The 138,109-nt window shown below is 35.6% G+C and overlaps 1 long non-coding RNA gene across 1 annotated transcript; it reads right to left on the bottom strand.

Annotated features, from left to right (window-relative positions):
* Positions 1–16,911: 16,911 nt before the first annotated feature.
* LOC127553138 (uncharacterized) lies at positions 16,912–77,410 on the bottom strand. The gene is made up of 3 exons (XR_007951683.1): positions 77,256–77,410; positions 58,460–58,548; positions 16,912–17,059 (listed from the first exon to the last, which is right to left on the bottom strand). It is a non-coding gene; the product is annotated as an uncharacterized LOC127553138 (long non-coding RNA).
* Between the last annotated feature and the right edge of the window lie 60,699 nt (positions 77,411–138,109).

Here is a 138,109-nt window from a genome sequence, read left to right as displayed (position 1 = left end):
AATTCAAAGTAATCTATTTGTTAACAACAATCAAAACCATAGATTCTGATTCATTACCACTGTGGTTAACTAAATTATTAAATGACCCAATTAGTATGAAACAAGATATAGTAAGAAAAGCAGCAATAAAATATTTCCTTACTCCTACAAATTCACACAATATCAGTGAGAAAAGGGGGGATTGTGGTGAACACAGATAGATGGGAGCATACATAGGAAATATGTGACCGTGCAGGATACAAGTAAGAACATACACTTAGAGAACACATGTGACAAAAATATATGCATGAAGGACGCATTATCTTGATCACAGAACATACTTGTGGAAAAGTCACATCTCTAAAACTTCTTGCCATCCCACTCAACATGCAATCTCTAATGGATATTGTACCATTGGAGTTAGTCTCTAATGGGTACTGACCAGCATTGTCCTACTGGTCATGTAGCATGTGGAATGTAGTTTCTAGATTTTGACTTTAATGGCTTTGACATGCTCTTTTAGTTCAAAGCCATGAAATCTTTTAGAAGAATAGTCACTCATTCATGGATCTGCAAAAAATCATAAAGAAAAACCTTCTTAGAATCTTGACTATAAAATTTTCTTTAGCCCAGGTGCTAACCTCTATGAAATAAAGAGAAGACTCTTTAAATGACTACTGCCCTCAAGTTCAAATCTGCCTTTTTGAGCTAAATTCTTTATTGTTGTACTTAGTTTTATTATTAGTGACAGCATCCTGGCTTATGGTGAGTATTTTATATAGTTCCCAATTTTAATCTCAAGCATCGCATCAACCATATAGGGACTATTTGTCCAATAACTATTAGAACTTTGGAATTTCAGAATCAACAGTTTGTTAACCTCAAACCTTTTCTGCTTTCCCTTGTAGGTGAATTGGAAAGGGAAAAGCATAGAGACAAAGGTATTTCCCCTAGTTCATGGGGAAAAGCAGAAAGAAAACTAGAAATACGCAGCTTTTCATTCTTTTTATGGTAATTACTCTCAGTGTTGAAACATAGCCAGTTCTGTTTCTAGACATGCCCTCATTTATTATTCCTTTACATTCATTCTCCCCCACCCCCTTTACTTGTTTAACTGCAGGCAAACAGACTTATAAACTAGCTGTGGATATACTTATTTGCATTTGATAAGGGTCATTTACATGGGTTAACCATTGGCTACAAAGACATACAAAGATTAAAAAAAAAAAAAAGCTCAGCTTGAGTCAGGCCTCCTAACTTATCAGTCAAATCTTTGCAGCAAATGCCAATGATGGCCTGGCAATTTTGATTCTGGAGTCTTATGACTTGAACTATGAATTATGAAATGATCATTGTGTTAAAGAGTTTTAAATTGTATTCAAGAGTTTAAATGTTATTGACATAAAAGATAAACACAATTTTCTTTTTCACTATAATGAATTGGTGGTTCAAAAAATACATGTCTCAGTATAATTTTGCTACTCTAGTGAACATGTAGGATGAGAGAGATCAATGTTTCTGATTTTTCAGGTTAATGATTTATGTTTAGGATATTAATCTTCTTCTCCTTCTTCTTCTCCTCCTCCTTCTCCTTCTCTTCTTTCTTCCTCCTCCTTCTCCTCCTCTTCTTTCTTCCTCCTCCTCCTCCTCCTCTTTCTTCTTCTTCTTCTCTTCCTCTTTCTTCCTTCTCCTCCTCCTCTTTCTTCCTTCTCCTCCTCTTTCTCCTCCTCCTTCTCCTTCTTCTTTTTCTACTTCTACTACTACTGATGATGGTGATGATGCTACTACTGCTACTATCAACACTGTTACTCTAAGGGGGAAGGGAATAAGTATTTATATAAAGTCTACTATGTGCCATGCATAGTGCTAAGGGCTTTACAAATATTAGATCATTTCAACAACTTTGTAAGGTAGATATTATTATAATCCCCATTCCATAAATGGAGGCAAATATAGGTTAAGTCCTAGGGTCTCTCAGCTAATAAGTGTTTGAAGTTAGATTGAACTCAGGTCTTCTTCCTGATTCCAGGTCCAATGCTCTCTCCACTGTGCCACCAACCACTTCAGCAACAGGAATAAGAATTTTGACTTCCCAGTTCAGTTGAAAAGTATTCAGGTTTCATGTCCCCTTACACATCATGGTAAGCAATGCTAATATTTGATAGGAAAAGTTTAAAACTAATCATTAGACATAAGAGCCAATCCATGAATTTATGAAGCTAAAAACACAAAATATACATGGTCAACTGGCTAAGAGAGAATACTCTATCTAATACCAAGAAGCAAAGTGGTCCTATTTTACTAGTAAGAAGCAAAGAGACCTTACTTATTAGTGTTCCATTTCCATGACCCTTGCCTTATAGAGAAAAGACTGATAAATACTCTAGGTATTATCCAAGAAGTACAATGATGGTACTTGGTGATCTGCACAGTAGGCACTACATAAATGTTTTTTCCCAACCTTGCCCCCTGTCTTTCCCCATCAAACCTAATCTGAAAAATCCAAAGATTCCTTGGATGAAAATGGTTATTTCCAATGTTTTATCTGACAACTCTCCAACTCAGCTGCTGCATTCAAACTCTGCCATATTCCCTTTACAAGTTTCATCCTTCAATTCATTTCAATGTACAAGAGATATATGGATACACAACTACATGATCTCTTAGGTCTACTCTAAGACAGTTAGATGGTACAGTGTTAGGTTTAGTGGCAGAAAGACCAGGGTTCAAATCTAGCTTCAGATATTTTGCTAGTTGTGCATCCTGGGAAAATCACTTAATCTCAATTTCCTCAACAGCAAAATGGAAACAATAATTACATCTACCTCTTATAGTTATTGAGAGGATAAAAGAGATATCTGTAAAATCCTTAGCACAGTATCTGACCTTAATTAATATTTGTTCCCTCTCCTTTTCTCTATTATCTTTTAGAAAGAGCAGTCCTTTAATTTTTTTTCTAAGGCAATTGGGGGTAAGTGCCTTGCCCAGGGTCACACAGCTAGGAATTGTTAAGTACCTATGGTCAGATTTGAATTCAGGTCCTCCTCCTTTAAGGCTGGTGCTCTATTCACCACACCACCTAGCTGTCCTGAAAAAGCAGTCCTTTAATAGCCCAATGGGTCAATAGATACCAACATACTCAATGTAACAGAGTTTAGATGCTGAGACAATATATGACTGGAAAAGTCTAAATGAAGAATAGAAATATCAAGGCTTTCCAAATCTGGGGTGCATTGGCAAGAGCAATTTATTTGGATTCAGAAAATAGCAATTCTGTTCAACCTTGGACAAATCATTAACTCTTCTATACCTCGGTTTCTCCATCTATAGAATTGAAATAAGAATACTTCCATCACAGAGCTGTTATGAGGATCAAGTATGTAGTAGACCTTGCCATCTAGGCAATGTTTATGTAGGACATAAATGCTGGCCATGATCATGATGATATTTGAACTCCTTTAGGACATCTAAATTTCATAGCCCTCGTCTGGCACACACACAACTGACACAACATTCTGTGCATAGGTATTCACTTGAATGTGCTTAATTAAATAAAAAGCATTTTGTATTGTGACTTTACTAAGAGAAATGGGATGAAGTGGAGCAAACAAAAAAATTAGTTTAAATATCAGACAACATTGCCTAAATGGCAAGGTCTACTACACACTAAAATGGGCAGGCAAGGGAAGTTGTGGAAACCCCATTATTTGGGTCATTTAAAATGGATATGGACCAAGCACTGGAAAATAGATGGTAAACAATTGGCAAAGAGTACGACAAGATGACATAATAGGTGTTTTCATATCTTGTTCCAATTTTAAATGGCTCTGACTCTCTTAGTATACACATGAAAGCCCAGTTTTCATATTTTCCATCCTACTCAAGAATATAATCAGAACAGGAGTCTCACTATGGAAAATGAAAGCCATGTAAGAAAAAATTGTATATTAAAGTTGAATTTCCAGAACTGTTCTAACTACTCTAAATCCTCTAAATTGTAGATATTGCAAAGGATTATGGGGGTTCAACAAGTATCTATTTAATTTGTCTTGTTCTTAAGATTTTTTAAATGTTCAATAATAAATGTTCAATAAATTACTATATAAATTCATTGACATTTCAGGTAATTTCTTCACACCAAGTTATATTCTCTCCTCATTATAAATTGGGGTTAATAATAACAGAAATAAGTTCAAGAATATGATTTTTATAATTCTATGAATATGTATTATATATTGGATTTAACATCTATTTCTACCATGTTTGGCATATATTGCACTACTTGCCATTTGGGGGAGGGGGTGAGGGAAGGGAGGGAAATGGGAGCACAGAGTTTTGCAAGGGATGTTGAAGAATTGTCTGCACATGTTTTGAAAAATAAAAAGCTTTAATGAAGAAAAAAATCCCTAAAAATAAAAAAGAATATGCTCTTTACAGCTCTGAGATACTATTTCACACCTCTCAGACTAGCTAAGATGACAGGAGAAGATGATAAATGTTGGAGGGGATGTTGGAAAATTGGGATACTAATACATTGTTGGTGGTGTTATAAAATGGTCCAACCATTCTGGAGAGCAATTTAGGAACTATGGCCAAAAGTCTATTAAACTGTACATATTCTTTGATGTAGTAGTGTCTCTTTTGGGTCTGTATCCCAGAAATATCATAAAAAGGGGAAAGGACCCACATGTGCAAAAATGTTTGTAACAGAGATAAGTTCAAGAATATGATTTTTATAATTCTATGAATATGTATTATATATTGGATTTAACATATTTCTACCATGTTTGGCATATACTTGCCATTTGGGGCAGGGGGTGAGGGAAGGGAGGGAAATGGGAGCACAGAGTTTTGCAAGGGCTGATGTTGAAGAATTGTCTGCGCATGTTTTGAAAAATAAAAAGCTTTAATGAAGAAAAAAATTGCATCCAGATAGAGGACTACTGGGACCAAATGTGATTACAACATAGTATTTTCATCTTTTTTGTTATTCTTGTTTTTTGCTTGCTTGTTTTTTCTCTCTCTCTTTTTTCCATTTTTGATTTTGTGTAGAATGATAAATGTGGAAGAATTGTTTAAAGAATTGCATGCATTGTTTAATCTATATTGGTTTGCTTGCTGTCTAAGGGAGGGGGGAGTTGGGGAAGGAGGGAGAAAAATTTGAATACAAGGTTTTGCAAGAGTGAATGTTGAAAACTATCTTTGATGTATTTTGAAAAATAAAAAGCTACTGTAAAAAAGAATATGATCTTTATAAGTGCATTAAATGGTCAATATAAAAAGTGCAAATAGGGAAAAAATTCGTTACTCCATTTGTTTAGGTGGAAGTTCAGGTAATGGAAGGAAGTCAGTAGTAATAGAGAAGAGGTTCATTCTCTTCTCTGCCTGAAAAATCTATATATAAAGTGAAGAAGGGAGAATGGCATGTTCTATTGCATTTTAATTTGGTGACTCATTTTAATGGTAGCCTAGTTTCTTGTACATAGTAGGCATTTAATAAATGATAGAATGTAAACTCCTTCAGAACAAGAATTGTTTCATTCTTTCTACTTGCATCCTCAGTGTTCAGCATATTGCATGGCATTCAGTATTTGCTTAATTAGCGATAGAATGTCTTACGAGTAAGATATTTTTCATGCTTTATATTTGAAACTCTATAGCCTAATGTCTGGTACAAATTATAATGTCTGATACAAAGTTGGAACCTAACTAATGCTTGTTGATTGAATGGTATTCTCAGATGAATTCTTCCTTTTGTACCCAAAAAGACATTAATAATTCCAGGGAACCCAGGACTACATATAGGTGGAATGTTCTCTTGCTTTCCCCTGGCCCTTTGTTCTTCTCCAGATTGTTATCATCATATCTCTAAAAATGCTACCATCTCTTGAAGTATTTTTATATTTCTATATAGTTGTGAAGTGAAACACCATCCAGTCATGATTGCAGTGCCAGTTGGGGTGGGTGGGCACTGGAAGATAGGGACCTACTATCTTGGAACCTACTAAAATTCCTACAATTCCTACTCTTCAGCATTGAAAGCTTTTGCTGAAATGCCAAAAGTAGCCAGTTACAGTAACACAAATCAATGGTAAGCCATTAAGAACTTAGCTTGTGAGTTTATCAAACCAGGCATTTAGCACAATCTTGGGGAAATGGACAAAATTAGGAAAGGTCTGGAGCAGGAGATTTTGCCAAGTCCCAGAGCAGCATCCTAGCAGCTAAGGAAATCTTAAGTTCATGAGAATGGGAAGAGGACCTTCTGAAAGAGAAGGAAAATAACCAAATCAGGAAGTTTGAGGGACCATAAGGGCACCCCTTGCTTTCTCCCATAAGATGGGACTTACATGCCACTGAAATTACACACTAGTTTGTTCCCTCACACGAGTGGATAAGACTCAAAATTTCATAAATTCATAAGATTTAGAGTTATTTGAAACCTCTCATTTCACAGATGTGGAAACTGACACCTTTGAGAAGTAAATGGACTTGAACAAGGTCACACAGATTAGTAGCTCCTGTATTGTAGGTTAAACTGAAACAGAGATGTAAGTAGGAATTTTCTATTACCTAGGGCAAAATCATTTGAGGGGAAGGAAAGGAAATGAGGATGGGGAAATGCAGAAGACCAAATATCCCTATGTAGATACATTAGACCACACAGGAAGAGACAAAGGCTGAGGAAATGGCAGGCAGTGGGGTAAGACAGAAATATGGTAGTGGAGTAGCACTCTGTGACTAAAAGGAAGACCCAGGAAAAGGGCAGGATCTTTGTGATGTCAGGACAATGGGCCAAAGAATTATGTCTCTAAATGTTAGCACCATGAACAAAGTCTCAGAAGCCCCACCCTAGTTATAATTCTGAATCTAAGTATTCTGTCTCCAAATTCAGTACTGTACTATAGGTCCAGTACTACCCTCTATGGGCAACAGTTGCGATATTATACAAGGTCACAGTGGAGTGCCCTGGGAGCTGAAGGCACTAGTTCAATAAAAATTTGTCAAAGGACCCAAAATAAGGAAGTGTGGGGCTTTGTGAGGATCATTTATTATAACTAAGTAACCACAAGCAAAAATGAATGGTGAACTGCAGTGTCAGATTGAGGAAGATGTGGGATGGCTGAGCATAGCAGCTGGCATTTGGAATGGTTTGATGACGTAGCCTTAGGAAAGATCTGAAAGGAACACAAACCATAGATTCATCAAATTTACAAATGGAAATTTTCAAATTGAAACTTGCTACAAATATGCCATATCGACAGAGAAAAAAATACAAGTCAGGTGGCAAAGCACAAAAGTTCGCAATCCATATGTGAGATTCAATCAGGAAATAATAGTCTCCTGTCCTGCTTCAATCATCTCAATGAGGGGCATTTTATTTGGGCAAGAATCGGTATTTGGAAAGTATTTATGCTTAAAAGATTAGAAATTTATATATACTATTTGTCCAATCCTACGATAATCAGCGAATGGAACTTAGTAAAAAAAAAAAAAATCCTTTTATTGTAGATGAGGTACTGATTCTGCAACTTATGGACTTTGTTGCCTGGGACACACAGAGTTGAAGTAGTAATTGATTCAGGATCACATAGTCAATCTGTGTCAAAGACAGGACTCAACCCCACATTGCCCTGACCCTGAAGCCAACATTATATCCACTATGTGAAGCTGCCTCTCATAATCACTGAACCACAAATGGCAATGGAACTTTTAAAAATAATTCACAACAATAATTTACAAAAGCAAGAGGCAATATAATTTGGGGGAGAGAGTTCTGAACTTGAATTCAAATTTATGAGATTTGGGTTTAAAACCCAATTCTGACAGTTTTTGAGATAGCTTGAAGTTATTAGGTCCACAAAGAATAGTATGATGTAGAAGAAAGAACTCTGAATTTAGAGGCAGAAGACTGTGATTTTTTGAATCCCAATACTCCTTTTTTTAAATGGGCAAATTTCTATTCCTCCTTGATCCACAATCTCCCACCTTGGAAGATTTGGACAAGATGATCCCTTGGGTCCTTTTCAGCCTTAAGTTCCATTATCTGATGAAGATGGACAGCACGCTTTAGTCTAAAAAGCAACTTCCTAGATTCTGGTTCTGAAGCTGACAAGAATTAGCTGTGTAGCTTTAAGCTAGACATTTCACTTCTCTGCATCTCAATTTCCCCATCTGTAAAATGATGGCATTGGACCAGATATGGTTTGTATGATCCATTTTAGCTCCAATGTTGTTTAACTATGTAATATTTGGTCCAATAATAGTGGGATTGGAATAAGCAATGTTCTTCTAGCCCAATTTCTTGACAATGTGCTAGAAAGAAGGAAAGGAAGCTTTTCTAGCCACTTTCCTGGACAGAGTTATCAGTTCTGCCTATATCTCTTCAAAACAAAATAGCAAATTCAATGAAGGCTAGCAATCGTGATAGATGAATTCAAAGAAAATAAACCAATGGCCAAGTTGATCAAACATTGACTCTGTGAAACATGATGGATGTTAAAATGAGTAAAGAATGAAAATGTTGAAGAATCATCAGGAGGAAACATGGAGAAGGTTGGTCTGATGTCTATGAAAAGTGTCTCAATTATTTTAGCCTGAATCTTTCATAGTATGTAAAAACTGTTGAGTATTAGCAGAATATAGGCCATGTGATCTTTTATTCCTCTGGTTTGAGGATTCAGTCTAGTTTACTTATTTTACTAATGTAGTTAATAATAATTATTAAAATAATAAATGTAAGTGATACAGAGAAATTTTTAAAAATGCATTTTCCAAACTTCAGACATAGGCCTTCAACAAGCTAACTATTGTGACATGTCTCAAAGCATTTCTCATTGCTATTATCGATCTTGTTATAAAGCCAATTTGTTTGATGGAGCTAATATCCTTTCTAATTATTACTTCATTTAAAGACAAGGCTGTAGTGGTAAACATCTAATAACAAGCACTCTGGGGAAAAATGCATTCATGACACTCCTTTAAGTTTAATTTGCATTGTTAACATTTTCTCCATCACTTTCCACAAATCAGCATAGATTTCTGAAGTATAAATGCTCTCACTGAAAATAGACTCACACAAGCAAGTTCAAGCATATCCCTGAATGTAAGCCACAGAGGCAGACTTTTTGGTTTCTAAAGACCCAGTATAACCACTGATTCATTCATGCTGGCTGTATCATCTACAGGCATATTGTCCAATGTAGCACCACTACCACCTTCATTCTCTTTCTCTGTACCAGCTTATTCATTGAAATAAAGATCCATGGTAGCAAGTAGATTTAGGTTGTTATGGAGAGAAAGTGGCCACCCTACTATAACCTACTATAACCATCTCACAGAGCTGGCATAATATGACCTTAAACTATTAGTCCTTCAGAAAACATGCAACTCATTAGGATCTAAGTTTTCTCCAAAGACTCTACAGCCTCAATTTCATGCAAGTAAATCTAAGAAATACATCCTGTTGTAGTGGAAAGGATATTGGATTTGAACTCAGTAGAACTGTGTTTTTGTTCCAGTTCAGCTTATCACCTTTGTGATTTGGTCTAAATTATTTAACCTGTCTGGGTTTCTTCTTCTATCTGAGTTGGAAACCTTTGGTCTAGTCATAGATCTTATCATGAGAGAGAATGATCACTCTGGGAAGTTTACCTTCAGCTAGCAGTCTCTGGTATTATAAGGATTTAAAATCAAGCAACGTTTGGAGAGCCAGCTTCCCACATTCCTTCAACTCTGAAGTCTCCCAGTAGTCATAGACAGAAGGTCCTTACTATTTATCTCTCTGTGTGCTCAAATTCCTTCAACCATCTTCAAATCTCCAAAGTAGTCTCCTTACCTTCACTCAGGGAGCATGCTGACTCAGTATTCTCTCAGATAATCAAAGGTCATATTCTCTTATACATATGCAATACAGCATAGAATCATAGATCCCTTAGGATACTGCCAATGAATGGGCAGTGATGTCACACTAAGAACTGACCTTACTAAGCCAAAAGTTTTCATTGACCTCTGATTCTTATTGCAAAATTCTGTCCAGCAATAGGATAAAATCAGCATGAAATCTTTTTCAAAAACGGGCCATATTATATACCAGAAAGACAATTTTTTCTCACAATATATTGCACTTTAAAATGAATCTTCATTTATCTGATTTTTGTGTTCTTGAAATAAAAATAAAAAATATTGCATTCTATTTCAGAGTTATTCCATTCAGTGATATTTTCATAAACAAATATAAATTAGTATAGTAGAGTTTTGGTTTTACCTTTCTTGCCCAAATATGAATTCACATTGCTGGAAAGTCCCAGGAAGCTATGAAAACAATTTTCTTTCTAGTACTTGGCATATAATTACAATATTCAGAATTAAAATTGCAATAGATTTCCAGTTTAGTTGCAATTGATTTTGAAAGTAATTTTCATAAATTTTCTTTCTCTCAAGTCATTTAAGATATTAGCTATCTATAACAATGTACAAGATCTATCTGTCATTCATAATGGAGGAAATTTTTTTTTCTTTTGAAAAGAGTGAATTTTACTGGCAGCTAGGTGGTGCAGTGGATAGAGTACCAGCCCTGAAGTCAGGATGACTTGAGTTCAAATCTGGTTAACCACTTAACACTTCTTAACTATGTGACCCTAGGCAAGTCACTTAACCCCAATTGCCTCAGTAAAAAAAATAAAAGAGTGAATTTTACAATAAAGATCTATTTGGGTGCCTTACTATGGGATAGACATTGACCTGGATTCTTGAAGAATATGCTCCAAGAGCATGAACTTTGATAGATCCCACTAAAGTAGAAAGGTATTTTATATATAGACCAGCAATGTACAAATTCATGTCAGAGGACATGGTTTGGAGGGAATAAACTTGGAAGTTTAGTGAGGCCTCAAAGTGAGGATGATTTCCCCCCTAGAGAAAATCATGAAGACAACAAAAGTGTGGATTTGCCACAGCTCATACTGATAAAATCATAAATGTTCGCAAGTATTCAAAAAAACAAGCAGAGGAGTTGTTTTTATTGGATATGACCTTATTTGAATATTGTTTTGAAGAGCAGGAAGCTAGGATGATTCATATATTTTCAAATTTCTTTCCCACGTATTCTTTGGGGAATGTTATACTCTCTCTTGAAAGAAGACACTAGCAAAGATTAGAGTTAGTCATTAGCAAAAGAAATGAGAATTTCCTAATTTGTTAAAAATGTCCAATTTTCTGATAAATAATTCCTATACTTGGAGTTGAAATTTAAAGTTGGGTCTAAATGTAACACAACAAAATTGGTGCCCTTCTAGATAATTTGGGGTCTCTAATTTGCAGTGGCAAATGAGAAGTCACACAAATTAATAAAATCAAAGAATAGTTCTCTGTTTCCCATGAAGCCTATAGCCTTCCCAAATTGGAAGTGCCAGATCATTCAGTCTGTCAATAAATACCAATTTTACCACACTGTTTATAAGGTGCTAAGGAGGGCAATATCTCACTCCTGTAATCATAGGAAAGGGCACAGTACCTGACATATAGTAAGCATTTAATAAATGCTTGTTGACTGACTCAATTCAGTAAAGTATGTTATTATTTAATGATTTATCTTTTCCTCTTCATCACTTAAATTCCTATCTACAGTTTAAAACTGAACTCAAAGGAAACTGTATAGTAGAGTAGAAAGAATGCTGAAGTCCTGAGTTCAAATTCCACCTCTGATGCTTACTACCTATGTGACACTGGGTACATTTCTTTATGTTTCTATGCTTTAATTGTAAAATGAGGGAATTGGATTCAATGATTTTTGAGGTTCCTTCTCAATCCATGATCCTACAAAATGCCACTTCTTCCCAGATGATTTCTAAAATCAAGCCCCATCCTATGCCATCCTCACTTCAAATAACAGTTCACTCCATGAAATTATCAGGCAATGTTACATATTGATATTTGTGTCTAATCTGCACTCTTCCAGAATGCAACAAATATATCATATTTCTACTTTGTATCTCTATCATCACCTAGCCCCACATTCTGAACATAGTAGGTGCTTGATAAATATTTGTTACTGTGGATACAGTGTTTCACCTGGAGTCATGAAGAGCTGAGTTTGAATTCAGCCTCAGACACTCACTTCCTGGGCAAATCACGTGATTTCTGTTTACTTCAGTTTTCTTATCTTTAAAATGGGAATAATGACACCTGCCTCTCAGGGTTGTTGTGAGGATAAAATAAGAGAATATTTGTAAAGGACTTTGTAAACTTTCAAAGCAAAATATAAATCGTAGCTATTATTATTTTTCTAACTATTATTCTTATTGATAAATAGATGAACATGACTAGATCTCTGTCTTCGAGAGATATAAGACATGCATATATGAAAAGTTGAAAAATAAAAAAAATACAACCATATCAAAGATGTCCCAAAATAAGAATATGATGCCTGGTATAGAGAAGAAAGGCTAAATGAATTTAGAGGAAAGAAACGAATATGGACTGGCAATTCTAGCAAGGACACAGTACTGACTGGGTCTTGAAGAATAGGTAAATCTTATATAAACACAAAAAGTAGTAGATTACAGGAGACAGAAATAGGAGAGAAAAGCTTAAGGTGGTAAAATATGGAGTATTTTAAGTATCTGACTAGAGAAAATTAGATGAGTTTTGCTGGCACTACTCTATGAAGGAAGCAGTAGAAGAGAAAAAGCAGAAAAGGTAGAATCCTCAAACTGTGGAAGGACTTGAGTGCTAGAATAAGGAGTAAGTAACAACTGAAGACATCTTAAACAGTAGGGAGACATGGTAAAAACAGAGGTTTAGAAAATTACTTGGAAGCTAGTAATGTCTGGTAGAAAAAGAGAGAAAAAGGTAGTAGATGGGAAAAGGTGTGGTAGACATTCTGAAGAGATTTGTCCTTGGAACCGATTCTTCTGTAAGCTCTTCAAATAGAGGAATTTTGCAATGTGCTCAAATTAGAAAAGATTCTTCTCAGATTCAGTTTTGATCCTTGTTCTGCAGGGATTTCAGTTTTTCTCTTCTTACATGTGAAAGCTAGAAGAAAAATGAACTGATTACATCTGTTTCCTGTTTGATATTTTACTATTAACACCTTTTAAAACATGTCTAATTTTCATGACTTATGAGTGATATGGTGACTAGAGAGCCAGACTTGATATGAGAAAGACTTGGATTTAAATTCTACTGTTGGCACATACTGGCTGAATGTCTCTGAAAAAGTCAGCTAACTTTTTAATTTGCCTCAGGGAACTCTCTAAGACTAAATTCAGAGGAGGTGCCAATATGCATTATTAAAAGAATTTTCCTCACTATAAGTTTCCTATACCAGTGGAATCACAGATCCAGGCTCTTTCCTTCATTCCTTTATTACTTTATTCCTTCCTTCCTTCCTTCCCAGATTTTGATGGTTTTGATGATTTTATTAAGAAATTTGTGAGAATTAAAGATTTCTTGAAAGATACAGCAACTGAGATTAACAGTTTGATTGACCTTTGATCACTAATCTCAAGCTTGGCATAAAACAAAAACGTGTTCTTACCAAATATTTTTGCCCACCACCATGGATTGTGCCCAAGACAGGATCAAAATTAAAGAGATTTTCTTACATATGGTGAAGGCTTCCAGATATTCCTATTTTCAGATAACTATATAACTTGTTGCATTAAGTCTCAGAACATAGCAAAGCATTCAAATGGCATCTGTAATCAATCACATAAATTCACTCTAACTATCCACATTAGAATAATCACGTGAATGATGACAAACTCTGAAATAAAGTTGAATGGACAGCTCATAGAGCTGGTCTGTCTATCTATCTGTCTATCTATCTTTCTATCTTTCTATCTATCTATCATTTATCTATATCTCAGACAAAATCTTTAAATAGATAATGAAATGCATCCATAACTAAATAGGAAGGAGAAAGTAAAATGGAGAATATTTAGGAAATTGTGCAGTTTTCTCTCTGAAACAAAACCTTATCTATTTTGATTTATTTATTTAAACTTAAATTCAGGGGGAAATTCAGACAGCACACCAGATAGAGCACTGGCTCTAAAGTCAGCACGACCTGATTTCAAATCTGGCTTCAGACCCTAAATGCTTACTAGCTGTGAGATTCTGGAAAAGTCACTTAATCCCAATTGCCTTGCCAAAACAAAACAAACAAACCTTAAATGGAAAAAAAAAAATAGAAAACGAAAGAAAAAAATTATCATGTCTAAAACCAATTTTTTTTAAACATGTAAATCCTTCTAATGATTTTATGCAACTAGAAATTAAAGAATATCAGATTATCTGAAGAATTAATATTGCAGGTCACCCAAAGAGCAATTCAGAAGCACATGATAGGTATGTATGAACTGCAACATTTTACTAATAGAGAATTTCACAGAAGCAAAATGAAGGACCACATCAGAGAGATGTGTAAAGAAAAAATGAGGTGAGTTGGTCTATATATCAAGAGTGAGAAATAAATAATGGAACACAAACAGGCTCCAGTGGGATCTACTAGATATCAAGAGAATAGAGGAAGGACCAACAGCACTGAATGAATCTAAATGGAAGATTTATCAGAGCCAAATAAAAAAGTAACCAAGAATAAGAAAGTGTGGGTAGCTGCAATCTGAATCATTTAAAAGTGTATCCACATTGATGAAATAATAATCTATATGAATATTGAAGTTTGTGCCAAATAGGATCAATATTGGGGTAGGCAGTTGAGTACTTAGGAGGTATTCAAAGACAATTTGTTGATTGATTAATTGATCTGTCTGAAAAAAATCTTTCCATTGGCCTTGTAATGCTGCCAAAAAATACCAGGTCACTTACTTCTTCAAACTAAGATAATATTTGTGAAATGCAATTATTACCTGGCTCATACATATATGGGATTCAAACACTTGAAGATCACCTGAGCCAATGATCTTTTTTCTAGATGAGGAAATAGATATAGTTGTGAAATCATTTATTAGAAATCAGTTGTTGATTTATAATTGGATTATTATCAGCTATGAGCACTATCTAGGATTGGGATTTTTCTAAGAATAGTTCTCTAGTTTCCTATTCAAAACTATTTCCAATTATCTGGTAGTCTTTCCCAAGAGAAAAGATCACATCTTGAAAGACAGGGGCCATTTGTAGATCAGCCAGGATTAAAGGTACACAGAATATTTTAGAAACTTTTTACCTTGACAGGACTAGGCAAATTGTGTTTCCTAAACCTCTCTAAATGGAAAATCTGGTTTTTCACACAAATGCTAAAGATTCATCAACACAGAGATTCCTGGAAGAAAACTAGAGCTTGATGATAAAGAGAAGCCTTTCTTAAACTGGGTGTGGTTGACATGAAGGCAGGCAGCCTGGAAACTCTGAAATCCCTAGACAGAGTGAAAAAATGAAAGGGAAAAAGAAAAAGAGTAACAGAATAATAAAATCATGAATTTAGAACTAGAAACAACCTTCTACTATCAAGTCCAATCCTCTAATTACTTGCCCGCAATCACATAAGAACTTAGTGGCAAATTTTGAACTTGTGCCTTCACTTTGAATTTAGTGAGAAGCTGATGTGAGAGATACCACATACAAGATGAGAAATAAAGAAGACAAGAAAAAAAAAAAAGAGGAAATCACAAGGTTAGACACAATTCCAGCTCCTTAAGAGGCAACTACATACCACACACATTGCTTCTGCAAATTCTGCAAAAAGGGATTTAGTGGGGAGGGGGAGAGAGAGAGAGAGAGAGAGAGAGAGAGAGAGAGAGAAAGAGAGAGAGAGAGAGAGAGAGAGAGGCAGGCAGAGAAAAACAGAGATAGAGAGACAAAGAGAGAGACACACACACATAGAGAGAAGGGAAAGAGAGAGAGAATTATGGAAGTGCTAAGGCTACAGATTATCTATCTATCTATTTGCCTATCTATCTATTAAAGATAATCTATTAAAGATAATTCCTGCTTCAAGGAACTAAAATATTAGAAGACAAAACATGAAAATATCTGAAATATAAAGATACAGACTGAAATGGAGAAATGCAGAGATGAAGAGAGATCTAGAGATCCAGAGATAAGAGAGAGAAAGACAGAAAGAGACAGAAACAGAGAAAGAAAGAGACAGAAACAGAGAGAGAGAGAGAGAGAGAGAGAAAGAGAGAGAGAGAGAGAGAGAGAGAAGAAAGAGAAGGAGGAAAAGGGAGAGAGAGAAAAAGGAAGAACAAGAGAAAGGAAGGGAGTAAAAGGGAACAAAGGAAGGTGGGGGGAAGGAGGGAGATAGAAAGGGAGGGAGGGAAGGAGAGAAGAAGGGAGAAAGAAACTCAAAAACAGAGTGGAATTCTTGCTTAGGCTATGAGGCCTCTAGTTCACTGTCTTCCCAAGAGCTAGCAACAGAAGCAGCAACAGAAAGACTGCAAATTACCCTGGACGTAGAATGCTCCCTACAGTTAAGACCAGAAGGCTTTTGCTTTCTGCTTCCTCGCCCTGATCGAGAAAAAAAGGAAAGAAAGAGGGAGGAAAATTAGGACATCATTGTGCTTTAGTCACACACACACAGGAGGAAATAGAAAATATTTCCATGCTTTCAGGTTTGTTTTAGTTTGTTTAGAGTAGCTTTAGTCTTTCTATCCCACCAGTCTGGGAAGAGTCAAGTGACTATGTGACCTTAAACAAATCTCTTAATAGCTGTGTGACTTTTGACAAGTCACTTGACCTGCTCTTAGCTTCAATTTCCTTATCTGTAAAATAGGAACAATAGTAGCATCTATTTCACAGACCTTGATTCACAGAATCAAGTGAGATTATATATGCAAACTTTAATGTCCTATATAAATGCAATTATAATTAATGACACTGGGCAATGAGAAATTGTCAAAAATTAGGGTGCTGCAAGGGATGTGAGTCAAAGGCCCGGTTCATTTGTTTACCCATTTTACTTACTCCAGACTTTGTGGTTGATTAGGAATGAGAGTGTGGGTGATTACTGTTATCCATGAGCAGGTAAATTGATCTCATCATCTTCCAGAGTTATCAGGAAGGAGAACCTTCAAGCCTTGAGCTGTTTCTCCATTCCTCTTCTTACCTTTAATATTCTCTGCAGGAGAGAGAGTGAAGCCATATAAGCCCAAGGAGTTAAGACAGTCCTTTTCATCACAGAGCTGAGCAAATATTAACTCATTCATCATCCCCCTGCCCTGGAGAGCTAAGGAAGCAGAGCCCAAATGGAGATAGGAATGTTTTAATCCCTTTTATAAATTCCAGTTCCAGTAATATGTAGTAACCCGAAGTTGTTTTTAAAAATACTTAAAATGCTATAGGACCTTTCAAACTTCCACTCTAAAGTCATTAGATAATTTCCCTTTTGTGGGTTTGGAAATGAAAAATGAGACAAAAAGGAATGCCACTGTACCCCAAGGAGCCACTTCACAGACTCTGGGGCACCAAGAATCAGAAAATTATAGTGTCAGTGCTTGCTGGTATCTTTAGAAATCACGTAGCCAACATCCTCTTTTTACAGAGAGGGAAACTAAGGGCCAAGGCAATAAAATGATTTGTTCTAAGTCATCTAACTAGTTAATAGTAATGGTATTATAAAAACTGAAAATCTATGTATATAGATCTAAAGAGAAAATTGATAGAGCAAAGCATGACTCTATTGAGCTGATGCATACATACATACACATGTCTGTATACATACATACACATACATACACATATATTTAAAATATTGGGGTCAATGTAATTTGCATAATAAATATTAAAGAAGAATGTTTTAATTTTAGCAGGGCAGAAAATAAATATTTTATGGAAATGCTTATTTTATTCTATAAATTAAAAATAAAAGAATAGTGATTACAATTTTTTACAGGCAGAAAAAGCCTAGTCTTTTGACTACTACTCTAGAGTTATTCAATGCTGGCTGATCAGGGGTAGAGAGTAAGGGAAAGGAGATGAAAAGGAAGTTGATAATTTTTTTTCTTTGAATCTATGCCAGAGATCAATTTTCTTTATCTAGCTAACTAAATCTTAATTGAAGAAGCATTCAACCTCAACCAGAAATACTTGAAAGAAAAACATCCAAATAGTTTTCAGTGGTCATGTTTAAAATTCCATGTGACAGAAAATTGTCGAATTTGAAGTCCTTTTGAGTAAAATATGAAGTCCTAGGGAAGAAACCACAGGTGAATAATTCCACGTTATCTCTGTAGCGTAGCTGCATCTGGTGATTTCTGCAGAGCATGAAATCAATAAATCCAGTGACCAAATAAACCACTCCAGCAGAAACGATTGTACTGTTCTTCCTCCTTTCCCCAAAAGATTCTCATCTGCTTTCTCCAGGGCACTTTATTTAAACTGGGTAATAATGGTGATTCATTATCACAAGGTAAGTTAAGTATCCAGTCTACCTGGAGACTGCCCAGGAATCAAGGATGTTTACTGAAGTGTGTTTGTCTATCTCCTCTGGAATCCATTTACCATCCTAATCTTGGTTCTGGTCAAAGTAAATGAGTAAAGAGAGGAGAGAAGTCAAATTTACTGCAGATCAATTTCATCCTTGACCACCCTAACATTCCCCCCATCTCGTTGCCTCTCCCTCTCTAGTGAAGGGAGTTTCATACCAGTTTCCTATATCAATAAAACAAGAAGCCCTAGTCTCCTCCACTCCATTATGTCAAGCACAACAGTAGATATTGAGGATAGATACAAAAACAAAATTGAAACAGTTGCTGTCTTCAATGGACTTACATTTTGCCAGGAGGTGGGGGGGAGGGGATATGTATACTAACTCATTCTTTTAATTCTCGAGCATTTATTAGAATCTACCATGTTTCAGGAGTTGTCCTAAGTTCTGGAGATAAAAATGAAACAGTCCCTGCCTTCAAGGAGCTTACATTCTAAAGTGGAAGACAGCCCATCTATTTGAAGGGCTAAGAAGATAACTGCCTTCATATTAACACTCACTAGCTCCCTCTCCATTATTCCACCAGTATTTTTCCTTCATATAACACTTTTGTGAAAGACCTAAGTGTTAATTCCTATTTATCTCCATGCCTCTAGCTTCTTCTTTAATATATCTTCCAGAGAGCTGCCAAGGTGCATATGCTAAAACAGGAATCTGACCATGTCACTCTCCTTCTCAAGAAGCTTTATGGGCTCCCAATTGTCTCTAGAATAAATTACAACCACCCTTTGTTTGTGGTTTAAAGCTAATGAAAATACACTCTAGATAGTCCTATGTTCTTTGCAGGACACCACTTTACACATACTGTCCTTCATCTTTGGAATAAACCTTGAAAAGGTTCTTCCTTAAAAGGTAAGAACCCTGGGGCAGCTAGGTGGTGCAGTGGATAGAGCACCAGCCCTAAAGTCAGGAGAACCTGAGTACAAATCTGGCCTCAGACACTTAATACTGCCTAACTGTGTGATCCTGGGCAAGTTACTTAACCTCAATTGCCTCAGGGAAAAAAATCAGAAGCCTTAGTTTTCTTCCAACCTCAGCCCCAGGGGCCTTTCTTGTAAACCCTCTTCCCCAATCCCAACAATTTCTTTGTTATTTTGTCTACATTTTGAATTTACTTAACTGTACACATATTGCCCCCCACCTCTGGGTAAAATATAAACCCTTTGAGGAGAGCGACTATTTCATTTTTGTCTTTATATTTATCCCCCAAATCTACTAGTGCTTAACATATTGGGGGAGTGGAAGGACACTATAGCCTCTGATTTTATTATTTTTTTAATAGAAAATGGTATGGAACTTCCTTTATCAGAGTAGATCAGAAACTGTTCTGTGAAGTTATGGTCTTAGTGACCTGAGTCAGTTAATAATAGTTAAGTACATTTGCTCAAGGGTATAGACTAAGATGTCACAGGCAGCACTTAAACCTAGGTCTTCTTGACACCGAGGCTGATTAGTGATCTGTATTTTTCTTGCCTGGAAACTTAATACATGTCTGTTGAATTCAATCAAACTGATTACTGTTCAATGAGGCATCAGGTTATCATCCCTTCATAGAAAAGATAAAAATCACAGAATGCCTTCTCACCAATCCACATGAGGTAAATATGACCCTTCTAATCTGGAGAATTTATTAGCAAAGGCATACAATAGTGACTACAAAAAAAAAGGGGGGGCAGACTTTTTGCTGTAATAGCTAAAGTTTGTTTGGGTGTTTAGGTGGTACAGTGGATAGAGCATTCGCCCTAGAGGACCTGAGTTCAAATTCAGGCTCAAACATTTAATACTAGGTTAGCTGTGTGACCCTGGGCAAATCACTTAATGCTGATTACCAAGCCCTCTTTCTCCCCTCTCTCTCCCCAAGAGCTAAAGTCTGTTCACAAACTTTGTGAACAGTCCTAGGTAAAATGAATCCATGTGCTTTTAATTCACATATATTTAAAAATCCATTAAAATGTTGTTTGGTTAACATTTATTTGATAACCAAAGAAACTTCTGAGCCTTTCTAAAATAAGTCTTTGAAGCTTTCCCCCCTAAAAACAAGAACAGAGTTTTGGCCCAGAAGCCACTCACTAGAACACCAAGTGAGCCCTCAGATTTAGAGAAGCCTCCCTCAGAGATGTTGGACAGATTCTAATTTTGGCCCAGTGAGCTTTCTTCTCTTGTGTATTCCAATAGTCATACTGCCTCCCTGTCCATCCACCCACACCTCGCCTCTGGTGGCAAAGATTTGGAATTTAAAGCTGACCTCATGTGTCTACCAGGGGGATGTTACTCACTCAACTCTCAGAATTCCCAGACACTCTCACCATCTCAGGGGAAAAGTCACCGAGTAGGCCTCTTGTGAGCCAACACCCTAATACTGTAAATGATCTCCATTGTTGATTTGAGAGAGGAGGAATTTGGGATGAGGAAGGAGAACCCCAAACATGCAAAATCAATTTCCAAAGTTTAATAACCTATGCTTCAGGATCAAGAAGAGACAGGTCAAAAGGACTTCCTGAGTTAAATAAAATAGTTTATGTTACTGACATTCAGGTTTTACGCCATGCAGAATCACCAGTCACCTCCTATCTCACATCCTTTTTCTCATTGGGCACCAGATGCCAGCCCTTTGGCTTATAGGAATGGAAGAATCAGGTTTTCCTTTACTGAAGCCCTCGTTGGAATTTGTTCATTAAAATATCCAAATAGAAATCAATATTTAGAATCAAATTCTATCTAGGAAGGGGAGTTGTTCCTGGGGAGGGTAGTCATCCTCAATTTAAATTGTTTTTAACTTTATAATTTGGGGAATATAGAGTTGCATGGGAAGAGAATCTATCTCATTAAAAAGAAGTTTTATGAAGCCTTCTTCTAAGTCTAGACTAACAGATGAACAATTTCCAAAAAAACTTTTGTAGTTCTTCAAGAAAGACTTGACTGTATTTGATAGGTTTCTAGAACAAAATGTTTACTCTTTCTACTTAAATTCGACACTGTTGTTATTTTGAAAGATGATAATCTTCCTCTCCTTGACAGCTAATGGCTGAATGATGATTTCTTCAGATTTTAAAAGGAAATTTACTTTAAAAAAGGTGGGAATGGGATAAGGAAAGATTTCCCTCCCCCTATCTTCTTACCCTACCCCCATTCCCTTCTTGGCTTATGAGAAAACTGTGGGCTTGGGAACTTCAAGAGTTTGTTTTCTATAATTCACTCTGGTTTGAAATCCCCTCAGAATGTTACTTCAGGACAGCAGACCACAACTAGAAAGAAAGAATGAAGAGGAGAAGGAAAAAAAAAACCCCTCCTTTATTTTAAAAAGAAAAGATCTAAAAGGATAGCAATCATTTCCATTAATGGAAAGAAAAGAATTCTTGTTCAATGGGCCTCATATTTCTCTCAAATCTTCTTTTTGTTCTCTAATATCAGGAAATGCAGTAGACATTTGTCATTAACAGCTCTTTGGGCTCTTCAATGCTCCTTCCACTCAGTACATAGTCACCCAAGACTAAGATTTTGCAAGCAAGCAGTATTTGTGTGCAGTGTTTATCTGATAGGCTAGAATTTGGGAAGGCAGGCTTTGGGAAAGAGTTTAAACAGTTCATAAATCATATGTAATTGAAAAGGATGGGGTCTCCTTTCTCAAAGCCATCCATTTTGTAAAAAACAAAACAAAACAATAACACAAAACTCTCTATTGGGGCAAAATTATAATGTACACTGAAGCTAAGAGTCTAATAAAGTCAGGTTGCCTCAGATCACTTGATGTAATTTATTTTTTTCTGGACAAATCATGAAATGCTTTCTATCATTTGTTACTTTTATATGATACTATCTCATTTGATATTGTCGAGTATACTATGCCAGACTGCATAACATTAGTGATAACAAAGACCATTGGGAGAAAAAAAAAACCTCTGTGTGTGTGTGTGTGTGTGTGTGTGTGTGTGTGTGTGTGTGTATTTGTCCATCTATCTATCTATATTTCTCACTGCTGTATCTCGGTTTCTATGTCTCTGTTTTCCTGTGTTTGTCTCATACTGTGGCTTTGTCTCTATCTCCCTGTCTCTATATATCTCTCTCTTCTATTTCTCTGGCTCTCTTTCTGGCTTTCTCTATTTCTGTCACTGTCTCTGTTTCTGTTTCCCTGTCTCTGTCTCTATGTCTGTCTATCTGTCTCTCTCTCTCTCTCTCTCTCTCCCCTTACCTCTCCCTCTCTCCCTACCTTTCTCTCTACTTTCTTTTTCTTTCTCCCTTTCCCTCTCTTTCTCTTTCTCCCTCTCTCCCTCCCTCTCCCTCTTTCTGTCTCTGTCTCTGTCTGTCTGTCTCTGTCTTTCTCCCTCTATCCTTTCCTCCCTCCTTCCTTCTCCCTTTCTCAGTCTCTGTCTCCCTCTGCTCTCTGTCCCTCTGTCTCTGTCTCTCTGTCTCTCTGTCTCTCTCTCTCTCTCTCTCTCTCTCTCTCTCTCTCTCTCTCTCTCTCTCTCTCTCTCTCTCTTTCCCTCTTTGCATAATAATGGTCACTGAAATCAGTGGGGGACTTTGCTGACTGCGTCATTTTTCATGATGAACAGCAGGTTAAAATAGTTCTCCAAATACCTAGACTTGCCAGTTTCCTAAATCCCAAATACAAATATTTTTGCTTTTTTGATCATTGATGGGACTTCACCTATTCATTTTATATCATCCTATCTGTATGTGATTTCATAAAAATCTTGGAGTACTCAGGAACTTTAAAGAGTTGTTTTATTTTCTTTCTTTTTGCTAAGGACCCTCTCTCTCCCTCGGTCCCTTCTCCTGCCCCATGAATGGTAACTCAAAGAAACCAATGTCCAGTTCTAAATAGCTGTATCATATATAGCCATTGCTCAGAGTGGAACACATTATCATGTTTGACTATAAGTTATATAATGAGAACTAGTGGGCTGTAGCAATATCATACTCTTCACTGTACCTGCCAATATGGCATATATGCTGATAATTGACATACTTCTGTTTGGTTAGTTCTAAGTCCATCTAGGAATAGAAATAAGAGTAGGAATTTAGAGTAGAACAAGAGTAGAGTAGAGCAAGGAGACAAGGAAAGCTAGTTCTACCTAGTAGTAATCCTCCGGATGACATTCCCCACCAAAGTAGCCTTCAAGGGTATCTTCTGAAATGAGACAAGTTGGAGGATGGGCTGGATCTTGCTGTTATGACCATATTGTATCAGCCTCTTGGTTCAGAAGAGTACTTCTTCTGCTTCAGAATAAACCCAGCACCTCAGATAGCAGAGCAAGATAACCAAAACACAAGATGTCTCCCAGACAGTGTGTACCTTGAACAACTTTGTTATCTTCTAGCATGAAGTGAGTTTAGTAAGTTCTCATGTTTATTGATTGCAACTAAAAATACTGAAATGTCACAATGACATTTCAAGGATATAACTGCCTGAATTCGAAGTGGGATTTATCTTTCACAAGGGGATTCTTCCTTTTGAAATTCATATTGTAATAGGTAGGGAGAAGTGAGCAGAAGAGTAGAAGAGGAAGAACAAAACTTTAGTGCTTTAGTTGACTGGGAGAACCATTATAGAATTTGAGATACCATTCAGCCATAATTGGCTTACTCAGTCCAGTAGAATCATGGTCATCTGAGACATAGAATTTTGAGCATCACTGAAAATGCCTCACTTTACATAGATAACTAATGAAAAGTAGATTACTATTTCAATTCAATCCAACCTTTATCACATACCCATTATGTTAAAAAAAAAAAAAAAAAGCACTATTCTATGTAGGCACTTAAAATATAAACACTCAAAAAGAAATAGCCCTAGATTTCAAAGAAATTAAATTTCTTATGAGTGTATAAAACATATAGACAAATAATATTGTTAATCAGACCCATGATTTCATTGGTAAAGGGAACTCATAAAGAAATTCCTTCCACTAACAAAGGTTGCCACCCATTCTACAACTTCAAGTCTTAGAGAATTGCCTTAGGCACTGGGAGATTGAATGATTTTTTCCAGGGTCATATAACCAGTGTGATTGAGTTAGGACTTGAATTTGGATATTCCCAAATCTGAAATGAGCACTCTATCGACTTTCTCTCATTGCCTTCCCAACTATGACAGAGATCAGTACAGCACAGATAAGATAGGATGAGGAAAACTGAGGAGGAACATAGGGAAGGTGATTCTGAAGGGTGGAGATGAGAAAAGAGTGCATTCATTTTGGGGTGTATATCTTCTATCATCCTTTCCAACAATGAGGTTTTTATTCTGTGATGGTCAGAACTCTTCTGAAATGCTTTTGAAAGTCACATGTATAGGCAAAGCAATAATTAGAATTTTCCATTTATTCTATTAATATTATCTATTATTGTTATTAATGTTATCTTCTGGCTACAGAGTTTTTTTCCCCCTCTCTGGATTCCCACTTCCTTTGAGTTTTCAAATCAAACTGGATGCAACAGAGGTCAACAGAGCAAAATGTCACCTTTTTTTTTTCCATTAATAATTGAGATTAAAAGTAAAATGCTTACATTTTTAGTACCTTCTGTGTTGTGTTTATATGAATATTTTAACAACATTTATGCACAGGTGTGAATACAGCTTATTTTTACATGCTATTCCACAATGGCAAAGCAAAAATATAGACTTGTCCTCTAAGAATATATTTTGGTCCAGCCCCAAAAACACAATGGGCAGAATGTAAAATCCAATTAAAATTATTTTACTATTAAAGAATGAAAGTAAATTAATTTAAAAGATATAGTTAAAATAAAATGCTAGTGATATCCTCCGGAAAAGGCTCAGGATTATAGATTTACTATGGATAGTATCTTTGAGGTCATTTTTCAGACTCCCTCCCCCTTTGTTAACAAATCAAAAAACAGGCAGAGAGAGACTAACTGGCTTGCTTAGGCTTATACAACAACAATTATCTGAAGTAAGATTTGAAGCTGTGTTTTCTCAACTTCAAGAGCAGTGTCCTATCCATTTTCAATATGGCACCTAGGCTACAAATGCTTATACGAAGTTTTTGAGACATTTTAGGGCACATATTTGTGTGTGTGTGTGTGTGTGTGTGTGTGTGACAGACTTTTATCAGTCTGTCACAGCCTATGGATCTTAGAACAATGTTTTATTAATGCATAAAATATATAGAATTACAAGGGAAATTAAGTCTATTTAAATGACTACAAAATATTAAAAACACACAAATTCACAGAGGCCAGTTTAAAAACATTTGTTGTAATTTATTCCAAAGAAATCAAAGGAAAGGGAAAAGGACTCATTTGTACAAAAAAATATCTATAGCAGCTCTTTTTGGTGGTAAAGAATTGGAAATTGAGATGTCCATCGATTAGAGAATGGCTGAACAAGTTGTGGCATATGATTGTGATGGAATTGGACTATAACAAATGATGAGCAGGATGATTTGAGAAAAGCCTGGGAAGACATGCATAAACTGACACGAAGCAAAGAGAATAGAACCAAGAGAATATTGAACATAGTAAGAGCAATATTATAAGGATGACCAATCATGGGAGACTTGGCTACTTGTTTCAAGATAATGATCAAAGGCAATTTCAAAGGACCCATGATGAAAAATTCTATCCATCTCCAAATAGAGAACTGATGAACTTTTAGTGAAGATGGAAACATACTTTATTTTTAACTTTATTTTCTTTATTTGGGTGTATGTTTTCCTTTGCAATATGGTTAATATAGAAATTCATGCTTTCACATGTATAATTAATATCATATAGCTTCTCAAGGGGTAGAAGAGGGGAGAGAGTAAGAGAATTTGAAAATCAAAAATTTTAAAAATAAATGTTGAAATATTGCATTGTGATTGGGAATTTTTTAATAAAATAAATAAAATATTTGAAAAGCAAGAAAAAAATCATCTACTATAGACTAAGCCTCTTTATACTTCAAGCAACAACAACAGAACCAAAACAAGTCCTTTCTTAAAAGACCAATCTAGCTCACCTGCTTCTAGATCAACCCCATGTTGTATGAAACTTTAGATGAAATTACCAAAGAGAAAGAAAGGAAGGGAAAATGGTCCTGGCTACAACCTGGCAACACTATCAGGTCTAAGGACCTAGGCAAGCAAATTACAGCCCCATAATTCTTCATTTATCACAATCCTTTTTTTCAGTATCCCACTCAATGTCCACATTAAATCAACTTCTATCTTACAAAAGCTAGTCCTTTTGTCTATCCTCATTTAAAAATATTCCTTCTTCTCTTGAAACCAAAATATTCATGTTCTTTATGTAAAATGCATTCCAAGACCATTGCATTCCAGAAGAAAGGCATTTGCTAAATTTCTTTGATGGTGACAACACTCAAGCTAGTACAATGTTAAATATTAAATTAAATATTAAAATTACACTTACAAACAATTATACATTATAATTTTTGTGCCCTATTCTTTCTTGGTTAGTATCATAGGAAGAAAGTATCACAAATCTGTAAGGGACATCAAAGACTATTCAATCCAGTCCTCTCATTTTACTAATGATATATATATATATATATATATATATATATATATAGTAACCTCCATTAATTTTCCTCTACTCTCAAATCAGAACCTCTGTGGTATTGTACTCCTTAGGCAAAGCCTCACCCAGATAGACTAAATTCAGAAGATAAATCTGGAAGCAATTCCAATAGTCCTGATAGTAGCTGCTCTCTACTTGGTGACTTTAGAAGAAAAGTTATCAATCATTCAAAGTGTTAAGACATTTAACACTTCCTAGCTGTGTGACCCTGGGCAAGTCACTTAACCCTAAGTGCCTCAACAACAAATAAATAAATAAATACATTTCTATATCATTAAAAAAAAAAGCAGCTTGAATACTTGGATATGTGAGGAAAGGCCTTCTGTTGCAACTAGAGATAAGCCCAGCATAGATCAAAATATAGAAGACAGTTTATTCTTTCATGCTCAGAAAGACACTTCAACTCTCAATAAATTTGTTTATTATTATTTGTTTTTCCTAAAAATTGATGCAAACATGAGATCTCAAAATATTTCTAGGGTTTCAGGGCAGAAATTAGCCCATTGAGAGTGTGAATCTATAATTCTAATAATGACTCCTTAACAATCTTCACCAAGGCTGACACCACCAAGAATCAGTTCTTCCATCATACCATATCTCTGAGCCTCTTTTTATGGTAAAATGAAGTTGGACTGGATGGGCTGTAGAATTTTTTCTACCTCCAATTCTTTGAGCCCTAATAGTCTTATGACATTTTTTAAAAAGTGAGGTCTAGCCAATCAATCAGATAATGGAGAAAGCCACAGTGAGTGAGTTAAATTATTACTGTGTAAAGAAAACTGCTGGCATTGTAAATTACATTTCATGTAGGGATACCAAGCACAAACGGAGAAAGCCCTGTGGTAGATGGATTATCATTAGCTTGTTCAAATCTATATCTGGAGCTGTTTAGTCACCCCCACCCCCAACCTTTCACATTCAACAAGAATCTAATTTTTATTATACTTTAAAAGAGAATCAATTTCAGAACTTTGGTATTTATTGTTATTTTTCACATAGGTTATGAGGGATGCCTGGATTTCTCCCATGTTTTTGAAAAAAATATTTCCAGAAATAAACTAAGCAAATGCATTTGTTACCTCTCAGTGCAAGAGGTAACACTTTCCCCACCTCCCCTCTGTGTTTTGCCAACTGCTTGTCCCTAATTTCCCTGATCATCAGAACAGATAGAGAACTTCTAACAGCTGGTTAGAATGTTTCCTCTTTAAACAATCTGTAGGAATAAGCAATAGTGGGGGCCTTCTTCTGGGTTCAGCGATCTAACACCATCCAGTCTTAGACAAAAATGTAATGGGGGACAAAGTTTTGGACCTTCCTAGTCTTCTATCCCTATGGCATCACCTCTTCCAGGCTCACAGTGCTTAATTCTTCCTCTTGAGTGCCCAAAGTCCTCTTTATACCTCTACCCTCCAGTTTGGTATCTCTATAGAAATGAGAGCTTCACATTTTTGCCTTCATCTCCAGTCCCCACCCCCAAGCCATTACAAATACTATACATCAAAAGTTTTGTGCCCTATTCTTTCTCACTTAATATCATAGATTGAAAGAGTCACAAATCTAGAGTTATAAGAGGCATCAGAGACCATCCAATCTAGTCCTCTAATTATACTGATGAGGAAACTGAGGCTCAGGAGTTACTTGAATGTCAATGTCCTAAATTAATACCTACTAAGATATTAAGGTTGAGTAAAGCTTAATGGTTTACCTTCCTGAGGATATTTGAATTTACCAAGGGACAACCAGGAAATATGAAATCTTAAGACATATATGTATATGATTATATGGTTATATAAATATATACATATGGTTACATAAAATATAACCTTAACTATGAAATTTCAAATGACTTATAAACCAATATTTATTGCAGAAATATTTTGCACAAAGTTGGATTTCCTGGTTCTTCTCAAGTCATGTCATGTAGGTAACCATTTACTTTGCCCGTGATATCTTCTAATTTGCTTGAAGTTAAGGGCTGTATTTACCTCAACTCTCTGTCTCTGCACTATGTAATACCATATCATGCATACAGTATATAATCAGTAAATGCTTACAGCATGAAAGATGTAATCACTTACCTGATAGAATCAATGAATAAAATCAGGAAAAAAGTTTATAGAATAGTGATTCAGAGTTGGAAAGGATCTTGGGGGCTACTGAGTTTAATGTCTTCATTTTATAGTTAAGAAAATAGACTTGGAGATGTTAATTGATTTGAGTACCATAACCAAGCTAATAAATGTCTGAGGTTTATGAAGCAGCTCTTTTTCAATGCAATTCCTCTCTATTCACTACATCATGCTTCCTTTTAGATTTTCATTATTAATTTCAGATTATGAAATTATTGGGATAACTCTCAAATAAAGAAGAAATAATCACAGAATTTCAGAGTTAGAACAGACCTCAATGGTCATGGAGTTAGATCTCTTCTATAATAAAGATGAAAATTGTCATCCAAGCTTTGCATAGAGACTTCCATTGATGGAGACCCTACAACCTTCCAATCAATCAATTTCATATTCAGACAACAAATTATTACCTAGGTTTTGTTTGTTTGTCATACCAGTATTTGAATTTAAATTTATCTAATTCTAACTTCTATCCATTGCTTTTTGGTCTGCCCTTTGTAACAAAATAATGTATATCTAACCCTTAAAAATATCTCTCTTAATGATTAGGATTCTTATGTTTTCATTATAAACTTCCCTATATCAGTGGTAGGATCTATTGAAACACTAAATAACATCATCAAATCACCTTCATACAAATGGCCTGATTTGGTGATTATCAATTTAGACCAATTTAGTGGCCATCTAGTCCAACTAACTCATTTTACAGAGGAGGAAACTGAGGCTCACAAAAGTTTGACTAAGTTCATACAGGTAGTAAAGAATGAAGTAAGGGTTAGAATCTAGTCTTTCCAACTTCAAGTCCATCTCTCTTTCCATTGTCCTATACTGTCCTAAACCTTTTGCCATGTTTTAGAAAGAGCAAATTAACAGGTTCATATGGAATAACAAAAAAAAGGTCTTAAATTGTAACTTCAGAATCTATGTTGTTAATATCAAAGTTTGTTTTATTACACATAAAATAAAGGTTCCATTTTCTTTTTTGATGAAACCTATAGCCTATTTCTGCTTACTACTATATGGCATATAGTCAGGCTTCTTAAACTTTTTCTATTCAGGGTCCCTTTTTTGCCGAAGAAAATTTTACACAATCCTAGGTATAAAGGTATGTAAAATAGGTATACAAATCAAATATTTCCTGATAATAAACCATAATTTCATAACTGCTACATTCAGTTATGAGACCCCATATGAGGTCAGAACCTATAGTTTAAGAAGTTGGGATATATAAGAGCAGCTAGTACATAGCGCAGTACATAGAGCATCAACTCTGAAGTCAGGAAGACCTAAGTTCAAATCGAATCTCAGACATTTAATACTTCCTAGCTATGTGATCCTGGGCAAGTCACTTAAGCCTAATTGCCTCAGCCAAAAAAAGAAAAAGAAAAAGATGGGGTATATAGGTCATGCCTTAGCAATGATGTGAGGTTTATTCATAAGTTTGGATATATATCTTTCTCTTCTCTCAGATCACCCAAACTCTTTGATTTATGGAAGGAATTAAGGCTGAACTGAGTAATGTTTCTGGTACCTTGATGGATATTTAATCATTTTGCTCCAAAAAGCAAACATACCTCTACATATAGAGCAGCAATTATTCCCTAAAGCTTTTTACAACATTTACTAATAGAAGACTCTTTCCAGGCACCTATGGGGTTTGCTATTGCAGGAAAATATCAAAGATGATTTAATAGTTTAAATCATATGGGCTCTACAGGTAGAGAAATGGATAAAGGAGGGAAAAATTCAAATTTCATAACTATAAATTTTACTGGTATCTACTCTATAGATAGCCACTCAATGTCAATGGAGCTAATGAAAGGACCACTATCTATTTCCCCTCCCCTGTACTTGGATCCTCCAATAGAGGATTAATGGAAGAATATGAACCAAGTTGCACAGCATAAGAAAGCATGAATGGCTTAGAGAAAGCATTCACAAAAATGATGTCATAGGACCAAAGAAACATGGAAGTCAGATTTTACTATTTCTTGAGGAAATTATGGATTCAAAGAAACATAAACACAATTTAACCATGCATATTGAAATCTAGTCAAGATCAATCCTTCTCTAATGAACAATGTTGTGCCATCTTTAATAACTTTCATTACTACTGTTGAGTAGCTATAAGTAAGTAATTTTCTCCTCTGAGTCTCAGTTTCCTCATTTGTAAATGAAGAGATCAGACTAAATGATCTCTGAGATCTCTTCCAACTCTACATCCTGTAATGAAAACTTTCCAATCATTCTTAAATTTATTTTTAAGCGTTACTAAAATATTTCTAATGTTTTATTTTAAATTCAGGTACACCTGACATCACAATGTAGAGACATATGAAAGAGAATGAGTTGTCAAAATACCACAATAAAAGCTCTTTCTGTAGCAGTTTTACAACAGGCTGGAAAAATACTGAATGATTGGAGAAGCACTGATTCTAAAAATTCTGTAGACTCAAGAGTTTTATTTACAAAAATGGCTTGAATCTTTGGTTCTGAGCCATATGTTAAATATAATACTTTGGAGTTCTACCCAGCCCTACTCAAGCTATGGTTCATTGAAAATGGATGTTCCAACATTCATTCAGCATTCAATAAGCATTGAATCATTTCCTACTATATGCCAGGCATGGGGGTGCAAAGACAAAACAGGACAGACTGCCATCAAGCTTACATTCTACTGGGGAAAAAAACCACATGTACCCAGAAAAACAACAATTACAAAACAGATGAGAAATTATTTCCATTAGTGAGGGTGCTTTCTCCTGGGGGGCTCAAGAAGTGGCATTTCAGCAGAGCTTTGAAGGAAGCTCTATATAATAGAGGGGAGAAGTGTGTACATTTTAAGTATTTCATTGTTGTTGTTTCATTTCAATTATATTTGATTCTTCATGACCCCATTTGGAGTCCTCTTGGCAAGGTACTGGAATGGTTTGCCATTTCCTTCTTCAGTTCATTTTACAGAAGGACTAAGGCAAAGAGGGTTGGGTGACTAGATCAGGGTCATGTTGCTATTAACTGATTATTTCATCTGAAAACTGTTTACAACATTTGATCATTTGTCAATTAGGGATTGTTCTCTTTTTATAAGTCTGATTCACTTTTCTATATGTTAAAGAAATAAGGCCTTCCTCAGAAAAAAAGTGTTTCAATTTTTTTTTTACAATTACTATTGGTAACTGTATTTTCCTCCATTCTATTTCCCCTCCCCATTTATTCTATCCTCTCTCTTCTTTCATCTTGTCCCACCTTAAATGCATTTTTTCTGACTACCTCTTTCCCCAGTCTGCCCTTTCTTCTATCATTGCTTCCCTTTCTTTTGTTCTCTTCCCCTTCTAGTTTCCTGTAGGGTAAGATAGATTTCTATACCCAATTAAGTATGTTCTTCTCTCTTTGAGCCAATTCTGATTAGAATAAGACTCACTCATTCGCCTTCGCCTACTGATTTACCCCCTCTACTGTAGAAGCTTTTTCTTGCCTCTTTTATGTGAGATAATTTATTCCACTCTGTCTCTCCTTTTCTCTTTCTCCTAATACATTCCTCTCTCACCCTTAATTTTACTTTTTTAGATATGATCCTTCATATTTAACTCACACCTATGCCTTCTGTCTATATATACTTCTAACTGCTCTAATTATGAGAAAGTTCTTAGAAGTTAGGGGATACTTCTTAGGAAATATCATCTTCGCATGTAGGAATGTCAACAGTTTAACATTATTAAGTCTCTTATGATTTCCCTTTCCTGTTTACCTTTTTATGCTGCTCTTGAGGCTTGTATTTGAAAGTCAAATGTTCTATTCAACTCTGATCTTTTCATAAAGCATGCTTAAAGTCTTCTCTTTCATTAAATATCCATTTCTTCTCACCCACCCCCCAAAGATTATACTCAGTTTTGCTGGGTAAGTGTTTCTTGGTTGTACTTCTAGCTCCTTTGCTGCCTGAATATCATATTCCAAGCCCTCTAATTCTTTGATGTAGAAGCTGCTAAATCTCGTATTATCCCAACTCTGGCTCCATAATATTTGAATTTTCTTTCTGGGTGCATGCAATATTTTCTCTTTGATCTCAGAGCTCTGGAGTTTGGCTATAATATTTCTGGAATTTTTTAATTGGGGATCTCTTTTAGGAGGTTGCCTGTGGATTCTTTTAATTTTCATTTTACCCTATGGTTCTAGAATATCAGGGCAGTTTTCCTTGATAGTTTCTTGAGAGATGATGTCTAGGCTCTTTTTTCTGATCATGGTTTTCAAATAGGCCAATAAATTTTAGGTTATCTCTCTTTCTATTTTCCAGGTCAGTTGTTTTACCAATGAGATATTTCACATTGTATCCAATTTCCCCTCTCATTTTGGAGGGTTTTGTTTTATTATTTCTTGATTTTTTATAGTCATTAGTTTGCATATATTCAATTCTAACTTTTAAGGAATGTTTTTTTCTTCAGAGAATTTTTATGCCTGTTTTTTTTTTTCCCATTGGCCAATTCTCCTTTTTAGGGTATTCTTCTCTTCCTTGGCTTTTTGTAATTCTTTTACCATTTGACCTTCTCTGCTTTAAAAGTGTTATTTTCTTCCTTTACCAAGCTATTGACTCTTCCTTTCATGATTTTTTTTGCATCCCTTTCATTTCTTTTCCTAATTTTTCCTTTTTGAGCTCTTCCATGTCCTAAGAACAATACACATTTTTTTCTTGGAGACTTTGGACATAGGAGTTTTGTGTTTCTTATCCTTTTCAGAGTGTATATTTTAATTTTCCTTGTCACCATAGTAAATTTCTAGGGTCAGAATTTTTTTTCTATTCTCTGTGCATTTTCCTAGTCCATTTCTTGAATTTTAATCTTGGTTATAAAGTAAGGGTCTACTTCCCCAAGCTTCAGAGATTTTGTAGTTGTTTTCAGACATACTTTTAGAGACCTATAAGTTTTCAGTTCTTCCAAGGTGATATGATCTAGGGAGATGTGTGATTTCTACTCTCCTAGTCTGTGCTTTTGTCTGTGAGCAATCACAAGCACTCTTTTGTGCCTTGGAACTCTGAGAAAGGTCCCTGATCTACTATGGCTTCAAACTCTGGTGTACTAGAGCTCCTCCTTGCCCTAGCACTGCCACAGCACTTTGATCCAGATCTGAATGTGGGGAAAACAACAGAGTTCTGCCTCAGTAAAGAATACTAATAAAGAGATCCCTGTAATGTCCTTCCCGTCAGTTGGTTACTCCTCCCACGCCATCTGTAGGCTGAGAGCTCCAGAAGCAGCTGCTTTCACTGCTGATTCAATGGCTCCCAATGTCTACTCCTAGTTTGCTGGGGCAGCCTGCATTGGATTGTGGTCACCCAGGTGCAACAGACCTTTCCTATCACTCTTCTATATTCTCTTTAGCTGGGAAATTATTCCACTCCATTTTTTTTATAGATTCTGTTTCTTCAGAAATTATTTTATGACATCCCTTAAACATGTTTGGAGGATTTGGGAAAAGAATTCGATGGAGTCTTTTATTAATCCTACCATATTTTTTTTTCAGATTTACATTCTGTTGAGATATTGTCCTGGGTCCTGTTGGCTCCTGGCTTTCTAATTATCTCCCTAGAAAAGATGTAAAAGTACTCCCTTCAACCCTTTGTGGTTATGGGTTTTTACATTAATATATTTTTTAAAATATGCAAAATTCTCTTGGCAAAGTGATCTCTGTGATTTAGTATGAATAATCTGCTCCTTACTCTGCCTTGGGTTTTTGTTGTTTAGTTGATAGTATGATGACATTTATTGGTTAATTTACCAGAGCTATCTTCTTCTTTCAAAGAAGCCTAGAGAATTAGAACTGGATAGCCAGATGAAGAAAAAGTAATTTGGGTCCATGAAGACCCTATTCCCTGAAGGGGAATGAATCTCTATGATTGATTCAGGGAGCCATTTTTTCCAAGAAATAACATGGCAATGGCCAACATACAAATAATTCCTGACCCAAGATAGCTGTGATGTTTAAAAAGGTTTAAGAGACATAGTTTCTGAATAATTTAATCATTTAATTAATAAGGCCAGAACATTATTAATAAAAGAATGGACATTTAGTTATCTCTCTTAGACAAAAGATAATCATGGTAGTAGTGCTTATAGTTTTATATATCGATTAAAACAATGGGTGGTCAGTGGCACTGAATGACCCTAACACAGTTAAATTATTTCTACTCAGATCACCCATAGCTGTACGAGACTCCCAACTTTGGGTTATCTAAACAAAAGTTTCTGGCTCCATCCAAACTTTAGAAGAACATAATATACTTCTCCATCCTAGACTAAAATCTTGCAAGATTGATTAGGGTCTGACCCAAATCAAGGAAAGGCAAAGCAACTTCATCAGTAATGTACATTAAAAAAAAGAAACTTTTTAAAATAAGAACTTTTGAAAAAGCGAAGAGCCTCTGAATCTCTTCAAGATAATCTCTCACATGGCAGCAGAGTGGGTAGAGTGGGACAACAGCAGAGTTTCTGGCTCCCTTGGAGAAATTCCTGAACTAAATGGAGGAGGTGAACTGCAATATGTACAAGAGTCAGAATGAAGAGCAGCAGGTTCTCAGACTAATTGTTCTCAGGATAATTTATACTTTTAAAATTATTAAGGACTCTCCCCCAAAGAGCTTTTATGTGAATTCTATCTATATTTACCATACTAGAAATTAAAATGAAATTAGAAATTAGAATTAAAGTTTAAAATGAAAATAGTTTAACTTCACAGACCCTTTGAAAGGATCTCAGGAACCCCTATATGTCCCTTTGTAATACTCTGAGTACCACTGGTTGAGCAGAACAAACCCAGACCATGTTGTTTTTTATCAGTGATACAAATTGTATTAATGTTTCAGCTCCCTGACAAAGACTTTCAATTTCTTATTGATTGAAATTACTTTCCCCTTTTGAGAAAAAAGAGTTTTATAATAGGATAACAGTATAAGTCTAGACAGCACTTGAAGAAATGCCAGTTTGAACCCCTGGAGAAAGGAGAATGGACTTAACTGTTTTGGAATTTGGGTATGAACGTTTTTAATGTTTTGGATGGAAAGGTTTTTCTGACATATTTAATATTATGCTATCCTGAGTACTTGCACAGGAACCAAAGGCCGTTTTCCTTTTGTTGTTAGAAATCTAGAAGTTTTGTGTAAAATGTTTACATCATCTAGTTAGCTAACTAACTCTCTACCTGTCTCCATCCATCTTTATCCATCTCTCTCTCTCTCTTTCTCTCTCTCTCTCTCTCTCTCTCTCTCTCTCTCTCTCTCTTTACCTATCTATCCATCTATCTCTCTATCTTCTGCTTATCATCATCTGGCTATTTATTTCTCTCTAGCAACTATATCTGTAGCTTCTCTCTCTATGTGCACATTTACATCTAGGATCCACATAAATACATTAGCTATACATCTACATAAATACATATTATATATAATATATGTATACCCAGATATACATATACATGCACAAATATGTCTGTATAGTCCCAAAAATCTTGGTGTAGTTTAAGCTTTAATAGATTGAAATTGTATTAAGACCTTTGGAATAGCCACTATTCGTTATTTGACCTTTCTTTTAGATTTTTCTGGCTTTGGCACGAGCTCTTTAGCTAATATATTAAGTTACTTCATCTCACTCTCTCTCTTTTTCTCTATATCTTTTTCTCTCCCTATAACTCATTCTCCTCCCTTGTCACTCTTTCCCTTCTTTTTCTGCTTCTCTCCATTCTCTTCACCTTTTCTCTTCATCTCCTTCTCCTTTTCTTTCCCACTTTCTCTCTCTTCCAGCTCAGTCCCTCCACACCACCACACATACTTTTTAAAAGGCAGAGAAACAGAATTTTTTTTTAAAGGCAGGACACATAGAACTTACACAATTCTACAAACATAGTTGTCAATATGATTTTTTAAAACTGTGACAATTTTAGTTGGATTTTCATAATGGCAAAATGATTCATTGGTTCCTATTAGGTACAGTAGTTACAACATATTTTTTTAAAAAGACATCTCAATTGCGCAAATTCAAGAAAAGAGAACTTGCAAGAAATTCACCCTTTCTCCTCAGCTGCTCTATCCCTTCAGCAATGTTTGCCTCTCTATACACACAGCAGCCACTCAAGAGCAACTTTGGCTAACTAAGCCCAATGGTTTGGCACAGTTAATAATTGATTCTTCCAGATAAGAAATTGACATTCCTCAATTTTCAAATAAAAAATACAAAATATAATATTTTATATATAATGTTTTATAATTATATATAATGTTTTACATTATATATACCAAAACTCATAAATAGGACAGATTCAGATAAAACACAGATCAATTCATGTTTGCCTAGATTTAACAACATTTGGGGAAAAGTTTAAGACAGCTATATTTCCACTTTATAAGCAGAGATAAAATATTTGATATATTGAACATGTTGTGATCCAATGCCTATGTTTTTCAAGATTTATAAAACATATAAAGTAAGGTTGGCCCTTTGGTTCTAAACATCCTCAAAGGAAAAAGACAAGTGGAAAAATATGTCTATTATTAGAGCTATGATATATGATTGGATGGACAACCCATAGAGCCCATCCATCAGTACATATATCTTGGACAAATACAGCAAATAGATTAGAATTAGGAACAGAATTAAAGTTAGGTTAATAAATGCTTGTTGATTGATTGCCTTGCCTTTGGGGAATTGCACAGGTCATTTAATGACCTCAAATATCTCCCTGAAACAAAGGCACATTTTTTTTAACACCAGTGATCTTTGAGAAGATATTGAGTGTGTGTCATGAAATACCAGTCTCTGAAAAATCAAAGTTGAGGGATCACCCAAAGGACAATTGAGACACATAGTGAGTGTGTGAACAGACTTCAACATATTAGAAATGAGGAATTAATTATGTAGGAGAAGGATGGTATCAGAAATGTTTCAGCTTGAAAAAGGTCAGTGGATCACTTAGCAAGAGCTAGGAATAATCACTGGAGTTCATATGTTTCATTGGTATCCACATAATAATGCCAAGATAACTAGTCAAAGACACCTGGTTCATGAAATGGCCCCTTGTGGAAAATTTACAGGAGAGATGAAATGAACAAGATAGGAAAAGCAAGATAGGAATAGCAAACACAAATGAGTTCCCAGCTCCATTACTGGAGAACATAATTACATTCATAAAATCATAGATCAATTGAAATAGCAAAGACTCAAAATATAAACTAAAGGATGGTAATATGTTTTGTATTTATTTTCCATTGGATTCCTTTTAAATCCTGGGGTCCTTGAACCCCAAGGGACGGTGGCTAGATTTCAGATGACTTGTGAACCTGAATAGGAAAAAAAAATGGCATCTTTGTTTTTACTATCTTCTAACAAAAATTTAGCATTTCCTTCAATTATTCAAAAACATTCTTAAAAAGGATGCCAGGGTTTTTGCCTGATTGCCAAAGGGGTCCATAATACAAGAATGATTAAGAACCCTTGCTAAACAGTGCACTTCCCAAGCAAATTGGCAGTATAATTAAATTTACCCCTAAATCTATGTGTTTGCATCTGTTTAGGAACCTTTCTATTGCATAAAACAAGATCTGTTGTAGGAAAGAGATCTTAAAACAATAAAGTCTAATTCAACCTGCCTCCAAATATTAATATGACTAAGGAATCCCCCTATATAAGGATACTGCAAAATAGATTTTTGTCTTTCTCATCCATTTTGGTCCTAAGGGTTCAATGCTTACCTTCAGTGTCTGCTTTATTGTTCTAGTATCTTTTAATATATCTTTTAGAAGATTTAACGTTTTCTTCGAATGCTTTTTTTGGTACAACTCAAATTCTGTTCACATTATCCTATTGTCCATTTACCCATGAAAACACAAGAAGTCTGACCACAGAATGAATAAAACAGAGATCCTAGAAAACAAAACAATAAAAATAAAAATACAAAGTCCCTATGTCTATAGGGAGAGAGGAGGAATAGGAAGCAAAAAAGTAAAATATTCATTCCAGCAGGTTCACAGTTCTACAGAATGCCAAAGAACGAGTTTGTCTTTTTATTCTTCACTGAAACAACAAAAGCTTTTGGCATCCTGTTAATCTAGCCCCATCTTCTCCTAATTGACCCTATATTACTCTCCATTTGGGAGAAAAAGAACCATGAAGTGAATTGCATTTTCCTACAGAGAAGAGAGAGCTACGTAATTTTCCAAAAATGTTATTTCAACAATGAGATACTTCTTCAGAATTTTTTATTGATGGGACAAGGACGATGCTAGGGAAAACTCAGCTGTAGATAGTCCCACAATCCACCCTGAGATGTCTCAATAGTCTGAGCCCTCAACATTGTATTTGTATTTAACTTATTTATTTATATATTAAACAATATTGTATTTAACTTATACTTTAACATATTTAACATGTATTGGTCAACATGCCATTTGGGGGAGTTGGGAGGGGGAAGGAGGGGAAAAATTGGAACAAAAGGTTTTGCAATTGTCAATGCTGAAAAATTACCCATGCATATATCTGGTAATGAAAAAGCTATAAAATAAAACAAAATAGTCCGAACCTCAGTCAGTAACTGTTTTTGATTTTGAGCCATTTGGTGGAATGCTATTCCAAAATCTCTTCTATTCTGGGTCCTATCTGCCTCCAGTCCAAGGGGAGATGGTGGCTAAGACAATAGTAGTGATTGGCCTGTATAACACATAATACCTCCTTTCTCTTTCTCAAGATACCTTACCTTGTTGCTTTAGCTAGGCTGACTGGCCTAGTAGCAATTGGAGGGTTATACAACATATGCCTAAATATTAGTAATTTTCCTAACTAGGGTCAATAATTGTGATTGAACTCATAACTTTTTCTTTAAAATGATCTCCCTAAAGCCAAAGAAGAGAGAATCATTTGAATCTTAGAAGTCCTTGTATTTTCCTGAGGCTTAAAATGATTCAGTTATTGAAAAAATGTTGTAATTATATTGTGCCCAAATCTGCCATGTAGTTCTGTCCTTTGGGAACAAACAGAATATGTATACTTTATCTTTAAAGACAATGGTCACATATATTTCTGGCCTGTACCTGATGGGGGGAGGGGGGACACTATTTTTTTATGACTTAAGAGAATTTTTCAGGATTAAAACAAGGACAAGAAAGACCCCAGATTGTACCTGCTGCTATGTGATGATCCAACTGATGTATATGTGTATGATTTTCCCCAAATTGCCAGCGGTCCTTTAAGCTGCCAAGGCAACGTAGGGGTCAGTACAAATAGAGATTCGACAAAGATGTTTGCGCTATAAAGAAACAGTATAAAAATGATGGATGAGGTCCTCACTTATGGGGAATCAGTCTAGCCTCTTCAGACATGTCATTCTTGCCATTCCCAAAGTACCTAGCGATTTAAAAGAGAAGTTCAGACATTCGCTCCTTTTGCAAAGTGACAGATGAAGTGAGGCAACCCGTTTTTCCCCTTCTTAGAATTCCCTTGACATCACAATGATTCATCACATAAGGACAGATCTCCAATTTTCCATCACTAAGTTTCATCAACTAACAGCCAAGGAAGTAGTTAATGTCCACACTAAAATATGAGATAATTGTTCCCTCTTCAAAAAAAAAAAAAAAGAGTATGTTAAGTTAGAAAGGACAAATCCCTTCTTTCTCCCTCCAAAGGATCTTAAAGACAAATGATGTTTAATAGTTAAATGAAAAAACCTATGTGGCCTTTTTTTTTTTTTTTTTTTTTTTTTTTGGCAAATGCCAGAGTTTCTTGCTTTCTCCAATGTGGTTTCCAAATGGCATAAACCACCAATAGACATTCTCAAGGATATAGGACATGCAGCTGTTTAAGGGGAAAAATAGCAACTCATGGGAGTCAGGGAGCATTAGGTCTGGAATATTTAACAATCACCAGAACATCCACAAGCTTCCCCAAAGTGTCTTTGCTGCTAACCATCAGATGTCCATGACAAAAGGGTTAGGAGGAAAGGAGGGAGTTGGGCTATTTGAGGCAAAGCTTGGGTCCTATGAGACATGGTGGGAGGTAAGGCAGCATGGTTTATAGGTTAGAGGGTTGTACTTGAAGGCAAGAGGACCTGGGTTTGAATCCAATCATAGACATTTATTACTTACATGACCCTCAGGTAATAACTTAACCTGGCTTGGCTTCTTCTTCTGTATGTGTAAAATGAAGAGCTTAGACTCAAGGACTTATTTGTTCTTTTCCTATTCCAAATCTAGAATCCTTTATTTCTGAGTAATGCCTTTATTTGTAGATATTTTCCCCATTAGTGTTTATCTACTTTCTTTCTCAACTTCTTATTTTTGGGGGGGAGAGGAGGCAATTGGGGTTGTGACTTGCCTAAGGTCACACAGCTAGTTGTGTGTGAAACTAGATGAATCCATATCCTCCTGACTCCAAGTCTAGAGCTCCATTCACTGCCCCACCTAACTTCTCTTTCAACTTCTTCTTTTTAAAAATCACATTCAAATTGTCTACTTATCACTTTTAGCAGCTAATACTGAACTGGAGATGGTTCATATGACAAGGATAAAGAGATATCTTATTTTAATTTTAAATCTCCTCCACATTCAGCACAGTATCCTCTGCCCCTATAGGCATATGCTTAACAAATATTGCTGAAGTAAAGGATGAAGGGCAATAACTGGGCTATAGGTCTTAAAGACTGGATTGCATTAGACTACCAATGGTCAGTCGGGAGCCTGACAAGTTATTGGGAAGAACCATTTCGAGTAATCACAGATATGAATGTGAATAAATAAAAAAGGGATAATAAAGCACTACTGCTATATAACAGATTTTCATTTTCTCTTTCTTTTTATTTCTTCCTTCCTCTTTCCCTTCCTCCCTCCTTCTTTGTTTCTTTTTCTTTCCTCCCTTCTCTGCCATCCTTTACTTCCTTCTTTTTTCTTTCTTCCTTCTTTCCTCCCTTCTTTTAGTCCATTCTTCCTTTCTATTTTCTTCCTCCCTCTCTGCTTCCTTCCTTCTTTCCTTCCTTCCTTTCTTTCTTTTTCTTACTTTCTTTTTTTCTTCCTTCCTTCCTTCCTTTCTTCCTTCCTTCCTTGCTTCCTTCCTTCCTTCCTTCCTTTCTTTCTTTCCCCCTTCCTTCTTCCCTATCACTTCTCCTCCCTCTCTTTCTCTCTATTTTTTTTTTCTTTCTCCTTCATCACCCAGAACAAAGCAAGTAGAATTCCTGCCTGGGATAGAATTCCAGGATGAAATCTCTGGAATCATCTCTATAGTTTTACCAATGGCACAATCTTCATAATAGCTAAATCATCTGCAAGATCAGCCAATGAATCCAATGGGTTCATTCATTCATTTATCACAACTTTTTTTGTTTGGTAATCATCTGCCTTTTTTCTTAGGCTATGATTATTTAAGAATGCTGCTACTCCTTTCCATGTAGAGAAAGACCCTGTTGAATTTCCACCTTAATTTAAGTTCATTTTGCTAAAGAAATCCGGCTACTCACAAAGGCATAGGGCACTATCTATGTCTCCTTAGAATATCCTCTTTCATAGCATCCTAAGGAATAGGACCAAATGATTCAATTATCTAGCCTGCCTTGAGATGCTGCCTGATAAACAAGTATAGCTTATGTGTGGATTGAACTCTCCCAGAATAGAAATTTTTCATCCTAAATTTCATATTGTATTTGCTATGGAGACATATATTTGGAGCCAAAATACAGTACAGGTCATTCACTCCAATCTCCTCATTTTACACATAAGGAAACTGAGACCAAGGGAGATTAAGGTGCTAGCCCAGGATCACATTTAACTAGTAACTATATGAGGCAGGATTTAAACTCAGGTCTTCCTGACAAACATTGAGAGCTGAATAAATAACGCTTATTGTCATTGCTATTTCAGAATCCAAGATATGAACTCTCCAGACTATACCATCTAGTTTCCTCTAATCTTGTAATCGCTTATATTTTATTTCATGAAAGAGCCACCTGAAACACATTCACAGCAATTCCTGTTGTTACTTAATTCCTGTTATTGAAATCCAGGAATGAACATCCTGGATTTCAATAGGCTTATATCCGATTACCTAAAGCCATTCTGAAGGTATAATCATTGCTTAATATTAATTTATCTTCATTAATTGGCTACAGTTGTTGTTTATCCTTCATTCTCCAAGAGGAGTATAACATCAGGGAAGTGATGCCATGACATTCAAGTGAATTGGATTGAAGTGAGGGACAATCATGTAAAGTCTCCAGCCTTACTTCCTCACTTTCTCCTTGAGAGTCATCTGGATCCAGTAACAAGATATAGATCAGGACTACTGGATTTGCTTCTGGATGCACTGGAAGACTGGCACATTTAAGCTTTAGTGGATCTCAGTTTGACTGAGGTAGTACCCATTCAGTGATTAAGGCTAAAATGACCTCTTTTACCTCATTAAAAACCAAAACCAATCTGGAAGGGATCCTCATACAGTAACAATTACTATTTACATTCAGTCTGAACCAATCAAGAGTCAAACAATTGACTATAGCACTTCAAGAGGCAAACCACAGTGGTCTTGGAAACTATCAGAGATGGAAGTGGGCTCAGAGTTCACAGAGTCCTGCTCCCTCTATAAGATTTGAGCAAAAATCCCATCTACAACTTTCTGGATGAGAACATCCCCCGCCTTTGCTTGAAAACATTCAGAGCAGTGCTTTCCAAGGAAGCTCATTCAACTTAGGATAGATCTAAATGCTATAAGTAAGGATAATAAAAAACTAGAACTTATATAGTGCTTTACAAATATTACTTCAAATATTTTATCATCTCAACAACTTTGCTAGTTAGGTGTTATTATTAGTTCCATTTTTAAGATGAAGAAACTCTGGCTTAGAGAGATTAAATGACTATTCCAGTGTTACAATAACTAGTGTCTGAGACCAGATTTGAATCCAGTCTTCCTGGCTCCAGGTCCAGCACTCTACCCATTATAGTACTCATATGATTCTATCCTGTCCAAAAATCTGCCTCTCCACAGATTTCTCCTCTACTGATTCTAGTTCTATCTTCTGGAGGCTGTGAGGAGCGGAAGGAACTACCAAAACTGGATGCCTGTTTTACAAATCAAACAGCCCTTCAGATCTTTGAAAACAGCTATACTGTATTTTCTTCCCACACAAAGCTTTCTTTTCTCTAGGGTAAACATCTCTGGTTCTTTCAACCACTACAAAGGGTTTCTTACTACCCTAATCACCCTCCTCAGGACAATCTCCTTCAAAAAATGTAGCACCCCAAAAGAAGATGCAACACTCTAAATATGGTCTGACCAGAAAGGACTTCCCTTGTTTCAGAATTAGCTTTCCAAATCAGAAATGTTATGGGGTTTTTTCCCCTTTTATTTTCTTCAAGTGATACATTCGCTAAATGAAACTATAGGGAAATTCTATCTCTAATTTCAAAATGATGATGATTTTCCTTATGATGAGACATTAATCAGATTTCTTTAACCTCAAATGATCTCAATAAGTTAGAGTTTATTAGAAAATATATTGCTGCAGGCCCTTTGTCAAAAGCAATAAATCTCAGAGCACACATGAAAATTTGCTGTCACAGCTATTGCAAAAGAATAGGAATGGTACCAGGCCATCATAGACCTTCCAACCAAAAAATACATAAAGAGAGAAGGTCAAATCATTCCATCTTCCTGGGCCTCAATTTCTTTACCTGGGTTTGGACTAGGTCATTTCAAAAGTCCATTCCACTTTAAATTCTATGATCCTTCTATCATTGGAGTCAATTTATTGTCTTTAGGCAGGTCATGTGTTAGTTCTACTCTACAAGGGAGGCTACTGAAAAACAGAGTGGTAAAACTTAAGATCGCACTACTGCCCAGTGATAGAACTTAAATCAGATTTCACTTCTTTCCCCATGGCTCTGCTAAAGGACTGAGTAATTTCAGTGAATAAACTTACATGAAGATGTAAGGTTGGCTCAATGGTTAGTAATCTGGCCTCAAAGTCAAGAAGAGAAGGGATATGTTTGGCTAGCAGCCTGATGTTTGTGAGTCTGAGTAAATCACTTAACTCTTCAAGACTCCCTGTATTAATGAAGGGAGTACCTCAACAGGAGCATCCTACAATGATAAAATCACACATTTAGTCAAATGTGACACCTGGAAGGGACCTCAAATGTCCAAATCCCTCATTATACACATGGCCAACTGAGGCTAAGAAAACAAAACTGTGTCCAAATTAATCTGGCACAAAACTAGAACTCAGATCTTTGGATTCCCAGAGACTAAGCCTCTCCTGTTATAAACTAGGTGATGCGTTTGATAGAATGATGAGCTAAGAATAAGAAAATCCAGCCTCAGATACTTGCTATTTGTGGTCTCAGCAAGTCACTTAAACTCTAGTTTTCTCAACTGTAAAACATGAATAATAAATAGTACATACCTTCTAGGGTCATCAAAAGAACCAACGAAACAATATTGGTCACTATTAGCATAGTGCCTGACACATATTAAATGCTACATAAATGTTAGTTATTATTATTAATAATAAAACCTATTTCTCAGGGTGAATATCAAAAGAGATAATATTTGTAAGTGATGAACATAATGTTAGGGACATGATTGGTGTTTAATAAATACTTATTGCTTTCCCTTATCCCATGATTAATTACTTATTAATTTATTTTAAAACCTTTTTTGCCCTATATACTTCATGGGTGAGAAGGCTTTGTTGCCATGGAAATCATATTTAAATCTTGTTTTAAAAAATCTTTCAGCTATATTTGGGCTTATCTATCATATAAAATGAACACAAGCAATACTTCAAAGTTTGCAAAGCATTCTACATGCATTGTTTCATTGGAGTCTTATCACAATCCTATGAGATAGGAATCCTAGGTCATAGGAATCATAGGTCATACAATCTGTGAGTATCTGAAGCCAAGTTTTCTTGAATCAATGTTTAACATTTTTTCCATTGTCCTATGTTATTTCTATCCCATCTCATTCTCCAAAGGAGAAGAAACTTCTTTTTCCTAATGACAATGTTGGCGTATGTATATTCATTATTGCCATGTGTGGGTTGTACTTGCTCCTGAAAATAGGATTTCATTTATTTGTATGGTTCAAAGCAAAAATCACAACTGGGGCAGCCTTTAGACAATATTTTAATTGTTTCTATATTTAGTTTTAAGACACACACACACACACACACACACACACACACACTCAACCACAGATGAATAGAATATTAGAATGAGACCTTAAAGACCATTGAGTCCAACTGTTTGATTTTATAGAGAAATTTAAGGTCATACAATTTAATTAAATACAAAACTAAAGGGACTAAAATTTATTCTGACTTCCAGTTCAGTGGACTTGGAGAGCTTATGCAACTTCTGAGTCTTTATATCCTCCTTTATAAAATTAGGCTAACTAATATTTCCAATAGTTGCATTACTGGGTCAGTACAAAGATCATACTATAAGATGATGCTAAACACTTGAGTAAATTAACATATGTGTACTAGGAGACTGGTCAATGAGAACCCAGTCCTTCCTGGTGAATTTTATAAATCTTGCTCATATATTTCCCACCTGGTTCCAATCAAATATGTGGAATTTTAAAAGCCTGTCTCGGGCATGTTTGACAGGGATTGGTACTGTGTGTGATGAAAAGTCTAATAGCCTGAAAAACCCATGACTGATTCTGTCAATCATGTAGGTAGGAATTGAGTTTACATACAAAATAGACTTCTAAGAATCTTCTCAGTTTTTTCCTACCCTAGCTCTCACATCAACACCATGTGTCCATGAGCAACATGGCAAAATAACCAACTGGTTATTTTGTGTTTATTCTATCTTACCTTAAACAAATCCCACTCTGGGATGAGAGTGGTCAGGTATCTTGTGATCTTGGGGAGTTCCATCAGAGGCTTCATTTTAGTGACCAGGGTCAGTAGTAGAATTCAATGAAGGGGAAAGCAATGTGTATTTCACTACTAATGGTTGAGAAAAGAGGGGACACTTGCAGATTGATATGAAAAGATAGTCCCCCCCCCCAAATGGTGGCAGTTATAGAGAGTATGACTCCTCATGTCATAGAAAAGTGTCAAATAAAAACTCTAGAAAGAGTCCACCAGAGAGCAACCCCTCTAGTGGAAACCTCATCAGGACTGCAAAAAGGAAGAAAAGACTCTCTGGGGGCAAGAATTGGAAGATACCGTTTTGCCATTTGTTTTCTTTGCACCTGTCCCATTATCTTTTTGTTTAAAATTTGAACCTACTCTCCTCACTGTGTATTTGTTATAAGGAGACTTCAGCCTCTCATTAGTTAGTTACCCAATAAATATATAACCTTAAAGCTCTATATTAATGAAAATTATTTTTACTGATACCAACATTGCTACTTATTACTAAAACCACAAACACTATTAGACACCATGCCCAAATCATAAATCATGCTGTCTCAACCTGATAATATTTTAGATAGGGTGCTACAAATTCCCAAAAATTCACAAAATATATTGCCCATTTATAGTCTTTGAATACTTGAGTTGCTACATTTGTGCATCAATTTGGGGAGAGTTGAGGAAAAGGGAGAATAATACCCCACCCTTGAGTCCATAGCAACTGGTTCTAATCTTGGGACAGCCCAAAGAAATTCAGCTTAGCTTATTATGTCTCAACATAGGGTTTATTCTGGGAAATCTTAAAATATAATAAATATGCACTAGATATTAGTATAAGGGTCTTCTTCCCCCACCCCTTCCCCTCCAGGTCTCATACAAGAACTTAAGGTAAGAATACAAATATATCAAGTATAGAGCAGCCTTTATTTCTTCCCACAGAAAATTCAGATAGCACACAAACTTCATCACATATAGGACATTGCCTGTAAATAAATACAAATACATATACCCACTCTTTCCACTCCAGGTCCCATACAAGTGCTTAAGGTACATACATATATCAAACATAGAGCAGCCTTTATTTCTTCCCACTGAAAATTCAGAAAGCTCACAAAATTCATCACAGATAGTATACTGTCCATAAATAAATGCAAATACATATAGATATATAAATGTCTATATAGTTATCTATCTATTTATCTATGTGTGCATATGACTCAAAGTAATTCCTAGAGACAGGTCATAATTTTCTATGTTTATTTCCACATTCTACCAGATTCCTGAAGTCCTTAAGATTCAGTGTTACTATGTGATTTGGACCACCCTAAATTCTTCCCTAAGAAGGGAAATGAACTTGAGGTTGTCAGTAGAGTAATCCTTCAACATTCTAGTACAGCTAATTTTCCATAGCAATGCATGCAGTAACCCCCAGACTCATTGCACTAGCTCATGGTTTAGATACTTTCCTAGAGTGAAAATACACATGGGGTTAAGAGAGAGGTAACACTCCACATTCTGTGTAAGTTTTTCACAAACACAGCCACACACACACACACACACACACACACACACAGTCAAAATACAATCTCTCTCCCTCTCTCTTCCTCCCTCTTTTCCCCTCCTCCTCCCCCACCTCTGCCTCTCTCTGTTTCTCTGTCTCCGTCTCTCTGTCTCTCTGTCTGTCTCTGTCTCTGTTTCTCTGCTTCCCCTCTCTCTTCCCCCTTCCCGTCTCTCTTGTCTCTTTGTCTGTCTGTCTGTCTTTCTGTCTGTCTCGCTCTGTTTCTTTGTTTCTTTGTTTCTTTGTCTGTCTGTCTTTCTCTGTCTCTGTCTTTCTGAATCTTTCTATCTCTCTTGTCTATTTCTGTCTCTCTGTTTCTCTCTGTCTCTCTCTATCTGTCTGTCTCTGTCTGTCTCTCTGTCTCTCTCTCTCTCACACACACACACACACACAGACACACAGACACACACAGAGACACACAGACACACAGACACACAGACATACACACACACACATTCTCTCTCTCTCTCTCTCTCTCTCTCTCTCTCTCTCTCTCTCTCTCTCTCTCTCTCTCTCTGTCTCTCTCTCTCTCCTCTACGGACATTTAGGTCTCTAGCACTACTTTGTTAGCTTGGTCTCTCACAGAAAAGAAATATACTTAGGGCTCCATGGCAGGAAAGTATCAACCACCAAAAACCACTCCTTCTAAATAACTCACTAGAAGAACAGAATAAAAAGTTCAGATCTCAGTTTTTATACATTCCTCTTCTGTTGCCGGGTAGCATGGGCTTAGGAAGTTTCTTGTCTCTTAAGACAAGCCTAGGTTTCTGAATGCTAGGATCTGGGATGACTTTAAAGGCAGCCTCGCAGAAGCTTTGAAGGACCATCATTTTTCTTTATCAAGCCAGCTGCATAGCAGGAAACTTCAAAGCTCTTGGCTGATTTTTCCTATTCCAGCTATCCACTACAAATTTGGAAATTTCAGTCTGACTACACAGAAAATTTGGAGCACTGTTTCATAGCAAAGAACCCTCCTCAATGAATAATTCATGTTACCATTTCAGCCTACAGACATTCGATCAAGCAGGAGTCATAGTCCAGAAGTTTTTAATAAGCTTCACACATTGCCACTTGTCAAACAAAAGCTGTAGATTCTCCCTTTACCCATTCACTGGCATTTCTTCTAAAGGACAAAAGTCCCCAAGTCTCTGCTTTCCTTTGTTCTTTGGCTCATAATACGAAGATTTCAAATGCCTCATAATGTAACGAAACTTTTTTTTGTGATTTGCTACTGAACTATATATAACTTCTAGTCCTTTTTCCTCCCACCCAAGTTTTCTCTGATTATCTATCTTCCTCCCAAACCTACTCTACTTTGGGGACTTGGAAATAAACAAAGGGGGGGAATGAATGGGAACCATGCAATGTTACTTCAGAGGAAGTTCAAAGGAGTTATGTGTATGTGTACACACATACAGCACAATACATATACATACACACGTAGGTACATATGCAACACACACAATTCAACTACTCATACCTGTGTGCATCATACAAAACATATGTACATGTGTGTGCCATCCATGTACATGAAACGCACATGTGCACCACAGTATATGTACATACAATAAATATTCCTACATACACATATATAGACATATACATATACCCACATGTGTGCATACATGTGCTTATACACAAATACAATGCATATATGCATGATATACATATCACGATATTCACATATGCATATACAGTGAACATGCATGCTGTCTGAAATGTATATTTGCATGCATATATGTGCTTGTGTGAACACAAATGTGCCCGTGTGTGTGGTATGTTGATATGCACGTGTACGTATGTACATATGTGCATATGCATTGCATACCAAATACAATACATACAACTGTGTATGCATGATATGCAGATATACACATATGTGTATACATATACACATGCACATTCATCTATATATAGATGTATATGTATACATGTACATAAACACATATATACACACATATGCATATATGCACACAGAGAGATGTACTATTTTATCTTATGGTATAATGGAAGGAACACTTACTAGAATTTGAAAGGTCTAGGTTCAATTTCTAGAGTTGCACTTAGTAGTACTAAAAGGCATCTAAATGGTTCAAGGGATAGAGTCTAACAGACTCTACTATATAATATATGTATATATAATATAAATATCTATAAATTCTTATTTCCTTCATCATTGTGTAACATTGGATAAGTAGTTTCCTTTCTCTGGGTCTTAGTTTCTTCCTTTGTAAAATGAAAGGAAAGGTTGCGCTAGATGGACTTAAAAGTCCCTTCTATTTCTAATTTAAGTCCAAAGCCAGAGTTCTATGTTAAAGACAGTCTCCATGGTAATGACAACTGGGCCTTTATTCAGGTAATATATACCTCTGGCTCGTGGTCAATCTGATATTGAACTACAGGCAAATACCCTGCATACTTACAACAAAAACAAATGGGATTGCTATAACCCCATCTCAGTCACCTTAGGAGCCGATCTTCATTGGTAGGTAGTTATAGTTATAACTTATAGTTAGGACTCTATCATTATAGAATGAACTTATAAATGACTAGATAGATTGCTACTTACATTAAAATGTGGAGAGATACCATGTAAACAGCGAGCTGAAAATCTGGGCTGTTACGCAAAATGGAGGTTCTCAGAAACATATTGTTAAAAGTATAAAATAAAATGCCTATGATTACAAAGAAAATCAATTGTTTGAAAATGCTGCTATCAAAAATATTTTTAAAACATGTTCATGATCCCCCAAATTAAGAATCTCTGTGTTAAAGAATATGGATCTCTTTAAGATCTGATGTTCTGTGGTTCTGTGTTCCTTGTTTCCAATGTACACATTTTGTCAACAAAAGAGAAGATAGATGGGACAAGGAACAGAAACTCCAATCTAACTGATACAGGGAAAGATAGCAATGATTTAGGAACACTGATATAGATGAGGAAGACAATGATTTTATGAAAATGGCATATTTAAATTTCGATCCTTTAAGGATCTATTATTTCATAATGCTCACTTTATCAAAGCAGGCTAGTGCTTCTCCATATTTGCAAAAAGTGTGCCATACATTAGTAAATGATATGCATGAATTACCATAACCCCATCCATCTAATCATCTAATAATATTTCTCTGCCCCAAGCATATGTACAGCATGTCAAGCCCTGCATCCAGAAAACTCTCTTGTTCAATAAGCCCTATTATTTGCCGGATATTTGCCTTGAAGAAATGAAAGTCAGCTTCATGCCATGAGAAAGAGTTAGAAGATTTTAATGGAGGAAAAAATTCATAGAGAGGGGGAAAAGGCTTTCCTTTTTGAACTTAAATTCTATCCCCCTCACTTTATCCTTCCTAAAAGATGCTGTGTTTTGAATATATAACTTCTTCAATTAAATATTATTCTTGCTGTTAAAACAAACAAAAAAAAAAACCCAAAACTGCTGGAGACTAGCCATGTGGAGCATGGATCTGTAAGCCCATTCTTGAATAGGAAAAAGGTCCAAAAAGATCCTAATCTTGGGAGCACGTGCTAGACCCTTTAAATGGGATATTTGAGTTAGTCAACAAGCATTTTTTAAGCACTTGCTATGTTCCAAGCACCATGTTAAGCATTGGAGATACAAAGAAAAGCAAAACTTATTTCCAGCATCCAAATATCATGCATTTGAATTGGGGGAGACAACATGTAAATAACTAGATCATGAGATTATGTAGCAGTGAAAGGTAATCTGAAAGGGGAAGACAAATACCAGCTAAGGAACTGAGAAAGTGTCATGAAGAATGTGGATTTTGAGCAGATTTGGAGGAACTCTGGGAAGCTAAGACAGAGGGATAAGAGTGCAGAGGATACATAGAGGGGCAATCAATGCAAAGAAAGGAGGTGGGAGTTAAGATTGATTCCTACTAAAGACCACTAAAACTGTAAATGTACTTTGTTCTTTGAGGGAAGATGTAAGCGCACTGGAAAAGTGGAAAGGGAGTAGGTTATAAAGAACTTTATATTTCAAATTTATATGTCAAAAGTAGATTATTTTTCATTTTGAAGGTATTGGAGAGGTACTGGAGCTCATTAATCAGGGGCAAACTTATGTTTTAGAAAAATCACTTTGGCAACTGAGTGGATAATGATTTGGAGTAGGGAGAAAGGGCCTTTGCAACTAGTTCAGAGAGAAATGAGGAAGACCCAAACTAAGATTTTGACTATTTAAGTGATAAAAAGATATAAGAGAAGTCACAAAAGTAGAAGCAATATTTTAAATAGAATATATATGTATACATGGGGGGATGGGAGAATTAAGAGCTAAGGAAAACATTGAAGTCATAAATCTGATTGCCTGGGGATGATGGTGCTTTTGACAGTAATAATAATAGATAGAGAAGTTGAGGGGGGGAAGCAAAAAGGGGGAGATAAAAAATTCCATTTTAAATCTATTGAGTTTGAGATTCCCATACTAATTGCACATCCAACTTGAAATATCCAAGAGACAACTGAGTTGTGCAATTATAGTTTAATAGATAAAGGCTGGATTTATAGACCTAAACATCAGAACTAGACCCATAGAAAATGATGAGATCATGAACAGAGAATGTAGAGTGAAAAAAGAATAGCAACCAGAATTGAATCTTGGAATATACCTATGGTTAAGGACATTACATGGATCTCAAACATCCAGTTTGAGAATAAGCAATCAGTGGCTAAGATGACAGGAAAAAATAATGAATGTTGGAGGGGATGCGGGAAAACAGGGACACTGATGCATTGTTGGTGGAGTTGTGAACGAATCCAACCATTCTGGAGAGCAATATGGAATTATGCCCAAAAAGTTATCAAACTGTGCATACCCTTTGATCCAGCAGTGTTTCTATTGGGCTTATACCCCAAAGAGATACTAAAAAAGGGAAAGGGACCGGTATGTGCCAAAATGTTTGTAGCAGCCCTGTTTGTAGTGGCTAGAAACTGGAAAATGAATGGATGCCCATCAATTGGAGAATGGCTGGGTAAATTGTGGTATATGAATGTTATGGAATATTATTGCTCTGTAAGGAATGACCAGCAGGATGAATACAGAGAGGCTTGGAGAGACCTACATGGACTGATGCTAAGTGAGATGAGCAGAACCAGGAGATCATTATACACTTCGACAACGATATTGTATGAGGATGTATTCTGATGGAAATGGATTTCTATGACAAAGAGACCTAACTGAGTTTCAATGGATAAATGATGGACAGAAACAGCTACACCCAAAGAAGGAACACTGGGAAACGAATGTGAACTATTTGCATTTTTGATTTTCTTCCCGAGTTATTTTTACCTTCTGAATCCAATTCTCCCTGTGCAACAAGAGAACTGTTCGGTTCTGCAAACATATATTGTATTTAGGATATACTGCAACATATTTAACATATATAGGACTGCTTGCCATCTTGGGGGAGGGGGGTGGTGGAGGGAGGGAGGGGAAAAAACGAAACATAAGCGAGTTCAAGGGATAATGTTGTAAAAAATTACCCTGGCATGGATCTGTCAATACAAAGTTATTATTAAATAAAATTAAATTAAAATTTAAAAAAAGAGAATAAGCAATCAGACAGAAAAAGAGAGAACAAGGATAAAGCAATGTCCTAAAACTTTGGGAGAAGAGAGAGAATGGTCAAAAATTTCAAGTGTTGCAGAAATGGAATGCTGTGACTGTGAGCTAGTCATTTCTCTCTTGGACTTCAATTTCATCATATTCCTAAATGAGATTTGTACTAATGAGCTCTAAGACCATTCTGGATCATAGGTTGACCTAGGAGCCAGAACTTTAGAATCAAAGGAAGGAGAGTAGGCAATGACCTAGGAAAAATTAAATGGTCCGTTAGGAAGCTGTGGGTAAGGAATTCAAAGAATGCTAAGGGAAATAGAGTGGTCCACTAGCCTAGAGCTCTGCATCATACTGGTGATCTAGGAAGCCTGGCATTGTTGACAGAGGATCATTTTCCTAAACTCCAAAGAGATGATCTCAGCTTCTTACAATTCACTTGCAAGTCAAGGCATCACCTCCCCATGTCATGGTCCTTTTGGAGAACAAAGGACAAACAATAATATTTTACCATACTCCACAATATCAATTCCTCTCTACTCGATCAGGTATTGGGACTTTTTGTCTATGTCTCCATTTCTGAAGATGGGAGAAAGAAAAAGAAAGAAGAGAAGTGCACTAACAGGTGAGTAACACAATCAAAGACAAAGACAAGCAAAGAAGAAGGACTCAAAAAAATCTATCAGGGCAAGGATATAGCCCCAGGAATGGAGAATGGTAGGAAAAAGAAGTATATCCAAATTTCCTGGGAGTTACTGTGCTGACTGGCTGAAGACTCCATGATTGTTTCCCTTTCTTCTTATGAATCTCCACAATTGCTAGGACACATCACTGTTCATTAAGAAACCAAAATTCACCCAGTTCCAGGATTTTCCTACTCTCATACCCTGCTCATCCTGATCATTCCTAAAGCCTTACTATTTGTTAATAATAGCTTGGAACTTCACTAAGACTTTGGAGATACACTGTATAAAATGGGAAAATATTAATGTAATATATCCCTGTGTATGTAGTTTAGCTCTAATATTTCTTGTTACTTTTTTCAGATTCAGTGTACAGCAATAACTTATGTGACATTCTTATCCAGCATGTTCTTTATCATCAAGCCATACTTGAAACAAGTAAACTCAGTGGCAAAGGGATTTAATTATGAAACATAAACAACATAAAAAAGATAATATAGAAGGAATATAAAATAACAAAAGCGTTCTCTACATCCATTCGCAAATAGGATGCTAATCCCATACATTTCCCAAAAAGAGAAATGGGATAGAACCATCCTGAGGAAAACATATTAGAGAGTAAGGATGCTATTCCTGGGTTCAGAGCAGTTAGGCTGAGAAAACTGTTAATAGAGTTCTTTCTGATATCAGCATTCTCTCATGTCTCTGGTAAATATGAGTCTTTTGGAAGGGCACACTGAAATATATTGAAGACTCAACTTAACTACAAGGTAATCAGGACTCTTTCCAAATTCCTGTTTAGCATCCCTTTCTTACTGGCATCTCCAAATTCAGTTCTCTTCTATTTGGGGGCTTCCCAGGACTCTCAGAACACCAAGACCTTTTCTTCCATACTTTTCTCTCTACAAGTTTTGTTTCTCTTTCTTTCTCCCATTCACACCATCTCCTGTCTGTTCTGAATTTTAAGCCTTTTTCCAGGTAAAGTATATCCCACCAGCTTCTACCCTATCAAACTCATCAAAATCCTTATCTGGTGATATCACTATCCTTCAACTAGATATACAGCCTTCTCATAAACATAGTTTAGAGAATCTCTCCCAATGAATGTTGGCTTCTCAGATCTGAACATTGAGAGAAAGAAAGTTATCCTCCAGATTTTTTAACCTTGATCACACTTTTCAACTTGAGTTGAAAGGAAGCTTATATCAAATGATATGGGACCAAGTAGAAATGGGACATTAAAAGTTAGCTTTGGGTCTCAGATGGGATGGAAGAAACATATGCTCTTCATTAGAGGGCATCATGAAACCGTTGCTATTGCAAATACATGAGAGGATGAGATGAAGAGTAGAATCTAGGGAATAGCTAGCAGTGTAGTCTGTCTAAAACTCACTCAGAGAACATGGAAGGGTGTGATATAAACTTAGTGTGGAGAACTTGACCAAAGCCAGATTGTGAGGAATTCTGTTTTAGCTTCATAGTTACAAAAAGCCACTGAAAAATTCTTGAGTGGAGGGGTGAAGGGTAACATGGTCAGACTAATGCCCTGGGAAGGTAAGTTTGGAGACTACAAAGGATGTTTTGAAAGAGAGAGATCCTGGAATTGGGGAGAATAATTAAGAATTCAGGACAATACTCCATTAGTCTAAGGTTTTAGGAAGACCTGAATAAAGGTAAGAGTGATTAGGAAAAAAGAAATGAAGCTAAGAGATATAAAGGGAGGTCTTTCACCTCTATTCTTTTCCTCTCTCTAGTCTGTCCTTCATATTACTTTTCTTTTACAGTGGTATATACAGTTCTTCTGCTCAAAAACTTTCACCTCCTCAGTAAAGTTTAAATTCCTTTGCCTGGCATTCAATATACAATCTTTACAACCCGGTGCCTCCTTTTCTTTTTGAATCTATATCTCTTCTAACACTTGGTAGATGAAAAGAATGAGTGATTTATAAATATCTGTTAAATGATTGGTAAGGCTATTCTGTAACAGACTTCAAGGATAAAGACAAGCATTTTATGTGCTCCTTGGTGAACATAGTTTTAACTTTTTCTAGTATAAGACTTCCAATTCAGTTTTACAATTTAAGAAATTGTTTGGCCCAATTATCAGGTTCTATTTGTTATTCAGGGCATCTGCTAAAGGGTGAAAGATCTCCAAAGAGTTGTTAAAATGGCTTTGAAACTATTTTTATTGGTAAATCAGAGCTGATGGAGTAAAAGCTATAATTTCTCAGCTATCATCTATACCTCTTAGAAAACTAGATAGAAGCGAATAGTGATTCATATAAAACAGACATAAGGCTTTCTCACCAACATATCTGTAAAGTAGGTAGCCATTGGTATAAGATGAAATACTGACTGTCTCTCCTATGTCACTAGCTCATATAGCTACCACTGTTAGAACCTTTGTAGAAAAAGAGAAGGGCCCTTAAGTGCTCTTTGGATAGGAATGCCTAAAACATGATGCCAACTCTGCCCAGCTGTCAGCTTTCTTCTTTCTCTCTCTTTTAATCATTCTTTTTTTTCCTTTTCCAATTCTTATTCTCAGTTTTCTTCTTTATCTCTCCTCTTTTTGGAGAAGGGAAGGAAGCAGTATGGTATTGTAGCTAAAAATCTAGACTTGAAATCAAGAAAGCTTTGGATTCAAATTCTTCCTTTGACAGTTCTTAGCCAGATCACCCTGGGAATTGACTTAATCTCACCAATATTAACTTTTCTCACCTGTAAATTGGAGATAACAATATCAGTACTTATCGTAGGAGTGACAAGATTATAGAATAATACAGACAGATACAGTGTCAGGGAGATCTCTGGTCAAATCCTGCTTCTCATACAAATTGTCCATATGACTCTAAGCAATCCATTGAAATTTCTGTGTTCAGGCAAATGTCTCAGACTATAAATTCTAGATAGAACAAGTACCAATCTGCATTAATAGGAATTTTCTTATTGGGATTTCACAATAAAATAATTAATTTATATAGATATAGTTCCCCCAAACAAAAACTTAACTCCAAAGGCTATTGTGAAATTCAAATAAGGGAACGTAGGTAAAATATTTGACAAGCTTTAAAGCAACATATTAACTTCCATTATTATAATCTTTCTCCCTCTTGTCCATTCCTGAGTCATGCTTAGTTCACTTTTGGCTTACTGAAATTTTTTTTTCAATGCCTTCTATAACTAACGTGCTCTAATCAAAATCTTCATTAAACAAATAGAAAATCCTTCTTTCTGCTTCCAAACCTAAAATTCTTTATTTCAAACAATTTTGTTTTTAAAAAAATCAGGGGAAGCTTATTAGATTGTTTTCAATGTTCCCTCAATGGGGATAGGGAACAGAGCAGTCCCTTTATTGATATATGATAGATGTACAAAAGTAATTGAGTTTTCCCCCTAGTGTTCCTCATTTAAAGCTTAGGGCTCATTTTAAAATTAGGACTTAAAAATATATGATTTCATATATAAAATGCCAGGGTCTGATCTTTTCCCAGTGAGCAAAGCTACCCTTCACTAAATCACTGGGCCCATATATATTGTATATGTCATAAAAATATAAATTGCATAAAAATTGTGTAAAAAATGGTGTCCACGGATAGTTTTCTTTTTTGGAGATTTATTGATCAGGAATATTGAGTAGAGAGGCTGATACTTACCATTTTGACCTGGATTGCTTTCAAAATGATCTTGGTGCTGCTTAAGACCCACATAAAAATAAATCCCTTCCATATGGGCAGAGCTGATCCTAGAGATAAACAAGATAGATAGACAGCTAAGGTGTAATACAAAGCAGAGCCAAGGAAATCTTTCTAATACAACTTCTTATAAATGTACATTTTTGAGACCAAAAAAGTCAACTGTGGTTTCTTGGCATTTGTTTTGCAATTGAGTCTATAAGCAGTAAATTAACAAGTATTTATTATCACTGTGATAAGCACTAGATATATTAAGGGGAAAAAAAGCCACAAATATGGTTCTTACCCTCAAGGATCTCACATTATAGTGGAGGAGATTATTCATACAAAATACATAAAGTGTAGATAAAAGGTATCTTAGAAGAGATACTCTGGGGAAGGTACAGGTAGGAGATTCTCTGTAGAAAATGGGACTTAAATTGTGTTTTGGAGGAAGCCAGGGAAGCTAGAAAGCAGAATTAGGGAGAAAAACATTCTGGGTATGGAATGCAAAAGCACAGAAATGGGAACTGTTGGAGTACTGGGGAGGCAGAAGAGCAAATAAATCCAGTAGAGCTAAACTATAGACAATATGGAAGGAAGTAAAAAGTATAAGACTGGAAAGGTAGTATGGGGATTGGTTCTAAAGGAGTTAAATGGAAAATTATAAGTCAGCAAACATGTAGTAAATGCTTATCATTTTAAATTAATAGTGACCAAATGCCAGGCATTCTAAATAAGTACTGATAATACAAAGAGATGAACAAAAAAAAAGCGTTTGCTAAGTGCCTGTTAGATATTAGGTACAATGTTAAATGCTTTACAAATATCATTTCATAACAACCCTGAATACCTATATGAGAGGTAGATACTATTATAATGATCCCCATTTTAGAGAGGAGGAAATAAAGACAAACCAAAATTAAGTGACTTGCACAAGATCACAAAACTAGTGAAAGTGTAAGATCAAATTTGAACCAAATCTTCCTTGTTTCCAGGTTCAGGGTTTTATTGGAAAAAAAATTAATGTTCATTTTAAAAATTTAAATTTTTTCCCTAATTTTATCTTTCTGTCTCTCCCTCCAGTCCTTTCCCCTTCCCCCCATGAGAGCTAATTAATCTGATATAAGTTATGCATGTTAAATCATGTAAAACACTTCCATATTAGTCATTTTATGGAAGGAAATTTGAGTGGAAGGAAGAAAGGAAGGAAAAAAAGGAGGAAGGGATGGAGGGAGGGAGAAAAGGAGAGAAGAAGGGAGGGACAGAGAAAGAAAGAAAGAAAGAAAGAAAGAAAGAAAGAAAGAAAGAAAGAAAGAAAGAAAGAAAGAAAGAAAGAAAGAAAGAAAGAAAGAAAGAAGGGAGAAAAAGAAAGACAAAAAGGAAGAAAGGAAAGGAGGAGGAGAGGAAAGGAAAAGAGGAAGAGAGGAAAGGAAAGGAGGAGGAGAGGAGGAGAGGAAAGGAAAGGAAAGGAGGGAAGGAAGAAAGGAGGAGGAAAGAAAAGGGAAGGGAAGGGAAGGGGAGGGAAGGGAAGAGGAGGGAAAGGAAGGGAAGGGAAGGGGAGAGGAGAAGAAAGGAAGGGAAAGGGAGAGGAGGAGAGGAAGGAAGAGGAGGGGAGAGGAAGGGAGGGGAGGGGAGGGGAAGGAAGGGAACAGGAGGGAAGGGAAGGATGCTTCAGTTTGTATTCAGACTCCATCCATTATTTATTTGGAAATGGATAGCATTTTTCATCATGAGTCCTTTGGAATTGTCTTAGATCACTATATTGTAGAGAGTAGACAAATTATTTACAATTGATCACCATACAATAATGTTGTTACTGTATATAATGGTCTCTTGATTTTGTTAACTTTACTTATAAGTTCATGTGAATCCAGGTTTTTCTAAAATCATCTTGCTAGTCTTTTCTTATAGTATAATAATATTCCGTTATAATCATATATCATATTTTGGGTGGAGCCAAGATGGCAGAGAAGGCACAGGTGACTTTCTAAGCTCCTCTCATCCCCTCAACCAACTATTAAATTCAGCCTCAAAAATAGCTCTTCACTGCTAAAATTCATGAAGATTAGCACTACAATTTACCAGCCAAAAATAATCAGGAAGATGGCCAGGAAAGGTTTGTCCTGAGGGGCCAGGAACAGACTAACACAGGCAGCAATTGTCCTGAGCAGACTAGGGGCAGGGGTGATCTCTGTGGCTAGAGACGACTCTGCTATAGGCTAACTGCTCTGCCTTGATTACAAAGCAATAAACTGGCAGAGAAATTAAAGCCTAAAACAGAGCGTACTCTAAAAATGCTAGAACCTAATAAGATCTGGCTTTAATCACCCAAACTCAGAAGGGACTCAGGCAGACCCATAACACAGCCCTGCAGCCACATCCTGCAGTTTGGGGCTTTTGTGAGGGTAGTTACAAATCTGCCTAACAGGGGTGGGTACAGCCCGGGGCAGCCTCTTATCTGTACAGTGGGGGGCAATAGAACTTCCCCAACAGAACTGTGCTTCCCAGGGCAGAGACACTTCCGGTCCCTGCAGGGCTCTTCACTGATCAGCCGCTAATACCCACAGCCCCAAGGTGGGCTTTGGCTTGGTGTAGTGAAACTTTCACTGCTCAGTGTCTAGCCCCAAGGGCAGTCATTAGATCACATAGCAGGGCACTTTTCCAGCTCGGCCCTGCAGGCCTGAGTTACTTCCTAGTGGGAACTCTTTCCCAGAGCACTCCCGTGCCCCTTGCTGCTCTTTATAGCCAGCTGGCTACCCATCCATACACCTATCACTGCTCTGAGGAAGCTGGTAACCTCCTGGCCCTGAAGGCAGACCCTACAGGTTTTAACAAAAGGGGTAAAAAAACCAAAAGGACAATTGATAGCTTCTGTACAGAAAGAGAGCAGCATTTCAACTCTGAAGAGACTAATAGCAGACAGCCTCCAGACAATTGTTGGTCCCCAATACAAAAGGCAATCCTAGAAGAGACTATTAAAAACCTTAAAAGAGAACTAGAAGAAAAATGGGGAAAGGAAAGAAAAGCTATGAAAGAGAGCAACAACTTCCTGAAATGTGAATTGGAAAACATAAAAAAAAAACTCCCAAGAAGTTCAGGGAAACAGAATTTGTGAATTGAAAAAAGAAAATAACTCACTTAAAAAAAAAAAAAAATTAGTGAAATGGAAAAAAAATCCCATAGAGCAAAACAACTCATTTAAAAATTCAATTGGACATATACAAAAAGAAGTAAAAAAAGCTAATGAAGAAAATAACTCACTAAAAATCAGAACTGAACAAATAGAAATGACTGATTCATTGAGACATCAAGAATCAGTCAAGCAAAACCAAAAAGATGAAAGATTGGAAAAAACTGTCAAATATTTATTTGGGAAAACAACAGACCTGGAAAATGCATCTAGGAGAGATAAGCTGAGGATCATTGGACTACCTGAAAATTTTGATGAAAAAAAGAGCCTATATACTATTTTACAGGAAATCATCAGAGAATTGCCCAGAAGTAATAGAATCATAAGGTAAAATAGGTGTTGAAAGAATTCATCGAACACCTTCTGAAAAGGACCCTAAAATAAAGACTCCAAGAATATTGTGGCCAAATTTCAGAATTTTCAGACCAAAGAAAATTTTCAGACCAAGAAGCCAGGAAAAAACAATTCAAATACCGAGGTGCCACAATAATGATCACTCAAGATCTGGCTGCCTCAACATTAACGGATCGAAGGGCTTGGAATCTGATATTCCAAAAGGCAAAAGAACTTGGAATGCAGCCAAGTATAAACTACCCAGCTAAGCTGAGCATTTTCTCCCATGGAATAAGATGGACATTTATTGAAACAGAAGAATTCCATTTGTTTCTAAGGAAAAAACCAGACTTAAACAAAAAATTTGATCTCCAACAACAGGACTCAAGAGAAGTAGAAAAAGGTAAAATGAACTCTTGAGAACTGTATTTCTGTTGTGAACATACATAAAAACCACATATATAATTTGATTTTACTGATATAACATAAAAAAGGGAAGTAGAAATGGAAGGGGGATAGTGTCAGAAAAAGGGAAAAGGGGGGAAAAAAGAGGGAAACTACATGTGACGATGAGGCAAAGGAAACCTATCATATCTGAGGGAACTTAGAGAGGGGGAGGAACATTGTGTGAATCCTATTCTCATCAGAGTTGGCTCAAAGAGGGAATATTGACATTTGTTTTACAGAGAATCTTCTCTCACTTCACTAAAAAGTGGGAGAGGAAAAGGGAAAAGGAAAAAAAGTAATAAGGGAAGGGTACAAGAAAGGGGAAGGGATTCAAAAGGAAAAGGGAGGGATCTTAAAGAGGAAGAGCTGCGTGACCCAAGTGGGACTAAAAAGTTTAATACTTTAATAGGGAAGGGGAGAAGGGGGACAAGAAAAAGAAAAGCATAATCTGGGGATATTAGGATGGCAGGAAATACAGAATTAGTAACTTTAACCATAAATGTGAATGGGATGAACTCTCCAATAAAGCGGAGGCAGATAGCAGACTGGATCAAAAGTCAGAACCCTACAATATGTTGTTTATAGGAAACACATTTAAAACAGAGAGATACATACAGAGTAAAGGTAAAAGGCTGGATTAGAATCTATTATGCTTCAGATGAAGTCAAAAAAGTAGGGATAGCCATTCTTATCTCAGATCAAGCAAAAGCAAAAATTGATCTAATTAAAAGAGATAAGGAAGGAAACTATATCTTGCTAAAGGGCACTATAAACAATGAAGCAATATCAATATTAAACATACATGCACCAAGTGGTATAGCATCTAACTTCCTAAAGGAGAAGTTAAGAGAGTTGCGAGAAGAAATAGACAGCAAAACTATAATAGTGGGAGATCTCAATCTTGCACTTTCAGAATTAGATAAATCAAATCACAATACAATCATATACCATAATTTATTCAGCCATTCCCCAGTTGATGGGCATCCTCTTGATTTCCTATTCTTAATTGCTACAAAAAAGAAGTGCTACAAATGTTTTAATACAAATAAGTCCTTTTTTCCTTTCCTTTGATCTTTCTGGGATACTGACCTAGTAGGGATATTTTTGGGTTAAAAGTTATTTGTAGTTGATCATCATATAATAATGCTGTTACTATATATAATGGTCTCTTGATTCTGTTAACTTTAGTTATAAGTTTATGTGGGTCCAGGTTTTTCTAAAATTATCTTGCTGTTCATTTCTTATAGTATGATAATATTTCATTACAATCATATACCATAACTCACCCAGTCATTCCTCAGTTGATGGGCATCCCCTTGATTCCCTATTCTTAATTGCTACAAAAAAGTAGTGCTATAAATATTTTAATACAAATAAGTCCTTTTTCCTTTCCTTTGATCTTTTTGGGATACTGACCTAGTAGTGATATTTTGGGGTCAAAAGTTAAATTCAGCTTTTAAAATTTTTTCCTTCTTTATTTTAAACTTAAATAGAAAAAGAAAAAATTGTCCTGTGCACAGCAGAACATAAGAAAGGATTCAAAATATGAAGCAACAAATTTTCTTTTGAAGAAAACTATATAATAATATTGTACATTGTATTCAGAGTTATCCATTTTTTCTTTGCTTCCTTGTAGGTTTTCTTTTGTTTTCTGCTGTGCACTTTTTACCTTTTTATTTTATTCTTTTTCCCCTTCCTCTCTCCCTCCCTCAAGAAGGCTACAAGTAAGCTCATATACACATATGGACATATACACAGACAAATATTCAAACATACATATATACATAAGAATATATACAAAACAAATGCATATATACACACATACATATACATGGGTATTTATAATCATACACAAACATACATATATATACACATACATATATACTATATTATAATTGTTTGTTCTCTGTTTCTCTGAAGTTTCTCCATCATAAGTCCAAATCTTTCCATATTTTCTTAACTTCACCAACTCATTATTTCCCACACCACAACAATATTCCAATTTTATACAGTTTAGTTATTTTAATCTAAAACAATATTGATTAATATGACTGGCATATAATGTAGTTTTCCTAGTTTAATCCTTTGATTAAATCTACTTTAATTTTAACTTTGTCTGAGACCATGATGACTCCTCCTGCTTTTTTTCAATCTAATAAATTCTACTCTTGACCTTTATTTTATGTTTGTGTGTATCTCTTATTTCCTATCATTCCTGATTCTTCTACACTACTTCTACATGCTTGATTTCCTATTACTTACATCTATCCCTCTCCAAGGATCCCTCCCTTATCTCCTCCATCCTATCCCTCTTTATTCATTACCATTAACCTATACACCTTATCCCCTTCCTATTATCTATACATCCTTCTATATCCTTCCATTTATTCTATTCCCTCACCCTTTTATTTCTTTATAAATTTAAAAGACATATTTTCTTCTAAATATATATGTTGTTCTCTTTTCAATTCTGATCTAATGTAAATAGGGTTCCTTCTAAAATCCTTTCCCTTATCCTCTCCCTCCCTCCCCATTCCCTTACCCTCTTATTTTTTCTGAATTGAGAAGGCTTTTATGCCTTTCTAGGCATTTTTCCCTATTTAACCCATTCCTGATGAGAATTGGGTTCCAGAACTACCAGCTCTTACCCCACATCTAATTCCTCCGTGTCAGTTCTTCCTTCTTTCCTCATTTGTATAAAACTATTCTGATTGTTGCTTTCCCATATTTGAATATTTTTTCCCTTTTTGTTCATAATATTTTCTTTTTAACTTAGGGGTTTCAGAATTTGGCTATGATAATTCTGTAGTTTTTTTTTTTTTTTTCCCTAGGAGCTCTTTCAGGTTGTGATTATTATTGAGGGTTTTTTTTTTTTCTATTTCCACCTTCTTCTCTTGTTTTAACACTTTAGGACACTTTTTTTTAAATTATCTCTTGTATTGTAATAAAATTCATTTTTTGATTTCTTGTATTTATTGTAAAAAGATTCCACTTTGATCATAGCTTTCAGGTATTTTTGTTATTTCTTTGTTTTTTCTTCTTGATCTCCAAATCAGTTGTTGTACCTGATTCTGTGATTCTGCCCTGAAAGGACAAGTGGACCACAAATACTCCTTCTTCCACATGACAGTTCTTGAAGACAGCTGTTATACATTTCTGATTCTTTCTTTTTCAAGGCTAACTAACCCTTGTTCCTTAACTGATCCATGCTTGGCTTTATTTCCATCCTTCATATTATCCTGACCCAAACTGACATAAATTCATTTCAGAATAAGGTACTCACCCCATATGGCATTTATCATGCCATATTTATCTAGTAGTTGGTTCCTATTGAAATCCTTAAAACATCCTGCATGGTCATGATACTACCTTTGACATCTGAGATGTTTCCATGTTTTCTTGCCAATGTTAAGAAAATGTGTTATAGAAAATAGGAAAAAAAAAAAAGGAAAGGAAAAGAAAGTGAAGGGAAGGAAGAAATGGAATATAACTCATTGTAGAAAATAGAAAAGTAAGAAATGGGGTATAACCTATGCTTCCCTAATGAAAAAGTTAAAATAGCAAAAAATCTATAAACATAATGCCATGAAAATTAAATTTTTAGTGTTCCCTCTTTGTGTTACATAGAGTTTGTTAGTATTAATATGCTGGCCTACAGATAGCACTGGAAGATAGAGGAAAAGAAAATTACTTATCCACCATGTTGAAGTATGTTGAAGCCAATGTTTTGCCAACCATACTGGAGAATTGCTTCATCAGCTTTGTGTAAATCCTTTAATGTTCTTTCATTTGTTCAAATTGGAAAGAAAAGTTATTCTTGCTTTCTGCAATGGATGGTCATTTGATTTGAACTAACCTGAATTGAATTGAGTAGAATCAAATTATGGAAATATGACAATTCACTTTACTAGCTAAAATAATCTCTGGCAAGTTGGATAGTAAAGCTTTTATAGAAAAAAGATTAAATCTCTCTTGACCATTTAGCATTTCTTCTTTCATGTCCTATAGAAAGATGCATCCTTTTTCGTCACATAATCATGAGATATTACAAGATTGCAATTCCATGAAGACCCAAGAGTAAATCTCTCTTGGCCATCTTATTCTGGCATATAGTTCCGTTGTTACTGTTTGTTTTATATCCCATAAAAAGATGCACCCTTATGAAAAAAGGACCCTTAGCCTAAGATATTATGAGATCACAATTTCTGGAAGACCCAAATTTTAACAAAAAGTCTTAAAATAATGTCCTATTAATTTTATTAATGCATGATGGGAAAATCATAACTAAGTAGCAATGCTTTTGAAAAAGACCTGAGGATTTTGGTGGACTGAAAGTTGTGAGTTAATAGTGTCACATAGAAGTTATATATATATAGAAACACAAAATATGTATATGTATATATATACACATATATATACACACACATTATATGTATATACACATATGTGCGTGCGCAAACATGTACATTTATGTATGTGTGCATGTGTGTTTACATTGTGTATATGTGGGTGTTTGTATATATGTATGATTATATAAATGTATGCACGCATGTATGTTGTATGTATGTATACATATATACAGACACCTACACATACAAAGACTGAGACAGAGCTAGAATGCCATTTTAGACTACAGTGAGAGGCAAAATGTCTAAGAAGAAAGAGGGAGGTTATAGTCTCCACCACACAGATCACACTGGTGTTACTGTTTTCAAGTCTGGATATTGAATTTTAGAGAGGACACTGATAATTCAGAATGTCCAGATGAGAGCAATCATAGTAATGAGAAAACTGGAGATTAAGTCATGTAAGGATTATTTGAACAAACTATGAATGTTGAGCTTAAGGAAGAGAAGACTTAGAGGAGATAGAATAACCTTCTGCTTCATCCCAGAAGACAAAATTTGATCCAAAGCATAGAAATGGCAAAGATGCAGAATTTTGCTCAATAGAAACAAAAACTCCAAATAGCTTGAATGGTCCCATAGTGAATGGATTGCCTTAGAAAGTACTGGATTCTCCTCACTTTGCTTTTAAACAAAGACTGGATAACCTCCTGCTGAGATTATTACAGCAATAATCATCTGTCACATATAGCTTGAAAATGAGGGACCTGGGGCAGGTAGGTGGTACAGGGGCTAGAGCACCAGCCCTGAAGTCAGGAACACCCAAGTTCAAATCGGACCTCAGATACTTAATACTTCCTGGCTGTGTGACCCTGAGCAAGTCACTTAACCCCAATTGCCTCAGGAAAAAGAAAGAAAGAAAGAAAGAAAGAAAGAAAGAAAGAAAGAAAGAAAGAAAGAAAGAAAGAAAGAAAGAAAGAAAGAAAGAAAGAAAGAAAGAAAGAAAGAAAGAAAGGAAGGAAGGAAGGAAGGAAGGAAGGAGGAAGGAAGGAAGGAAGGAAGGAAGGAAGGAAGGAAGGAAGGAAGGAAGGAAGGAAGGAAGGAAGAAATGAAGGACCTGTCCAACTCTATGATTCTGTGATCTGTCATCCTAAATGATAAATTTCTGTAGAGCTTAGGAAGAATAAAGTACAGCATATGATTATATGTGTATGTATCTATAATTTAAAGGAAATCTAGATAGATAGATAGAGATATACATATCTATGTATATAGAAAGACTGATGGATGGAGAGATGAATGAAGAGACTGATATAGAGAGATATACACATAAATCTCTGTAGACATTGATTATATATATATACATATATAAAGACAAATAGATAGATAGATGATAGATAGAAAGAAAGAACTGCAAAAGAACTTAAGGAGTAATTATTTTCTTAATTAAAGGAAAGTAGAAATCACTAGAGAAATAAAAATATAGAGACAACTTCTATATTTCAGCAGGCAGGCTTTTTAAAAGAAATATACATCCATGTTACTCCTTCAAAGTTCCATATTAAGCTCTGAAACCATTTACATATGTCATAATATGTCTTGTTTTTAAGTCCTCTTTTCTCATTGTATTATTTGAATGTCAGGGAAAAAAAACTGGCTTTGATTAGCTGAGTTCCATATTGTATGAATTTGCTTGGCCTGAGCCTCAGAGGCATAGAGTTAACTTATTCCAGTTCCATAGCAGAAGTCTGTAGCTCATTATCACAAATACTTCAGCACTCAGAAGCAATAGCCAGTTCTTTTCAAAGATCCCAGCTAGTGACACTGTATTCTATTTGTCCCCATGCAAGGTCACACAATGAGTCAGTGACAGGAGAAATAAGGGAATCCAGTACTTGGGACTTCATCCCAAGGTCAATCTAGTTCCTTGTTGGAGAAAGAGGGGAGGAAAGATTTGTCATCTTATGGAGCATGTCCAGGAAAGAACCATCCAGTGAGGGAATTGTGGGGATGGCTTAAGTGGATGGATGCCTGCTAGAAGTGTGATACTAGGGCTTGGCTGGTAGGGGAACACATATGAAGCTTTCGGACCTGTAGAATAAGTAAAACCACAAATTCAGTCCATGAAAGTGTCCAAGCTATAACATCTTGCTTCCATTTCCATGTGTTTTCAAGCAGACACTGAGTCCAGATTGCTGAAGAAAGGTTTTTCAGAAAGAGCTGTACAGATCTGGATCTCATTTATTTAAGTAGGAAAACAAGTTATAATGAAGAATGAAGGGACTGTGGGTTCAGAAAGAGGCTCTGTGTTTAACTTAGGCACTTCTTAAGAAAGTCATTGATGTGGGCACTCTCTCAAAAGATAATCTGCTGGAGAGACAATGGGATGTTGCTGATACTGGAATCAGGAAGATATGAGTTCAAATTCTCTTCTTAGACACTCTCTAGCTGTGTGACCTTGGGCCAGTCATTTAAACAGGCAGTGTCTCAGTTTTTTTATCTGTGAAATCAAAGGGTTGGATTTGATGGTTCCTAAGATTCTATTGCTCTAGGTCTATGAACCTTTACAACTTCATAAATGTTTTCATAACTGTCTCATCTATGTCTAAAAAAATTATTACAATTGGCCAAACCCTTTAATGATCAGCTCCTCCCCCATAAAATCTTGTCCATCAGCAAACACGTGCTTGTTTGAAAGAAGCTGTCCAAAAGTATGATCTGTTGGCATATGCTTATGGAATCCAGGATTACCTCTATGCCACAGTGAGGCACTGAAATGGAATTTTAGAAGTAAAGGCTCATTTATGAAAAGAATCAAACTAAATTACACGTGTGAGGGGGAAAAACCAACATTCTGAAAAGATAAAAGGTATTCTTCAAGTGAGGCTGATGCAAAGAATCAAATTCATCCTATGCTTCCCATAAAAGACAAAATTTCAAGAAAAATTAAAAGAAAATGATGCACTATGATTATGGCCTGGAATAATTTATGAAACAGTAGAATTCAACTGGGCAGTTAGTGCCTAGTGTGCCAGGTCTGGAGTCAGAAAGACTCATCTTCCTAAGTGCAAATACAACCTCAGACACTTAATAGCTATGTGATCCTGGGCTAGTTATTTAACCCTTTCAATTATTAAGCTCTTCATTTGTAAAATGAGCTAGAGAAGGAAATGGCCAACCGCTCCAGTATCTTGCCAAAAAAAAAAAATCCAAATGAGATCACACTGTATTAAGACAACAACAGGAACTCTAATGCATATTCCCAAATGGTGATGAAATTGTTGCTACTGACAAATAACAATTCATGCACTTTGCATTAATTGATGCAACTGTCTCTTCTTTTTTGACCATCAATCCTATCACAGAATCTCAAAGTAAGACCCACACATACACTATAATATGCTTAACAAATGGTCATCGAGTCCTGCAAAGGCAGGAAGTCTTCAAGTGAAAGAAAACCCATTACCTATAGCCCCATAGAATTGAGACTCAAAGGACCAGGAAGCTACCGGAGCAATTTATCATTGTTCAGTCATGTCTGACTCTTCATAACCCCATTTGGGCTTTTACTGGCAAGTTACTAGAATGGTTAGCTATTTCCTTCTCCCAGTTCATTTTACAAATTAGGAAAATGAGGAAAACAGTGTTAAGTGACTTGCCAAGGGTGCTTGTAAATGTCTGAGGCCAAATTTGAACTTAAGATCCTGACATTCCATCTATTGCATCATCTAGTTGCCCCTGAACAATGGGCAGAAGTTCACCCCAAAAGGCTGCTGCCTCAGGAAACAGTGAGCTTCCCTTCATCAAAGGTCTTCTGATATTAGCTGCATATTCCAAATGTTCTCCAGAAAATTGGTGTTCAGGTGTATCAGATGTTTTTTCATCTTCTCTAACACACTGCTCTCATGTCCCCAACATGTGGGACTCTGATTCCAAATAGATGATTTCTGAGGTCACTTTCATATCTAAATCTGTACTATAATAGTGCCCATTTTCTTAGCAATTAACCCCAAGATGACTTCTTCCAATAAAACTGGAAACTGGACCTACTCTAGTTAAATATTGGTTCTCATTAGTTTCCTGACTATTTGATACTTAATCAAACAACATCGGTGAATGCCCTGAGGTTGGGGCAAGAGGGCTGTAAGAGCTAATGAGCAATTGGGACTATTTGTGAGAAAATTAGGAACAGAGTATTGAAAACTAAAAGGAATCCAATCCAACCTGAGCTCATTTTGTAGATGAGGACACTTTGCAACAACCCTCCTATTATAATTCTCATTCAGTTTCAAGAGCTCCGGGAAAGGTTTCCTATTAATGGCAGGTAATTTAATCACTAGGTTAGACTGGAAAAGAAAATCTTTATCATTTTTCATGATATGAACTCTCATAATAACTGAGATCTTTGAAGAATGTGAGGCAGATAATTTTAATTTCTAGGCTGCTCTGGAAAGTCTGCTTGTTTTTAACAGAAGCATTCACTATTCCTGGGTTTTACTAGATTTCACAAAGTACGCAATAAAATGACAGAACTTTCATATTTAGCAGCCAGGTTGCACAATAATTAGAACATTTGGCCTAAAATCAGGAAGAACTGCATTCAGCTATAACCTCAGACACTTTCTAGCTATGGGCAAACCATTTAGTTTCTTTTTTGCCTCAGTTTCCTCATCTATGTTATGAGGGTGATTATAATACCTTTCTCCCAGGGTTGTTGTGAGGATCATATGAAATAATTCTTGTAAAGTGCTTATCAGAGAATCTGGCACATAGTATACACTCTATAAATGTTAGGTATGATGATGATGAATATGGTTATGATAATGAAGAAGAAGAACAGGAACAAGAATAATTAAGAACAATAAGAAGAAGAACAAAAACAAGAAGTTCAAAATATTCCAATGGAAATTATAGAAAAAACAAATGGAATGATTTGATACTAATTGATGCAATGCCATTTATCCTACACACATATGTTGAAAGTTAATTAAATCATCCCTTTATTAACAAGTAGAGATACTCATGCAAAAGAAGACAAAAGCCAGAAAATTCCATGCATACTCTTTCAACACCCTATTAAGTAAGTATTCTAGGTATTCTAGAAAAAAATTTTAATTAAGGCCTTCCCTCTTTCTTACTTAAATCCCCATAACCTTCTCTGGCTCCCCACTTCATGCAATGACTAGACTTGAATTTGCTTTCATAGCTTTTATGTTTCTTTTGCTATGTTGCAAAACACATTCCACAATCTTAAAGGGTCAGATGTGGCTGACCTTAATAATGAACCTCCTGAGAAAAGGGACATAAAAACCAGTTGGGCACAGCATGAAGGTTTGACCTGAATTCAGTCCTGACTCAGTAATCTTATCATGGCTGCCAGTTTCTGGAAGAGTAAGTTTCTTGGTTGTTTATATGTTCCCAAGTTAAACATCTCCTCTGTTAATTCATCGCTTTACTCAAATATTTTGCCGGATGAGTTCTTCCTTCTCTGCCTAAGTTGTATTTAATATAGACCTACCCCACCCTGATGCCCAGGCCAAATGTGATCTGATCAACAGCTCTGAGGCTAAGCAACCCTCTCACTAGATTTATAGTTGTAGGCCAAGGTAATCTGCATCCGAGGATGAAAGAATAGGAAAAAATGAAGAGTGATGACAAGAAAACAGCCAGAGACAGAGAGTTTTAACCAGTTATTTGTATATGAAATGATGTCTACTGCTGAACTAACCATGACTTAAACCCCACCACGTTCACAGCTTATGATATAAAATGTATCTCAGAAAAGTCAAGACCCAGCCAATTATCCACTCAACAGTAAAGGTATAGAAATCTCTTTGCTGATTTCTAATTTGAGTCCCCAAGTAGCAGGATGTTCCATTTTGCAATCTTGAAGAAGTGACCCATAGAGTGCATTGAGTTCCTGTTTGAGGAACTAAATGTACCACACCCAGACTAATAGTCTAATGAGGAAATTTATGAGTAAAGGGCTCCTTTCTGATTTTGCCCCCATGCTCCTGGGGATTGATTCAAGAATGGTGCCTCCCTGTGGTCAGTATCTGATCCAAATAGTAGACCCAGTGGGAGTACCACCCTCTGATTAGGTCTATGAAACATGGCTCAGGGAGCCATGACTAATACAAGGTCACTAAGGGGACCAGAAGTATTAAACCCTCCACTCCCAATGCTAGTTTCTGTGCTCTCTTTGAGATGATGAAGCAACCTAAAGAATAATCCAATCCCCCAACCCCCTTTTCTCTTCATCCAGCCAACCTATTAGAAAGCATCCAGAAGACCCACTCCTATTTACCTAACTCTTGATTTACCAGCTACTGGGAATTTGGTAGGATGGTGTTTTATCTTCATTGGTTTCTTTCAACAATACTTTTTCCTCTTACTCTTTTAACATTTCAAATAAAATACTTCAGAATATTTGAGTATATGTTTTTACTTGAAAGCGATTCTAATTCTCCCTTCCCTCCCCCCAGTTCTGGATTCATAGGTTGCTATGGCAAAACAAACAAAACCAGCTCATGGTAGCTACCCTCTGCCCCCATCAAATTTCTGGATTTAGTCCAGGTTTTTCCAGTTTTGTTAAATATTTTTTAACTTGTGATTGAAAACCTCTGAGAAACCAAGGTATCTCCATACCACAGCAGGCTTTTGAGTAGGTCTTTAATAAAAGTTCAAAAAAAAAATAGTATCTCTTCAAAAATAGTCATAATTACAGACAAAACTTTGGCTTGATTTAAGCAGTATCAGAAGAGTTAAGCAAAACCCAAGACCACAAGTCTATGGTGCCCTAAGATTATGGTTACGAAGTCATATCAATAAATCAAACTCCATTAAGCTTCTTCTGGAAAAATATTATTTGTACTGAAGTGACTTTGTAGCCTGTCATTTCAGGTTTCATTATTCCTAGACTTTTGCCCATCAATATATTTTTAAACCAAAATATTATTTGAAGGGATCTAATTGCTTACTGTCTGGGGGAGGAGGCCAGGGGAAGAAGGGAGAAAAAAATTTTGGAACACAAGATTTTGCAAGGGTGAATGTTGAAATTATCTGTATGTGTTTTGAAAATAAAGCTTTATTTTAAAAAAAAGAAGAAAATAGGAAGCATTTTCCTTTTAAGAGAACCTTTCCTTTTTTGCAAAGAAATAAAACTTGCAAAGAAATGTTGTAAAAGAAAAGAGATCCAACATCAAATTTGTGTTTGCCCAGTGTATGAAAACAAAAAATAGAAGCTGTGTATATTCTTTTTGTGTCCCAAGTTTTGTATCTTGTGCATTTTTGAAATTGTCAGAAAAAATTTATTTCCTGTACATTCATTTCCTGCTACAATTCAGAAAAATATAAGTTTTTTGAAGGCAGTGAAAGTTTGTTTTTGTCTTTTATTCTCTGTGCCTTGTAAAAAGGATCATAGATTCAGAACTTACAGGGACCTTAGAAGCCTTCCACTCCAACCTTCTCCCTTTTCAGAATAAGAAACTGATCCTCAAAAAGCTCTACCTAAACTGGCATAGATCACAAGTAATAAGATAAAATTTGAATTAAAATACAGGTTCTTTGACTCCAAATCTAGTGTATTCTTTTCAACATTATGCTGTTTTTACATTTTAATAAATGTTCATTCAGTTAAAATGAATTCCCAAATAAAATTATTTTAATTTTCATTTTGTTTTTTCTCAATTACATGTTAACTCAAATTTTTAACATTCATTTTTTTTAAATTAAGTTCCAAATTTTCTCCCTCCCTCCCTTTCTACCTTGAGAAAGCAAGCAATTGATATAGATTATACACGTGCAATCATACAAAAAATTTCTATATTAGCCATGTTGCAAAAGAAAATGCAAACAAAAAAATCCACCAACAATAATAAAGTAAAACAGTGTGCTTCAATATGCATTTAGATTCTATTAGTTATTTCTCTGGAGATGCATAGCATTTTTTATTATAAATCCTTTAGAATTGTTTTGTATCATTGTATTCCTGAGAATAGTTAAATCATTCACAGTCAATCATTTTAATATTAACATTAAGTGTTTTCTTGATTCTGTTCATTTCATTTTTCATCAGTTCGTGTAAGCCTTGCCAGGTTCTTCTGAAAGTATCTTACTTAGATGAAATTTCTTTTTTTTTCTTCTTTTTTAAAAAAAAATATTTTTTTCTTATTATACCTGTATATTAGCTTCTTTTTTTTAAGTACACATTTCTTGAGAGCTCATGTTGTAAGAGAAAGATCAGAACAAAAGGGAAAAACCAAAAGAGAGGAAAAAATAGAAAAAAAGAAGTAAACATAGCATGTATTGATTTACATTCAATCTCCATAGTTCTTTTTCTGAAGACAGAGAATGTTTTCTTTCCTAAGATTATTAGGATCACCTTGGATCACTGAAGCACTGAAAAGAACCAAGTTTGTCACAGCTGATCATCATACAATCTTGCTGATACTGTGTACAATGTTTTCCTGGTTCTGCTTGTTTCACTCAGCATCGGTTCATGTAAATCTTTCCAATCCTTTCAAAAATCAGCTTGTTCATCATTTTTGTAGAATAATAATATTCCATTACCTTCATATACCATAACTTATTTAGCCATCTGATGAAATTTCTTAAACAAGCTAATACAACCAATTCTCAGTTATCTGTACCAATGAAGAAAAGGATAGCAAAAGTATGTGAAACTCATAAATGCCTTCATCTTATTTTGTATAATTTAAACATTCTTCTATACCCCACTTTAACTTGAGCTGTTAACAAATAGTAACATGTGATATGACATTCAATGACTTATCATATCTTCCCTCCCCCTTACTTTACCTGTGGAATATTTTATTGTCTAACTGGAGTTAGCAATTCCTTAAAGTCATAAGATCTGGGTTCAAATCTTGCCTTTGATACTTACTCATGTAATCCTGGTCAAGTTAAATAGTCTTTAAATGGTCAAGACATATACTTATTATACTCTAAGATTCTAAGTTTCAGAAAAAATGTCCTTTTGCATTGATAGAAGGAGGTTTCTCAATTAGATGTGTCCTATATCAATGGGAGTTCCCATTCCTATGTGTAATGATCTGTATACACAGTCCTATGATGGAAGTTAAGATTGTCACAGAAGAAGCATATAGTAATTCTTGTCCTGGGGGAGGGGATGGGGGTGGTGTCCTACAATCTACTTTGATAGCCATAATGTATGAAACCACCAAATAGCAATGCTAGCCAGTATCAGCTTGGAATCAGGAAGATTGAGTTTAAATCCAGCCCCAGGCTCTTATTGTCTATGCTGTCCTGGGTGGGTCACTCAATCTTTGTCTGTCTCAGTATCTTCACCTGCAAAATGAGGATAATAATTGTACCTAGTTCATGGAGTCATTGTGAGGACCAAATGAAATTATAAAATATTTAGTGTCACATTAAAAAGCCTGGCACATAGTAGGCACTTAATAAATGCTTATTTCCCCCATCCCTCTCCATGGGATTGTTAATATAATCAAATAAGACAGTTTGAAAATGTTTTACAGCCATAGAACACCACAAAATTCAAGCTGCTATTATAGAAATACCAAAATATATGAAGTGCTGACAGTATTTACAAGTCCTTAAGCAGTTTATGAAGAATAATTTTTAAAAATGTTTACAGAACAATTTTGAGGGAATAAGTTATTTTGACTATTATAAATGCCCAAATTAACTTTGAAAGACATATAAAGAAAGATGCTATCTACATCCAGTGAAAGAACTGATAAGTAGAAGTATGTCTAGAATAACTTTTCTTATACACACATACATATACTTATTTATGTTTAATGGTAGCCATCTCTAGAGCAGGATGGTATGGGGGTAGGAAAAGAAAAAAAAAGAAATTTACTCGATAGTTTTGTTATATATTTGAAAGAAACAGCAAGTTGTACTTAGTAGATTTATAGTTTCATGTGCAATCATCTTTTTATTGTACTTTTTATTGTATTGTATGGAAATGCTTGTTTTATTCCATAAATTAAAAAAATAAGTAGTAAATTACCGGATTATACTTTTTTCCCTCTCTCTTTCCCCCAGTGGCTATACTTCACATGAACTCTTCCCCAGATTCCCCTGTCTTGGTTCTTTCATCCTCCTTCACCTGAGGCAGCCTCCCCAATCTTTGAGGGATACTGGTGCCTCCTCCTACCATGAGTTTGGGGAAGGGGGTCTATTTCAGAATTTACAAGTAAATGTGTCTTCAACAGTAAGTTTGCCACTTTCCCCAGGTTTGAAAATTACTAGTATTAGTTCTGCTCACAGGTTGCAAATACGCAGTCACTCAAAGTCGCTTAGCCATTCTAACAAATGCTAAAGTTCTCTAGGTTAGTCATTGGAAATCCATTATATTGGGGCCCCACAAGTCACTTTCCTAACATAACAAAATGGCATTCACAATGCCATACCTTTGTAGGGATTAAAATAAGAAGCAGTTACAGACCTGATTCCATGCCTTTTTCAAGGGCTAAAGCAAGAGGCAGTTACACACCTAAGGTGGAGTTGTCCAAACTTCTTCAAAGGCATCCCTGTACTTCTGACAGACTTTCCCAAACTGAGCTTTCAAAGAACCCGGATGTAAAGAATAACTAAGGCCAGCTAAGAAATAAGATAACCACAAAAGGACAAAGACTTTGGCTGTCAGCTGCGGAGTTAGCATGGCCAAAATTATGAGCTTGGACAGCTCTCTCAGGCCGTTTCCTCGCCTGAGCCTGCTAAGGTGCTGCTTTATGTCAGACAGGATGAGTCAACTCTCACAGGAGTCTGCCCTAATGGAAAACAGAGAGTACTCTGGCCATCAGTCCACAGTGCCTCAGGTTCAGACTGGGACCCTGGCCAGGCTTGGGGGAGGGATGAGAAGGACAATGGGCTCCTGCAAAAGGGATGATTGGGGACTGTCAACCACAGAAGAAGCTTATATCCAAAATGTAAAAGGATGCATGTGGTTTTTGTCTTAAGACTGGAGCATAACAAAGAACCAGTAACAGTGAATTAAAAAGAGAACAATGGCTTTTGTATTCTTCCAAATGCCATCTTTCTCAAGTTAAGTTTCTTGCAAACTTAGATGAGGAGGGCTGGAAAGGGAAGGACTCAACTCCTATCTTACCAACTAACAATATTATATTAGAATTTTTTTTACCAGATATAGTTTATTTGATCTAGTTTCTATATCATCACACTAGTCCAGGATTTCATCATCGAATGCCTGGATTGATGGTGACTTTCTAACTGGGCTATGTCTTTTCTTTCTCCATTCTCTTCTAGACTCTGCTGCTGCCAGTTTAAACTTCCTAAAAACAAAGCTCATCACGTTACAACTTTGCACAAAACATTCAGAACATCTCACTGAAGGTAAAATCCTGAGTTTGGAGATAGATAGGTAGGTAGATAGATAAATAGATAGATAGATAGATAGATAGATAGATAGATAGATAGATAGATAGATAGAATAGCTAAGGTGGATAGCATAGAGTATTTTTATGTCTGTGCTTGTGCAAGAAACTGCAACTTGGAAATTAAAGCCACAAAGAGTCAGTTCATGAATATTTTAATGCACCTACTATGTGTCTGGCTGTGCTTACTGATCTCAGAAAGAAAGGGGGTGGAGGGTATGTTCCTGACTTTTAAAATGTTTTCCAAACAAACAAGATGTGTAAAAGTATTTGTTGGCAATAATCAACAGAGGGAAGACATTAGCAGTAAGGAGATAAAGCAGGACTTGTAGAAGGTGAGTGTGCAGAGATGAAGCAATCTGGAGAAGCCAGGAAATAGAGATGAAGAAGGGAAAGAATTTCAGGCATAGTGGACTACACAGAGTCAGAAGAGTGAATGTCTTTTCTGAGGAATAGAGAGGAGACTACAGTTGTGGGATCACCTAGGACATAATGGGGTAGAGGGAAGGAGTAGGTCTAAGAAAACTGAAATGGTAAGAATGGGGATAGGTTATGAATGGTTTTGCCAAATAGAAAATTTGTATTTGATCCTGCATGTGATAGAGATTCTCTAGAGTTTATGGACTATGTATGGGAGAGAAGAGCAGGTGACATGGTCAGTCTTACTTTAGGAAAATCAATTTGACAGATGTATTAGAATGGGAACCTTGAGGCAGAGTGCCCAACCAGACAAGAATTGCAATGGTCTAAATGGAAGGTGATAGGGAACTTTAATAGGATGGTGTCAGTGTCAGAAGAAAGAACAATGAGAATAATAATGAGAGCTCTAATTCAGGTAGAATCAGAAGAATTTGGCACGGATTGGAAAGGAGGAGGAGTGGTGACCTAGAATGAGGAGCTGAGGATGACACCTCACTTGTGAGTCAGGGTGACTGGGAAGATGGTGGTATTCTCAATAGTAAAAAGAAGAATTAGGAAAAGGAGAAGGTTTAGAAAGAAAAGATAATGAGCTCAGCTTTGAACTTGTTGAATTTAAAGTGCCCATGGGACATCTGCTTCAAAATATCAGTTAGGCAATTGGAGATGTGAAAATGAAAATTAAGTGAGAGATTATGGGTGAAAAAGTAGATTGAGGAATTATTAGAACAGAGATTATTGGATCTATGGAAGCTGAAATCGCCAAGCAAAATGGTATAAAGTGAAAAGAAAAGAGAGGTCAGAACAGAGCCCTTGCAGAGCACTCATGGTTAGTGGGTAAGACCTGAATGAAGATCCAATCTGGCCTTCACTTTGCTCCTCAGCTTCAACACCCCACTTCCCATCCTTTGTACTGACTGTCACTCATATCTAGAATTCCCTTCCTTCTCATTTCTACCTGGTAGAATCTCTCATTTCCAGAGATGGTTAAGTACTTTTTTTACATAAAACCTCCTTTGAATATTTGGTTATTCATTATGTTAATTAGTTATTAAATCTTTCTAAGTTGTTAATTTTTACAATGTTGTCATATACATTGATATTTCATTATGGTGTATATGTATAAATTGAGTGTTTAATGTAGCCAATTTTTTTTAAAGCCCATATTAGTGATGGCTTATGAGTTAGAATCCAGAGAAGACTCTGAGCTTCAAAGAAACACAAAACCTACATAGTTAATAGGGTAGGATGAGTGCACGTTTGCATAGAATTAAAAGTGGTGAATTTTTTTAAACCTAGTCAAATGTCATATGTTAGAGTATCTTTTAAACCATGACTGCTAAAGTACTTGTTTATAGTTTATACTTTCCTAATGTTCTATTTTGGCTGGGTCTCACAATTACATGAGTTCATCTCATAATTATCAACCACTCTGTTTCTCTATACAGAATAACCACTTCCCATCTTCAAGATTTTGTACTGACTGCTTCTCACATCTAGAATTCCCTTCCTTCTCCCTTATTCTGCTTTGGAAAACCTTAAATGATTTCCATGGCATAGCATTGTTGTATTCTAAATAGAAGATCAGAGTCTCACTTCTACCCAAAGAATACAAAAACCAGGCTAGTTGGAATAGTTCTGCCTTTCAAACTTAATTAGGTCCCCAAATGGAAATGACAATTCCAAAAAATTTAGATCTCATCAGTTTTTTATATGATTACTTTTCCCTCCCCTTTGCCTTTATCCTAGTATAAAGCACTTCTTAATTTGTTGCTAATATAGCCAGCTAATTATTAAGAGAGCAAAGGACAGTGAAACAATGTGGGATGTCAATGAGAGAGTGAGAAAGTAAATGACAAAGATGTGATTTTTTTTTTACATTATCTATTGCTATTTTGCCCTAGGAAACATTCTTATCCAGATTTTTAAAAGCTATTTATTCTGTTAACCCAATATGCCTCAAGCCACCATATCTAAAAATAATAGTTATTATTTTGATGTTTTAACCATGTCAGAAGGAAGCGATGTTTTCAGTTCTAGCAAGTGAGCTGATGGGATTTGTTTAATTGGGAAAGGAGTGACACCTTAGGGTTCCACAAGAATAGTTCTAATCAATTCTGTGCCTTGATTTATCTGACACAAGCCCCTTATATCTGGGGAACTGCCATAACTTTGACATGGAATCATCTTGGTCGATGACCAAATTGCATTGTTCTTCCAAAAATAGTTGGAGAACTTTCTTTTTAAGAGAAGTGTTTATCTCCTCAGTACTGAAGCCAAAAACAAAGATTTGGATGGAAATAAATCCTGTTATAAGCACAGAAAAGCCTCAGAGCTATTAACGACTTCATTTGGGTAAAATGAAAAATTGAAAAAAAACTGAAGAATAAAAGAAGTAAGACATTTGCACAACACTAAGCTTGAGGGAAATGCTTTTTGATTTGTGATATTGTAATTCCCCAAGAGTATTGCAACTTTAATTTTAAAAACTTGGAAAGAACAACCAAGGACATAATTGGGAATTTTTTAGTACCCCGGGGCAAACGGCACAATATGAAGCATGTCCTCAGCTTGGAGGAAACTGCATAGTCACAGGGGACCTAAAGATCCTGGGATGTACTAGGTGGTGTGGAAGCAAAAGTGGAAGAGCTGAGCAGAAGCAGAGCTGAGTGGGGAAGGAGGTCATTGTAACTTGTTACTGTTTAGCCTCTCATTTTCATGCGTTCTTCTTATACCAAGAGGTTCAGTTCTTCAGGTTCTGTCAGAAACCTCTATTTTTCACACCTTGGGCAAACTCCTAATTGCCTCCATTAAAGTTGGGCTCAATAACAGGATCTCCTCTTATTGTCCTAACTAAAAAGGGAAACTAGAAAATGTCGACAAATAATCTGCTCAGGAGAGTGTTAGGACCATGGATATTTAGGTACAGTGGGAACAGAAATTTCATGACACTGAGTCAAGAGGCAAGCCAAAAATTGGCTTCTGCCAAATCCTATTTTGATATATTACTGGTTGTATGACTATGGGCATCTCTTTTAAATGTTTAATGTCCCAAGGCAGCTTTCTAAGACTACAAACAAGGGTGCTGAGGAAAGTTCCTCACCAGAAACTAAAATATAGTAGTAGGCTATTAGTTGTATTTGAGTAGTAACAACAATTTAAAGGATATAGTTGTACTAGAGTAATAGGTCTAGAGGAGAAGGGGCAGTAGATGATTCAATGGATAGAGCACTGGGTCTGATGTCAGGAAGAGCTAAATTCAAGTTGGACCTAGATACTCATTAACTGTGTGAACCTGGACAAGTCCCTTAATCTCTACTCGCCATAATGGCAAACTGCTCAAGTTTCTTTGCCAAGAAAACCCAATAAACAATATGGACCATAAAGTCATAAAGTGTCAGACATGACTAAAAAAAGAAAGAAAAAATGATTACAAATGCTTTGGAATGAATCCCAATATTTGAGGTCCAATGAAGCCAGATCTTCAGATACTGGAGAAACGGCCTTTCATCACAGGGAGGAATTTTGGAAATAAATTCTCACCTGGCTTTGGGGTCATCTGGGAACAGATGTATCTGTGTAAAAGTAAGAGATGGCTAGGTCCTTATAGAAGACTCATCAGCCCTTAAGTGGTATGGGCTGGATAAAAAATAAAAAATAAAAGATGTTGTCTTGAAGATATTGGGAAGAAGAGAAATCTTGGGCTCTGAGGAAGTGAAGAAAGGAATCTACAACTCTGCAGGGACAGCATGGATGGTCAGAGGTAGAATGAGGAAGTCTTGGCCACTAGTGGCTATAGTGGAATAAGGGCAGTAACCACAGAATATGCTAAGGAAGGTCAGTCAGTCAACAAGCATTTCTTTAAGGCTTATTATGTACTCATAAATGTGCTATGCTCTGGAGGCACAAAAAAAGATAAAAAATTATTGTGTACTGCCAAATTAACTACTAAAAATAAATGGTATATGCATTTTGTGAGAGTCAAGGTGGGGGCTAAGTTTTTGTGTATCATAGATTCCTTCTGGCTGTGGAAGTCTATGAACCTCTTGACAGAATAATGTTTTTAAATGTATAAAGTAGAATACATAGGATTGCAAAGAAATTCAATTATATGGAAATATGGTTATTTATATATGTGTGTACACACACACACACACACACACACACACATATGAATCCTTACTACTTTCAAGTCTAAATCTTGTCATCTTCAATATGAGGAAAGCCACACATATCTGAGATCAGTGCAGCTGAATCTTCCAGTGTACTAACTCCCTAGGCCCCAGAACCAAAGGATCTAGGAGATTTCTTTCCAATATATTTTACTGATTTGGTAGAGGTAAATACTCTAAGCTAAATAATGTCTAATAACTACCAAAAAGATAAAGCCAAAATTTTGTTGAAGAGAGGAAGAATTGTCATTCACATGGGGAAAAAAATATCATTCGTGAGACAAAAAGTTCTAGATCAAAAGATTCTAGATCAAAGACACTTAATCTGGGGTTTGTGAATGACAGAGAATAGATAGATAGATAGATGATAGATAGATGGAAGGTACATAGAGAGATTGAAGATACTTAAGTGGATAGATGATGGATTGTTACTTGTCCATTGTTCTTGAAAAGGACTGTGACATTAGGAAGGTGATGCCATGACATGTATGCAAGGTGAGGGAGGACTGTACAAAGTCATCTGCCTCACTTTCCCTTCCTGAGCCATCAGGTTCAGTGGCCAAATATAGATTAGGATGACTGGAGATGGCCCTGGATGCGATGGGAGATCTTGGCTTTTAAAAATTAAAGTCTTCAACAAGTCTCAGTTTGACTGAGACTGAACCCATTCAGTGAGATAGGCAAGTAGATAGATAGATAGATAGATAGATAGATAGATAGATAGATAAATAGATGAGTAGGTAGATAGATAGACTATTTCAAAGTGGTTGGTTTTCTTTGTAATCTTAAGGATTTTGTTTTCTTCATTTAAAAACATTATTCAGAGAAAGTGCTTCATGAGATTGCCAAAGGTATCTACAGAAGAAGAAAGGTTAAGAGCTCAGCTCCTATTAAGGCCCTGGGAATCACAAAAAGCCCGAAAGCCAAGTCTGCTAGCTTTCAAGGCATCAATTTATCCTTATAATGATCCTGAGGACTAGGGTGTCTGCCTTATTTGCACAGTCTCTGAGAGACTACAGATGTTTAGTGAGAATTCCAAAGGCCTTCCTCCTCCCCAAGAGGAGTAAAGTTTTGGAGGCTGATTAATAAAACATGTGCAGTAGAGTAAACACTGAAACTCAAAAATTCTTTGCAGTATACATTGTGGTTGGCAGGACTATCCAAGATAAAAGGGCTCGCCTTAGTTGCTGACTCATACTGTAGACTCCATAGTCTGCACCCATCTTGTATGATCTGCTCATCCCAGAGCTCTGCTCTGTATTTGCTTATAGAGTACCTTGCCCCATTTCACCAAATCCTCAACATTAAGATGAAAAGGTCCAAGGAAACAAATGATGCTGTCTTGTTCTGTTCTCCCTGCCCCTTTCCACCTCCAAGCCATTCCTGTGGATATGTCTAACTCCACAGACAGACTTTAGTCTGAGGCTTGTCCTCTTACATTTTTAGCTTTGTACCTAATTTCAGGAGAATTATTGTCATTTTTTTTCTTCAGAGAAACACTGATTGCTCTTCTTTATGAGAACTAAAAATCTTCTGGCAGGACACTGGGCTGATATTAATACAGACTGTCCTGGACTGCATTCCATTTTGTGTACTGGAGGCTTCTCAAGGTATTCTTTAATGAAGAATTCTGGGAGTTCACTAAGGGTGTGCTATTCCTTGTAGCCTTCATGAAGCTTTCTGTTCATTCCATTCATTAGTGTTTTCTTCCCATTCCCAGCCCCAAATGACTTGTATGGTCTTTACCAGGCTTCCATATCCACAACTTACTACATCAGGCCTCAACCATCCCATTGTCTTATGCCACTGATCTTAACTTGGATCTCTGGGTCTAATGAACAGGTGTTTTACCCTATCTTGCCAGGAAGAAGGCCTCTTATTCACTTCCTAAATTCTTCTCTCCATGCCTCTGAACAAGTGTTACCTTTTTTCATTTAAAAATTTTATTTATTAGTTTTTGACATTTACTTTAATAAGATTTTTATTTCCTTTTTTCCCCTCTCCCTCCTCATCCCTCCCCAAGATAGTAATCAATATGATATAGGTAGTACATATACATTTATATCAAACATATTTCCACATTAGTCATGTTCTTTTTCCTTTTTTAATCTCTTTCTTCCTCTTCCCAGAACCCCTTTATAAGTTTTCTTAGCTGAATAGAATGTAAATTTGCATAGAGCTAAAACTGCCCTATTTGTGTGTGTATGTGTGTGTGTGTGTGTGTGTGTGTGTGTGTGTGTGTGTGTATATATATATATATGAAATCCCAGAATTTAGGACATTGTTTGTCACAGAGTAAGCAATTAATAAATGTTCTAAATCAGTCTCACCCCGCCGCCTTGTTAGAATCCTATATTTCCTTTAAAGTTCAGTTCAAGCCCCTTTCATTTCCATGAGGTCTTTCCTGATCCCCTCCTTCCTTATACAAATGTTTCACTCTCCCCCAAATGACCATGGATGCATGCTGTATGGACTTACGTAACCCAAGTTTGTCTGAGAATGTTTGCCTAACATGGTAGTGCCCTCAGGAGCCTTTAAAATAGCCCCTACTACATGGGAGGTGGATTTAGGAGGGAGGACAGTAAGAAGGGTGAGTAACCTCTTTTGATTGCCTGCATCTTTTAAAATGGACAATATGAGTTAATCACTTTTAATTTTTTTATAATATTTTATTTTCCCAAATACATGGAAAGATAGTTTTTCAACATTCATTTTTGTAAGACTTTGTGTTCCATTTTATCCTCCCCTTCCTTCCCTCTCCTCTCCCCAAGCATTCTGATATAGGTTAAATATGGGTCACCCAGTTTTACATCACTTTTTAAAAATCCCATTTCTCTTTTAGCCACAATTCTGTGCTGCCTTGAGACAATGGAGCCATAGAACGAGAGTTATGGACTGATCCAATGAGAGGGGATAGATTTTTTTCCCCCTCTACTCTTCTTTTAATCCAGCTGTGAAAAATGGGTTGGGAAGGGTGATGATAGCACCTGTTTCTGTTCTGTTCTGCTTGTCCTCCTCAGTTTAAGGTACAGGAGGGAATTTTCATAGGACATGGGAGTTTGAGTCATGATAACAGTGGAACCAGATTAACAGGTGGGAGATTGCAACCAGGCAGTGTATCAGGAGAACTTCCTAAAAAAATCCAGGATGTCTGGGCTTCAGGCCCATAGTAGATTTTGGCCTTGGAACTGAGAATGGGCTATGTAGGAATTGAGCTAAATTATATATCTAATCCCTTTCCCTTCTCTAGGGACTGAGGTGGTCCAAAGAAAAAAGGTGATTATATCTCCCAGTGTTAGGCAAGTTTGTTTATTTATGATTGTACCTTCTGAAGTGAGTATTTCTATGTAAAAATTAATCTAACTGTTAGCATCAATACTCTGAGGAGCTAGAATATAGGGTGTGACCTTCCATCCCTCAGCCCAGAGGAAATATTCACTGCACAGTCATTTTCTAGATGTAAATTTGATGGAATCAGTTCTGTGTTGGAACTAAGTTAATTTATGAATCTACTCCTCCAGAGACTGGGATGGTGAGAAGGAAAGTATGCCCCAGAGGTACTAAGAGAAACTCCCATACTTTTGTTCTTGCAATATCTTTGAAGTAATCATCCCTTTTAAAAAGCTATGCAATGATAAGTAGTTAAATGGAACTGGGTTGCTAGTCTTAGGCCCCTAACAATAAGAGAATACTGCCAGAAAAGTCAGTGCCATCAGAGAAAAGACTTTTCAAACCTCAGGAAACTTAGAGCAAGATGATACATTGAGGGAGACAAAGACTGAGACAGATACAGAGACAGAGAATGATAGACAAAGAGACAGAGAGAGTCCTAGAACATTCATATTACATATGTATTTCCCCAAAAAGATTATAAACTTCTTGAGGAAAGGAACTCTTTCTTTCTTTCTTTTAATTGCAAAAATATTTCTTGGGATAATAAATATTCTTCCTTTTTATTATTATTATTTTTCATGTTCTGACTGTAGAACTAAGGTTATAATTTAAGAGGTATTTTGTGCATTTCAAGGGCTATATTGCAGAAAATTCAGAGGGATATAAATATTCATTCTACATAAAGGGTTATTAACCTGGGGTCCATGAAATTTTTTTTTATTTTAATAATTACATGTCCTATGTAATCCAGTGGTTACATATAGTCTAGGATATGGTCTTTATTTATTTTATTTTATCCATTATTTATAATATGTTTATTTTAACATTGTTCTGAAAAGGACTCCATAGGCTTCAACAGATTGCTAGAGGGATCCATGACACAAAATTAAGAACCTCTATTTGTTATTCAAAGCTCTCCATAATCTTGCCTCCTCCAATCGGTTTAGTCTTCTTCCATTCCAACAAGTACTCATCAATCCAGGAACACTAGTCTCCTGGCTATTCCATGAATAAGACACTGCATCTCTCAGCTCCAAGCATTTTCTCTAGCTGTCTGTCATGCCTAGAATGCTCTCCTTTCTGTTCTCTACTTACTGGTTTTCCTGGGTTCTTTTTAACTTCTAACTAAAATCTCCTTTTTGGGGAAGCCTTTCCCAACCCCTCTCACTTCGAGTGCCTTTTGTCTCTTACTTATTTCGTTTTTATTTTGTACATAGCTTGTCTGTACATGTTTATTTCCTTGTTGTTTTTCATTAGATTGTAAGCTCCTTGAGGACAGAGACTATCATATCTTTTTGTATTAGCACAGTGAAGCACATAGTATGGCTTCATATCTATGTATGGATTCACTGACTCACCTACCCTACATTCTCCCAACAATAAGGAACATGCTGTTTACTCTGATAGAATGTGAGCCGTTTTTAAAGACATAGAACTTTTCATTTTTCTCTTTGTATCTACAGTGTATCACATAATACCTGGTACACAACAGATATTTAATAAATGGTTTTTTGAACTGAACTGAATTGAACCATCTTTGAAGGATGCTCAGAAAATGTTTCACACTAAAAAAAAAAAAAAAAAAATGAGAGGGGGTTTAGGAATCACTGTAATCCATAATCAAATTCTAGGTAAAAATGCCCTACAGGGATAAGATATATGAATCTGCAGTATAGAGAGAATCTAACTTGCAGGAATGCTTACCCACAACCCAGATACTGAGTGCAGATAGATTCAGACCTTAGAGAATCATGAATGAAGATATCTCTGATAGGCTTGGAGTTCAGCCTACAGCTTCAGGGTCATTGTGTCCAAGTAGACTGCACTACTTGTCCCCAAGATGTCCTTTCCTCCCAGCCCTCACTCATTTCTGATTGCCTAACTGTCTGTAATGAAGCCAAGCGTGTAAGAGAGGAAATCTAATGACTTAGACTAGAGCCCACCATAGGTATACCCTGTAAGCAGCTGGCTTTAGATCAGTAGCTTTAAAATCAGACAAAAACATGAGGATTTTCTGGAGGGAGAGGGAGAATTACAGTGAGTGAGAGAGGAAACAGGAGAGAGATGCATATGGGCAAAGCCATCTGGTGTGCTGCAGAGAAGTAACTGATACTGGCTGGGAACACCAAGACATGTCTAATTCATGTGGATGCTCCTTAATGTCTCCCTTTGACCCTCTCGGGCTTGGTATTTTTCCAAATATTAAGTTTTTACTTCTCTGAACCTCTTGCTATTCTCTTCTTATCCAGTGAGACACAAACTCTACACAATCTTTCAATCATATTTATATATGCCCAGCGCTATGGGAAAGATTTGGGGAGAGAAGGAGGAACAAGGAAAGAACAGAGCCATCAAAAATGAGACAAGGAAGAAGTTCAAGGCAGTTAAGAACATCATAATATGAACTTCATCCACCTTGATATTTTGCCAATGGAATGACTTAGCTGTGTGTCAGTGTGGGACAGAAAGGCAATAATTCAGTCTGGGGACAAGGAAGGGAAAGGAAAAGACCAATAGTCAGGTAGAGTTGAGAGAATATGAGAAATCCAAAATAATTTTATTATTGTACATTCTACTTCATGAAGTCTAATTCTGATGTCTTATAGGAGAATAGAGATAGCTTCTCAAAGACTATATTATTGAAGAGTAATTGCTGTCAAGTTCTACAAAGTTGAAAATTCTTTTCTCCATCATTCAACTGAAAATTACTTATTAAGCATTTGTTAATATATTACTATGTGTTAGGCACTGGGCTAAGTACTGGACATGGGGAAAAAAAAGATCAAAGATGGTCCCTGTCCTCAAGGAGCTCCCATTCTAAAGGGGGAGACCAAATACATTTTGACAATATAATTAGTCCAGTGATTAATATATATTTGATACCTGAGGACCAGTCTATCATTAGTTCATCACCAAATTGGTAACTATCATCATAATTAAGGATAACATTTAGACAGCACTTAAGATTGGCAAAGGATTCTACAAAAACTTCATGTCGCCCATAATATGTGCTATTATCTCCATTTACAGAGAAGAAAACTGAGGCAGACAGAAGTTATGTGGCTTACACAAAGTCACATAACTAGCAAGTTTTGATTCTGAATTAGAAATCAGGTCTTCCTGATTCTGGGTCTAGTGCATTACCTAGATACTTCTAAATTTGCTTTAAGAGCTCTTTGAGATAAGTGCTATTATTATTATCTCCATTTTACAAACCAGGAAACAGTCTGAGAGGCAAAAGGTGATTAGCTCAAAGTCACTTAGTAACTGTTTCAGGCAGGCTTTTAGATCAGTACTTCCTAACTCCACATCTACTTAACTATTCTACCCAACTGAGACCTGTTGAAGATCTTAGCTTAAAAAATCCAAGATCTCCCACTGCATTCAGAGCCATTTTCAGTCATCCTGATCTATATCTGGCCATTGGACCCAGATGGCTCTGGAGAGGAAAGTCAGAGCTGATCTTACACAGCCCTCCCCCACTTCAATCCAATTCACCTCTCTGATGTCATGATCCTCTTTGATAATGAAGCACAAACAACAACCAAACTGCCTAAATTAGTCACAGCATGGGGTTTTATTTTTTCCCATTATAATATTTCTTGAAAATGTTCTATTATAGGGCTTCTTAAATTTTTCCCACTCGTGATCCCTTTTTTCCCCTGAAAAATTTTTACATAATTCTGAGTATATAGATGCATAAAATAGAACATGAATCAAATATTTACTGTCAATAAATCATAATTTTATGACCCCTCACATTCAGTCATGAGATTCCCATATGGGGTCATGAACCACAGGTGAGAAAACTGGGGAGTTATTAAGTCATAGAAGAATGTCAATCTGTTTCAGGGGAGAGAGTACCCTAACCAGAATAGTTCCATCCATTACACATTTATCAAGTGCCTACCATAAGTGAGAAACAGGTCAAAAAATGAAAAAAAAAATTTTCAGTCAAGTATCTGGAATTTACTAACTTGTTTCCTTGCTTCCAGATTTTCTCTTTCTAAACTATCCTCCACATCAATGCCAAAATTATCTTGATCTGACCGTGTTACTCTCTCACCCAAAACTCTTCAATGACTCCCTCTTACTTTTAGAGTGCCAAACTCTTCAGCTTGGCTCTTAAAGTCTACCAGAATCTGTCTCCAGCTTATCTTTCTAGCCAGTTTGTTCACATCCCTCCCCTTTAGCTGTTCTATATCCTAGCTAAATTGATCTACTTGCTATTCCCTGAATGTACAGATTGCCCTATGAACCTAGAATGTATTTCTTATTTGCCTCTGCCTCTTAAATTTCTAACTTCCTTCAAACCTCAAGCAGGAAACCCTTCTTGGTTTTTCTACCTCTCAGTGTTTTCTCTCTCTTCCAGATGTTATACTGATTTATTGTTTAAGTGTAGTATTCCCCAGGAAACCCCTTGAGATCAAGGATTTATTTTTTTCTCTGTGTCTTCATAACTTCAGTGTAAAATATGGTGCCTTATACTTAGTATGTACTTAATATTTTTTGAATTAAAGAACTGAAGTAAATAATTTTTTTAAATGTTGTTCAGTCATTTTCAGTCATGTCCAACTCTCTGTGACTCCCTGTAGAGTTTTCTTGATAAAGATACTAAAATGTTTTGTCATTTCCTTCTCCAGCTCATTTTACAGATGAGAAAACTGAGACAAAGTTAAATGACTTGGCCAGGATCACATAACCAGTAAGAGACTGGCTTTGAATTCAGAAAGATGAATTTTCCAACTCTGGGTCTGGTGCTCTATTTACTATATTTCCTACCTGCCCAAATAATAATAATAATAATGACACATTTATGTAAGCACTTTAGGGCTTATATACTTTTCCATTCCCTCCCACGTTTTGGGCTAAGTCAGGTTATTCAACATGCCATGGAGAGAGCTACACAGTAACAAAGATAAACCTCTGCTACCTCTACTACAACTTCCAGAATGGATTTGACTGAAGTAGTAGGAGAGAGACACAAATCCATTGAAGTATTTATATTCTCATATAAATTAAAAGTGGCTTAAAATTTAGAGCTAGGGAAATATCTTTTTCTTGGACCAATTCAATATTACAAAGGCATATTGGATCCAATTGAGAAACTAATATAATATAAATAACACCACCACCATTAACAACTAGTACTTAAACAACACATTAAGATTTACAAAGCACTTTATAAATATGGTCTCATTTGATCTTATGAAAAATAAGTGCTTTTATGATTTCTATTTAACAAGTGAGGGAACTGAGGCTGAGACATATTAAGACATGACTGGCTCAAGGTCATCCAGTCACTAAGGCAGGATTTGAACTCTATCCACTGAGCCACCAAGCTGCTACTAAATCCCTATGGGAAGCAGCATATTACTAGTTTAGCTTTAACTTGACATGAGATGGAAATAGTGCTCATTTGAAAGTTTGTTCCTGGCTCTTCACCAGTGGCCTTTGTAGAGTTGTCTTGAGACATTTAATAAAGCATTCATGCATTTTGATCCCCAAAAGCTAAGATGGAGGGAGAAAGATTTGGAACTCAAAATCTTGTAATAATAATGAATGTTAAAATTTTTTCTTGACATGTAACTGAGGGGGAAATTACATTATTAATAAGATTTTTAAAAGCTAAGATGGTCTCAGCCAAGCCAGAGTGTCTGGTTCTCCCACAAAAAGGTAATTTCTTCCCAGAAGCAGATTACTCTGCCTAGAGATAATCAGGGAATACTTATGGCAGAACTATACCAGTGGGGAGAATGAAAACATTGGATTGGCATATTTAATGGTTCTCTCCTTTTTTCAACATTTTCCTCCAGTTTTTATCAGAGAGACAAAATCTTGGTAGCAATAATTAGTTTCAGAATAAAGTGTTTCAGATGTCTATTTGTATGAATGGCACAAATTGACCTGAACATAATTAATATAAAACACCATTAGAAGCTGGAATGAAAAGGCAATTTGTAGAGTACTTCATGGTTGCTAACAGCTGCCCTCTTCATTCAGTCACTTCATTTGTTTAGACTGATTTGTATTACTATCCCTCTTTAGGGTCGAGTATGCATCTAGGGAGTGAAAGCATTCATCCAAATTCAAGAGCTCTGCCTCTTGGGGTTGTCAGAGCTAATAGGAGACAAGAATTGAGTGAGAAGGTAGAAAGGGAACATCACCGAGGTCTTGGGCGATGGTACACCTGGGGTCCAGGAGGGATCAAGGGATCAAACCTGACTTTGCATGGAACCATCAGGAAAGACACCAAAGGTGGGGTGGACATCCTTGCTCTAGGGCTTATACCTAATGAGAATAATAAAATACTAAGTCTGAGTTTGAAAGGGGCATTAGCGTTCCAATTCTCTGTTAAAATGTTAGTCGATAAGCTTTCATTAAGCACTTACTGTGTGCCAAGCACTGTGCTAAGCACCATAGGTTATTTTTTTTTTAAATCACAAGGCAAGGCAATTGAGGTGAAGGATCACATGACTAGGAAGTGTTATATATCTGAGATTGGATTTGAACTCAGGTCTTCTCTGGTGTTTCATCCACTATGCCATCTAGCTGCTCCAAGACCACAGGTATTAAGAAAAGTAGAGTAGACATTCTTTGTTTAGAGCTATCCCTGATGAAGATGATAGAATCCTGTCTAAATATGGAAGATTTTAGTACATCATCTATTTCAACTTACTCATTAAACTGTCATTTAATAATCTTTTATTAAGCACCTGCTACGAGTTAGACAGGTGCTGAGGGCTGAGAATACAGAGAAAGGCAAAAAAGAAAAAGAAAAAAAAAAAAAACAGTTACAGCCATCAAGAAGCTCATAAATTAATGGAAAAAGATTCTCACTCAATATAGAATTAGTTTCAAAAGAGAAATAGATCTCTGTCCCCTGAGTTTTCTGTGACTACTTATCTCAATACAGGTTACATATGGTTAAGAGGCTATAGTTTTGCTTAGCAAAAGATTGTGCTGCATTTCTGGAGGGGGGCAATGTAAATCAGGGCTGAGTGATTTGCCCAGGGTCACACAGTGTCAAATCTCTGAGTCAGAATTTGAACTCAGATCCTCCTGATTCCAGGGCTCTGAGAAATGTGTTGTGTTGTGTTGAATGTACCAGTTGAATGAGAATCCATCTGAAAACTGAATTGAAAATGAATAAAGGCCCAATAGTTTGTATCAGACAGAAATATTTTCTAGGATTCCTCGCATGTTTGATCTCTGTTGTCATTCAATAGAGAATGACAGGAATCATTCTTCTGAGAAGCTTCTGTTTCCCATCAGATAACATTATTTATCATCACTATGGACATTCCAGCGTGTATTCAGACTTCAAACTCTACAAGATATTTTGTTCTGATGAGTTTCCCAACATGCTATGAATTTCAGGGCCAGCTTTTAGACTGTGCCAAATACACTGTCACACATTGCCCCAAGCATCTGGGCTCTGTTCTGTCAGTCCTCCCTTCCAGCATGTCACAAGACATCCTGCACCTGGGCTCGGGCAGAGAGCCACTTGGTATAAGCTCCTATCATAGACCTCTGGTAGGAAGTACTTGGGGCCAGCTTTCATTATCAGCAGTAAATGCCTCTCCCCACTCCTTCCCATTTGCTGTAGGTCTTGAAAGAAGTCAGAAACCTCTGCCCTTGCTTCCTGAAGCCCCCTGTCTCCTCCAAGTTCTGATATTACACAGATCTCCCTGAAATCCAGGGACGGCTCACAGCATGCTGTAACCTACCAAAGTCACTGGGTAGGCAGTGGGAGGGGAAACATTCTTCTGGGAAGAAAGTGATTGCAACTTTTAAGAGTTTCAGATGTTTTCAAAATTTCCATATAGATGGCATATTTTTGAAGCCATCCAGAGTGACCCGAGCTAGTGATTATCCTTACTAGCTACAAACCATAACAGATGTTTACTCGGATAATGACTGTGACTCAACAGTCCAAAGGGATTCTCTTAAAAGGAAGGATAAGGCAGCTTGCACAACATTATCAGTATAATCAGAAGCTAATTGCCCTGTCTGTGTGGTGCATACTAGGGGAAAAAAAGGTGAAATTCTCTAAGGAAAGCTTTCATGTGTTCTATCTTATACAGAGAGAGAGACAGAGAGAGAGACAGAGAGACAGAGAGAGACAGAGACACAGAGACAGAGACAGAGACAGGAGAGACAGACAGGCAGAGAGGAGAGACAGACACAGAGACAGACAGAGAGAGACATAAAAACACAGAGACACAGACACAGATGCAGACACAGAGACAGAGACAATGTGACAGAGAGAGACAGAGACAGAGAGAAAGATCAGAGACAAAGACAGACAGAGACAGAGAGACAGACATATAGAAGAAAGAAAAAGCTTTTCTCTGCAAAGTCTCCTCCTTTTCCTCTATTCTTGAAATAATAACATTTTACTCTAAGAAGGTCAAAGCATCCTATAGATATTACCTCAGCAGCAAGCTCTGTAAGGTATGGACAATCAGGTATTAACATTTCTAGGGCTGTTGTGATGTTGTAATCCTTAAAAAGAACTCTGGAAAGCTCACTAACAAAAACTTACTTTAAAGCTTACGTTTGGTCCAGTTAGGCTGGAATTCAAAGAAAAGAATTCCTTTGTTTCTGTTCTCTGGCTGTTGGCTTGAGCTTTATACTAGGGAAGGAGTGAAAATCTAGCAGGTACAACCAGTAGGAAGATGTGCTCCTCTCCATGGAGGTCGTTCGATCTATTTCCACTTAATTCATGCCACATTTCACAGGGATCTCCATGAGTCAGTATTTCCCTGATTTTGTCCTAAGATAATCCTGTGTGAGTCTGGACAGGTCCTTTAAATCTCCCAGGGCTTCACCTCCCTCATTTTATGAAGGTATTGGAGCTGATGGCCTCTAAAGTCCTTTGAATGATTGGATCTCTGATCACATGAGTGTATTGTGAAGTTCAAGGCTGGTGTTTTGGCTAATGTGAGAAAATGCCACTAAAAAAATTATTCCCTCTTAGAATAATTTGTGCATCAAAAATACTTTGATTGGGGAAGCTAGGTGGTGAGTGGATTGAGCGGAGTCAGGAGGACTTGAGTTCAAATCTGCCCTCAGATACTTAACATTTCATAACTGTGTGATCCTAAGCATGTTACTTTATCCCTATTGCCTCACAATAAAAACCCCCAAAACTATGATCTTTAAATTATTCAATATGGAGTAGGGCTTCATTCCTTCTCTTTTACTCCAAAATATTCTTGTTTTCTCTTTAATTTGAGGGTATTCAATGTCCCTGGAACCTCTGAACAATATCAGTGATTTATGAAATATAATAAAGACCATAAGGGTTCCCCCTGGAAGGTTATGCAACTATCACTGCATTTTTTGGTTTTTAGATAGTTTTGGTTTTAAATGGGTCATTTCTTTGGAAATTTTTCCTCTCTACACGGTTTCTTTGAACCTAAGACTCTTCTATCTCTCAGGCTCCTTAGAGATCCTTTAATTATTGTTGTTATTCAGTCATGTCTGACTCTTTGAGACTTCATGGTCAATAAGGTTTTCTTGTCAAAGATATTGGAGTGGTTTGCCATTTCTTTCTCCAGTGGATGAAAGTTAACAAAAGTTAAGTGACTTGTCCAAGATCACACAGCTAGTAAGTATTTCAGGCTAGATTTGAACTCAGATTTCCCTGACTCAAGGCCAGCACTCTGGGCACTGTGCCAACCAGTTACTTCCTAGGCTAATAAGAAATAAGTGACTTGCTCAGAGTCACACAGAAACTCTATCCACTGGCCTAGCACTTTACCCACTGAGCCACTTGGCTGGCAGATCTCTATACTAAGATTTTTATAATCTGTGGCCTGTATCATCATTTTTAGAATGTTGACTGTAATCATCTTGTAGAAGCACCATGGGACAGAGAAAAATATGCTGGTTTTGGAGCACTTGGAGAACTTGGAGACAGAAGGCTTGGGATCCAGATCTGTCACTCATTAGCTGTGTGACTGTGTAAATTACTTAATCTCTCATCTGTAACAGTATGGGCTTGGATAACATGGCCTTCAAAGCTTCCTCCAGCTCTAAATCTTATGAACTTTGTCATAATGAATGGAGGACAACACCTTCTACCTATCATTTGAAATATTTCCAGGGAAGATGGTATGGAATAGAGCAAGTCAAGTGTAAGGAATATGGTATGGAAAGTGTAGCGATTGCATTCAGCATTGTAAATATAATCAAGTAATCACAAAATATTTACTAAGAGCCCATAATGCACCAGAAACATTAAGTACTGGGGATGAAAAGACAAAAAGTGTGTATATGTATATAAAATCCCTGACCTCAAAAAAGTTTCCATTGCACTTAGTAAGCTGGAAACTGTAGCAACTGCATTCAGCATTGTAAACATAATCAAGTAATCACCAAATATTTACTAAGAGCCTATAATGCACTAGAAACATTAAGTACTAGGATGAAAAGACAAAATGTATGTGTATGTATATAATATCCATTGACCTAAAAAAGTTTCTATTGCACTTAAGTCTATCATATGCTAGGCACTGAGCTAAGTGGAGGGAATACAAAGAAAAGCAAAAGACAGTCCCTATTCTTAAGGAGCTCACAACATAATATGTTTATGGATACCTGCAGATACAATGTAATTTCAAGAGGAGAAACAACTAAGAGGTTGGAGGGGAGTGCAAATAGGGAAGAACTAAAGTAGAAGGCGGTATTAATAACAGTTACATTTTACCCCTCCTGCTTTCTGCACTTTGATGAGATTTCCAAATCACAGCCACTAATTCCCATCCTTCATCCTTTCAAAATGCACATACTCTGCCTCAGAGAACAAAAATCTTCAAAGGAAGATCAGAGCAACACCTTGGGAAAACAAAACAAAACAAATGAGAAACCCAGGACCCTTACTATATCACATATAAAATAAGGACCTCTACTATATCATAAATCAAATGAATATCCTACTATATTACATGTCAAATAAAGATTCCTATGTTATATATCAAATAGGACTATTTTCTCCTAATTAGTCTCCTAAATCTCCCCTATATACATTCCTACTATGTGTATCCTGAGGAAAAGGGAGAAATCAATGGAAAGAGATGAATCACTGAAGCCTATATAGAATCAACATGCGATGGAAGAGGAGGAGGCAATAAAAAAAAGTCAGTATTTATATTTTTTATTTGTTAAAAATGCATGGAATATAATGCACTTCTATCCTAATATCTAGGAATACAAATAAAAGTCCCTGCTCTCAAGAAGCTAATATACTAATGATTTAGTCAAAGAAAGAAGCACAGAGAACCTGGACTAGGCTATAAAGGAAATATGTTATACCAGGCTATTCTTTTCATCCTCCAGAAATATCCTCCTATGAGATGTTCCTAACTCAGGGAATTGACAAGTGGAATGGGGAAAAAAATCCTATTATCTATAAGTCTCCTACCATGCCTTCTGGGATAACTTTCACTAAGTCTCTACACCATATAGGTTAGACTAGTTTATCCTTTAAAAATATAGAAATCGTCCTTGAGGCCTGATTGCCCCAGAAGACTAAAATTTTGACCAGTTTTCTTGTCCTGTACATTGTCTGTGCATGCAGAGCTTGATATACCGGGTACTCTTGCTTGAGGCTTCAGACCAGTATTGAGATCAACACTGGGAGTCTGTGCTCTACTGAATCAATTCTTTGTCTTTATTGAATATTATTTTCTTGCTCTTGCTGTCCTCTGCTATTCCCAAGTAAACTCTTTTAGCTAATTTCTAGATTGACTAGGAGGATTTCATTTCATTTCATCTTGAGCCTGAGTGACATGTCAGCCCTGGTCAGCCCTGGTATACCCTTGAGGTCAATATCTATGATCAAAAATTATAGATATTGTCCATGTTATGATCCTCATAATAATCCTAAAAAGTAGTATTTATTATTATCCCCATTTTACAGATGAGGGAAGAAGTAAACAGGATTAAGTGAGTTGCCTAGGGTCACACACGTGTCTGAGTTTGGTCAAGTCTACCATTCTTGCAGTGTGTTCACTATGCCACCTAACTTCCATTTACTCCTGCTGAGGTAGGAATAGGGAAGTACTAATCTCTTTACTCTTCAGACCTCATCTGGAGTATGGTATTCAGTTTTAGGGTACATGGTTTAAAGGCACTAATAATCTGGCATTTAGATGAACGTTCAGTGGATAAGGCACCAGGCTTGGAATCAGGAGTTCAAATCCAATCTCAGACACTTACTAACTATGTGACACTAGACAAATCATTTAATTTTGCTTGCCTCGGTTTCTTCATCTGTAAAAATGAGCTAGAGAAGGAAATGGCAAACCATTCCAGTATCTTTGCTATGAAAACCCCAAATGGGACCACACAAGTTACAACTGTGTACCAACAAAGTAGAAAGTGGCCAGAGGAAAACAACCATTATAGTGAAAGGCCTAGAGTCAATGTTGGTTAAGGAAGGAACTGGTTATGTTCATGGTGGAGAAGAAAAGCCCAAGGGTAGGGGATTAAATGGCAATTATTTTCAAATATTTGAAAGGCTTTTGCTTATTCTTTTGTTTAACAGTATTTTGTTTCCAAATACATGCAAAAACAGTTTTCAACACTCACCTTTATAAAACCTTGTGTTTTATTTTATTTTCCCTTTTCTCCCTTTTCCTCCTCCTCAAGACAGGAAAGAATCTGATACAGGTTGAACATGTACAATTCTTCTAACCATATTTCCATATTTGTCATGCTGTGCAAAAAAAAAAAAAAATCAGATCTAAAGAGGAAAAAAATACAAGAAGGAGAAAAACAAGCAAACAACAACAAAAGTGAAAATGCTATGCTTTCATGCATGTTCAATCTACATAGTTCTCTCTCTGGGTGCAGAAGGCTCTTTCCATTACAAATCTATTGAAATTGCCTTGAATCATCTCATTTTTGAAAAGAGCCAAGTCCAACACAGTTAATTATCACAGCTGATCATTATATAATCTTGTTGTTGCTGTGTACAGTGTTCTCTTGATTCTGCTCACTTCACCCAGCATTTATTCATGTAAGTCTTTCTAGGTGAAAAGCTGTTGTTTGGAAGGAAAGTTTAGACTTTTTCTGTTTAGTCCCATAGGAGAGAACCAGTGGTGGAAACTAGAAAGAAACCAATTCATAAAGAGGCTTGAAATCAGGAAAACCTTCCTAATAATTAGAGCTATTCCAGACTGGAACAAACTGCCTCAAGAAGTGGTTGGTTTCCTCTCCTTAGAATTCTTTAAGCATGGATGAAATGATTAACATTTGTCAAGAATGGTACAATGGGACTTCTTTTGCACATAGGCTAGATTGGATTAGATCCCAAGACTCAAATGCTGTAATTCCATTCTCATTTGTTGGGGGGGGGAGGGGAGGGAGAGGAGGGTGGAGGGGATAGTCTCTGGAATGCATCCTCAAGAAAGAAGAAGCTGTCCTATAGATAGATAGATAGATAGATAGATAGATAGATAGATAGATAGATAGATAGATATATCTGATATCAGAGAATTTTATTGACATAAATCTTTCCTGTACTCCCTTAGAATGTGCTGTAGTCTGAAGACATTGGCAATGTATACATTTCCAGGAAGTATATTCTTTAACCAATATTGCTTTTTTTTTTTGAGTAAATGGTTTTTCCTAACCTTATCCAGAATCTTCATCTCAAAGAATTAATTTGGCAAAATATATATGCTAGGTACAGCATGACCACCACAAAATTATTATGACTTATTTTCTGGTAGTAAAAGAAAATTCACAGTGAAGCACATAAATTGTCTTCCAAATCATATTCTTGCAGTATTTTTTAAAAATTGATATTTTAATTAATTTTTGATTAGTTTATCTGACTCTGTGACCCCATTTGGAGTTTTCTTGGCAAAGACAATGGTATGGTTTGCCATTTCCTTCTCCAGTTCATTTCATGGATGAAAAATTTAGATAAATAAGTTTAAGTTATTTGGTCAAGGTCACATAGTAAGTGTCTGAGGGTGGATTTGAGCTCAGGTCCTTTTGACTAGAGGGCTGGCACTCTATCCACTAACACTAGATGGTTCAGTGGATAGAGTACTACCCTGGACTCAGAAAGACTTATTTTCATGAATTTAATTCTGGTCTCAGATACTTCATAGCTATATGACCCTGGGCAACTCACTTAATGTTGTTTGGCTCAGTTTCCTCATCTGTAAAATGAACTGAAGAGAGAAATGGTAAATCAGTCCAATGTCTTTGCCAAAAAAATTTCAAAATGAGATTATGAAAAGTTAGATATATCTGAAAAACAACATGACACCTTAATAAAATAACATAAGCTTAAAGTAGACTTCTCATTTGTATTTATATCCTCAGGGATTAGCATAGTGACTGCCTGTACTGTGCACTTGATACTTATTGACTCCTGTAAGAAATTCAAAGTACTTTTTAGAGTGGAGCCATGATGAGAGAGAGAATCCAGGAAGTTGCATGAGCACCCCAGTTTCCCTCAGAAACAACATTAAATCAAGCCTTTAAACAGATTCAGGAGCAATAGAATCCACAAAAAGACTGAGTGAAATTTAACTTTTAACTTAACTTAACTCAGCTTAAGATAACTTAGGAGGACTTCAGGAAAGGTCTGTCCCACTTGGGAAAAGGGTAACAGAACACAGGTCAACACATCTGGGCAAGAAAGTGGGAGACTCTTAGCCATAACAAGATTGACAACATAGGCTCCTTGGTCTTGGCTCACCAGGCCAGCTGGGAGGATTTTAGCCCCAGTGGAGAAAACAAATTGCCAACCTTAGAATCCAGTACAATAGGTGTGATTAGGCCAAGCCACCCCAGAGCAGTGGACAATATCTGAAGCTCCTGTACATAAAGCCAGTGACCAGATGCTTGGCCCCAAGCAAAAGAAGCTCCAGAAACAGCATTCAACTTCAAAAGCCACAAAATAAGATAAAAAATGAGGAAAAACAGAAAAGAGCTCTAACCAGAGAAAGCCACTACAGCAACAGAGAAGATAAAACCGGAAACTCAGAAGAGGTCAACAATGTAAATTGTTGAGGCTACATGTAAAGCCTCAAAGGGAAACATAGTTCAGTCTCAAGCCCCAAAATCTTTTTGAAAGAGCTCAAAAATTTTTTTTTAATCAAATAAGAAAGGGAGAAGAAAAATTAGGAAAAGAAATGAGAGCTCTGAAAGAGAGAGTCAACACTTTGGAAAAGGAAGGACAAAAATTGACTAAAGAAAACAATTTCTATTTTTTTGGGGGGGAGGCTAGACAATTGGGGGTAAGTGACTTGACCAAAGTCACATAACTAGTGAGTGTTAAATGTCTGAGACAGGATTTGAGCTCAGGTCCTCCTAACTTCAGGGCTGGGGTTCTATTCACTACAATTTCTTAAAAAATATAATTGATCAACTGAAAAAAAATCCACTGAAGAATGCAACTACTTTAAAACTAGACTTGCTAAATAGAGAAGGAGGTACAAAAAAATTGAAGAAAATAATTAAAAATTAGAATTGGGGAAATGGAAGACAATGACTCTATGAGACATCAGGAATCAGTCAAACAAAATCAAAAGAATGAAAAAATAGAAGAAAATGTGAAATAACTCATTTTAAAAATAGAGACAGGAGAGATAATCTAAGTCATGATCTAAAAAAAGGACCTGGTCAGGATCTTAAAAAAATCTACCAAGGTAAACTGCTCTGATATCCGAGAACCAAATAGTAAAACAGTAAAAAAAAAAAAAAAAAAAAAAAAAAAGTAAAACTAAAAATTCCAAAGAATATTGCAGCCAAATTCCAAAATTATTAGGTCAAATGGAAAATACTGGAAGCAGTCAGAAAGCAATAATTCAAATACTAAGGAACCATAGTCAGGATTACATAGAACTTGGTAGCTTCCATGTTAAAGTACCGCAAAGCTTGGAATATATTATTCTGGGAGGCAAAGAAGCTAAGATTATAACTAAGAATAAACAACCAAGATAAATTTAGCATAATCTTTTAGGAGGAAAGATGGATATTCAATGAAATAGGAGTCTTACAAATTTTCCTGATAAAAAAATCAGAGCTGAACAGTCACCTCTAACTTCATATACAAAACTCAAGAGAAGAATAAAAAGATAAATAGGAAAGAGAAAAAAAAATCATGTTATTCATAAATTTAAACTGTTTATATCTCTACATGTAAAGATGATACTTGTAACTCTCATGAACTATGTCTTATTAGGGCAATTTAAAGTAGTATACATAGACAGAGGGTGTCAGTATAAGTTGACTTGATGTGATGATATAAAAAAGAGAGTGAGGTGAAAGGGTTTTACTGGAAGAAGAGGAAAGAGGAGGCAGAGTAGTATAAATTACGTCACATGAAGAGGCACAAAAATCCTACTACAGTAGAAAAGAAAGGAGGGGGTGGTGGTGAGCATTATTTGAACCTTATTGTCATCAGGTTTGGCTCAAAAAGGGCATAATACACAGACTCAGTTGAGAATAGAAATTTATATAATCTTAAAGGAAAGTAGGAGGGGAAAGGAAAAAGAAAAGAGAAGATAGGGGCTGGTAAAAGGAAGAACAGAAGGGAGAGCAGAAGTAGGAGAGGAATGAGGAAAGAAAAAGGGAGGGCATGTAGCAGGGAGGACAAATTAGGGGAGGCAGTGGTCAGAATTCTCCCATAAAACAAAAGTGAATAACAGAGTGGATTAAAAAAACAGAATTCCATAATATTTGGAGCAGAGAGTAATTCAGAAAATAAAGGTAAAGTTTGGAGAAGAATATGTTATGCGTCAGATGTAAAAAGCAGAGATAGTGATCCTGTTCTCAGACAAAGCAAAAGCAAAAATAGATCTAATTAAGAGAGATAATGAAGGAAACTATGACCTGCCAAAAAGTATTATAGAAAATGAAGTAATGTCAATACTAAATATATATGCACCAAGTTGATACCATCCAAATTCTTAGAGAAGTTAAGTGAATTACAAAAAGAAATAGTTAAATTATACTATACAAGAAATTGAAGAAATTAGAATAGGCAATGAGGAAACAAAATTATCATTCATTGCAGATGACATGATAATATACTTAGAGAATCAACTAAAAATCTACTTGAAATACTTTACTTTATTAAAGTTGAAAAAATATTAAATAAGCCCACATAAATAATAAGCATTTCTATATATTACCAACAAGCCTGACAGCAGAGGTTATAATGAGAAATTCCATTAAAAATAACTGTAGATAATATAAAATATTGTCCAAAACTAATCCAAAAACTATATGAACACAATTACAAAACACTTTTCATAGAAGACTTAAATAATTGGAAAAATATCAAATGTTCATCAGTAGTACAAGCTAATATAATAAAAAATGACAATTCTCCCTAAATCAAGTAACTTAAGTGCCACACTAATCAAAATACCAAAAACTCTTTTTTAGAGCTAGAAAAAATAATAAAATTCATTTGGAAGAACAGAATGTCAAGAATATCAAGGAAATTAATGAAAAAAGTGGGAAGGGTGGTTTCTAGTTATATAAGATCTAACAGTATATTATAAAGCAACAATTATCAAAACTATTTGTTACTAAGAAAAGGAGTCAAATAGATTTATTTCTTAAGGACCATGTCTTAAATCCAAATCATTCTGTATTTCATTGATTAGTCAACAAGAGGTCCCAACTGAAGCTTCAATTGATCACTGTTTCCTCCATCATCATCACTACCACCATTTACTCAGTAAAGGCAAATAGCCATTATTCCTTTTTGGGCCCAAAACTCTGAGGATCTTCCCCTCTTGGATTAAATTTTTTTAACTAGCTAAAAGAGACCATTTTTTGCCTCATTTCTTTACTTATCCTTAATTACTGATAGGCTTCTGCCTCAGTCAAACTGAGATGTTAAGACTTTAGCTTAAAAAGGTCAAGGTATCCTGCTGTACTTAAGGTTGTCTCCAGTTGTCCTGATCTGCATCTTGCCACTGGACCCAGATGGTTCCTGAGAAGAAAGTTTGTGCAGCCCTTTCTCACTTAAATCCAATTTATTTGCATGTCATGACATCATCTCCCTGGCCATGGTCCATTTCAAGAAAAAAAAAGAAAAAACAACAAAGAGAGTGAGAAATAATTTACCTGTGAGATCTTTTGGGAAGGCAAGGATTTATGAATAAGAGATGGAAAACATTATGAAATGAAAAAAAGGATCATTTTGATTACATTAGATTTAAAAAGTTTTACACAAACAAAACTAATACAACCAAAATTAGAAGAAGAGCAGAAAAATGAGAAACAATTTTTACAGTCAAGATTTCTGATAAAGGTCTCATTTCTCAAAAAGTTAGAAAACTAAGCCCAATGTATAGACATATAAATCATTCCCCAATTGATAAATGACCAAAGAATATGAAGAGGCAGTTTTCACGTGAAGAAATCAAAGTTCTTTATAGTAGTGGAGTAGTGGAGTTGTGAACTGATTCAACTATTCTGGAGAGCAATTTGAAACTATGCCCAAAGAGCTATAAAATTGTACATGCCCTTTGATCCAATTATATCATTATTAGATCTGTATACCAAAGAGATCATGAAAAATGAAAAAGGCACCACATTTACAAAAATATTTATAACAATTCTTTTAGTGGTTCTAAGAAATTGGAAATTGAGGGGATGCCTATCAATTAGGGAATAGCTGAACAAATTGCAGAACAGGAATGTAATGAAATACTATTGGGCTATAAGAAAAAATAAGCAGGTATATTTAAGAAAAGACTTACATGAATTAATTCTGAGTGAAGTATGCAGAACGAGGAGAAGACTGTACACAATGTACACATTGTACACACATTGTGCAATGTTAGATTTAACTCTTTTAAGCAACAAAATGATGTAAGACTATTCCAAAAAAATTCATGATAGCAAATGCTATCCATATCTAGAGAAAGAACTGTAGGATCTGAATGCAGATTGAAGCATACTATTTTCACTTATTGATTTGTTTTTTCTTTCTTCTGATTTTTCCCTTTTGTTCTGATTCTTTTTTCACAACATGACTAATGTGGAAATATGTTTAACATAGTTGTACACTTATAACTTAGATTCCTTGCTGTCTTGGGGAAGAATCAGGGAATAGAGGAAAGAAGAAACATTTCAAACATTTAAACTTTTTATATGCTTTTGTTTTGTCCTGCATACCCTAAATAGACAATAAACCAGTTACTAAATGGATGAATATGTTTTTCATATATCAATTAGAAACTATTGGAGTTAATTTGATGGCAGAGTTGGTCATATTCTAGGCAGTGAGTTGGCAAAGTGAATAGAAAATTCAACTTAGAAGTAGGAAGGCCTGAGTTGAAATTCTGCCTCAGACACTTACTAGCCATATGACCCTACAAAAATCATTAACTCTGACTTAACCTCTGATTTGTCATCTGTAAAGTGAGGATAATAATAGCACTTACCTCATAAAATTATTGTGAAGATCAAATTAGATAATATATGGAAAGCATTTTACAAATGTTAAAGAGACATATAAGTGCTAGCTAATTAATCTAGTTATCTGCATATTTATGAATATATGTGTGGACACCATATATCCCAGATCATACTATAAAAGAAGAATTATGAACCAGGAACTAACAATGAAAGCAGGGGCTTTTAACCAGGGATCTATGATTTCATTTTTTAAAAACTGATAATTTTATATCAATATATTTGGTTTTCTTTGTAATGCCATATATGAATTTTAAAATGACAACATGATTATGAGAAAGGTTCCACTGATTTTACCAGTCTGTCAAAATGAGTTATCCAAAGAAGAATTATCCAAAAATGGGACAGGCTGGTTCCACTAGTCAGGAGGTACTAGCTTTTTCCTTATTGAAGATCTTCCAGAGACTCGCCTACCATTTGTCAGATATATTGGGGAAAAAAAGGATTCTTTTTTCCATGCACTTCAGACTAGATAGTGTCAGAAGTTTCTTCTACCTTTGAAGTAGTGTTTCCTTGACCAGGCAACAGACTGAAAAGTTTTATAAAAACCAATAAAGTAATTGTTTTGGCTATATTACATCATATGACTCATCTGAGTATTTGACTTTTCACTGACTAAATTGATAATTTTTTTTCTGCTGTGACTGGATTGGCTGCATTATAGTGACATATCCACAAGACCAGGAAATAGGAAATAAATGACCCAAGGGAGAAGAGAGTCCTATTGAAGTCCTCTCCTGGGAATTCTTGCACTATAGAGATACAGTAATGAGACTTCTCAGTGCTTAGGGCTTTGATGGAATGCTCTGTCCCTTAAAAGCCAGAAGCAATAGACAAGGATGTGATGTGGGTGAAGCTGTGTTTTTATTTAACTCAAACTCTCCTGAAAGATAAATATGACCTAATCAGCTTCCTATCCTCTAAAGCCTTCCTGTTTTCTTTAGTACTTTACCACATCTGCTGCTCTTCTGCCTCAAGTAAGTTTATATTAGCTGAACAAAGATGAAGACCAAAGGCTGAGACCTCAACCATTCTCTTTCTTTCTCACGATCTAAAGGAATTCATAGATAACTGTTTTCCCATAAACCATTTGCAAGCATCTATGCAAAATAACTATAATGTTAGTAAAAGGAAGAGTCAGTTTATGTTTGGGGTGTTTTTTTAACTGGGGGAACAAGAAGGAAAGATTGGAATACATCAACAAGGCATCCTAAGCCCCCATAGAAAATTGGAGAAAGATCATCATGGCAGCTAATGAAATCTTCTAATTTTACAGATAAAAGAAACCAAGGATTAGAGGAGTAAGGTTATCTACTAGCTAGCTATTGCTAGCTAGTAGAAAAGCCCAGACTAGTTCCCAGTTCTCCAAATTCTCAATTTAATTCTCTTTATATATGTTACTATTGAATTATTGTCAAATAACAATATCTGATGTCACTTCAACTCTGTATCAGTTTCATAATCTCTTTTTAAAAATATCAAGGGATAGGGGAAAGTTGGGGTAGAAAATCTACAATTCTTTCTTTCTCTTTGGTATTCATTTAGATACAAAATAAGCATGTAGGATTTGAATGATTATTGCAAAAATTCAGCACAAGAATCAGGGGCTTAAAGAGAGTTGATCTATATTTTATTATAACATGACTGGAGTCTCTGGATATTAGACATTCACTTCTGGGTCAGAGTTTGAACTCAGAAATATTTATCAGATGGGAGGCAACTCATCCTACGCCAATGGCAAGAGCTTTGGACTTGATTCAGGAGAATGCACTCAAAAACCTATCTTTGATCCTTCCTACTAGTAAGCCCATAACTTCCTTGAATCTCAGTTTCCTCATAAAATGAGATGGGATTGGATTAGTTAACTTCTAAGGTCCTTCTAAGCAATAAATCTATAATCCTACAGTAATGTTACCTCTAATTATTGATAGCAAGTGCCCATAGTAATTAGACAGAACAAAAAAAAGCCATATTTGGCACCAGAATGAGAGCTTCCAAACAAAGATTCCACTGACATCTTTTTTCAACTTCTTGTATGATGCTGTCTTAAATTCAAAGTACAACTTCTTTAGATTTGTTTTTAAATGGTATTAGTAAATAATATTGATCACAGAAATATAAATGCAATGAATTACCAAACCAGATTCACTGGGATCAATGTCAATTTTTTTTTCCCTCCAAGGATGACTAAATGTCAAGCTTTACTGATTTGATTGACATATCATGGAATAATTTTAAAAAATATAACAGCTAGGAGGAACTAATTAGAGATCTTCTAATTCAAAGATTCTTAACTTTTTTGTGACATGGATCCCTTTGGTATTATGGTGCCCCGGTATCCCTTCTCAGAATAGTGTTTTAATAATAGAAATAGAATTAGAAAGGGAACCAAAGGTTAGTAAAATTAAAATTTGTTCTTTTCTAATCAAGGTTCATGGACCTCCTGAAATTTCTCCTTGGACTCCTTGGAGATTCATGACTCCCCAGCTTAAGAATCTTTGATCTAATCCAACCTACCTATTTTCCAGATAATGGAAATAGAAATGAGACTGGGTGACTTATGCACAGTTACCCAACTATTAATGATAGTTAATGATGAAACTAGAAGTGGTATCCATGTGTTCAGAATCCTAGTCTAGTGTCCTATTCATCATTACCACAATACCTATTTCCATTATAATCTATGTATCATGCTTCCATTAAAGAAAATAGAAAGAATAGGAGAGAGACAAAGACAGAGACAGACAGACAGACAGACAGAGACAGAGAAAAAGAGACAGAAAAGAGAATCACATACATTCCTAATTAATAGAGATGGTTGGTTGGATTTGTTACTGGGCTGAAGAATGACTTGCCTTTCCTCTATACCCATTAGGGTTTGGTCTAGGCTGATTCCTAATAATGAGAGAGAATATGAGTCAGATGAAGCCAGTGAATTGATGTTTACAAGAAAACTTCTGTTTTGCTTTCTATCACTTAAAGTAAAGAATTCTAGTTTTTTTTTAATTAAAGCTTTTTATTTTCAAAACATATGCATGGATTATTTTTCAACATTAACCCTTGCAAAACCTTGTGTTCCAATTCCCCCCTTCCTCCACCTCCTTCCCTAGATGGCAAATAATCCAATATATGTTAAACATGGTAGAAAGATATGTTAAATCCAATATATGCACACATATTTATATAATTATCTCTCTGCACAAGAAAAATCAAATCAAACAGAAAAAATGAGAAAGAAAATAAAATGCAAGCAAAGAACAACAACAAGAGTGAAAATGCTACATTATAAACCATACTTTCCCACAGTCCTCTCTCTGGGTGTGGATGGCTCACTTCATCACAAGATCATTGGAAATGGTCTGAATCATCTCATTCTTGAAGAGAGCTGCGTCCATCAGAATTGATCATCATATAATCTTGGTGTTGCTGTATATAATGATCTCCTGGTTCTGCTTATTTCACTTAGCATCAGTTCATGTAAGTCTCTCCAGGCTCTTTGGAATTCATTCTGTTATTCGTTACAGAACAAGATTATTCCATAACATTCATATATACCATAACTTATTCAATCAGTCTTTAAAAATGGGCATCTATTCAGTTTCCAGTTTCTTGTCACTACAAATAGGGCTGCCACAAACATTTTTGCACATGTGGGTCCCTTTCCCTCCTTTAAGATCTCTTTGGAATATAAACCTAGTAGAAATACTGCTGGGTCAAAGGGAATGCATGGTTTGATAGCCTTTTGGGCACAATTCCAAATTGTTCTCCAGAATGGTTGGATCACTTCATAATTCCACAAATAATGTATTAACATTCCAGTTTTCCTACATCCCCTCCAACATTCATCATTGTCTTTTCCTGTCATCTTAGCCAGTCTGAGAGGTATGTAGTGGTAACTCTGAGTTGTCTTAATTTGCATTTCTCTGACCAATAGTGATTTCACATAACCAGAAATGGTCTGAAAATTGTATGTTCATATCCTTTGACTACTTATCAGTTGGAGAATGGCTTGAATTCTTATCAATTTGAATCAATTCTCTATATATTTAAGAAATGAGGCCTTTATCACTTTTGAATGTAAAAAAATGTTTTCCCAGTTTATTGCTTCCTTTCTACTCTTGTCTGCATTAGTTTTGTTTGTACAAAAACTTTTTAACTTAATATATCAAAATTATCTATTGTGTGATCAATAATGATTTCTAGTTCTTCTTTAGCCACAAATTCCTTCCTTCTCCACAGATTTGAAAAGTAAACTATACTTCGTTCTTCTACTTTGCTTATAATATCACTCTTTATGTCTAAATGATGAAGCCATTTTGACCTCATTTTGGTATAAGTTTCTGCCATATTGGTTTCCAATTTTCCCAGCAGTTTTTGTCAAATAGTGAGTTTTTATGCCACAAAGGGCTTTTTCTTATTCCTCATCCTTCTTGACCTTTGGTGGTATTGCTCATCTTTTTTAAAAGCTTTTTATTTACAAAGTATACACATGGGTAATTTTTCCAATATTGACTCTTGCAAAACCTTTTGTTCCAAATTTTCCCCTCCTTCCCCCACCTCTTCCCCTAACTGGCAGGTAGTCCAATACATGTTAAATATGTTGAAATACATGTTAAATCCAATATATGTATGCATATTTACACAGTTATCTTGCTCACAAGAAAAATCAGATTAAGAAGGAAGAAAAAAAAACTGAGAAAGAAAACAAAATGCAAGCAAACAACAACAGAATGAGTGAGAATGCTATGTTGTATTCCACACTCTGTTCCTATGGTTCTCTCTCTGAGTGTAGATGTCTCTCTTCATCACTGAACAAGTGGAACTGGTTTGAATCATCTCAATGTTGAAGAGAGCCATGTCCATCAGAATTGGTCATCATATAGTCTTCTTATTGCTATATATAATGATCTCCTCGTTCTGCTCATTTCACTTAGCATCAGTTCATGTAGGTCTCTACAAGCCTCTCTGAAATCATCCTGCTGGTCATTTCTTACAGAACAATAGTATTCCATAGCATCCATATACCATAATTTATTCAGCCATTCTCCTATTGATGGGCATCCACTCAGTTTCCAGTTTCTTGCCACTACAAAGAGGGCTGCCACAAACATTTTTACATACTTGTGTCCCTTTCCTTCCTTTAAGATCTCTTTGGGATATAATCCCAGTAGAAACACTGCTGGATCAAAGGGTGTGCACAGTTTGATACCTTGTTGAACATAGTTCCAAACTGCTCTCGAGAACGGTTGGATCCGTTCACAGTTCCACCAACAATGTATCAGTATCCCAATTTTCCCACATTCCCTCCAGCATTTGTCATTATCTTTTCCTGTCATCTTAGCCAATCTGACAGATGTATAGTGGTATCTCAGAGTTGTCTTAATTTTCATTTCTCTGATCAATAGTGATTTGAAGTACCTTTGTGGCAACAAATGTGGCTACAAATAGTTTCAATTTCTTCGTCTCAAAATTGTCTGTTCATATCCTTTGGCCATTTGTTAACTGGAGAATGGCTTGAACTGTTATAAATTTGAATCAATATTATATCTATTTTAGAAATGAGACATTTATCAGATCCTTTGAATGTAAAAATGTTTCCCAGTTTATTGTTTCCCTTCTACTCTTGTCTGCATTAGTTTTGTTTGTACAAAAACTTTTTAACTTAATATAATCAAAATGATCTATTTTGTGATCAATAATGATCTCTAGTTCTTCTTTGATCACAAATTCCTTCCTCCTCCACAAATCTGAGAGGTAAACTATCCCATGTTCTTCTAATTTGTTTATAATATCATTCTTTATGTCTAGATCATTTCGACCTTATCTTGATATACAGTGTTAGGTATGGGTCTATGTCTACTTTCTGCCATACTAGATTCCAATTTTCCCAGCAGTTTTAGTCAAATTGTGAATTCTTATCCCTTTGGGTTTGTCAAGTACTACATTGCTATAGTCGCTGACTATTTTGTTCTATGAACCTAACCTATTTCATTGATCAATTCCCCTGTTTCTTAGCCAGTACCAAATGGTTTTGATGACTGCTGTTTTATAATATAGTTTTAGATCTGGTACAACTAGATCATTTTTATTTGCTTTTCTCTTCATTAATTCCTTTGAAATTCTTGACCTCTTGTTCTTCTAGACGAATCTTGTTGTCATTTTTCCTAGGTCAGTAAAATAGTTTCTTGGGAATTTGATTGGTATAGCACTAAATAAATAGAGTAGTTTAGGTAGTATTGTCATCTTTATTATATTCACTTGACCTATCCACAAGCACTTGATATTTGGAAAAATTGCTTAGATCTGACTTTATTTGTGTGGAAAGTGTTTTGTAGTTTTGCTTATATAGTCCCTGACTTTCCCTTGGCAGATAGATTCCCAAATATTTTATACTATCAATAGTTATTTTAAATGCAATTTCTCTTTGTATCTCTTACTGTTGGATTTTGTTAGTGATGTATAAAAATGTTTTATGTGGAGTTATTTTGTATCCTGCAACTTTGCTAAAGTTGTGGATTATTTCTAATAATTTTTTAGTTTATTTACACTCAGTTTCCAGTTTCTGACCACTACAAAGAAGGCTGCCATAAATATTTTTTGTACATGTGGGTCCCTTTCCCTCTTTTAAGATCTCTTTGGGATATAAGCTCAGTATTAACTACTGGATCAAAGAGTATGCACAGTTTGATAACTCTTTGGGCATAGTTCCAAATTGCTCTCCAGAATGGTTGGATCTGTTCACAGTTCCACCAACAATGTATTAGTGTCCCACTTTTCCCACATCCCCTCAATGAACATTTGTCATTATCTTTTCCTATCATCTTTGACTATTTATCAATTGGTGAATGGCTTAGAATTCTAGGGGGTTTTTTAAATTCCAAATCAAGTTTTCTTTTGATATCATGGGATCATAGATTCAGATCTAGAAGATTACCTTTGTTCACACCCTTCATTTTACAGATAAGAAAACTGAGGCTTGAAAAGTTTATTATAAAGTTTCTGAAATTATATATGAACCTAGGTCTCTAGACTCCAAGGCCAGTGCTTTATTATAGCGCATGGTAAATGGCCAAACCTCTGCAACAGTAACTTGCAGGCTCACAGAGTGGATACAATATTAGAATAGGAGAAACCTTCATTTTCTCTATAAAATGAGAGTAATAAGCTAAATTATTTCTAAGCTTTCTTCCATTTCCTGCATTCCAAGCTTCTGTGTTTGGGGGGGCAGGGAATGAATGGTGCATTTTGGTAGCAAAACGTTTGACAGCCCTTTGGGCATAGTTCCAATTCTTTACATGTGAGAGAAACTGATAAAAATAATTGAAAGACGTCACCATTCTTGGAAGTTGGTTAATAATAGTAAGGACATTGTTTTTTTTTATTTTTAATTTTATTTTCTCTGAAGGAGAGTCATCCACTCCTCACTACAAGAAAGAGGTTTGCAAAGACTAAACCAAGCTTAACAAGTAAACACCACAGTGAGCAGTAACATAGGGTTGTTTGTGCATCATAAAATAAAGCATTTACAATCCTTCCCAGGTTTTATAGCACACTTTGAGGCATGTGTACTAAAATATGATTGGTTGCTTGAAGCCATAAAGTCCCCAAGATTCTTATTGCAGTTGTAATTAACCCTCAGCCCCCAAAGAGAAGGGAAGCTTTGCCTTACACAGTTAAGTTTCTTGCCATAGAAAACTTACATTCTGTACATGTGGCAGAAGGAAGCTGTGCAGAGGCCTCTGGAGAAGCGAAGATTCCTGTCTATGCCTTTAAATGGATAGCTTGGAATTTTTTCACCCATGAGGGGGTTTTCTGGCTTAGTATTCTTAAAGGGAGGGGGGGAAGTGGGAAGAGAAGTTTTGCAAGATACTAGAATAAGGTTTTATTGGGTGTGGAGGAGATTTATGAGGCATAGAATAAGAAGGGAACCCCTGGATTGGGAGAGAAGGGAAACCAGAAGGAACTGGATCATCCCAAATCCAAGGCCGAATTGTGGATAGTGTCCACACCTCCCCCTGTTGATTGGCTTGACAGAGCTTCATTAATTATCCTGGCAATGATATTGGCTTACACACTCAGTTTACACACTAGTGAACCTAAAAGAGGACTGAAATCCTACTCCCCCACTCTGTCTGGATCCACCAACAACATTGTTCACTTATTCTGACTTATCTTCCCCTCGACTCCTTTCAGGCATTCGCATATCACTAGTGGTGGGTAATTGTTTGATTTATGGCAAAATATTATCCCACTGTCATTTGATGTAATGAGATCATTCCCAAGTTTGCTCTACTTCTGCCTTCTGAGTACGTGTCATCGTTAAACTATGCAGTTGGCAATCCATACTATCCACAAAACAGAAAGAAGCTCCCCTTCTAGTTTCTTCCATCTCAAGCTCCCCTGAGCTCTGTAAACTCAGCTATGATGCTCGCTTCCTAGATTTTAAATCCTTCAATGTTGCTTTTGGTTTTCATCAAATACTAAACAGGATAAGTTTTGGAACAGTCAAGAATGCATTTTTAAAAAATGATTGTGAAGATTTAAGGGTTTCGGATACTTAAGAACTTCAGCAGATCAATATCCTTGTTTGTTTTTTAAATTATTTTTGAGAAGGTATCTTCATCATAGCACTAAAAGCCTTTATATGTCTAGTCCCCTTCAGGGACAGGAATTCATGGCTCTTTGAGTACCTGGAGTTTACATTTATTCAAACAGAGCAGTGTCTAGTCACAATTTGAAATATTTATCTTATAACTAAAATTTATTATCAAATGTTTATTTAAAGAAAATTAAATTTCATAATTCTTTATCCTGCTACCCAAGGATTGGATATTTTATGCATGAAGGAAGAATTTGAGGAAGACAACATGAAATGATTGAGCTGAGGCCACTTACTAACTGAAACATCTGGAAGAGAAATTTTAAAAATCCTATTCATCAACACTATGTTTGCAAATATCCAGATGTTTGGAATCATATAGATAAGACATCTGGATGCTTGACACAGTTTTTCCCTTTACATTCCCAATATTGAAGCCAATAAGTGACCTCACACAAGTTATCCAGTTTTGGTCTGCTTCATCTTTAGATGATTATTGTGTATACCTATAGTGCCTGGTTTCTCAAAATCAGTTGTAATGAGGAATTCAAAATTATAGTTTTATACATAAAAATAATAATAGTTACTATCTACTTTTTTCCAAAATTCATCTTCTATAGGAAGTATTTCTCAGTCCCAACTACTAGCCTTCCTCTGTGAGACTTCCTTATCTACTCTGAATTCATCTTCTTGTACATTTCTAGTTGTTTTCATGTTATTATCTCCATTAAAATGTGTGCTCCTTCCTTGTTGTGAATTTATACAACCATTGTGAAGAACAATTTGGAACTATGCCCAAAGGGCTATCAAACTGTCCTGTGATCCAGCAGTGTCTTTATTGGGTCTGTATCCCAAAGAGATCATTTAAAAGGGAAAAGGACCCACATGTGCAAAAAATATTTGTAGCAGCTCTTTTTGTAATGGCAAGGAACTGAAAACTGAGTGGATGTCCATCAGTTGGGGAATGGCTGAATAAGTGATGATAAATGAATAATATGAAATATTATTGTTCTATAAGAAATGATCAGCAGGGTGATTTCAGAAAGGCCTGGAGAAACTGGCATGAACTGATACTAAATGAAGTGAGTACTAACAAGAGAACATTGTACACAACAACAAAAAGATTGTGTGATGGTCAATTTTGATGGACATGGCTCTTTTCAACAATGAGATAATTCAGGCCAATTCCAATGGTCTTGTGATGGAGAGAGCCATCTGAATCTAGAGAGAGGATTGTGGGAACTGAAGTAGATCACAACATAGTATTTTCACCTTTTTTGTTATGGTTTAATTACTTTTTTCTCATTTTTTCCCTTTTTGATCTGGTGTTTTCTTTGCAGTATGATAATTTTGAAAATGTGTATAAACATATTGCATATATTTGGCATATATTGCATTGCTTGTTGTCTGGGGCAGGAAGTGGGGAGAAGGGAGGGAGAAAAACATTTAGAACAGAGAGTATTGAAGAGGTGAATGTTAGAAACTATCTTTGCATGTATTTTGAAAATAAAAGGCTATTATTAAAAATTAAATAAAATGTGAGCTACCTGAGGTCAGAAGCTGTTTTTGCTTCTCTTTCTTTTTGAAATGCTTAAACCAATATCAGATAAATAATAATCATTAGTATATAAAACTTACTGATTGATTGGCTGACTTCTTATATTTTCAAACTTATAGGCAAAAAAATGAGACCTTTCTTTTGTTAGTCTATCTTGTTCTGCCTAGGGTATTATTTAACACTTATTCTGAAGCCCAGTTTGGGTTTAAATTTTTTCTAGATTTGTTAAATCTTGGCTCACTTGACCTTAAATTTAAATAGATTAGAAACTGAACCTTTGAAAACATTTACACTATTGAGAAGGATTGGTAACAGGAAGAATTACTTGAAGCCTTTTAGATTCACATGATCTGCAGCAGAGAAAGATATAGTGGACCCAACCTACCATGTATAACTCATATTCAAGGGCCATTTGAGCATAGTTCAGTTTGGGGCACCATGTTTTAGGAAAGCTATTGTTAATCTGAAGAACTTCTAGAGCAGGATTCTAAAAGACTTAGAGACTGTGCTACATAAACATCAATTCAAGAAACTGGTGATGTTTAGCTTGAAGAAAAGATGAAAAAGAAAAGAAAGGCTAGCTGCCTTCAAGTATTTAAGAGATGTCATATAGGAAAGCTCCTGAATTTGTTCTCCTTGTTCCTACAGGGGAAACAGGAATAAATGGAAATTACGGTTATAGTAACATTAGCTATGTTAAGATGTTAGGATGAAGGGGCAGCTAGGTGGCACGGTGAAGAGAGGACCAGCCCTGAAGTCAGGAGGACCTAAGTTTAAATCTGGCTTCAGACACTTAATACTTCCTAGCTGTGTGACCCTGGGCAAGTCACTTAACCCCAATTGCCTCAGCAAAAAAAAAAAAAAAAAATGTTAGGATGGATGACCACAAATTGGACATTGAAAAGTGATTCTTGATCAAATATAGGTTTGACTAGATGGACTCTGTCCAAAACATATTCCGGTTCTGAGATTCTATAGGATTATTGTTCTGAGGTTGCCTGTTGCCAAAGCAATTTCTGTGATATATTGAATTAATATATTTGCACCAAGTCACTTACTATGGAGAACCCCATACTGTATCAAAGACTATTGCACAGTCCTTGGTATAGGAAGACAGCTTGTGGGGAACAAACAGGTGTCAATCTATTGGAGCTAAAAAAACAGGTGATCTAATCAGTCCATGACACTATCCTTCTCTCCACTTCCTCCCCCATACAAACACTACAAAGCAGGTAGAACTGCTCTTTTGCCTTTACACACACACACACACACACACACACACACACACACACACTTGATGTCATCAAAATGAAAATGAAAGAAGCATATAGCATGATTTCTTTTGGACAAAAAAAAAGGAAACCCTTAAGGATAAATAGTCTTTGGCCCTGTACTTCTCTGAGAGCCATCCTGCCCACAACTCACTGAGTCTGGGAAGTCTGGCTATAGTGAATCATTGTTGGTATCCTATTATGCTGTAGCAAAGTATTGTCCAGGGATTGAAAACTCAAGATGCTCAACTAAGTTGTTCCAAAAGTTTGGTTCAGTTCAAACTAGAAATTCAAAGTGGAACCCCTGGTTTCTGAAGCTGATACTCCCTCTGCAAGAGAATGCAGAATATCTCATAGCTATTATCTGAAGCCCAGCATGAAGAATAACACCGCCTTCCCTTGCTGATTCCTCAGCCTTCCTCTGACCCTACTGTGATCCCCTCTTTAGATGTGGCACACACAGCTATATCATATTTATAAGCTGTCTAATGCCTTCTTGATCCTATCAGATATTTTGCATGGTTATGAGAAGTTTTTTACAGAAAAGCTGAAAGCAGCTTTTAATTTTCATGAGTTAGATCATGGCTCAAGATTCTAGAGAAAAAAGAAAAAGTCCAGCTGCCTATGTAGCCTACAAATCCCGTGGCATAATGGGGGTTGGTGGAGAAAGGAGAGAGAGAGAGAGAGAGAGAGAGAGAGAGAGAGAGAGAGAGAGAGAGAGAGAGAGAAGAGAGAGAGAGAGAGAGAGAGAAGGTGGGAGGAAGGGAGGGAGACAGAAACAGACAGAGACAGACAAAGATAGATAGTGAAGTAAGAAAGAGACAGAAAATAAAAGAAAGATAGACAGAAATAGAAACAGACAGACAGAGGCAAATGGACAGAGACAGAAAAGAGAGACAAAGATAGAGAGAAGAGAATGAAAGTGAGAAAGAGACAAAGACAGAGTGAGAGACAGACAAAGGCAAAGAGAGACAGAGCGAGAAAGAGAGAGAGAGAGAGAGAGAGAGAGAGAGAGAGAGAGAGAGAGAGAGAGAAATATATTCTGTTTCTGTAGAGCAAGGCTTCTTAAAGTTTTTCTACTTGTAACCTCTTTTCGCCCAAAAATTTTTGACTTGATCTTGGGTATAAAGGCATATAAAATAGATATTCAAATCAAACATTTTCTAATAATAAATCATAATTTTGTGACCCTCCACATTCAATTAGAAGACCCCATATGGGATCATGACCCACAGTTTAAGAAACTGGTCTCTAGAGAATGTGTCCTACCCAAATCACTGCCATAATACCAATGTTTCCCCATTCATTGCCTGCCAATATCAGGTTCAAAAATTTCAATATGCATCAAGTCTCTCCTATTAGCTGTCCTCAATCTACTTTCTATTTCTCACCACCTCTCACCCCCATGCCATACCCCAATGAAACAGTAATTATTTGCAGTTTTCCAGTACATACTTCATACTTTCCTGCTTCTGGGTCTTTCCTTATGCTATTGTCTTATGGAATGTCTTCTCATTACTTTCTCCCTGTCTTCATCTTTCTAAATCCTAGGTATTCTCATTATACTCTTATGATATTTAATAATGTGATGCATTGATCTTAAATTGGTATTGCACTGATCTTGTGATTTCAAATATTTCAACCATTTTAGTTATGAGATTTTTCTTCACTATTATCTTTTGATTGGGTCAAGAACTTTTCTAGGTACGAGGGATTCAAAGACAAAAAGAAATGATTCCCTATTTTATTTTGTTTGCTCTTTTCTTATGAAATTTTTGCAATCTGCCTTCTATTATGTCTATTTATAATCATGTCTTAAATACTTTTTTTAGACTATATGATCCTTGAGGTGAAGAGCTATTTCAGTTTTCTTTATATTTGGATTTCAAAGCACTTGATATGGTACTTTAAACAAATGTAAAAAAAAAAGTTTTTGAATTGGTCATCTTGAGGAAAATTCTAGTGTGCTAATTCTCCATAGCTCTAATATATTATATAGGTCCTTGGGAGCTGCCTAAGACACACAGTGTTCAATCATTTTGCCATAGGTCAGACATTGAATAAATGTTTAGGCAGAATTTGAATTTAGATCTTCCTGACTCTAAAGTAGTTGGAATTAATATTTGTTGAATGCTTGGTTCAATGGGAGTTGGGGTTATTGGCCTTCAGCATCCCCTCTAGTTTTAAATCTATGATGCTAGTTTTATAAGAAATGTATGTAAAGAGTAACCATAAAATCCAAAATCATTGTTTATGCACTGATTTAATTTTATTCAAATTAAATTTATTCAAATCTCTGGGATAGGTGATAATGTTCTAAATCCAATGCTCATTTTAAAAAAATACTACAAAGAGAAAGACCAAAAATTGTGTTAAAATATCTTTAGTAAAGGGGGCTAAATCATATGAATATAAATGAAGACAATTTAGAACTTTACTGATTATTAAAATTTAAAATTTTTCAGGCTTGGCAAAAATCTAGTCTGTGCTTTCCCTAATAGTTTTTATCTCACTTTGTACTCCTCTTAATAATGTTTTCTCAGGACTACCAAATTACCAAAAAAAAAATAAAAATAAAAATAATTCTTCTGATATTTAATAATGTGATGCATTGATCTTAACTTGATATTGCATTGATCTTGCAATTTCCATTCAAATATTTCAACCATCTTAGTTATGAGATTTTTCTCCACTGTTATCTTTTGATTTGGGTCAAAAACTTTAGTAGGTATTAGGGATTCAAAGACAAAAGAAATGATTTCCTGCCTTCAAAAAAACTATATTCTACTGTGGATGAAGGAAGGGGCAAGTCAGGAACATTCATACAGATAACTATAAGCAAAATATATTCAAAGAAATTTCAGTGGCAAAAGAATGAGTATGTGTGTGGGAATCCAAAGGGGTCTTCTGGACTCTTTAGGACTCTTTGAAAAATAGATTCCTGGACAGCTAGATGGTTCAGTGGATAGAGCACCAGGACTGAAGTCAGGAAAACCTGAGTTCAAATCTGTCCTCAGACACTTAACACTTCCTAATTGCCTCACTTAGCCCCTGTTGCCTCAGAAGAGAAAGAAAGAAAGAAAGAAAGAAAGAAAGAAAGAAAGAAAGAAAGAAAGAAAGAAAGAAAGAAAGAAAGAAAGAAAGAAAGAAAGAAAGAAAGAAAGAAAGAAAAAAAGAAAGATTCCTATTAGAATATCAAAAGGTTTGCCTGAATAACAATTGTCCCAATAGTAATCCTATATTTGTTTCCCCTTGCAGGAAGAACTAAAGGTACTCTCTGAGTACTTTATTTGGGTCCAGATCTATCTATGGGCTTCTTTACATACTTTTCATCTTCTACCTTTGCTAAATATAGACTGAAATAAATTCTCATAGCTAGAAAAAAAAAGAAAAAGAATTTCCTATATCAAGAGGCACCTCTTGCTTTAAAAGTAATTAAGAGTATTATAAGGTGGAGGCAAAAGGATACCATTCCAGGAATGGACTTGTGCAAAGTCGTGGAACTGAGAGATTCTAGTTTGAATCACATGAAGGGGAGTAAGGTACAATTAGTCTGGAAAGATAAGTTGAAACCAAGTTGTCAAGTGCTGTAAATGTCAAATGGAAGAAAATGATATAGTATGCTGCAGATAATAGGAAGTTGCTGAAACTTCTTGGGCAGAAAAGATACATAGTTAGACCTGTACTATATAGGAATATCAGTCCAGCAACTGTATGTAAGTTGGACTGAATAGAGAAGAGACTATAGTCAGGGAGTCCAATTCATAGGTGATTGCAGCAGTACCAGGTAAGAAATGATGAGTATCTGAATTACAGTGGTTGTTATGTGAGTGGAGATAAGATAATATATGCACATACAAACATATACACACACATATACCTGTGTGTATATATATATGTATGTATGTGTATGTATGTCTATATGTATATGTATGTATATATAGATGCATGTAATCATACATATACTTGTGTATATATGCATGTATCTATGTGTCTATATATACATATACAACCAGTAGGTAGATGTACATATAGATATACATATAGATAGATACACACATATAAATATAGATGGATATATACAAACAGGCATATGTCCATATACATCATGCACATATGTATTCACACATAAATATATGTATATTTTGTGTTTATGTATGTATATATCCACACAAATGGTGAAGATTATCGTTCAACAGAAGGAGGAGAATTTACCAACTTTATTTCTCAACTAACAACTCTTTCTTTGGTTTTTAACTCTCCATCTTTTGTCCAAAATGATTTAATTATCAAGTGTTTATCTGATTATTTTTTACTGTGCTATTAGCTTAAACTTCCAAAGATGGGATGCTGATATTGACTTATTTATAAATTTTTCACAGTGATACAGGTTGTTTCTGTCAGTCTGGTTTCTTAAGCATTAGAAATACAAAGGACAAAATGAAACAAAAAGTCAGCAACTTTTTAGAATTAGAGGTACAGAGTTTCCACTTGAAGGATTGCTCTGATACAAAGCTGGAAAATTTATGTAGTTTCTACCAGTAGTATTGCCTTTCTAGTGTAATAGAAGTCTAGATTCTTCTTGGTCATTAAGAAGAGAAATGGCTACCATTTTGGCTATAGTCCATTTTGACTGGGATCCAAATGTGTCCTGCTATAAGAAAAACTATCCTATACTTTAAGGAAAAATTTTTCATTCACAGGAATTTTTAATTTACCAAAAAATACTTGACAATACAGTTATTTTAATGACAAAAGTAAGTATAAATTATATATATATATATATTTTAAAAGTTTTATCTCTTAGTTTGAGATCACCTTTATTTCCCTATATCTATACTTTCTCTCATCCAAAAATTCATCCCTTATAACAAATAATTTTTTAAAAGAGGGAAAAATAAAAATGAACTTTAGCAAAACTAACCAAAACATGAACCAAATCTAATAGTTTATTCAGTGACCTCCAAATCACAGTTCCTCACTTCTACAAAGGGGCTAATTCAAGAAGAGGAAAGCTAACAGAGGAGACTGAGTGATAGGTTGTTTGTGTTTTGTTTCTTTTCTATTCTTTTGGAAAACATTGTTGTCCCCAATCCCAGGTGTATATACAGTCCATTTGAGATTTATCTACTTTTCCTCATTAAAAATCCCTTCCACATATCTGGGTTTGGAAATGAGCCAATAGCTAAATTCATGCTGTTGTTTAAATAATAAATGGCTAGGTCTGTTTCCTCCCAGAGATTTTCCATTTTCACAAAATTACCTTTAATCTAGAAAAATGAGGCATTTGAGGTAGAGTGCCTGGGCCCTACAGGTGAATGACTAGGGAGTAGGACATAGCCAATGTACAGGTAACATAAAGGGTTGCAGTCAGAACTGACAACCCAATGTGCAACATGTGCCACTTACCTCCTTTGCTTTTTTTTTTTGGTGAGGCATTTGGGGTTAAGTGACTTGCCCAAGGTCACACAGCTAGGCAGTGTTAAGTATCTGAGGTTGGATTTGAACTCAGGTCCTCCTGACTTCTGGGCTGGTGCTTTATCCACTGCACCACCTAGCTGCCCCGCTCTTTTGCTTTTTAAAAGCTGGCTAGATTAACTTTTTTTTTGGTTTTCCCCCATCTCTAGAATGTTCTCCTCCTAAATTATAAATGTTGAAGGAGACAAGGGAAAATTGAGACACTAATGCATTGGTGGAGTTGTGAACTAATCTAACTATTCTGGAGAGCAAATTGAAATTTTGCCCAAAAGACAATTAAACTATGTATACCCTTTGATCCAGCAATAACACTATATTTTTTTTAAATGAAAATGACCTGCTTGTACAAAAATATGTATAACATCTCTTTTTGGAGTGGCAAAGAGTTGGAAATTGAGGGATGCCCAGCAATTGGGGAATGACTGAACAAGTTGTGATATATGACTGCAATGGAATACTATTGAGCTATATGAAATGATGTGTCGTCAGATTTTAGAGAAACCTGGAAAGGCTTCTTTCTGAACTGAAATGAAATGAACTAAACAGAACTAAAGCAAAGGGAATAAAATGAGAAGAACATTTTACATAGTAATATTGACATTGCATGATAATCAACTATGAACGACCTAGCTATTTTCAGTGATATAATGATCCAAGAAAATTCAAAGAAACTTGTGATGAAAAATAAGCTCTGCCTCCAGAGAAAAAAATTGGCTGCAGTTTGAATGTAGTTGGAAGTCTATTTTCATTTTGTTTTTTAATTTTTTTTTGCAACATGACTTAATATGGAAATGTTTACATGATTCCATACATATAGAACTTAAATCAATTTGCTTACTGTCTTGGGAGGAGGAGAGTAAATGAGGAAGGGAAAAAATTTGGAATTCAATTTGTTTTTAAAAATGAATGCTAAAAAGTGTCTTTACATGTAATTTTAAAATATAAAATAATATCTTTTTTTAAGGGAATGCTCTCTTTACTCTACTATGATTGCTGACTTCTCTGGCTTTGTAGTTAACTTAGGCTAGAGATCCCTTTCTCATGGTCCCTTGGTGTAACAGTAGATTGAGTACTGGGCCTTTGGAAGACCCAAATTCAGATTTAGCTTTTGACAATTATTAGCTGTATGACCTTGGCTAATTATTTAATTTCTGTTTGCTTCAATATCTTCAAATGGAAAATGGAGGTACTAATATCATTGACCTCCCAGAGTTGTCATGAAGATCAAATGAAATAACATTTGTAAAGCAATTAGCATAGTTCCTGACATGCAGTAGATGTTATATAAATTTATTATTTTTATCATTATTAAACAAAGGAGTATAATTAGATGACTTCCATAATCACTATAAGTTCTAAATTATATGATCCTAATGTAAGGTCAGAGACAAGATTCAAAACTAGGACTTCTTAAATTTTAAACACTATAGAACACTACTACTCAACTCTAGTGAAATGTATATTCTCTAGTTAGGCTGGAACACTGTATTATATTTTATTTCTGACATCCTCAGAAAATATAGTACTACAAACTTCCATCAATAATTATAACATTCAAATAAAGTTATCTATTGAAAATGAAAAGATTCTTAATATGTTAAAATAGAAATTTATAGTCTATGGAAAAACTTATCTAAGCACTTAAAAGTTATTAACTTTCTTTTAGTATTCTGAATTCATGGTTTTATCACTCTCCATAATTAAGTCCATGAATTATAAGGTCACTGGAGAACACTATGGTCATAAAAGCTACTAGCATTAGGGGTAGGAACTATTGTCTAAATCCACAACAATGTTAATTTCTCCTGAGAATCCATTTCAAGAAGCCCCTTTTGTTCTTCAATTTACCACTTGTATTCTTAATCCCTTATTCAAAGAATGAAATCTTTAAAAAAAAATTTTAAATGTTCAATATGTACAATTCTTCTATACATATTTACACAATTATCATACTGCACACATACACAAAATCACATCAAAAGGGGAAAACTGAGAGAGAAGACAAAAAGCAAGTAAATAACAGCAAAAAAATGAAAATACTATGTTGTGATCTACCTTCAGTCCCCATAGTCCTTTCTCTGGATGCATATGGCTCTTTCTATGACAAGTCCATTGGAACTGGCCTGAGTTACCTCCCTGTCCATCAGAATTGATCATCTTGTTGCTATGTACAATGTTCTCTTGGTTCTCTCATTTCACGTAGCCTCAGTTAATGTAAGTCTCTCCAGGCCTTTCTGAAATCATCCTGATAATCATTTCTCATAGAACAATAATAAAGAATGGAATTTATTTCAGAATTAAATAAATGAGCATATTTTAAAGTCAAAAATTCTTGCTTCAAAGATCCCTGAACATTTGTAGCCTTCCTTGGACTCCAGGCTTGCCCACAATAAACAGATTTAGCAGCTTGATAACTTAGAAATGAAAATCATCTTCACAAGAAAACACTTTGCACTCCTTGAATTGCATCATTGTAAATTTTCTGTGATACTGATGTGTGTAGCTATTGGAATTCAGTGCTTACAGATGGATTGAAATAAACTTGATTGAAATGTTCCTCCATTGTGAAAATAATACTTGAATAAGGAATACATTAAACCATTATTTATTATTATTATTATCTTAGTAAGAATTAGTTTAGTCAGACCCTGAGATAATGGAATAAAAGAATGATAAGTTTTTACAGAGGAAGAAAAAGAAGCATAGGAAAAACATGTCTTCTTAATCTTTTTTGGATCAGGGATCCCTTTGGCAGCCTAGCAAAACCTATAGATTGTTCCCAGGATAATGTTAATTCATAAAATAAAATACATACCATTATGAGGGGAGCCAAAATCATTGAAATCAAGTTCACTGATCCTTGATTAAGAATCCCTGGTTCTGCTGAGGCACTTAACTTCTCTTAAAAAGTAAATTCTTATTGGAAACTAGATTAGGTCAAGGATTCATAAATACAGCTAGAATGGGGCCTCAGAGGTCACCTAATCCTGCCACTTCACTTAAAGACAATGAAACTAAGGCCCAGAAATTTTAAATGACTTGGCCAAAATCACATATAAAACAAATGGCAGAGATGGGGCAGTGACCAAGTCCCCTGAATCAAAATCCAGCCTTCTTTCCACTATACAATTCCAAATTCCTGGACACTGGCTCCAAAGACCAGGGATGAAAGGAGACAAGGGAGGAAAGGATGGTCAAAAGAAAGGGAGCACTGAAAATAATATTCACCTACTTCCCAATTTCCCTTGAACTGACTTTGGCCATATCACTAAGTCAAATCAGACTTAGCCTCTTTATAAATCACTCCACTTAGGGGGTTGGGTAGTTACTCATGTAAGGTCTGACTAAAAATTCTACTGGACTCATTATAAGAGGAAAGGCAGATAAAGAAAAGATCAGGGACCTTCTCATTTACACTAATGTTTCTTCCATCCCTCTCAACAATTACTGATATTTTCAGAGGGGGTTACTTCTCTAGGTCACCAAATTCTATTTGCCAGGAACCCAGAGTTTAAAAAAACAGATAGGGAATAAAAGATTTACATGTGGTAACCTTTTGTCGCAGAGGGAGAAAGAACCTGGTACCTCCACCTACACATCAGCCAGATAAAGTTAAATTCCAGAAACTCATGTCATGAAAGTTACTTTGATTTGAGAACCAGATCTAATGAATTAGTTCATAGTTGGGCCCAGAAAGGAGAGAGGGATGATGTTTAGAATGTTGGTGTCAGAATTCTTGAGTATAGAATTGATTACTCATCAACATCCTACAGGAAAGCAATCCTTAAACATCTGAAGTTTCCAATGGCCAAAAAAAAACACCCTTAGAATGGGCTAATTTTTCATCCTTATGTAAGTAGACCTTTTACTATCATCTTCATAGTCTCCTCTCCCCAAAAATTCTCCACAGAAAGTTTTGAGAAGGGAATTAAAAGAGTAAAGTGAAATATAAGAAGAATAGTGTGTTACCTCCAGTCTCCAAAAAATATTGAAAATCATTGTAGCAGCCTCTACTTACCAATTTCTATAAGAACTACACAATGTATACACATGACCTGAAAGTGTTCTGCTATGAATATATACACAACTCATTACTCACTGCCTCCTTCTCTTCCCATTCAGAGGCATACAGGAACCAAGCTATTCTCAAACAACTGTTCTGTTGCCAGGCATAGATATCTGCCTATTCGAATATCTCTATCTAGGTACCTCCCTAAGAAGACTATAAATGTTGTTCTTCCTCCTTTTTTTGTTTTTCAATCTTTCATTACTAAATCTCAAATAATTTCATCTTTGGAATTTTTTCTCTCTGATATATACATCTTCCTTAACACCTTTCCTCTCATTTTCCCTGAATCTCTTGCCCAGTTACCTCCAGAAAATTTTTCCTTTCTTTCTTTCCTTTCTCCATTCCATATGTAAGTCAAAAAAGATGACCCTATTCATGACTGATGATTGTATGAAGCATACTAGTGATTCAGTTTTGTCAAGAAAAAGGAGAGACAGAAAATGTTTTCCCTCCATTTAATTTTTATTTCTTCTTGAGTTTAAACAGCAAAACAAAATGTGCAATGAGAAACTTTACATTTCTATTATCTAGGACAAAAGTATCAACCTTGCAGCCCACTGGCTCCAAATGGCTGGCCAAATTCCACAATGTGATCAGAAACTACATTAAAATGTAATTGGGAATTTTTTTACTAACTAAATATAGTTAAGATATATCATAGATAATTTACATTTGTCTTTTCCAAAGTCAATATGCAACACCCAGGGACACATTTCTATTTAAGTCTAACTCAACTGATGTAGAAAATTACTTTTCTTTTTAGATGTGAAATAAATTCTTCCCATAACTTTAAAAGCTGTCCCATTTATCTGTGATTCCTTCTGGCCTTCCTTTTGTACTCTTATCGTTTGAGGTGGCAGGGGTTGTGGGAGAAAAGGAAATTCTATCCTATCATACTAACCTCCCTCCTATCTACTTCCAATTGAAAAAGAAAAAGAAAACCTTTCTAACAATATACTCAGTCAAAAAAAATAAATCCCTACCATGGCCAAAAATGTATGCCTCATTCTGTATCTTGAGTTCATCATCTCTTTGTCAGAAACTAAGTGACATTTTATTATTGGTCCTCTGGATGGCAGTTGTTCATTAAATTGATCAGAGTTTTTGCAAATTAGGAATTGGTTCTCTCAACCCCTAATGTCCTTGGAATGGCCTGAAATCCTCTTCAAAATTACTGTTAAAAGTTTCTATGTACCTCTTCATTCTCCTCTAATTAAATCCAATTTTCCTCAAGCACTAGCAATCAAGAGAACATTTTTTAAATAATCTCTTATTCAATTGTGTTGTCAATTTTATCTAATTGCTAGATTATTGCCTCTTGTCATTTTTTTCTTGCAACTTTACTATTTCAATGATGATTTCAATATGGTTTTATGTCTACCATGGTACCAAAACCACTGGTACACTAGAAAGAACACTGGGTCTAAAGTCAATGAACTTAAGTAAGTTAAAAAGTTTCTTCACTTCTTTTTGTAATGGCAAAGAAATGGAAATCGAGTGGATACCCATATTAAGAAATGATTGAATAAGTTATAGTATATGAAGGTAATAGAATATTATTATTCTATAAGAAATGATGACCCAGCTGATTTCAGAAAAACCTGGAAAGACTTACATGAACTGATGGTGAGTGAAGTGAATAGAACCAAGAGAGCACTATGCATAGTTACAACAAGATTATGTGACAATCAAACTATGATGGATTTGGCTCTTCTCAACAATTTGTGATTCAAGGCAATCCTAATAGACTTGGGATAGGAAATAACAATTACATCCTGAAAGAGAACTATGAAGACTGAATGTAGAACAAGGCATATTTGTTTGTTTGTTTTTTTCCTTTTCATGGTTTTTTTTCCCTTTTGGTCTGATTTTTCTTGCACAACATCTATATCAGATTGTTGTCTTGGAGATGGGGGATATAAGAAAGGAAGGGAAAAATTTAGAACAAAGTCTTACAAAAATGAATGTTGAAAACCATCTTTACATGTATTTGGGAAAAAAAAACTTTTAAATTTCAAAAAAAATTTACAGATTCCTCATTTGTAAATTTCAAAAAACAAAACAAAGGTTTTTTTTTTTTAAACAAATTCTTCATCTGTAAAATTGGGGTAGAGAGGGAGAAGTAGATAGTCTGTACACAGCTTAAAAAAGACCAAGATCTCCCACCACATCCAAGGCCATCTTCAACTGTCCTAATCTATACCTTGCCACTGGATCCAGATAGCTCTGAAGGAGACTGGTGAGACTGATGATATTGCAAAGCCCTTCCTCACTTAAGGGCAGTTCACTTGCATGATATGGCATCATCTCCCTGTTGTCATGGTAATCTTTGAGAACAAAGAATAAACAACAACAAACCCTTTCCAACTAAAAATATATATCATAATACAATTTATTTAATTTTAAAAATACATTCAAATCTCAAAAAAAGAGATGTCTTATAAATGAACTTTTGGTAAATAATTTGTCTGTAAGCTGGAAACTCCCTAAATTTTCACATAATTGGCTGTTGAAATGGGATAAAAGATTAGAACCACTTCCAAGACACAGGACAAATCTATGGTCTTTCCTCTTAGAAATAGTTTTTCAGGAGCTTCTAGAGGATAGAAACAGTCCAGGTGTGTTGCAGCATCTCTGCTTGCTTCAGATCACAATCCTTTTGGGAATCTGGATAGTCTGACAGCTCACAGGGGATAGTCATAACTCTTCAGCTATGTGTGTTTGTCAACAGCAATCATCCTTCCTTCCTCCTCATTATGAAGTGATGTAAATATGCTTTACCTTATATCATTCAAGTTTATTTCTGTAGACAAGGATAATGGTACTTAGTATTTTAGTAAATTTTCAAGGTTCCTCTTAAACAGAAGTAGTACTAAGAAAAAAAAAAGCCGGAGATAATCATTTTCACTAGAGCAAATGGTCCAAAAAAATGTAATGCACATCACAGGGAAGTTGTGAGAAAAAATACTTTGTAAATCTTAAAATGCTGTGTACATGTAAATTACTATTCTTATCAGGCTGAGACAGTTGGCACCCAAGGGCTACACTGATTTAAAATATAAACTGATTCTTTAATTACTGCTGCCAAATTGAAGAAAAATAGAATATACAAAATCTTGAAAAAGCACTAGAATTGTTAGGACATTACTTAAGTATGAAAATGGTCCTGGAGGATACATGAAGACCTTTGACAAATTAGGAAGCTTACAGAAAATGATGACCAAGATGATGATGGCTTTGAGATCATTTTATACCAGAGTTGCTTGAAATCACTTAGAATGTTTATCTTTGATAAGAGAAAAGCACAGAGCCTGGGAGGAAGGAAAGGGAAGAATGATAGTTGTTTTCATTTAATTTAAATCAAATATTGTGACCCTATAAATTTTTTTCTTCTGCAGGCTAAATTTCTTCAATTGATGCTTTTATGGCATGAGCTCAAAAAACAATCCTCTCCATTCAGATTATTAATTTTTTTTTAAATGAGGCATGTAAAGAACACAGTTCTACCCATCTGATCTGACTAGGGAAGGATATAGTGAGACTATTATTTGCTTATTTCTGGAAATTTTGTCCCTCTTAAAGCCTAAGATTCTGCATATTTTTAAAGCACATTACATTGCTGATGCACACAAAATATAGTGCCCTACATTATAACTTTCCAACTTGAATAACTGAATAAAGAGAAATAATGTAAACCATAGCTAGAAAGATAAACTATAGAGATTTTCAAGTGCTTGGCCAAAGAATTGATATTTTATCTTAGGGACAATGGCTTCTTATGAAACTTATTAGCATTAGGAGATACTTTTGGCTTTGTTCAACTTGATTGTCTTCCTCCTACATGGAGGTGAGCATCTCAAATGGAATTTTTATTTGAAATGCAACCTCTGGAATTAAGTCAAGAAATGTTTCATACTTTAATTGCTGGGCTCTTTTATTGGATCCAATGAGTTTGAAAGGAGAAATTGTTTGAAATTAAAATTATTGTAGCTCCATTCAAAGACATGTTTATAAGGGAGGTAAATCACTTTAGCAAAACAAAAGCAAAAAAAAAAAAAAAGTCCTATTTCACCCTTCAGCCATCCTCAAAGCAGAATACTTTTTAAAAAATAATCAGGAAACATAAGGTCCTAGACCTTACTGATGATCATCAACCACACCTTTCATTACCAGTTGACAATACAAGTCAACAACAAATGATTACCATTACAGATAGCTATGACCCTGTCTGGAGTTTGTTATTATCATGGTTCTCAGTTGACTATACACATACATATATGTGTATGTTTTATAAATAAAATGTACACATTGCATACATGTATATATACATACATATATATGATATTACAATAATACACAGAGAATTCCTTGTATATGATTCTTACTTCATTCATTTCAAAAACATTTTTGAGTATATACTTATGCACAAAAGGACTATGGGAAAAATATAATCTTCACAATCCACTAAAGGAGAACCTACAACAGAAGTATAAAAGGATAAGGTCTGAATCTGTGATTTCATTGTGTAGGGAACTCCCAGGTGAGGAAAATCCCTCTACCAATGCAGGCCAGCACTTTCTCTGAGGTCTGTCATCTTTTAAAAATATTTATTTTGAAAATTGCATTTCAATATAACCAGCTTTTTTGTGACCTTATACATCATATTTTATTTAAAACATGATTCTAAGCAGAATTTCATGGGCTTAATCAGGCTACCAAAGGAGTACATGACACAGAGAGAAGTTAAGTGACTTACCCTGCCTTGAAGGCAAAACCTGAATCCACGTTTTCCTACTTCCAGAGCCAGTTCTCGATTCACTGCACCACACTGTCTTTTGGCAGAGTTACAAAGGCTAGATTATAAGAAAGAGAGTGAGAGAGAGACAGATTGAAACAGAGGGATAGCGACAGAAAAAAAAAAGGAGAGAAGGGAGTTTGAGAAAGGGAGGAAAGGGAAATGAAATGTAAGGAGGGAGAGGAGGATAAAGGGAGGCAATGAGACAGAGACAAGAATGAAGGTTTTCTCCCCCCAAGTGTTAGAGTCCTAGAGGATGTTTAGAGAATAGTCTTATACAAGTTAAAGTACAATGCGACCAATTAGAGTTTAGATGTATGAGATGCATTTATACTTTAATGAATCTGGGATCTCCATCGTTGGGGGTACTATTGGATATTAATAGCAGCTCTACCACTTTCACAGACATGTTAAAAAGATTTTTCCAAAGATAGAGACATTAAGTAAAAAATAGCCCATGGATCTTTTTTTGGAGCCTTATTGAACAACAAAGTCCAAACACAATGTATGGTTCACTCATGCATGTGACGGCCTCTAGGAAAGTTTCTTCCCCACTATATAATAATAATAATACTTCAGTCATTTAGATGCAGTCATGCATTTAGTAGGCAAGAGTATCCTTGAAATAAATAGCTACTGTCTTTGTATATTGATGCTCTTTGGCTAGCATTTCCTGAACTGTACAATGTGCTCTCCATCATGAAAGCCTGTCATTTCAATCCATTATCAGATTCTCTAATTCCAAAACAATGCTTTCAAAATATTGAATTTTGTTATTATAAATAATATTAATATCAGCATTAAGAAACCTCTGCTGTATCTCAAACAGCAAAAGAAATGCATTTGACACTTTCTTCCTAGTCAGTTTTTCTTTTGACCTAAAAATTTAATGAATTATAAAGAGGAATTAAACCAAATGGAAAAAAGAAAGGGTAAAATGAAAGGAAGTGTTGCCGCATCACAAATCAATAGGACTTTGCATTCAAAGATAAGATAGTAAAAGATACTTAGATTCAAGTTGACCATTTAACCGAAGCAGTCAAGGTCATGGTCAAATAAATTCAGTGTATTGCAAAAAGATGAACAATGATCAAACAATGTCTCCAATCCCCCCCCCCCAAAACACACACACACACACACACACACACACACACACACACACACACACAAAGGGTAAAGCCCACCCTGCCTATCACACTCAGAGCATGTCAATTTCATATAAAAGTCTAACCTTATCATTGGTAATAATGAGACTATTAGTTAAGAAAACTTTCTAAATATAAAGTTGAAAAGGTGGTTGGTGGTCTCTATTTCCTTTACTTCAAGAGAGGAAAAAATATTTCATACAGGAGGAATGGAGAACCAGAGAGAAGAAATGGCTCACTGTGACATACGATCAAAAGTCCAAAATGTCAAACTTTTTTATTTTTCAGTAGAACTAAAAAATCTGGATTACATAAGGGACTAACTGAAAAAAATGCAAACCAAGTAAAATAATAGATATATTTTATCTTCTCTTTATTTTTACATACATAGAATTTTTTTCTTTACAGATGCAATAATACTCATTATGTATATTGCTCTTTGGAAGTTACTCTCAATTCTTGAAGTCTGAGGCAGTGAAGATCAGGTTAAGAGAGATTCTCCCAAGTTGGAAAAGCTTTCAGTATGTCTACCACTTAAGGACCAACATCAATAAATATGGAGAGATTCATAAGCAAAAGATTGACATTGAGACTGAATTTCTAGCCAAGGCAATCCATGATACAGGCAATTGTTTGTTTGTTTGATTTGTTTTTCTGACCTTTAATCCTGCATGAACACCTTTTATTTTTGCAGTATCAATAGCAGAAAAGAGGGCTGGATTCTTGAAGATCTTAGACAGTCTACAAAAATAAACATAAAAAAGTTAATACTTTTAATGTGTTATCTTTGCTCAATGACTGATAAGTTTCTTTACTTTGGAAAGAACAAAACCACAATCATATTGATATTCTTTTATTGATAAAACTAGGACAAAACAAAGAAAGATTAGCTAACTGGAAGGATGATTCACAGGTTACTGTGAGAAACAAATGAAGTAGTTACTGAAGTGGGATGAATGTTGTTCCCCAATGTAAAAAGAAACATCATTTCATGAGATACTTAATCATTTTGACTTGCCATATTAGTGATGAGAATGTGCAACTAGAAGAGGATTATAATTTATTTAACAGTATCTGTTGTAGATGATGAAGAGGAAGGAAAACTCTATGAAGACATTTCAAACCAAGTCTATATATAAAGTGATGATGTGTGACCAGAATAGGAAGTGGCAGGCTATGTAGTGGAGTTAGAAATAAAAGATGGGCACCCAAGTGTGATATTGATATTTAGGATATATTAAAACAGTCCTACAACTTGAAGGGTATGTCCTTTATATGGACATGAATAATACTGGATAAACACACAGAAAGATATGATCTACACTGGTATAGGAAACCCAGATGGAAGACTCTGGGACCAAGTAGAGAAGGAATGTACTAAAGCCAGCTTAAACCGGCTCATAAGAGCTAGTTGTTAAATTTTCAGGTAAGTATAACCCTATTGGAAATTGACAAGCATTACAAACCAGAATTTAATTTATTGTTTTATTGAATTCTATACTTTAAAAAATAATTTAAAAGTGATATTATTAACATAATATAATATAATATTAATAATAAAATAATTATTATTTAGTTAATATAGTATAAATTATAATTAATAATGTGAATAATATATTACTTAATATGATAAAATAATAATATGTAATTAATATATAATGCAAATATAAATTAGGTAAATAATATAAATTAATAATATAATAACAAAATAAATTAAGCTTTACAATGTCGTGCCTGGATTTTTCTTGGAGAGCCACTTGTTAAAAATTTACCAGTACATCCGTGCACCATATTGGCATATAGTTATTTATCCATGATTTGTGATGAAATTCTTACCCTCCATCCAAACTTTAGGAGGCATGTCTTTTCACTGTTCAAACAAATCATTTACTCATACACTAAACCAATATTTATGGTGCAATTTAAAGGAGTAGCCATGAATAAACTGAATTCCGGAAAGATGGATGGAATAAGCCCTTATAACAGAGATGAAGGTAACTGAAATCACAGTCACCAGCGAGGGAGGAAAAGTATTTAACATTAATAGATCTACAGTAAAAAGTGAGACTTGAAGTCTATGCTTATGTCTTCTCTCTATCTCAAGAGCATAATGTTATAGATAAGACTATTTCTAGTTCTTGTGTTGAATATTCAGCATATTCATTTATCTTGTAAAGCCCAAACAGGTGGGTAATTTTCCTTCCATGAATCATGAAGGAACTAGCTAAGTTCTTGACTATTTATTTTTTTTGGAATAAGAATTTTTCTGCCTGTTAAGTCACAACAGCCAGTTTAAGAAAAGAAAAGCAAACTTCAATAAATCTATTAATTTTTAAAATTAATCATTAGTAAATATTATTATGAACTTATTATATGCTAGGCACTGTGCTGGACATTGACAATTTAAATACAAATAATGAAACTATGTACACACACACACACACACACACACATATATATACACATACACATACATATATACATATGTAAGGAATTTGCATTCTAATAGGTAAAATAATTACATGTAAAATATATACAGAATAAATATAGTTAATAAATACAAATATTACAAAGCAATTAAGTATGAAGTATTATACAAGAGAGAACACTAGTACAAACATTTTATGAATGATACTCAAGCTATATCCTAAAAGAAGAGAGGGACTATATGAGACAGAGAAAAGGAGAGAGTATGTTCCAGGCATGTAAGATGGGAAGTACAAAGTTTTATATAAATATTGAAGGAATAGAGGTGAGAAGGAAATAATTTTCACTCAAACTTCACTTATACCAAAATTGGTAAGAAAAAGGCAGAACACATGGAAACACACACACACACACACACACACACACACACACACACACACAGACTTTGGCATAAAAGTACCTTCAATTCAACAGAGATGTAATAGGAAGAAGGAGAAGAAGAGCATAAAAGGGATGATATATTCAGGAAGGGATTAGTCAAAAATAATACAAATTTGGAGAAGGCATAGTGAAGTTAAAAGGGAAAAGAAGAAAAATTTTAATTAATTAAAATTATAATAAAAAGAGACAGGGGGATAGAGATAAAAGTATAAGAACAAGATGTAGGGAAATAAATAACTGAGTGTGAATAAAATGAACTTACACATGATTTCAAGTTTAGTGTTTGACTGGGGGTTTTTAATTTGTTCCTTTTCTAGCATTTTTAATTGCAAACCCAATTCATTGACCTTCTCTTTCTCTATTTTATACAAATAGGCCTCTAGAGATATGAAATTTCCCCTTATTACCGCTTTGGCTGCATCCCATACATTTTGGTATGATGTCTCATTATTATCGTTTTCTTGGGTGAAGTTATTAATTATGTCTATGATTTGCTGTTTTACCCAATCATTCTTTAGTATGAGATTATTTAGTTTCCAATTATTTTTTGGTCTACTTCCCCCTGCTTTTTTGTTGAATGTAATTTTCATTGCATCGTGGTCTGAAAAGGATGCATTTACTATTTCTGCCTTACTACATTTGAGTTTGAGGTTTTTATGTCCTAATATATGGTCAATTTTTGTATAGGTTCCATGAACTGCTGAAAAGAAAGTGTATTCCTTTCTGTCTCCATTACATTTTCTCCAGAGATCTATCATATCTAGCTTTTCTAGTATTCTGTTTACCTCTTTGACTTCTTTCTTATTTATTTTCTGGTTTGATTTATCTAATTCTGAGAGTGCAAGGTTAAGATCTCCCACTATTATAGTTTTACTGTCTATTTCTTCTTGCAGCTCTCTTAGTTTCTCTTTTAAGAATTTAGATGCTACCCCACTTGGTGCATATATGTTTAATATAGATAGTGCTTCATTATCCATGCTACCCTTTAGCAAGATATAGTGTCCTTCCTTATCTCTTTTAATTAGGTCAATTTTTGCTTTAGCTTGATCTGAGATCAGGATGGCTACCCCTGCTTTTTTGACTACACCTGAAGCATAGTAGATTTTGCTCCAACCTTTTACCTTTAACCTGCATGTATCTCCCCGCTTCAGGTGTGTTTCCTGTAAACAACATATTGTAGGATTCTGGCTTTTAATCCATTCTGCTAACCGCTTCCTCTTTATGGGGGAGTTTACCCCGTTCACGTTTATGGTTAGAATGACCAATTCTGTATTACTTGCCATCTTGTTAACCCCGGTTTATGCTTTCCTCCCTTCTTTCCCCTTTCCCCCCCTTCCAAGTATTAAGCTTGTGAGCACCCCTTGCTTCTCACAGCCCTCCCTTTTTAGTGTCCCTCCCCCCGCCTTAGAGTTCCTCCCCCTATCTTACCCCTTTCCCTCCCAGTTCCCGTATTCCCTTCCGCTTAGCTTATTCCTTCCCTTTCCACTTTTCCCTTCTCACTTTTCAATGAGATGGGAGAAGTTTCACCATAGATTGAATATGTCTTAAGATTTTTCACTTAAAGCCAATTCTGAAGGCAGTAAGATACCCACTATATTCATCCCCCTCCATTCTTTCTCTCAGATATAATAGGTTTCCTATGCCTCTTCATGAGATGTACTACCCCCACTTTACCCTTTTTCTGGTACAATGTCCTTTCCACATCAATTTCTAGAACAAGGTATACATGTATTCTTTATACATCTATATAGTCAAAATATAGTTCCCAAGATTAATCTTTACCTTTTTAGATTTCTCTTGAGTTCTATATTTGTAGATCAAACTTTTTGTTAAGTTCTGGTTTTTTCATCAGAAATAGATGAAATTCGCTTACTTCGTTGAATGTCCATCTTCTTCCCTGGAAAAAGATGCTCATTCTCGCTGGGTAAGTTATTTTTGGTTGCATACCAAGTTCCTTAGCCTTTCGGAATATCATATTCCAGGCCCTTCGATCTTTTAATGTGGATGCTGCCAGATCCTGGGTGATCCTTATTGTGGCTCCTTGATACTTGAATTGGGTTTTTCTAGCCGCTTGCAATATTTTTTCTTTCACCTGAGGGTTCTGGCATTTGGCCACTATATTCCTTGGTGTTTTGATTTTAGGATCCCTTTCAGTGGGTGATCGATGAATCCTTTCAATGTTTATTTTTATCTCTGTTCCTATGACTTCTGGGCAGTTCTCTTTGATAATTTCCTGGAAGACAGTGTCCAGGCTCTTTTTTTCATCATGTTTTTCTGGGAGTCCAATGATTCTCAGATTGTCTCTCCTGGATCTGTTTTCCAGGTCTGTTGTCTTCCCCAGAAGGTATTTCACATTTTTCTCCATTGTTTGATTTTTTTGGATTTGCTTGACTGATTCTTCTTGTCTCCTCGAGTCATTCAATTCCACTTGTTCAATTCTGATTTTCAGTGAAGTATTCTCTTCACTCACTTTTTTAAAATCTTTCTCTAATTGTCCAATTGAGTTCTTTTGTTCTGTGGAATTTTTTTCCATTTCACCAATTTTGTTTTTTAGAGAGCTGTTTTCTGTTTCCAGTTCACTAATCCTATTTTTCAAGGATTTTACTTCTTTATCCACTCTCTCTTTAACTGACTTCTCCAGGCTCTTTTGCCAAGCCTCCCTCTCCTTTT

Source organism: Antechinus flavipes, chromosome 3 (genome assembly GCF_016432865.1).
Source record: "Antechinus flavipes isolate AdamAnt ecotype Samford, QLD, Australia chromosome 3, AdamAnt_v2, whole genome shotgun sequence".
Classification (NCBI taxonomy): domain Eukaryota; kingdom Metazoa; phylum Chordata; class Mammalia; order Dasyuromorphia; family Dasyuridae; genus Antechinus; species Antechinus flavipes.
Note: the sequence above shows the minus strand (reverse complement) of the source record. Positions and strands in the feature narration are given on the sequence as shown.